Source organism: Rhipicephalus microplus, chromosome 8 (assembly GCF_043290135.1).
Source record: "Rhipicephalus microplus isolate Deutch F79 chromosome 8, USDA_Rmic, whole genome shotgun sequence".
In the NCBI taxonomy this organism is placed as follows: Eukaryota; Metazoa; Arthropoda; class Arachnida; order Ixodida; family Ixodidae; genus Rhipicephalus; species Rhipicephalus microplus.
Genome location: NC_134707.1, coordinates 90,966,573 through 91,110,751, shown reverse-complemented (window position 1 = coordinate 91,110,751; position 144,179 = coordinate 90,966,573). Strand labels below are relative to the sequence as shown.

The window sequence follows — 144,179 nt, the reverse complement described above, 5'->3', positions numbered from 1 at the left end:
ATGAAATCCAGAGACAGTCACTGGCGTCTGCTTTTGCGCGCATCGACAACAGCCAAATGTCTGTGGACACTATTCTGTCAAGTGCCCGAGAGAAGACCTTGCAACAGAAGGCGACGAAGGCTCTGTTGAAATTCCTACGCGACACCGACTTGAACAAGCGACTGTAACAGCAATGTCACAAACCGCGAACGACAAGACTGGACTATGACTGAGTGTGCGCGCGGTGCTGCCGAATGTGCTGTTTCTATCTTCCCTCTCCGCTCTCTTTCATCTCCCCCATCTCTTTCCCATGCGCAGGGTAGCAAACCGGCTGCCTATAGGCTGGTTAACCTCCTTGCCTTTCTTTTCCCTCTATTTTCCTTCCTTCCTTCCTTCCCTATGGAATAGTATATCACTACACCTTGTATTTTTGCCGGCTAGCGTGAAATATAGAGTGTACCAATTCGTCGTGTGCCTTCATTGATATCGCACAGATATATCGCACATTGATATCGCACCGAAGCGTCCAACCGATATACACATATACGCTGCCTTTACGATTTGTCCAGAAAAGAGGGCTTGCTTTAGTGTTTCAAATACCGCTTCCCTTTCAGGACTCCAGCAATAATTGCTACTCTCCATTTTTTCTGGTAAGCACAGCGAGAGTCTCCGCTTTCTCAGTATAATGGGGAATCATATCGTGGTAGTACCCTGCCAGTCTAACGAATGATCAAAGCTGTTTGTTAGTCTCATGTTATTTTGCGATGGCAATATGCTCAACATTACTATCCTCTGCTGGGCTGGTTCCTCCTCCTAAACTATGACATAATAATACGACAGAATACATTGCGATTTGTCATTTCTGGGGAGTGATAATAGTCTTACTTCTCTCACTCTGTGCAGGAATTGCTGCAAAGTGTCTACATGTTCTCTCTATGTTATAGCAGCAATGAGAACATCGTCAATATAATGCACTACGTTTGCGATGCCTTGAAGAAGGGTTCTCATCAAATACGTGCACACCGCAGGCGCAGTATTGAATCTAAATGGCATCCAGATAATGTGCAAATGTGCAGTCACAGTTAAAAAGCAGAATATATATCTCGACTATGGCTCCAGTAGAACGTACCAGTGCCCCTTGGTAAGTTCGAATTACGAGAAATATTTCGTTTTTCTCAACCTCTACAAATAACAAATCCGTCTAGGGTATGGGTTAAGCATCTGATACCAACACCTCGTAGATGCTACGAAAATCTATATACGTCCGATACGTTTTATCTGGCCCCTCACTTAGCACCAAGAGTTAAAATTAGAGTGAATTTAATGGCTCAAGCACCTCTAGCTTGAGCATATCTCGAACTTCGTTTTCAACCACTTAAGTCTTTCATTGCCGGTGGAAATGGCTACTGTGGAGTGCAAAGTGGAATCGATGTTCTCAATCGAAGTGGGCATTTGAGCATATTTGTCCGTTCTGGCATTTTTGAAATTACATCTTTATATTTGGTCATATTTCGATGGAGCCCTGCAGCTTTTCTTCAAGCAATACCGGAAGTATTGTAATTTTCCCCACACCAGTGCTTTGGTCAACGGTAGAATCTGGTATAGGTGAATCCGTCTCTTCATCTTCCATCACTCCGCCGCCATGGTTGTCTTGTGGCTAAGGTACTCGGCTGCAGATCCACAGGTCGTGGGATAGAACTGCGACTGTGGCGGCTGTCTTTTCGAGGGAGGCAAATAGGCTGTAGGCCTATGTGCTCCAATTTAAGGGAACGTTAAACAACCCCAAAAGGTGAAAACTTCCGGAGCCTTTCACCACGGCGACTCTCATTGTTATGAAGTGGTTTCAGAACCTCAAACTCCACATATTATTTATCACTAATTTTTCTATCACCGCGAATGACGCTGTCGGTGCAAACTTCTCAGGTTGGCGATTCTCTTAGAGTTTTAACATAATCATGCGGAATAACTTGTTGTAGTGTCCCAAGTTCAAGTGCCTTCGTGACTGCCTTTTTTTCCCCGTTACCTTAAACGGTTCTTTCCATTGAATGAGCGACTCATTTCCCGTTGTCGGGAGTAGGATAGGGAACTAGTCTACTTCAAGCTGACGTCTCGTACTTCTGCGATCATAATAGTGCTTCTGAGATTTTCTTGCTCATGTCAACTTTTCATGAGCCAGCTGAAAGGTTTTTTTAATACAATCGCGGATGTCCAATACATATTGTGGACATACCTTGCCTGACATGCCTTGTGGCGTATTTTGTCTGACAGAGCCAGAGAAGGTACGCCAGCTTCTTAAGGGGACTGCACCCGTCGCATTCAATGCCCTTGCAATCCAGAACCCGGCTACCGTCGCTGACGTTGCGACAACCTGTCAGCGCTTCGAAGAACTTGAGTCTATGCGCCTACATTCAACCAGACCACAAGAACTGGGATGTAGTTCTACTATTCGTCACTTTCGCCTACAATACAGCTATTCAGCGAACAACCGGCTACTCACCATTTTACCTAGTTTATGGACGCTCCCCTACTTCTTTCCTGAACGTCTCTTTCTTTACCTGCCACGCGGATTCATCTCCATCCTCTTCAGAAGAATACGTTTTACGGCTCGCAGAGAGCCGCCAACATGCTCGTGTAAACACTGAAGCCCGACAGCAAGACAGAAAGCTGGTTTATGATGAATCGCATCGAGCTGTATCCTTTCAACCTGGAAACGAAGTGCTCCTTTTGACGCCTATTCACACACCTGGTTTGTTCGACAAATTCCAGTCACGGTTTATCGAGCTGTACACAGTTCTTGAAGAAACTTCACCAGTGAATTATCGCGTGACGCCACTGTAGCCCCAGCAGATCGCCGTTATTGAACTACTGAGGTCGTCCGTGCCTCCCGTATGAAGCCCTTCATGCGACGTTCTTTGTCCCCTTGACTTGCCGCGGCCAGGCTGGCCACTTTCACGTGGAGGGGAATTAGTGTGGGCATTTAGTATACCAATCCTCTTCATCTGTACATTATCATCATTATCATGTGTTGCTCATGCATCCTCATCGTTGTCACGTAGCATCATCATCTTGGTTCGTTCATCTCAGCTGTCAGCTGCCGGTTCCTCGGGCCTAATAAAGGTCTTCCAAACCAAGACTTCATAATATTCATAAGTTATCTTTCCTTCATCGCCGAGGTGCTGTACAGTCTATGATTCATTTATTAAGCTGAGTGGTCTTCTGGTGCAACGCCCGTAATTGGGTTCAAAAGGAGAACGTTACATAATGGATGGTGTGAGGCTTTTCACTATAGGCAAAATGCAATGGGGCAAGCAACCCATCCCAAAGTTTCGGTTCCTTCTGGCGGAGGTCGCGCAGCCACTGTTTTACCATACCGTTAAATGGTTCCACCAATCAGTTACACATGAGATAGTAATGTGTAGAATTGACACGTTTCATAACATGATAGTATGTCGTTCATATCTTTCATCAGGTCGGAATTAAAACATGATGCGTAATCGCATAGAATTGCACGCGAATACCCGACACGTGAAAACACCTCGACCAGGTATCCTGTTATTGTCACCGAACTGATTGCTGCCAGGGCCACCACGTCAAGGTAACGCGTGGCGATGTCCAACATGCGTGGTCACTATAACGCGGTTGCTGTTTCTCGACCCAGGTATTAAGGGACAGATAATATCGATTGCCAGTCGGTCTAAAGAGGGGTCTATCAACGGCATTAGGAGCAGAGGTGCCTCCACCATCTTTCGAATATATTGTTCGGGAAGTGCCACAAGATCGCACGTACCTTTTACTTTTTCCCGAACTCCTTGCCAATAGAATGATCCCCCGACATGGCCAGCTGTTCTTTTGAAGCCTTGATGGCCCGCCATCAGACTTTCGTGAGCCAGCTGCAGTACGTCGCTCCGCAGTTTGCAAGAACAACCACCTGCTGTACCATCTTGCTGGAGGACAACTGGTTATGGCAATATAACACTCCATTTCGTATTAGGAACGAATACTGTGTCGCTCCTTTCCCAAAGAACACCTGTTCAACTTTGTTCCTACAGAGATACAGGCTCTTGTCATCTGTTTGTGCAAGCTTGAAGTCTCGTTGGTTCATTTTCATAGTGATTGCTTTCACTGAGTCTAAAAAAGTACTGAGGTTTTTGACTACGCTGAGCTTGGGTGTCCCACGGCGGTCTCCTTTCTTCGCACCTGATCTCTCTATTACACTTTGAGACATTGTTTTAAGTTCCGACACTCTCTCACTCCACTTGCTGGCTGAATCATTGGGATCACGCAATTGTGGCTTATTTCTCACGATGACGTCATACGATAGGACATCATACATTTTACGATCACGGTGCCAGAAAAGAAGGGTGAAGATATCTCCGCCTTTGCTTCGAGCAGCCTTATTCTGCTCCCATCAGCTAAATCACCATCATTGCAGCTTCTGTAAGCACTTTGTCGGCATGAGGGAGTCTCGTGATATCGTCGTATTACTTCCTGCGTAACTTCCATCGTATTACTCCCGTTTTCATATTACCGGCTTGCCCAATAGGAGACCGAGAACTAGCATACGTCACTTGGTTATCATTTGTTCCGGTTGTCCCCGTCACATTATTCTCGGGCCCACAGTCGGATACGTTATAATATCACTGTCTTTCAAGTTCTCTTTAGACAATATACAAGAAGCCGGTTTTAGGCGGCGGGTTTTTTGGTGCGAACTCGGGTATCGTGTCCCACTCTTAGACAATGCCCACAGTAAGGTTGCCTCATCCGAGCACGACATTCTCAAGCTTTATGGCCGATTTTGTAGCAAACAAAACATTGTACTAAAGTTTTCACTTTTCTCTGCCATACCCTTTTCCGCCTTTTCACGGAAAGCAAGCAGGTTCGACTGTCATTGTGCATCTAACAACTGATCTGTCACTTCAGTCATTTCATCGAGTTCACAACGATTTTTTTCGTGCAAGATGAGTGTCAACGATAATGACGCTTAATTATAAACTGCTCAGCTACTATTGGGTCATGACGGAACAGGATGCCTGTTCCTTCAATACTTTCAACATTTACACCCATCAGTCGAAAAGCTCAGCAACTTTTTAGCATACCACCTGCCGGTTGCTTCATCTTCATGCCTTATGTAACGAAAATTCTTATGGCACCCTTCCCTTGTGAAGCGAAATGGCTGCAAGAGCACCAGTTCTACTTTCTCCTAGTTCATTGCTTAATAAGACGTTAGGCGACCAAATACATTTACGGCTTCTCTGCTCCGGCACAAGCTTAGAGCCGTGGCCCATTTTTCTCTAGGCCACTCTTGCCCTGTTGCAACACCTCAAACTTTTTAAGTACTATGCATGCAGGTCTCCCCGGCCTCATCAAATCCTGGTATAAAGTTATGAGGGTTGATACTCGAAGACAACCTCTTTTGTCGACCTATGTCTTCCCAATCATGCTCTCAGGCGGCTTCAGTCTAAGCAAGTTGAAGGCGCAATTGAATCATACTGCCTTGTACGCGCTACGGCTCAAGCTCTTGTTAGTTTGTCAGCGGCCTATCGAGGTATTGTTTGTCATCATCTTGGGTGACTATACAAGCTCGAACAGTCATCGAGTGAAGGTGGCCTACTATGACAACACTCCCCAGATAACCAGTGGATCGGCCGTGACCATGCCTCACAGTGAGTTGACGTAGATAAAGAGGCGTGCTTGGCTGGTATGTTATCTCTGTGATATAAGCGCTGCTTTATCATGCTGCAAGAGCGCGTGTATGTCCGCCGGCGGTGCTGCAGCACAATGCATGATTGTGGTGCGCGCAATTATGGTTCGCAAAACCCAGCCACGATGTGCCGTATTCGCAATATCAACTAGTGCACGAGGCTTCACTGCAACGCCTGCGTTCGGCGCGCATACACAGGGAAGGCTGCTGTCACCCGTAGAGGACTGACAATACGTGTGGCCTTCAAAAGTAGGAGGCGCCACGGTGCGGCTCCTCGAGAGCAAATTCGTTCCCACAAAGTAGAAGTTTCTGCGATGCATGCCAGGCGAAGGATGCCGACATGCGCATTCTAGACAACGCTCAGAAGATGCCCAAGAAATGCGTGTGGCTATCTGCCATACACATCAGCGAGACCCTGCCGATATATACCTACGACTGCTCGGTAGACTCTCAGACTTGCGATTTCGTTTTAGTCCTGTGATGCCTCAAAGGCTTGCTGGTAGTACATTTTCATTTCTGTAAGCCTGTTGAAAGACACAAATTAGCACTTGTTGTGGTGTACAGTATGACCAAGGAACTGATTGTGCCCAGGCGCATATTTGATACAAGAAATATACATGGGTTTATTTTCAAGTAGACTTATTGCAAGATATACGTTTTGAACTGAAAAGAAATAAACATGTTCGATGAAAAGATAAACAGCATAAAAAACTTTGTGGCTAGAGATTACGAATAGAAATATACGTCAAGTGGTAGAATAATAGGATAACTCAACATCAATATGGCAGAGAAAAGTACAAAAAAGTTTAAGAACAAAATTGCACTTTCGCCTCAGAGATTTCATACCACGCAGCGCACACTAGCACATGTATGGTAATGCTGGTTTCAAATTAAAAAAAGTGTAATGAAAAATCACCCTAAAAGTTCCGTACGGACCATGCCAATTCGTGGTACTCGTGTGGGGAGTCAACGTGGTGCAGCTAGTGGTCTCGCCATCTTTGAATACGGTGACAGTGGCCAACGTTACAAAAGCCTAGATTTGTAGCTCGGGATTTCTAGCTGCGTGAGTGACAAACATAAGCTTCTCACCCACCCAATATAAAATTCAAAGGAGAGGGTGCTTTTTTGCCAGTTCAACGTCGACTGCAAAAACAGTAAGCTCTGTCGTGCCGTATGACCTAACAACGGCTGTTGGGGTGCAATATATACTCAAAAATAATCGAAATCTCTGTGCGGTGTTCTAAAAACTTGGCTAGTTATTCTTTTTTTGAAACATCAGTTACCAGCGATTAGGGTCATCCACTGAAATACCAGCTTTCGGCAGTACTTTAGTGGTGCGTCTAGCGTTGCGTAGTTTCATACACAGTACCAACACTCTCTCTTGAAGGATGGGTAGATACTAATAAACACAAAGATTTATTGCGGGGAACCATTGTTATAAGAGTAGCCAGCAGAACAAAGCGTGAGCATGAGCAGTAAAAATTTAGGACGAGCTACTTTCTACATTTTGTCGAAAACATAAAGCACATAATTTCAACGAGGTGAATTTCAGGCTTGTGTAGCGAAAGGGAAAGCGACCTAATATGAATTCATTGTCGTGGTACATATTTTTGTACAAACAGGGCCAGCAGCTTTGTTTTTCTGCACTGCAGTAGGATATTTCTCCAGTAGATGTGACGAACACTACAAAATAAAAAACCTTCCTTCAACTTTTTCGCAATATCAGCTATATAGACAGTGTCAATGGAGGTAGGCCTTCGCAGTCTTCGTCGCTCTCATGTCACACATATAGTAATAGTTGAGAAGACCCCCCGGAACATCGCAATTCCTACTCGCGGTTAGTAGCGTGCAAGAAGGGAAGACGAAAATGGCATTAGCAGACATCAATCGAACCGGCACAACCCTGAGCAGCACAATGAATTGTGCTGATCAGCACAATGAATGGTGGTCACTGATAACCTGAACAGCGGCTGTACAAATACAAGCGAAATTTCATAACCGCCTATACCACAGCATCGCACTCTTTTTTTCAGTGATTGAGTATATAGTTTGCTTCTCAATAAAGGTTAAGTGTGAAGTGTTAAAATTTTTCACATACGAAAGCGCAATTTTCGTAAATTGAACAAAATTGTTCGTGTTCAAGACCGGCCACCACCGACTTTCACCACCAGCTATTCAGATCAGTCTCAATATTCAGATGACGTTGCACATCAAAATACACAAATAATTAGCACTGTAGTCATAATTCTTTTGAAAACAATTACCTATTAGAAGTATTAGTAGTCTTTGTCCTTCTGATTGTGAACTTATTTTCGGCATCAAATTAGACATATACAGGATGTTTCAGCTAGAAATCACCATGCAAAACAAAAAATAAAATGAGAGTTACGGGTTTTCAACTTTATTATATATAAGTAGCGCGTCAGAAAATTTAGTTTTGTTTGCTCCACTAAGCATGGTGATTCACAAAAATTGTTTAATAATCTTGTTTAATGCTAACTTGGACAAAAAAATCTCTAAAATACTTGTAGCCCTTCTCCGGAAATGATGAAATTTAAAATTTAGGATAATGACACTGGCGACTTTTTTCAACGTTTGTTTAAACTGCGCAAAATTTGAAAACATTACAACGGGATCGCTGCCTATTGAGCAGCGCTTTTATTGCCTTGAAATATAACTTGGTCAAATTAGCAAGCAGTTTTCACGCATGAAAGCTTCTTGAACAGGCTATCGACGACTACGATGGACGTTTAGCCAAAGTTGAATAGAACAGTTAAAAAAAACAAAGCCAATGAAATTCAATAAAAAGCGGCCGCTACATGTAATGCGATACGAGACGGGAGTCGGCATTCAGCGCAGCGCAGGATTTTTTTTTTCAAACCAGCGATGAACGGGATTAACAGTAACAGATTAAAATGCATTACATGGTATGGGCGTGCTTTTGACTTTGTGTTTGTGCACGCGCTTTTTGTGGCTTTGCACTATCAAACTTTGAGCGAACAGGGAATCCCAAACTGTTTCATGGCATTTGAACCGTCCTCATAATTTTCGTGTTCATTTCAAGGTGTACTTGGAAATAGTACTTTCGCTGCCATGGACGTCTCCCGTTGTTCTGTTTTATGCATGAAGATGTGACTGCGAAATTGTCTCGTTTATAATTAGCCACGAGAAATGATTCCAAGCTGTGTTTTCTTGTGGAGCAAAAACTACAAATGAAAAATTCGAAATTCGGTGTTTACGCTCGTGTTGCTCACATTCCGACTGCATGCATAGACCCGTGAAAACTCACTTGCCGCTTCTAAGCGTCTACTTTTATTATATATGCGTCTACTTTTAGTAATATATGTATACACTGACTCAATGTTGTGCGTTATTGTAAACCAATTCCTTTTGCATTTCAAGCGTCGGCGTTCATGAAACCGCGTTCAGGCACGTGTATCATTAGGGATTTATTGTAGTAAAAAGCAGCGACCTTTTTATATTGGTTGTTTTTTATTATATCGCGTGGCACCAACGAGGAGAGGGTGACGGAAGAGCCGGCACACTCAACGTAAACTTTTCCTATAGTGTTTCGTGCACCCGCGAGGTGTTCTGGGATTGCTTGAGAATTGCCGACTGCACGGCCATAAAACCATACAATCACCAGCCTACAGCTCTACAAAACCTAATGCACATATGCATAGTTATATCTAAGCTGACTTGAAATTGGTTTGAATGTCATTGGTGCACGTGCACCTGTTAGCTGATAGCGGAGTTAGCAGGTATGAAATCAGAACCTTCCTTAAGCGAGCCCACACTTAGGAAGGAGACGCAAATGTCGGGCGTCAATATATGCCATTTCAGTTTATCACCACTCCAAATGTAATCTAACCGTCGAATCTGCGGCTGCTGTCATAACATCTAACAAGCGAAGCTATTTATGGCACCATCTGGTCGTTCGTTCTTCCATCCTGCATAGCCAGCATATCAACTGAGTGAATGATCACTCGTTTTTGCTATTTGCATCAAGCAGAGGCAATGCAAGAGCAAGACATATCATATATTGAAATAATAGAACCTCCATCGTAATGAATTTGTCCTCATAGACCCTCATTTTGCAATGTACCGGTACATATGGTAACTTTTCTGAAGGCACTAACACGTTCGATGAGTCGTGCGACGTGCTCTTCCTGCGAGCAATGTGAAACGAAGAATTTTGCTTTCCTCCACATTGACAGCACCGAAATTGAACTTGCACTAAATCATAGCCTGAGATTTTACTTCTACTTATGCCAAAAGTGAGCACCTGTGAAATCAGCGTAAATAGATATTTGATTACAACTTAATTGGGATGGGTTGCTAAAGCACTAAAAAATTCAACAATTATCTCAATATTAATTATGCAATAGGATATTGAGTGCCTTGAAGTAACGTAGTAGCAATTCGACACATGTTTATATAATTCGTCATAGGTGGCACCTGAAAGGGGGAGTGGTAGGTGTATTATTCCACCTACCTACGGAGGTGCACATGTAAGGCAGGGAGATATAATCTCTCCAATTCTATTCACCGCTTGTTTACAGGAGGTTTTCAGAGCCCTAAATAGGGAAGATTTATGGATAAGAGTTAATGGAGTTAACGGCAACCTGTATTCACTGATGGCATTGCCTTGGTGAGTAATTCAGGGGACAAATTACAGCCAATGGTTACTGTACGGGACACGAAAAGCAGAAAAGTAGCCTGAAATTTATTATTCACAAAGCTCAAGTAATGTGCAAAAGTCTCGGCAGAAAACAGCACTTTGCGATAGGTGGAAGTGGTGAAGGAATATGTCTACTTAAAACGGGTAGTCACCGCGTAGCTGAACTATGATAGTGAACTAACTAGAATAAAGATAAGTGTATCACATTCAACAAGCATTCTCACATCATGAACGATATTCTGCCACTAACCCTCAAGAGGAAAATATATAACAGCTGCATCTTGCCAGTACTTAGCTACGGAACAGAAACTTCGCAGCTTACAAAGAGGGTTTAGCCTAATTCGAGGACGAAGGAGCAAGCGATTGAAAGGAAAATGACAGATGTAACTCTAAGAGACAAGAAAAGGGCCGAGTGGATCAGGCAACAAACAGGGGTTAAGAATGTCATAGTTCGAAATCAAGAAGAAACGGACATTGGCCGGAGATGTAGCAAGTAGGCAGGATAACAGCTAGTTATTAAGGATAACTGATTGGATTCTAAGAGGAGGAACACGCAATAAGGGGAGACAGAAAGTTAAGCGGACCGATGGGATTAAAACGTTTGCAGGTATAACGTGGACACTGAAAGGACAAGACCAGGTTGAGTGGCGGCTGATGGGAGAGTTCTTCGCCCGCGCAGTGGACGGGGTCAGGCTGCTGCTGCTGGTGCTGCTGATAATGATGATGATGATGGTGATGATGATGCATCGTTGCACCGCTTTTTTTTGACAATCCAGGGAGCCATACTTGTCCATTACTGTTTTATGATACAACTTGTTCCGCAGTTCTAACTTGCCTTATTATTGCTAACCTGTCTTCCCTTCAAAAAAAACACAAACCTATCGAACTGCAAAGTATAAAAGTGAGTAGTGATGTCTGAAGCTGTGTACAACCAAACCACAGCCAGCAGCCGAGTCACTGCGCCACCAGTCAGGGTCTATAGGTTCTGCAGCACTTTCAGGTGCGAGCCACGCCGTGGTGGTCTAGTGGCTAAGGTGCTCGGCTACTGACCCGCAGGTTGCGGGTTCAAATCCCGGCCGCGGCGGCCGCATTTCTGATGGAGGCGGAAATATTGTAGGCCCGTGTGCTCACATTTGGGGGCACGTTAAAGAACCCCATGTGGTCGAAATTTCCGGAGCCCTCCACTACGGCGTCTCTCATAATCATATGGTGGTTTCGGGACGTTAGACCCCACATATCAAACTTTCAGTTGCGAGACATTCATTCACTTGTTGAGAAGCATTGAACATTAAAAAATCTAATAAAACATTGTAGAAGTCCTCCAAAATGAATGAGTATCATCGCTTCACGATCTACCTACTTCAACAGATTAAAAGCTATTTCAAGCTCCTGCCAGCAGATCTTCGGAGAGCCCTTACAAGTGAAATGGGTTTTCGCTGAATTTGTTCAGAGCCTTCTCAAACAAAAGAAAAAAATCTAACCCATAAATGTGCGGCAGGGCTCAAAAATATTCATTAGAAATGCTTCAACAAAAACCAAGGCATTACAGGCAAGGAGACTTGTGTTGAGCGCCGCTAGAAGCGAAGCAAGCATGAAAGAAGACGAAGACTCCCAACTTTTCCAAACCAAAACCGTAAGAAAACAGAGCTCGTAAGTGAACGATAAGGCCATGGCATTTCATCGTGTCCGTAGTATTGTGCGTCGAGAGTTTGTAGCCAATTGGTCAACTGTTAAGCAGCGTTTTCAATGGACTGTTTCAGAATGTCCATGACAGATGTGCAAAGGCACCGCGTGGAGCTTTCAATAGGCGGCTGCTTCATTTTCCAGGACAGCGCCCCCACTTAGAGCGTGAGTTTACGAGTGGACCATAATTTTGCATCTTGTGCTTCTTTGCCTCCTTATCCGGCTCACTTCATGCATATGATTTTGTTCTATTCACAGGAATGAAAACGAAAGGATAAAATCGACAGTTTAAAATGATGAAGAGCTGGTGAAAACACCTTCGCAAAGCACGCTTGATGACATAAAGGTTTAATAGTTTCACACATACTTCAAACAGTAGACAAAAAATATTTCGGAAATGCCTCACGATTTTTTAATAGTACTTAAAACGTTACTGGAAGAAGTCTGTGAACTAGTTTACGAATTATTCGATTCTGTATCCAAATTGATTGTTTAGAGGGAGGGGGCAGGGTCCTAATTATGGCTAGCACTGTTGGCGTCAAGTCAGTGACGTTGTGTTTGACGTCGCCGAATTGTGTTCGTAAACTACTAATGATGTTCTAGGCCTGGGATCGGCAACCTTTCACCTTACGAGGGGGAGGGCCAACTGTGAGGACTGTGAAAGGGCTATGTAAGCAAACCTATATAAGCGCGCGACGGGGAGGGGAGGATTGCTTTGAAGGTAAAGCAAAAAACTTCCTGATAATATAAAATCATGTTTACTGCAAGTTTTCATGTCACAATGCTAGCATGGACGCACAACCAAAATGTGGCACTCACGTTTCTTGTTCATCATTGCGCAGCTTCTTGGTTTCGCTGGATTTGCCGACTGCACGGACGGCGCCGCGTCCACGGACTCGACTGATGGTGGTTTCGACAAGGGATCTTCAGGCAACGCCCCTGGCTGGTGTATTCATGGCGCACAACCACAGTTGCTGAGGACCGATAGCGATGCCATGTACAATTTCCCACAGTTCACCTTTCCCCGGAGTGTCACAGCCACAGCAACATCGACAACACGCCTACCGGACCCTTTAAAAGCCCACCTAACGGATCTTATCGCCAGTGGGCATGGACGCACAACCAAAATGTGGCACTCACGTTTCTTGTTCATCATTGCGCAGGTTAGTTGCAGTTCATTACCACCTCTTAAATCTTTACGATCGGACAACCGATTCGTCGTTGTGCTTCCATGCCCCAGCGTCCTGCTTGAACCTTTCTGTGCCTTGTTTTTGGCGTTGTGCGGAGACGTCGAGCAAAATCCCGGTCCTACTGATGAAATACTTAAAATGGTGAAAGAAACAAATGCTCGATGCATTCGAATTGAGGCAAACCAAAGCAACATTGCGCAAGCAATAGACGACCTTAAAGCTGCCCACACTTCTTTGGTGTCCACTGTATCGGGCATTAATGAGCGCTTGCAGTCAGTGGAACAACAAAGAGCTTGTTTCGAGGGATTTCAGGGAGACGTCTGCCGCACACGTGAATGTGTAACTACAATGCAAAAAGAACTAACCACATTGCGCGCTAGACTTGAAGATGCTGAAGATCGTTCTAGGCGGGACAACCTGCTATTCTTTGGCATTGCAGATGATCCTCTGGAAAACTGGGAGCGATCATCAGCAAAAATTATCGCGCTTGCATCGGATAGTCTACAGCTGCAGCTTTCGTCAGATAGTATTGTACGTGCCCATAGGTTGGGACGATACAAAGCAGGGAGTAACAGACCCATTATTGCTAAGTTTGCTGCGGACAAAAGTAAAGATTTAGTTTTCTCAAAGCGCTCTCTGCTTTCTGGAACTGAACTAAGTATAAAGCAAGACTATTCACTCGCTACGCGCGCTGCCCGGAAAAAACTGAGTGAGTTCAGCAAAACGCTTAACATAACCACTAAGTTAACCCACAACAAACTTCTCGCAGGTGGTAAGTGCTATATTTACGATCCAGGCGAAGACAGTGTGCATGAGCGTGTTCGCGAAGAACCTTCAGACAATATGTGTAAGCCTACGTCAACTTCCCGCTCTTGTCAGAATGCCCCTCTCTCGCCTAGGTTAACGCGCTCTAGTAGAACGCAAGCCACAAAAAAATAGGATACCGCGAGGGGTGGTGCCGTTTTGTTTCCTATACCTGTTCTGTATACCAACATCCGAAGCCTTAGTAATAAAAAAGAGAGTCTCAGTGCTCTAATCAACGATTCGGAAGCAGATGTTGTTATATTAAGTGAAACTTGGTTGTCAAACGAAATAAAAAAACAACGAGCTGTTTTATTGCAACAAAAAGTTTGTTGTGTACCGACGTGACCGTGACGAGAGGATTGGTGGTGGTGTTTTGATTGCTGTAAATGAAACCTTCGAGAGTTTCCTAATTTCAACTGTGAGTAGCTTGGAAATAATTTGGTGCTGTCTAACAATCAACTTCAAGAAAATAATTTTTGGTGCCTGTTATCGTCCTCCAAGTTGTGCCAGTGGTTTTTCTGAGGCGTTTCGTGACTCGGTGAATGAAATCACTGTCAAGTTTCCTGCTGTGCCCGTCTTTCTTGCTGGTGATTTCAATTTTCCACATATTCAGTGGCCAGAACCTTACCTGTCCTCCATTTCATCATCCGCGGAAGCTATCGCTTTTATTCATGCATGCCTGGACTTTAATCTGTCTCAGTTGGTAACTCGGCCAACACGTGTAACGCCCACCACAGCGTCATTACTTGACCTGATACTAACATCAGTTCCTGATATCGCTTCTTCTGTAACACACACCCCTGGCTTAAGCGATCATGACATACTTCACTTTACCATTAGCCTTCCTGCACCAAACCCACGTAGACAGTTGAAACAGATAAGAGACTACAGCAAAGCAGACTTTGAAGCTATAAACTCCAGTCTCGGCTCTTTTCTCGATGAATTTCTTTTAGATTATTCTCACAAACCCGTTGAAATACTATGGCAGTCATTCAAAGTAAAGGTTGCTGAACTAACAGCCCAACATGTCCCTCTAAGAACTATATACAGCAATTCTAACGCACCTTGGTATTCTAGGCACCTTAAAAGGTTGTCAAATAAAAAATCACGGCTGTTTCGTGCCGCGAAACGATTACAAAGCGCCGAACGCTGGTCTGTCTATAAAACGGCAGCTAAGTCCTACAATGACGCTCTCAATAGTGCCAAACACCATTTCTTTCACTTCACACTACCAGCACTGTTGCAAGCTAATCCAAAACAGTTTTGGAACACATTTAAGCCGAAAGAGGACTCAACTATTTGCCTTGTTGATGAACTTGGTAATCCAGTCCCAAAAGATCACTGTGCTTCGTTACTGAATGAAACGTTCGCTTCTTCTTTCTCCGACTTCATCATTAACAATCGTCCATGCATACAGAATCTTGACTGTCTTCCTATGGATCCCATTACCTTTAATACAACCGGCATTGCGACACTAATTGATAAGCTAAAGCGATCATCGTCATGTGGAGTTGACTCAATTAACTCTAAATTTCTTCAGAATACTAAGGAATACAGTTCCATTATTTTAGGCTGCCTCTTTACTAAATCGCTCCAAGATAACTGTCTACCTAAAGACTGGAAAACCGCTAAGGTGATCCCACTCCATAAATCTGGTGAAAGACATAACCCCCGTAATTATCGTCCTATTTCTCTCACATCGGTCCCTTGCAAACTAATGGAGCATATAATTTACTCAAACCTCGTTAAACATTTGGAATCAAATAACTTCTTTCATAACTCTCAGCATGGTTTCCGCAAATTTTTTTCTTGCGAAACACAACTAATACTATCTACTAATGATCTCCACGCTGCACTTGACTCAGGTACGACTATTAATTGTATTTTCCTAGATTTCGCCAAAGCTTTTGACAAGGTTAACCATGAACTGCTCCTACTAAAATTACATTGCTTGAGCATAGACCCGTTATTACTTGACTGGATAAAAGAATTTCTTTCTAACCGCACACAGTTTGTTTGTACTAACGATATTAATTCCTCTGAAGTGCCCGTGCGTTCAGGCATACCTCAAGGTTCTGTTTTAGGCCCACTACTATTTTTAATTTATATTAATGACTTGCCTAATAACATATCCTCCCCTATTTGCCTCTTCGCTGACGATTGTGTCATTTACCGTAAAATTACTGATCATAACGACAACGAAACCTTACAATCAGACCTAAACAACATTTTACATTGGTGTAACCTTTGGAAAATGGAACTTAACATTTCTAAATGTAAAGCAATGAGAGTTTCACGTAACCACACATCTATCGATAACTATTCATACAGCCTGAACGCAACCCCTCTTGAATATGTCCGATCTTATAAGTATCTTGGTGTTCACATTACTAACTCGCTATCATGGTCCGACCACATTAATCACGTCACATCCAAGTCTAATCGCATGCTCGGTTACTTAAAACGAAACTTTCCTGTTGCGCCGACTTTTTTAAAGAAACAGCTGTACATCACCTACATCCGTCCTCTACTGGAGTACGCCGCATGTGTATGGGATCCCGGCCATATAACACTCGTTAACAAATTAGAGGCAATCCAAAACCGGTCGTCACGTTTCATTCTTTGCAGCTATAATCGAACATCTAGTGTAACTGCCATGAAGGTCAGGCTTAATCTCCCTCCACTTGTCATGCGCAGAAAAATCGCTCGCCTTTGCGCGTTCCAAAAAATATACTATCACAATCACGTTCTAAAATCGCGCTTATTGCAGCCTGCATCTTTCATATCATCCCGCATAGATCACCTCCACAAAGTGCATATCCCTCGAAGTAACACCGTCACCTTTTCCCAGTCTTTCCTTCCTAACACATGTCGCGACTGGAATCTTCTGTCAACATCAACCGCCAGTATTACTGAACCTGACGCGTTCCGTCAGGCCTTGACATCTTCCATGTAAAATGCATTACATGTCGCGCACGCGATAGTACCTCATTGTATTCGTAACTTGTATTTCACACCGCATTTTTTTGTCGTTTTCTTATTATTGAATCTTTTGCACCTTTTGTGCGTTGGCTGGCTTCTTACGTGTATGTTTTGCTTTTTGCCCGTTTCGCTTTTGCCTTTTTTGTTTGTTGTGCTTTTGCCCGTTTCGCTTTTGCTCGTTTTCTTATTGAATCTTTTGTACTTTTTGTGCGTTGGCTGACTTATTAAGTGTATGTTTTGCTTTTTGCCCCTCCCCTCTACAATGCTGTAAAGCCCTGAGGGTAAAATAAAGAAAGAAAGAAAGAAATGCTAGCATGAAAAATAGCTTGTTTACAAATATCTTATATTTGGTTAAGGTGACCATTTCGGTGTGCATCTGGTCAGAGACAAATCGAGCAGGGGGTAGGGGGAGGTTTGGGGTCGTGCTGTGGCCGCATAATGCTGTCCTTCAGGCTGCAGGTAGCTGGCCCCTGCTGTTGGTCATTGAACTTTCGGATTTCTTAATACAAATTTGTTGACTTTTTTCAGTTTATAACTACAAGAGTGTACGTAAGCTAAACAGTAGCTCATTGGCAGCCAATCCCCACACAGAACGGTAGGTTGGCTGTTCGCACAACGTTTTTCGGTTAGTGATTTCATTATCAAAATGACAGAAATATCGTACCGGGTATCACTCAGGCTCCGACCCCGGTTCTTTTCGTGTTTCGCGTGTCACGTTATACGTTCACCGAGAGTGATGTTTTAATGGGCAAACCTGCTGCCTGACCTTCTCTAGTGAGTTAAAGTGGCCTAGCAAAGGGAGAACGGCCGTTTTCATGACAGTTGCTAGCGGCACAAGACTCGCGCTCACTTGTCGCTCATGTGCGAAGCGTTCATACGCCTGACAGAAAGAACGTCGAATACATGTTTTCTAGTCTCTTTTGTTGATGTCATTAGGACTTTTTCCGCTTAAGAAGCAATTCAGTGCTCTAACAATTGTAATTAGCTCGCGTTGTTTTTTTCTTGAGCGAGGCAGCCAGATAGACAATGAGCTTTAATAGAGCTTCGAGAGCAACTGACAGAATCAATCCAACATGGGGGCGTTGAATTTTATTTTTGTTCGCTTTAATTATAGTTTGCGCGTTCGCATCAATCTCAATTGATCCAGTTTTGTCTCGCAGAGTAAATTAAAAGTCACAGCTTCGTGGCAAGGGCTAAGCCATGAATATGAAAGCTAGAAATAGGAATGTCGCACAAACGGCGACAAACGGCTCTATACTTGAAGCGAGTTGTTGAAGCACAAATATGCTGCACGAAAAGAGCGTACATGTGGACGCAGGACGAGTGCCCCGTGAAGTTAGAACTGACACAGTTGCTGCGTTTTTATATTCGAGCAAGGCGCAGCGAATGTTGATTTAGCAAATGGTGCTGCTCCAGGATAATGCTTTTTATTTTGTTTTGACCTGAGGCGCAGTCAGTGACCCCTCTGCGTCTTATCCCAAGCAGTCGTGTATGACGCAAGGTGTGCATGGTCTTCTTTTTTGGTGTGCGTTTCAGTTTCAGATCACGATCGAGAAGGTACAAAGAACAACGATTTTTGGTGGGCGTCTCAAGGGGAGCTTTCAAATTTAAAGTAAATATAGGAGCGTTGCGTAATAGAGAGTGAGCTCAGCTCCTGCGAAACGCGCATAGCACCAGCGGTATATGCTGTACATAAATAGCTCACCCTTCTGGCACCGCCGCATGCAGGGCGCGTGGTTGAATTGTCTTGTGCAGCACACTCTGAAGCGAGGAGTCATTGCTTCGATTACCCAGTTAGGTGTGCAGATTTTTTTCCTTCTGATTTATTTATTGGGTCTTTTACATATATACATACATACATACATCTATGCATACATACATAAAAAGATACATACATACATACATACATACATACATACATACATACATACATACATACATACATACATACATACATACATACAGCCCCGCCGCGGTGGTCTAGTGGCTAAGGTACTCGGCTGCTGACCCGCAGGGCGCGGGTTCGTATCCCGGCTGCGGCGGCTGCATTTCCGATGGAGGCGGAAATGTTGTAGGCCCGTGTGCTCAGATTTGGGTGCACGTTAAAGAACCCCAGGTGGTCTAAATTTCCGGAGCCCTCCACTACGGCGTCTCTCATAATCATATAGTGGTTTTGGGACGTTAAACCCCACATATCAATCAATCAATCAATACATACATACATACATACATACATACATACATACATACATACATACATACATACATACATACATACATACATACATACATACATACATACATACATACATACATACATACATACATACATACATACATACATACATACATACATACATACATATCTGGGACATGAAGGGAACGGTGACGGCAAAAATCTGAGATTGTCCATGTACTTGCTATCTTAACGGTGAAATTTTAGAGTTCCGCTCTTTCGAGTTTGCCACTGTCTGCGGACCGGTGCCGAAGTTTCAACGCTACAAGGGTGAGAAGGGTGGCTAGAATGTCTATATAAAATTACTGGTACAATGCTACATCAAGTCATCCTAAATATGGTACGTAATTGTAGGTGTTCTGTACGATTACGGGTTGAACACCACTGATAAGACCTTATCTACAAAAATAAATTACTCTTAGAGAAGACAAATCGAGGAACGCACGTTACTTGCTTGATAACTCAAAATATACTAATCAACTGGTTGTAGCGTTGGCTTCTTTCCTTAGCAGCACTCTAGGTGGCAGTTACGCTCTGTTTCGGGATCCCTCGTACTTGAAACATTTGGGTGATTGCTTGCGTTCGATGCAAGGAAGCGCCGGGAAGAGGTGTAGTGCTCGTAGCTCTCTCACCAGCAGCGAGTGTAAACCATTGCACCGGTGCATTCAGCGACCGACACATAAAAACACAGGACATTCTTTAGTTTATTCCTGCTTGACAGCGCTGATCTCTATCAATGTCACGTACGTTTCCGCTCGTTCATGTCATGTCCTGTTCGCGTCACTTGCAGCGACCCACTAACAGTACGAAATGCCTTAACCCAAACAAATGAGAATTAACAGACTGTATCGCCTGGAAAAGTATTGGAGAGGTGAATAAAAGGAATTTTAATGCAAATGAAAGAACAGAAAATTGAAAGAGAGCTTGCCTCTGAGATTATCTGAAGCTGCGACCTTCGAATAACGCATTCGATGCCCTACGACTGAGCTACGGTGGCGGGCACCCTCCACCAACCTCATAAGTTTATGTCGCCAGCGCCGCTTGCACACCACCAACGGACACAGAGCAAACAAAGGAACCATAGTAGCATGCGAGGCAGCGCCTACGTTGACTAAAAATTTCGTTCATCACGGACAGCTTGTCCGATGTTGAACGCGTCCTTGCAAATGGAGCGCACCGTAAATTCACCAGCGTTTGTGTAGTTGTTACTGAAGCACGCCACGTGGGAGCACGTGAGTTCATCGCACGTCAGGAGAATCTCGTTGCCCGACGCCAGCAAGTGACAGGTGAAAGAGTGAGAAAGGGAGAGAGGCCACGGTCTTTTACGCAACCACTTACGTATGTCGAACGTGCTACCATGTGCCAGCGCCCTCTGACTCGGAAACGACGTGACGGTTCATGGTGCGTTGGCTGAATCACGTTTCCCTATGCCATTACATGATTGCTGAGAGAGTGTAAGGAGAAGCCACAGCATTCTACTCAGCCCCTTACACACGAAAAAACGCGCTAGTCCGTGAGCGTGTTCTGGCAGTAATGCAGCTCATTGTTTCTCATGCGCAGTAAAGGTGGTCACGCTGCATACCAGATTGAACTCGTGCGCTCAAAGTGGATTTCATGCAATAGTGAATTCGCTGTGAACGGCTGCAAGGGAAGCTTTTAATAACCGTTCAATTGCTGGTACAGTTGTGTGTTGTCTGTTTATGTCCTCGTCTAAGGAGTAGGGGGGCACCACTTCACAAATTTATCCACGTATATGACGCAGAAAAGTTTTTTATTCAGTTACTCATTAAAGCATAGGGTTCTTCCCACTACACCTTAAGTGTATGTGTTGATATGCTCAGTATGGGTTCTTCCATACTGATATGAAGGTTTTGTGACGTTAGACCCCACATATCAGTCAGGTGGGTAAAAATAACAGGAGCAAAGCTAACCAATTTCAATGAACATTTGAGATTGAAACGCTGAGGGAATTTGACATTCGTACTTGAGAAGTTGATCGCAGAATAGAACAGACGAAAGGCGAGGAAATTGTTGGCTCCTTTCTCTTTGTTTCACATAAAAGAAAAAACCCGACATACAATCAAAATAAAACACACATAAGAGATATACGTTTCCTAATGTGGCGAACGTACTTGTGAGTCAACCGATCAGGTGCAACACGGTGGCACTGACCACTAAGTTCTGCTTCTTGAACTCGCAGTCAGGAGCACATGGTGTCTAGGTAGCCTATGTACTGGGCTAGTCATGGTAACATCATACTGAGGTTGGTGCTTGCAAGACGTAAGTCAGGTGGATAATATATTGGCAGTTTTTTTCTATCAAGCCTGTCATATATTGTATATTTTATTTATTTATTGAAATTTACTGTCAATTTGAGAGTGTATATAACAGGTGAACAATCTAGCAGTGATAAAGTACAGCAAAAAGGGATAAGTACAACAAATATAACAACAAACAAAAAACGAAGCGCATACGAGCACATTTTTTCCAAACTACAAACATATCAGTACTTTGCTTGAGTAAAAAAAAGGACTACAAGCGCAACACCGTATAAAGTTGGCGTGGCTAAGGAGTCGCATTCAAGACGTTTTGAGAAAGTAGCTAAGGATGCGCTACTCGTAATGGAGGGGAGCAGGTTATTTCCTTCTCTGATAGCAAGAGGAAAGAACGAGAACTTGAAATCATCTGTATCACATTTGTAAGGGGCAAGGGTATGAGAGTGAGTGTGGCGGGTAGTTCTAGCTGCGGATAGCTTTATGTGGCGGGACTTGTCTAGGTTTGATTGATTGTGCAATACCTAATATATTAGCTTTAAACGTGCCAATTTCACCCATTTTTTAATGGTTAGTAATCCAGCCTCCTTGAGCAATTCTGTAGGCGAATCTGTCCGATCAAATTTGTTGAAAATGATTTTAAGTGTTTTTTATTGAACACTTCTGAGCTTGCTGGTAAGATTTGTGTGTGCGTGCGTGCGTGTGTGTGGGAGGGGAGACGAGGCAGCGTTTGCGTACTTCAGGATGGGGCGTATTTTGTCTGGTAGTGGTTGCTGCAATTGCCGTTTTATAAATAACAGTCTCTTTAGTGCAGATTTTGTGAAGTAATACATATGAGCGCCCCATCATTGGTCATGTGACAAAATTACACCTAGATATTTATGTTTGGCGAGGTTAGAAAGAGAAGCTGAAATAATGGCGTAATCAAAATCGGATGAATGCTTTTTAGTTATGAATAACTAGAAAAAATGTGTGTTATTGCGGCAGCCATAGTGCCTTTTTATGGATACATAATGTCAATTGGTCATGAACTCCTGGTCATGAACGTATGTATATAAAGAACGTAAGAAGGCAGTCATGTCCGCACCATTGGCCTTTCGTTTGTAGACTTGGTTTGCGCTGTAAATACGCATGCTAGGTAGAAGCAATTTCCTAATGAATTTCATCGCTTGCTGATTCAAGCATGTCAAAAGCCTTATTTTAACACAACGCGGCATGGGAACGTGGTGATATCTTAATACGTGTCGTTTACTTCGAATGCTGTAAAAACAATGACCGCAAGGCTCTGGAAAAGCGCTGGATTTGTCAGTGAGACGTGAATTTGTGACATGGGGTTGACCATCGAAGCGCATGCACACTAGAGAGATGAGTATAAATGATAGTTTATGACTAAATATTGAGTGAAAATCTCGAACTATACGCTATCAATACTTGTTAGAAGATTAGTTATTGATAGTGTGGCATACAGAGCGTTGATTAGAAATCAAAATAATTACAATTTGTTAACAATAAACTACAAGTTCGCTACGTTTAATAGCAGTAAAAGCATGTATGAGCATTACCAATAGTATAGAAGTCAATGTTCATAACATTCAGAATACCCTGCTGAAAATTTTCCCTCTCAACCTGCAATGCCATGCCTTCTATCGATTATGCGTCTTCCTATACAGTCTTATTAAACTGTCATGTCTAGCAGATGATATTGAAATCAATCATTTTTCAGGTCAGTCAACCATGACCTAGCAGAAATTTGGTAGTTCTTCAGTTGTATTTTTTTATTTAGTACCTGCTCTGCGTACGCTGCGAACCTCGTACAGACGAGAATGTCTAATCACGTGTGACTGAAGCACTTACACAGCCTTACAAGCTGGTCCACTAGCTGGGTGGCACAGAGGATTTTCCTTGCGTCTTCTCTGGACGCAAACTTCTATCATCATCATCGTCTTCTACGTTGTTTCTCTGTTGCTGTAAGATCCACCATGGCTAATACAGAATCTGAAGGATTGGCTAAAAGTGCAGTATGACAAGTAGAACCTTTCAGTTGTTGCAAATACAGGCACTGCGGGATTGATAAACAAACTGTTACATGTTTGATTAGATGTCGTTTATTTGAAGACGAAGGAAGTAACGGTGAATCGAAATTTGAAACCATATAAATATAAATATAAATATAAATAAATATATATATATATATATATATATATATATATATATATATATATATATATATATATATATATATATATATATATATATATATATATATGCAGGCATGGAGGTTGAGTGGCCGTAGCGTTGAAAGTAGTGAAGTAAATTCCACCTTTTATTCTCCTTTTTTTCTTTCGTTTTTTTTCTCTTGCTCTCTCCCCTCCTTTGATTCAATGTTGTATAAAGCTGAGCACCAACAAACTGTACCCTCAATATAGATGAATGCTAGACTCTAGGGCAAAACGTTGAAATAAATCACGTTGTGACCGCTAGTGAAGGGTCTACTTGACTATATATATATATACATATATATTATGAGACCACGTCCGGTACGGCAGCAACCAGGTTATCCTTTTTTAATCCAGACGCACGAGCCAGAGAGCCAGCCCGCGCGACATACGATGATGATCACTACAATGGTTTGGTCATACAGATGAAGATGAAGTACATAGTCAGCGCTCACAATATATATATATATATCTATATATATATATATATGTGTGTGTGTGTGTGTGTGTGTGTGTGTGTGTGTGTGTGTGTGTGTGTGTGTGTGTGTGTGTGTGTGTGTGTGTGTGTGTGTGTGTGTGTGTGTGTGTGTGCGAATGTAAATGCTGAGGCGAGGAGTTTGAGAAAAAAAAGCAGTTTAGAAAATATAAGCCAGCACAAACTGCTCCTGTGAAGCAAATATTTCATCCTTTATTAAACAGGTCAAGGTCACCTGAGACGTTCAAGTCATCTTTTTTGGATTCTCAAAAGGCTCATAACCACCCAGAAGAATTGACCATATATATATAAATATATATATATATATATATATATATAGGCAGGCATGCTGGCTGAGTGGCCGTAGCATTGAATCAAATAATTGGACACCGAACAGTAATCGAGACAAGTGTTTGGACCTTTATATCACCGCAATACACAAAGATATAGTACACGAATACCACAGACAGAAAGGAAACCGAGAAAACTTGACAAAATCTGAAAAAAATAAGTATAAGAAATTTGGCATCTAGGACAGACATAACAATAAAACCCGCTGAGAAAGGAGGAGCCATTGTAGTCCTTAATACAACCAACTACTTACAAGAAGCATACCGCCAACTAGACGACTCAAGATTTTACGAACGCCTCCCAGGTGATCCAACAGACGCATACAAACGTATCGTATCAACAGAACTAAAGAAACTGTTGGATGCAGAAAAGATAACCAACACTGACCAAAAACTGATGCGGGCAGCATACCCTCGTCCAGGTCGCTTCTACATCCTCCCTAAAATTTATAAACCCGGAAACCCAGGACGACCAATCATATCAGGCATCGGTACAATAACTGAACCCATATCAGGGTACGTGGACAAACTATTAAGCCACATTCCTTGCACCCTCGCGTCGTATATAAAAGACACCAAACATTTTCTTCGAGACATTGCAGGTCTGTGTGTGCCGAAAAACTCGCACTTGGTTACTCTTGATGTCTCTTCATTGTATACAAATATTCCTCACGATGACGGCATAGCTGCATTACAAAACATGTACACAAACCATAGACAATCTAACACCCCATATTTCTCTGCCATCACAACTTTGACGAGGATGGTCCTCGAATTAACTTTATTCGAGTTTAACCAAGAGTATTTTCGACAAATAAGCGGGACCGCTATGGGCACCGAAATGGCACCTAATTATGCCAACATATTTATGCGAAAACTAGAATCTGAATTTCTTGCACAAAGTTTCTTGAAACCAATGTTATACAGAAGATACATAGACGACATCTTTCTTATATGGACCCACAGCGAGGACGAACTTCTCAGCTTTATCGACACTTACAATGCTGTATATTCGAACATACACTTCACACACACATACTCGCAAGTAACCGTAAATTTTTTGATGTTACCATAACGATAGAAGAAGAGAAGCTCTCTACAACCCTATATCGCAAACCAACGGATCGACAACAATACCTCCATTACCAAAGCGATCACCCACGCCACTGTGAAAACAGTATTCCATACAGCCAGGCTCACCGGTTTAAGCGAATCTGCTCTAGAGACGCTGACTTTGACACTGAGCTCACAGAGGCTAAAACTTATGCTCGAGAAACCTAAATACCCCCCACATGTAATTAATGACGCTGTTCAAAAAGCGAGAAACCTAAAGCGTGAAGACTTACTTATGAAGCGACCACCACAAGAAGACCCACAACGAACAAACCTCTGCTTGACTTACAGCACAAACTTCCCCAATAAAAACAAAAACCTTAAACGACATTACAACATTCTGGAACAGAGTGAACGTCTGAAACGCACATTTCCATCCGTCCAGGCGTCGTTTACCGACGACCACGTAACATCAAAGACACACTTGTCCGCTCTCAAATTAACACATCACCCCCAATATTCCATGCCGACTTTGTTTAAAGCCACGATGTCTTGTATGTAAGGCAATGCGAGAAACACACAAAGCAACCAGCACACAATCCAAGTTTTCAATTAACATACGAGAAAACCTAACATGCGATGACTCTAATGTGGTATACCTACTCGAATGCACCGTGTGTGGTACGTAGTACATCGGACAAACAGAAACACCATTTAGGATTCCCTTCAATAATCACAGAGCCCATGCGAAATCAGCCCAAATTCTACCTCTATCAAAACATCTCAATCTTGCCGGCCGTGCATTCGACAAACTATCAGTAACGCTCTTAGAGACGGGATTTATATCAAATCGAGAACGTAAACAACGAGAGTCATACCTTATCCACCGATTTAACACCCTCGATAGAGGAACAAATGAGAATCCTGGAACACCACCAATTAAAACATTAGAAAATAATAACGACAATAATGAAAATAGTTACTGAGTTCACGGCACTGCAGCTCGAAGGGCACTGGACAACTCAAAACAATTCCTAGTGTAACTACTCTTCCTAAGTGCAGCTGTCGTCTGTTTTCTGTTTTATTGCACTACCCAATCAATTGTGCCATGCATGACATGCCCAACAGCAACCCTGTGCACAGCCGGGAGGGCCCCACTGCACACGTAATTCAGAAGCGAGCAAGGAATCCGCATTGCGCCCGCTTACCGGCCTCTGCCGCAATACGCGGAACCCCTCTTTCTACGACGAAATGTTGACGGGAGCCCGAGTAGTTAAACGCTTAAAACTTCCTAAAATGCCCGCTTACCAGCCTCGGCCCTAATACGTGGTACCCCTCTTTCTACGACGAAATGTTGACAGGGCTCCGAGTAGTTAAAGGCTTAGAACTGCTTAAGAAAGCTCTTTTTGCCCCACACCGAACCGCCGGTGCCAGGAGGTGTCGTCTGGTCGGGAAGAATGCGTTAGTGATAGGAAGCATACACAAACCATTGACATCAGAAAGGTGAAGGGGAAAAAGGGGAGAGAGATGAAAGGGGAAGTGGAAGGTAGAGTGGAAGGGGGGCGCCCGAGGGGAGTCCACCTTATGTTCTTTTTTCTCTTCTTTTTCCTTTTGTTCTTTTCTTTCTTTTTTCTTTTTTTTCTTTTTTTTCTGTCCTTCTCCTCTTTTCTTTCCCTCTGATTTGAGATTGTATAAAGCTGAGAACCAACAAACTGTACCTTTAATCCTGATGAAGGCCAGACTCTAGGCCGAAACGTCGAAATAAACCATGTTGTGACCGCTCACGGAGGATCTACTGGACTATATATATTTACATATATATATATATATATATATATAACCTATTGGTTAGTTTACGTAGGTATATATATATATATATATATATATATATATATATATATATCTATATAACCTATTGGTTAGTTTACGTAGGTATATATATATATATATATATATATATATATATATATATATATATATATATATATACATATAGCCTGCTCACGGCTGGTTATTTTTTCATCCACTTTTCTTTCTTCTTATTTACATTCTATTGGTTCTAATAACTTCCGCTGTACATTCCTTGGCATTACTCTCTGTTAGATCTCATTATTATTGTGTTAAAACACGGAAAAACGAGCCCTTAAGTATACACTTCTTTCCCTTATATATATATATATATATATATATATATATATATATATATATCCTGACTTTTTTCCATACAGCAACGTAATTATGTCATAATAAGTCCAGCAAATGCTTTCATCCAACTTAGATCAGGCGTTATAAAGTTTTGTTTGAATAAAACAAGCAGGAATTGAATTAAATTTACCAAAACTTTAAAAAAACTATTTATCAGTTCAACATTAAAAATCACAAAAATTGAAAGTTGTATTCACTTCATTTTCTGAAGATAACTACAAACGGCATCAAAAGCGTCCCTGCAACTCAAGCCCAGATCCGTAGCACCAAAAGAAAGTATGTCCTCTCTTATGGAGTACAGCCCATGGCTAGTGAACATGATAAGGAGTAGTCTTTTAAGCAACCTGAGCGTGGAAATGACAACCAGTAGCGTTCAAGTGCTTTATTTTAAACAAACAATGCATGCGGGTTAAATCCCCAGACCACCTTGTGTGAATGTATTATTAACGGGGGTACACGACATCGCAATCTGGTTATTAAGACTTCCTATTGTCTAAATGGCACCAGTGAGTTTTTGACGAAAGCTTTATATGAATGTGTTCTGTACATGAACTTGCAAATTATATTGCGTCTGCATGAAGCGAAAACGATGCATATCTTGTTGCAGTTGTATAGGCCACTACAGAAAGGACCTAAACTATAAGACTATTTAATGCCTCTCGGGCTATTGAGTCGGCCTTTTCATTTATTTCTAATACACAATGACCAGGTGCCCGGAAAAATTTTAGGAACTTCATCTGTAAAGGAACTAGTGTGAAGAATGTTTCAAGGCAATTTATTTTTGTGATGCAGCGAGTGACATGCGCACTCACTAGGAGTCATGTATTATTATTGCTAAGCCAGTGTCTTCTATCACCGTGCTCACGTAGGTAGTTTGTTTTCTTTGCTATAAAAGTTTTAAGTGGGTCAATTTTGTATCATACAGTCCTATCAAAATAGTTTATATAAGAAATAACGTAAAAGCAACGAGAAGTACAAAATGTATTGCATCGAAAAAAATTGTTGGATTTACTAGTTACTCTTGATTGAGAAGTGTTGGCACCATTTTTCTTTTTCGATTCTCGGGCGGCTGTTGTGGTCCTGCGCCTCTCAAAACCTCAAAGGCAGCTCTTCCCATTTCAACGAAATACTTTGACCCTGAAAGTATAGAATGCCGAACTGCATGCAATGACCATCGTGCAATAATTGTAGCGTTTACACTCTATCAGTTGTTTTACTCGAAACTTGAATAATGTTTTATAAGACCACTCAATTATTGGCCAATGCCCCATAGCGGGTATGAGCCGCAAGTGAAGGCCAAAAAGAACAAGAACCAGACGCACGAAGAAGAAGCAGAAGAAGAACGAGCCTCCATGATGTCGCAGCGCTCTAGCTCCGATCTTCCCCAGCCAGCGTCCACTTCGGCGAAGATGGTGAAAGGTTCCGCCAAAAGCAGCGTGCCTCCCTCCAACAGTGCGGACATGTGCCGACTGCCGGGCAGTGTGGGTTCCACCAGTGCGGCGTCGCGGTTCCTCACCACGCCGAGGCTACAGGACGGCTACATGACGCCATCAGAGACCCAGGTGGAGAGCAGGTCTGCGTTCGGCCACGGACGATTCCAGAAGACGATGCTCCTCTGTGCACAGGTGCGTGCTAACAAATATATTTCACAATGAATTCATAATGTGCTACCATTGTGCAAATCCTGTCTTCCCTAATTTATTTTTTATTGTTCGGTAGCATTCGATCCCAATGTGTTTCACGTCCAGATCGGCAGAAATATTCTCCTGGGATTTTTTTTGAGCGAGGTGTTATTTTTGAGTCTGCTTTGCTTGCCCGACCCGTCCAAAACTGCAAAACATTTCTAGGCAGGTTAGAGTTGGTGACTCTAGGCTAGGTTTTTTCTATAATATTAGAGTAAATTTGAGTGCAGCCAGATTTTTATATTTCGAAAAACAGCTGCCCCAGCTCACAATCAGGCTATCTACGTACAGTATCTCAAGCGTTAATGTAGAACTCCTGCTTTAAAAGGCAATCACGCAATCAAGCAAAGGATGCTGGCATGTTTTCGTCCTGCACTGCAATATCATAAATAATAAGTAACGTGACCTTGCCAAAATTCCAACAACTCGTTCGAAAACTGAATTCCAAAGCTGCTTCCAAAGTGAATTCGTTTTCGACAAACATGTCTCTGAAACAAAATTGCGTACATGGGGACAATCCAGAAAAAAAAAATCACGTGACATATTACGTAAAGGAATTTCAAAAGTTCCCAGTACGCTATTCTCTGTATATATATGAAGCGTGTCCTGCAAACTTTTCACACACACTGTAAATGTCATAAATAAGGCAAATATTCGAAAGCATGGTTGTTGTTTCTTTCGCATAACTCGAGACTATGGCGCGCATTCTGCGTGGTTCTGGAATCAGCTGAACTCAATAAAGTGCCCAAAAGAGCCGTGAGGCCTAAATTAAGTGTGGTGTTGAGCCTGAGACCACAATGAACATGTGACTGCGATTTTTAAAAATGAAGCCCTGGTAGCTGAGCTACGCAACGTTGAATATATACTTGTGGCCGTCACTCACTTTTGTAGCTCTCTCCTGCGCATTTCTCTTTTTCATGGCTCGTCACACCTCCTAAGCGACTGTTCATTTTCGCAATGCTACGAAAAGAACCAAGTGCGCCTACTACTCGTGAGCAGCAAACAGGCTTCTCTTGCTGCTCACATAAGCATGTTATACCAAGCTCTCTAAGGGTTAATAGAAGCACACTGCAAGCTAGGTGTCCGCTAGGCCACAAATAATAGTAATACATTTTGTCAAATTGGGAAGCACCCACTGAGCCAGTGTTCAGCACATTGCAGATAACCAATGTACCACTACACATCTGTAGGCTATTATGGGCACTTCGTTGTTGTTGTGGCTGAGGACGATAAAATATTGCGGCATTGCACCTTTTGCCTGATGGGAAGCTTCACAGGGACGCTAGTTCAACTTGAGGTGATAACGCATATGTTTAGCAAGCAGTGAAAAAGACAGGTTAAACACGAGAAAGCGCACCGAGTGGGCTTTTCTGTATTTCACGTGTATTTTTCACCGCTTCACCTGTCTTCTCCACATAAACGCCATAAACGCCAAGCTCAGCTATGCAACAGCAAGGCTGACAGCAAATGGTATGATGTGCTAGTTGCACAATTCGAATTGTATGACGCCTGGTTGTTATTTGGCTCGGCAACAAACCTATACACACGAGTCGACGCCATTCCTCGTGCGGCATGACGCCTGTACAGGGTCTTTTTGGAAACCAGTGTTAAGCTCTAGCGCACCTCTGCAGTGGAATGCTCTACTATCAGAAGAAGGTGTGGGCTGAAGTCCCATTTGATCGTAGATATGTTTCTCGCACTTCGCATATTAGAAGTTATGAACACGAACCATGGCAGAAGAGAACTACGTCATTGCTATTTTGATTTAATACCAGATGTCGCATTAAAACAACTATTGCTCATTTGTCACACATCCTGTCCTTAAAATGTAGAAGCATGGAACCGAAGCAGTTTCTTCTTTTTGGTATATCGATGCGAGATAGGCTGACAAGTGTAGTGGTCGGCGTTCTGAGAGAAATATACGAGGTTAATGGATATGCTGTCGCCGTCGGGTATCAGGCATTTTCTTTAAAAAGGCTCTGTTTTGTATTGTTGACCCTGAGTAATCAGGTATCTAATCGTACCCTGGCGACAATATTGAACGTTCATCCTTACTGATGCAACAATCAATATGTATCAAACTAGCATTACAGAAGAAACATGATACTTCTCAAGTCAGGTGCCCCAGGCACTGGACCAGGTGGCCAGCACTCGTTTGCAAAAAGGGGGAAGTGTGAAATAAAAAAAATTCAGACGCTGGGCACAATCAGTGAGAGTTTGTTCCACTTATCATGCGCCATCCCTCCGAAGGTGGGTGCTCCATGGAATCAATGAAAACATTCGTGTGTATACACCAACAATCATTTCGCTTCTGCTAAACGCAGCTGGCAACTATGCTCGCCTACTCCTACAGCTTCACGCTACTATTCATCGATCTCGAGCCAGTAGAGCACTGGTGCGCGCCTCCACAGCAGTTCGCCACTCTATCCGAGCAGACGTGGAAGGACATCGCCATCCCACGCGATTCTAACGGGGACTTCAAGCAGTGCGAGCGCTACGAGCAGCTCGATGCGCCAGCTTCGCCCCTAGCAGCATCCACGTCGCAGGCTGGTGCCCCCGTGACCCCGAATCTGGAAGCCAGCACCCAGCCACCTGTGACAATGGACAGAACCAACGCCAGTGAGGTCTGCTGCGAGAGCTTCGCCTATAAACCTGATACGCCTGGCAGAAACGCCATCGCTCGCTGGAACCTGGTCTGCGACAGGTCATGGTACGAGGGGCTTCTGAAAGCAGCATACACAGGAGGTGAGCTACAATTTCAATGCGTTGGCTACTTTTGGATGTCCAGATGACGCGGTCGAAATGGGAAAACACATGAATAATAAATAGAAAATCGTACATGCCTCACAAGACGCCAAAAGTATCCGTCAAGGGACACGGCGTCAACACGAGTGATGTCAAAAGTAGTCATGTGATAAAGCCACGACATAGCGTCATCATGACATCAGATATCACCACAACCTGACATAATGCCTTCATCTTGACACCACATTAAAACGTTATTGCGTAACTTCGTCGCTTGGTGAAATATAGGCTGCAGGTACCACAGAGCCATGCGATGTGCAAAAACATTGCAATTCCTCCAATTGCAGAAGTCATGCCGAACCACTTTCGGTGTGATTAGCTTCTGGGGAAGGTGAGTACCGATGTGTTACAGTGATAAGAAAGCTGTAGATGATGAAAATCATGAATGTGCACTAGAAGTTGTCTTTCACCACTGTATGAAAAGCTGGGTGCTTTGTTTAAAGAATTTGGTCAATAAGCCAGTTGAGCTATTTATCATAATAACCTGGCAGCGCAAACAAAATAGCGATGGTAGAAGCGGGGCACAAGAGTGCCTCTTCGCGTACCATTTCATCTGGGTCCCGTTTCTTTTTGCTGCAACGTTGACGAATCAAAATAAATCATTCCTGACGTTCAGCGTTTCAACAACAATGAACAATTTTCAGAGACACTGTAGTGGAGGGGCCCCGAAAATTTTACCATCTGGCACCTTTTAACATGCACTTAATCATAAGGCCATGGCCCCACCGCGGTGGTCTAGTGGTTACGGCACTAGACTGCTCACCTGAAAGGCGTGGGAACGAGTCCCGGCTGTGGCAGCCACATTTTTGATGGAGGCGAAAAGGGTGTAGACCAGTGTGCTCAGATTTAGGTGCACGCTCAAGAACCCCATGTGGTCGGAATTTCGGAGTCCTCCACTAGGGCGTCTCTCGTAATCTTGTGGTGGTTTTACGACGTTAATCGGTACATATCACTGTATGAACATGAGCCCATGTGCCTGAAGAATTTTCGAATCCAACTGCCAAGGTACTGTAGTGAATCAATGCGAGCTATTTTGCCTATTGAGCCTTCTTGCAGTTCATTCAGGTCGAATTAGCCACACATACATAAAGGTCACTATGATTAGGAACACCCTATCGACAGTGATTTCACGGCTGATTAGTTCGATAGGCGGGAGTTGAAGCGACGTATTGAATGCATAGCTGCACGCCCGGCATTCCGTTTCAAACAGACAATGTTGCTTCGTCGACCAAACTTGTTTGCAATTGAGGTCAGTCTGTGAAGATTATGCTAAATGCTTTTCAATAGAAATGAATGGAGTAAAAGCAAAAAATCGTCAATTTTTTTCTGCGTTGTATGCACGTCACCTCAAAACATGTTAGAGCAAGTATGTGCTCATCGTCTTTTGATTTGCTGCGCACAAGAGTTTTGGAAGCAAAACAAGCTTATTATAGAACTAATAAATGTCGCCGAGCACCGTCCGAGTAAATAGTGATGGCAGTTCCCTATAGTAGTCGATTATCGAAGTCATATAAATATAAAAAGAGTGAGAAGAGATGCCAACAAAAAAAGAAGGTTCTTTTAAAAGAAGCCTGATATTTTACTGGTTGTGCGGAAGTTTCACCCGGGTGCACAGGAAGTCGGCCAGTGTTGAATATTCATTGATTTCCCAATTACTCCTGTTTACAGAATGAGTTTACCATAGGAGACAAGAAGAGAGCAGAGTGAATTAGAGAACAAACGGAATTTAAGGATATCATAGTTGAAATCAAGACGAGGAAATGGACATGGGCCGGGCATGTAGCGCGTAGACAAGATAACCGCTGGTCAGTAAGGTACCTGGATTCCCAGAGATTGCAAGCGCGTTAGGGGGAGACAGAAGGTTAGGTGGGCAAATGAGGTTAAGAAGTTTGTGGGTATAAATTGGCAGCAGAAAGCACAGGACCGAATTAACTGGCGGAAAATGGGAGAAGCCTTTGTCCTGCAGTGGACGCGGTAAGGCTGATGATGATGATGATGACGGTATGAGAAGTAATTTTATACGAGTTCACCTTTTTGAACTTCTTCGCCAACCTAACCGTCGCCATTCTTCATCATGGCCACTGTTCTTCACGAGCCACCACTTTCCCGAGGCCTAAAGGTCAAAGATCACCTGTTCTTTTCAGTTGATTATCAGTAAATTACACTTTTCGTTTTAAACCTGTATACCAATTCTAGTCCGACACGGTAGCCTGGTAGTCGGTGGAACTTGACGTGCACCCCACAGTTTGTCTGCTCGATTACGTGATCAACAAGGCAGAAACTTCAGGGCTCTTTGATTGGCTGTGAATAAGTGTGTGTGCTATCAACGTTAAAGTATATCGCTTACGAAGGCAAGCATTCCCGAGAGCGTAGGGTGCTACGTCTAGTCTTTAGTAGCAATGGGTTTCTTGATACACTTCGGCACAAATGAGCATACGCTGCCACATTATGCACATCACTGCACGTACAATATTCTTGTGAATGCGTGCCTCTGTATCTTTTTTATTTGACGCTTCTAGTACTCAAATGCAGCCTTTCTTTCATTACTAATCAATAAGTAAATCAGTCACTGTCGTTATTGGAAGTAGTCCATAACTATACTTTTATCTGGTAAATTGGTGAAGCGTATGCATTAAAAGGTTGTTATGAATATTCTGGTAGTCAATGAATAATTTCTGCTGGATTTTTCTTGCTTGATTTTGTGAATGAAAAATGAGTTTGGGCAAAAGAAGCATGGTGCTAGTTTAATGAGAGGTGCTGTGCGTACTCGCCTTGCAGACTTTTTGTCTAAAGTTATTTTCAGTAAAAAATCAAGTAACTGTTGTCTTAGTGAGGCCTTCACCAAAGATAGAGGAGTTCGCACTAGAAGAAAAGGCGAATTTGTGTTTTTTTGTTAGCATTTTCATTGTTTGAATGAGTTTCTTCCCATATTATAAAAGATGAACACATATAGTGCCACGTAAAGTAACACACAGTGAAGACTTGAATATTTTAAAGTTGTGGTACACATTTCACCATTACAAAGCAAATTTGACATACATCAATGTTTAGAGAAAGGAGCACTGTATATTTGACAATAGGAGAAAGTACTGTCAGTAGTGCTCCTTGCGAAGGAACGTGCAATATTGCAACATGTTGGTCTGAAACAACATGGCGAAAGATCAATTCATCCTAACTTATTTCGTCTTTGCAGCGAGTGTCTTGGCCATACCGTGCGTAGGCCTAGCATCGGACAAGTTAGGCCGCCGCCCTGTACTCCTCTGGGCTTCAAGCTTAGTGGTATTGTCGGGTTTGGCTACCTGCGTGGCGCGCTCCTTCGTGGTCTACGCTCTCCTGCGATGCTTATCGTCGGCTGCCTGCAGCGCCATAGAAGTGATCTCGTTTATTCTACTCTTCGAAAGCACGCAGCCAGGACCCAGGGCGCCCTACTGTGCCCTAGCCATATGCTGGCCTACTGTACTCGCGCCCATATACGTCGCTGCACTCGCTGCCTTGATAAAGGTACTTGTTCCAACGCGATAGGCTTAAAACGTTTGTTTAGTAGAAATTACAATTCCGTTTAGTATGAATTACAATTGCACCTTCAGCATGCGTATACCGTGTATGCAGTAATCCAACACGCCAAACATTACACCACACCCACATGCGTTTTTCTTGCGCACCAGCACTAACAATATGCCCCACCGCGGTGGTCTAGTGGCCAAAGTACTCGACTGCTGACCCACAGGTTGCGGGATCGAATCCCGGCTGCAGCGGCTGCGTTTTCGGTGGAGGCGAAAATGCCGTAAGCCCGTGTGCTCAGATTTGGGTGCACGTTAAAGAACCCAAGGTGATTCAAATTTCCGGAGCCCTCCATTACGGCGTCTCTCATAATCTTATAGCGGTTTTGGAACGTCAAACCCCAGATATTGTAACGGGGAAGATTTATTCACCGAAAGCTGGTCTTGCTAACGGCTTAGAGAGCATACAGTCAAGCAGGCCAACGGGAGAAGCTCGAGAGTTCAACCCACAACAACCACATTGTCGTCTTCTTCATTTGGGTGCCAATCCAGCTGTGTCGTGGCGACAGTTCCATACACGTATCATCACCCCGGCCCGTAAGGCACCGTCTCGGTGCCTGTTAAATGAGTGAATCAGCGTTGTAGAGCTTGAGACGAGAAACGTGGACTACTTCCGTTCTGGGTGCAGCAGCTGATGAGTTTGTGGTAGAGGCAATCTCGTAGGTCATAGGTGTGACCTGACAAATGACTCGGTAGGGCCCCGTGTATCGCGATAGTAGTTTCTCGCAAAGGCCAACGCGTCGAGATGGGTGCCACAGGAGAACAAGAGATCCCGCAGAAAAAAACGGCATCTCTATGTCGATGGTCATAAAGGGACTTCTGTGCTGTCTGCGACGACGATAACCGAGCACGCGATACCGCGCGTGCCGTCAGGGCCCGGGTGATCACATCCTGAGCTTATGAAGTGGAGGATGGGTGGTCTGATGAAAGCAGTGGGTCGAAGGGCAGTAAGGGATGACGTCCGAAGAGTAGATAAAAAGGGGAGTAGCCCGCTGTTTTATGACGTGACGAGTTATAGGCGAATGTTACAAACGGAAGGGCTATGTCCCAATCAGTGTGGTCGGTAGATACGTACATGGCAAGCATGTCTGTCAATGTGCGGTTTAGGCGCTCCGTAAGGCCGTTAGTCTGATAGTGGTAAGATGTGATGAAGTTGTGATGGGTAGCACAAGATCGGAGTAGATCATCAACCACACGAGGTAGAAAGTAGCGACCACGGTCTGTGAGCAGGTGAGACGGAGCACCATGCTGGAGAATATTGTCGTACAGCAGGAAGTCGGCAACGTCGGTCGCGCAGCTGGTTGGTAGCGCTCGAGTGATTGCTTACCGAGTGGCATAGTCTGTGGCCACTGCAATCCATTTATTTCCAGTTGTAGAAGTAGGAAAGAGACCTAGCAAGTCCAACTCCACTCGATAAAATGGCTCGGCTGGAACTTCAATAGGTTAAAAAAGACCGGCAGGGGGAGTCGTAGGCTTCTTTCGGCGCTGGCAGAGGTTGCATGATGCGACGTAACGGCGAACAGAGCGGTATAGGTCCTTCCAGAATACTCGTCGTCGAATGCGGTCGTAAGTTCTGGAGACGCCTAGATGTCCAGAAGTTGTAGCGTCGTGGAATTGTCGCAGAACATCCTTTCGCAGGTGATGCGGTATGACGAGTTCCGCGCCGTCGGGGTGTAAGTTGCGGCGGTACAAAACGTTGTTTTGAAGTAGGTATCTGCTAAGAGAAGGGTCAGTATAACGCGATTGAAGGTGTTCAATGATGGTGACCAGCGATGGATCTCGGCGCTGTTTGTCGGCGACGTTCAGAAAGTCGGTGATGGCTAAAACGCAGGCATCGGATTCCAAATCAGTGGAGCTAGGTGGATCAACGGGGTGCCGGGATAAGCAGTCAGCATCGCTGTGCAGCTTTCCAGATTTGTAAACAACTGAGAACGTGTACTCCTGTAAACGAAGTGCCCATCGGCTGAATCTTTCTGTAGGGTCCTTAAGCGTCGACAGCCAGCGAAGCGCATGATGGTCCATGATGACTGCGAACGGACGTCCCTATAAGTACGGACGGAATTTCGCAATAGCCCAAACGAGGGCTAAGCATTCCCGCTCAGTGATGGAATAATTTTGTTCCGCTTGCGACAAAAGGCGGCTAGCGTAGGCTATCACACGGTTGGTGCCAATCTGTATCTGAGCGAGTACAGCACCAATGCCATGGCCGCTTGCATCGGTGCGAAGCTCTGTTCAAGCCGCTGGATCAAAATGAGCCAACACAGGTGGTGATGTGAGGGCGGTAATTAGCGACGCGAAGGAATGTTCTTGGTCCCTTCCCAAAGAAAAGGCCACATTCCTTTTGAAGAGATCCGTGAGGGGCCTAGCAATAACCGCGAAATTGAAGACAAAGCCGCGGAAGTAGGAGCAGAGCCCAATAATACTGCGAACTTCTTGTGTAGAACGCGGGACCGCGAATTCTCGGACTGAGCGAACTTTGTCAGGTTCGGGTTGAACACCAGTGGCGTCAACAAGGTGGCCGAATAGTTTAATCTGCCGGCGTCCAAATGAGCATTTCGACGAATTCAGTTGGAGACCAGCGCAACGAAAAATGTCAAAAATTGCCGAGAGACGAGACAGGTGGCTTTCGAAGGAGGGCGAGACAATGATTACATCATCCAGATAGCAAAGGCAGGTCGACTATTTGAAACCGCGAAGAAGAGAGTCCATCATACGCTCAAAAGTAGCCGGGGCATTGCACAACCCAAAAGGCATGACCTTGAATTAGTAAAGGCCGTCGGGTGTGATGAATGCTGTCTTCTCGCGGTCGCGGTCGTCGACCGAAATTTGCCAGTATCCGCATCGAAGGTCGAGGGACGAGAAATAGTTGGTGCCGTGGAGGCAGTCGAGCGCATCATCGATTCGGGATAAAGGATAAACGTCCTTTTTCGTGATCCGATTCAGGAGGCGATAGTCTACGCAAAAGCGCCAGGTGTTGTCCTTCCCTTTAACTAAGACCACAGGGGATGCTCAAGGACTCGATGAAGGCTCAATGACGTCTTTACTCAACATTTTCTCGACCTCCGTCTGTATAACTTGGCGCTCAGCATGTGACTCGCGATGAGGGCGTTTGTGAAGTGGACTGGCGTCGCCGGTGTCGATGTGGTGGGTTACGGCACTTGTGCGGCCCAGGGGACGGTCGTCGACGTCAAAGATATCCAGGTAAGAAAATAGAACACCCCGGAGTGCTGCAACTTGGGAAGCTAAGAGGTCGCTGGATATCATTTTGTCGAGGAACGCAGTATATTGCGACGTGATGACAGGTTTCGCCATGGTCTTAGTGTCAGGGGTAAAAGAACAAATCGAACATTCATCAAGGGTGGAAAGATCGGCTGAAGTGATGCCTTGGGGAAGAACTTGGGTCGACGTAGAAAAGTTCAGAACTGGAAGTAGCACCATGTTGTTAGCAATAACCACTATATTATGTGGTAGTGCGATGTGGTGCGTAAGGGTCAAATCCATGAGGGCAGCCACCAGATAGTCTCCATCAGGAACGCACGGGAAGGGCGACAGAGGAATGTGCATAGCAGCCTGGGGTGGTAGCCGTAGCGACTCCACGGATCGTAGCCGAGTGCGACTTGGAGGAGTGAAATCGGTTCACAAAGGCAATTTGAGCCGTAAGATACCGGTAGAACAATCAATGAGGTCGAAGTGGGCGGTTAAGAAGTCAATTCCAAGGATGACGTCGTGTGGGCAAGCATCGAGGACTGCGAAGAGAACGGAAGTGTGGTGGCCAGCAACAGTAACGCGGGCAGTGCACATACCAAGCACCGATGTTCGAATTTCGTTGGCAACTCGAACAGAAGAGAACATAGCCGGTGTGAGAACCTTTTTCAGGCGAGATCAAAGTGTAGAAATCATAAAAGATACTTGGGCACCAGTGTCAATTAGAGCAGTAACGGCGTGTCCATCAACGAACACCCGAAGTAAATTGCGTCTTGAATTTGTAGCCGGTGGAGGGTTTTCGTTCCAAGTCGTCAACGCAGCGCCACCTCCAGGAGCTGCACTCGTCAGTTTCCCGGGGAATGGCCAGAATAAGCCGGTGACGGAGAACGGTGGCGTTGAGGGGAGCGTGACGGCCGACCCTGAAGTGACGGCGAGCGGCTAGACCAGTTTCTTTGGGCGATGACGTCAGCGTAGGACGGTTCGGAGCGTAGAGATGAACAGCGAGCTGAAGCGTCCTGAGTATGGTCATCCGGAAAACCGCGTTGCGAATAGGGTCCACGGTCCTGACGGCGGTCGACATTAGAAAAGCTTGGCTGGAAATACCACCTGTTGCGGCAATGGCGGGAGATGTGCCCAACTCGAGAGCAAGAAAAGCAGATGGGTCGATCATTGTGCGTGCGCCACTCAGATGGATTTCGGTAGCGTGGTGGAAACCGAGGAGTCGCAGCTGCCGCAGCGACAAGTGGAGCAGGGTGGTGGTCAGAGTTGTGGACGGGAGTGCTCATGGGCTGCGGCATAAGTCTGGCGGGCTGTGGAACCTGGACGCCCAGGTTAGCAAACCTCTGACGTACGACGGCTTGAATAAGCGAGACTGTTGCCCAGTTGTCTTGCACAGGGGGCTGATAGGAAGCGGGTGCCATGGCTTCCAGCTCCGCGGCGAAGAATCCTTCCGATAATGGCAGGAGGCGCAAGTGAACGGGGCACTGCAGAATCCTCGCAAGACGAAGTCACTGCAGTGTTTGGTAGTCTCGTGATGTGGTGGGTTATTCGCCTGCTTTTAGCTTGTTCAAATCGTCGGCATTCAGATATGATGGAGTCGACAGTGGCGCAGTTCTTGCACATTAGTATGTTGAAAGCATCATCAGCAATGCCTTTCAACACGTTGCTGATCTTGTCCGCTTCGGACATGTTTTTGTCAGTCTTCCGACACAGTGCCAGTATGTCTTGAATGTGCGTGACGTACGACTCCGTCGATGATTGAACACGCGACGCGAGTTCCTGCCTGGCTGCCATCTGCGAGCAACTGACCGACTGAACAAATCGCGAAGCTTTTGCTTGCATGTGTCCCAGCTGGTTAGTTCATCTTCATGCGTCTCATACCAGGCGCGTGCCGTACCCCGTAGGTAGAATAGAATATTTGCCAGCATAAGCGTTTCGTCCCTCCTGTAGTGCTTGCTGACGCGCTCGAATAATGCGAGCCATTCTTCGACGTCCGTGCTGTCCGTCCCGGAAAACGTGCCAGGGTCGAGAAGATGGGAGGGAATCACAGGTGATGGAGCCGGCGCGGATGGCGAGGCCTGAGTGCCGGTGTCAGGCATCGCGGCTGGACAAAGCTGGCGTCCACTGCGGAGTTCCAGAGCCGGGTTGTGTGAAGACCCCGCACCTTCCACCAAAAGATGTAACGGGGAAGATTTATTCACCGAAAGCTGGTCTTGCTAACGGCTTGGAGAGCGCACAGTCAAGCGGGCTAACGGGAGAAGCTCGAGAGTTCAACCCACAACAACCACGTTGTCGTCTTCTTCATTTGGGTGCCAAATCAGCTGTGTCGGGGCAGCAGTTCCATACACGTATCAATATCAACCAAGATCTAACGATACGTGTAGACCCCACTTTTTATAGATGTGGTGCTTCTGTTTGAGCTGTGCAGCAAGATCTTGCCTGACGATGTTTAACTGTTGGCGCTATACAGCACCGTCTAATACCCACGTTACACAGGCAAGTTAGCCACAGTTACAACCAACCATAGTTAGTTACTCTCGTGCACGATCGCGTGAAAGAGCAGTTAGCATCAACCACGGTTCGTCAATGTTACACAGAGCCAAATCATTCTCGGTTAAACGGGCCTACATCACCTGGCGTACAATAAAGGGACGCACTAATCGGCAGATCGCCATTCTCTACGCAAATATGTCCCTTATTTCTTCCATAATGTTCTTCAAATAATTTTCCCATAGCCTTATAAAGCTTTACATGGTTCCTGCAGTCCAGTTAATCCATTTTTCACGCACGCTCGCCGATATGCACTCACCGCTCAAGGGTACTGTCAATTGTTCGGTCAACTGCCGAACCGATGTTACCAAGCACGGTTTCCTGCAATCGTGATATCCGGCATTACCGTGGTTTCCCGTAAACTAAGCGAACAACGGTTAACGTAACTACCAAAACGTTAACCATGGTTTAGGTGGCCTGTCTAAGACTAGTATACATAATCCGAGACAAGTTCGGCCGAAGCCGTGCAGGCTGGAGCAAGCTGGCCGGCGTGGGCGCTTGCGTGTTCTAGCTGCATTAACTGGTGCAGCCCTGTAATTGCTAACACGCCAACTATAAGATAAGTGATGAAGCAACATAAAGGCAAGCAGCGAAAGCATCCTGTTCCGAGACCTCATGCAATGGTATGCTACTCCGTGGCAATATCAAACTTTTTCTTTGTCATTTCTTCTATAGGCTATCTTCTATCAACTTCTATCAACTGTTATGTCTTCTATGAACTTACTTATATAACTAAGGTTTTTTATCCTAATTAAAGCGAATGCATACTTTCGTTGTTTCTAGGTAAAGCTACCGTGCATTGCCTTGTTTTAGATTGTACGAGTTCACCAATGAACAGTATAATTACTAAGACATTTATATTTTTGTATTGTAATTTGTTCAAGTGTCTTCCTAATAATTTATGGTTCTATTGACAGTACAATGCATTGTTGCTGATCATGCTGTTTCTCTAACATCTTATTTTTATCACCTTTCTGTGCGCTCACACTTTTACGTGGCTGTTCATATGCACGACAGTTTCCTGTAGACTATCCAACTTGTACTTTTCAGGAGTCTAGCCAGTCAACTTGGCTCTCAGCTTTTTCTTTCACCTTCGCTCAACTTTTTGACTAGAAACAACCATTATTATTTTATAAATATTTTATATTATTGTAATTAATAATTTTCATAATGATATTATGATATGCAGAATCTCAATAGAACTCAGTTCTCCAAGCCTTCTATAAATTGTACACCGCAATACATCTTTTTCCGCTTGTGTCATATACAAGCAGGAAGATGTGTGTTAGCCACACTTTGGTAGCCTATAGCGAAAGAAATTTCGCTCATGTTTGTTATTTAACGAAGTTGTTATTGTTATTTCTGATATTTGCGCAGTGCATTTGTGTTTCGGTGACCACAGAGTGCAGATCTGAGGGCTACAAAGTGATTATTACTTTAAATAAACCAGTTGTTAGATTGGGCCCGTTTGAATTCGTATCTGTGTCCCTGTGAGCTTCCGCAAAAACTTCAAGAAGAATATGTTCCAACTAGGCCAAATCGTTGTTTTTCTTGATTATGTATATGTGAACTGGGTTGACATTTTTCAATCTGGCAGTGACATCATTGATTGAGTCCAGTAACTGTTAATAAGCATTTAAAATCATGGTTTCTATGTAAGTGACTCTGTATGAAGTTCCAACACAGCAGAATATCACCATTGTCGTCACTTTACTGCCGACGAAATCATACTGACCTGTTATTTCTTTTCAAACTAGCTCACTGTATGTTATCCTGTCCATTACTTTTTAGTTGTGTAAATTTTCAGATTCCGCTTTTGTTGACCAGAGAAAATTGGCCATTTCATGTGCCCGCCAACTTCTTTCAACACTCTACTGTTCACACAGCACAAAGTCTCTATAATTTTAACTTTCATGATCTTGGTGCTTTTCACAGTCCACTGTCATAGTTTTCATCTTATCACTGCACTTTTTTAACATTGTTTTTCACGATGTACAGATTCTTCCCCGTTTCATCTTTCACGAATTTTTCCGCTTATTTATGTATATTGCCCTTAGTTTATCACTTCATTTTTTATGATTCTCGCCTAGTCTTTCTATTCTTCTCATTTCGCACCGATTTTTTTGTGTATTCAAATTTTTATTTGATTTTTCTGAAGAGTATTCGTATTGTATTGTTCATTTGTAATGTTTTCTATTTTTTCGCGCACCTGCCCTAAAGTTAGATGGTTGTTTCAGGGCACGTTAAAAATATTGATTGGCGATAGTTAATTGTATTGCTACTAAAAGTACTTATAACATTATATTTCAGAACTGGGTCATGTTCAATCTGATGGTCCTGCTACCGTCGTTGCTCCTGCTGGTCACCACGGGCCTGGTCGAAGAGTCGCCCCACTGGCTCCTCGTGAGCCTGCGCTTCGAAGACGCCGAGCGCGTCGCCGTGTACGCGGCCAGGTTCAACGACGAGGACACGGACCGAGTGCGCAGGCGCATCGACGCCATTCGGCACGCGGCCACGATCAACAAGCCCGGAGGCCGAGCCGCACCGCTGCTGGAGGCTGCCAAGCGATCGCTGGCCGCCACAGTTGTGTGCGGTGGAATGGCGTACCGAAGCTTCGTCCTCAGCGTAGCCTGGTGAGCTCGCTCGATAACGGGTTATTGACGTATAAACATTTTACGTTCAGACAGTGGAAAGCACGAAAATTGATTTATTCTTTAGGCAGCCACATTATGCACATCAGCGTTTTGTGGTGTTACGAGCGACAAAAACAAAAAGAGTTCACTGCTTCGTGTATCCTTTCAATTTGTTGCTGTCACATACGTTTATTCGCTTTGCGGCCATACGGACGTTTAAACACAAAGTGTTTGAATCTCTAATCGAAGAAAACCTCCCTGACGTCAATGCCGTCTCAGAAGTGACGTGGGTAAATTTCAAACGATGAAAAAAAAATGGAAAGAAAAGTTTCGCCGATTTCGATGACATCGGAGTCGTAACCATGTGCTTTAGATCTGCGATGATGGGTGGCGGATGATCAGCCGGCTCTGCTACCGATGCACATTCACGAGGCTTCATATTCATAAACTCGTTTTTTTTTTTACGTCGAAAGCTGTTATGAGATTACAAGGGTCACGTGCACATTAGTTGTCCGCCACCGCTGCTGCCACTGCTGACGTCACCGCCGGTGCCCGTAACCACTATTGCGCGAAATTGAAAATCGGACCTACAGAATAAAAACGCCAAGCTCACGATGGGATTCTATGAATGCCATTGCAGTGTTTCCTGCATATCAGTCCAGTGTTCTACCACTGAGAGACGCTGATGGTAAAACTTCATTGCAAACTACCACTAGGCACATAAAATTGCACAAAATTTCTCGCAAGTGCGCAAGAGGTACCGTACTTTTCTGAAAAATTACGAAGGATTGCATTGTGAATACGTTTCTACAAAATTTAATTTACGATGATCTATGACATAGTGGGTGCCATGAAAGTGCTCTTGCAGCAGCTACCCAAAAATTCTTTTAAAAAAGCTCTGAAAGGCCGCTCTTCCAGCTTTCGCTGCGACTGTGCTGCACGTTGCGCGCAGGCCTGGCGGCTTTTTAAAAACGATAGTCTTTCTTGGGGACCTTCGACGCAAAAATTTTGATCTGGCTATCTATCTGTTTGTACGTTTGTCTGTTTGTCTACTCTTAACAGCATCGGGTATTTGAAACGGCCGACCCCATCCGTGGCGCCCACGTATGTTGCTCAAGAAGCATTCATACTTGTGCAATTGTCGTATAAAAAGCAATTATTGCGCGTGTCTGAGGCACCATATCAACACGTATATGTTCTGCATGTGCACCTTTTACTAGAAAAAGCGTGCATGAGTAATTTTAAGGACCGTAGCGCTTATCACGCTCCGCTGACCATCCAACGCTTGCACGGAAAGGCGAGTGTTTCCAACGCTTTGCTAAAACGAGACGGTGGTGGCACCTACCCGTCGCCTTGCATTCTGCACTATATCACCTCTGATGTGGGCGCGCACACCCTTCTCAGAGCCACGCACTTTGTTTTAAAAGAAAACTGCCAGATGGCACTCATCTCTCACGTGTGACGTGACTTGATGCGCTCGTTCGCCTCCACTGCACGCTCGAGGCACTCTAACGCAGCGCCTCTAGAATACCATTCATGAATTTTCCTAAACAGAACATCAAATAAATGTTTTGTTCACTCTCTCCACACGCAAAGCTATTGTCTTTCGATGACATGTGCAGATTAAATACAGATACGGGGCCAATTTTTTTTTCGTGCTTCTCTCTATCTCCCCGCTCGCACATCTCATTCCTCTCAAAGTATTCTTGGCTGGTCGGTGTGGTTTCGCCGTCCGGCAGCGAGGATTTGAACTTGTGCATCATTACGCTAAAGAGCGGCAGTTTCGCTTCGATAGATTCAAGGCAGCGCGGGCTTTCCGTATAATATCGTAAGAAGTTGTATGGTTGGAGCATACTTTGTGCTTCGGTTCGGTGGCCATGCACGAAGTGCTTTGCATTTCGCCTCTTGTGAACATGCCGCCTCGTTAATGTGACAACTTGTTAATGTGACATCTTGTCACAGAATAGCGCAGCTCGTACATGCACCAACGGTATTTCTCAGTAGGCTACTTCGAATTTTTTGAGCCGCTATGTAAGCCATTTTGTGTGGCCCACTCGTTTTTGCTATTGGCATCAACTAGAAGCTATGAAAGAGCAAGATATGTCGTACTGTTGATGAATTGAACAATCTGCATAATAAATATGTCTTCATTTAACTACAGTGTGCAGTGTACTGATACATATGTCCACATTTCTGAAGGCACTACACCGTTCGACAAGTCGAGTGACGTTTTGCTTCCTGCGAGCAGTGTGAACTGCAGAATTTTTTGTGCTCAAAATGGACATAACTAAACTGAATATGCACTATATTCTTAGCCTGAGATATTATTCTGTCTGTGCCAAACGCAAACATTTTTTTACTTCATGTAGAGGCATACTTAATTTCAACTTATTTGGGATGAGACACTAGAACACAGGTAAACTTAATAATTAGGTTACTATTCTTCTAGTGATAGAAGATTGAGCGCCTTCAGGCAACATGGTAGCAAATCGACACACTTACGTTCAGTTCTCAGAGGTGGTGTCTGGAAGGACTAAAGTTATTGAGTGGACTAACGAAACTGTTCTAAAAAAGGTCGTAATGCGATCACGTCGTAGACAGGTTAATGCCGCTCCTCGAACACTTTGCTGCAGTGACAGATCTGTAACACCTTGCAGCATTCACGGCTCAAGCTGCCCCTTAATCCTCGCTTTTCTGAGGCGCTGTGTGGTATATAGATGAGCACAAGCGCAGGTAACCTATTAGCTGACAGCGCATGCCTTTGTGTTTATTGCCTCAAATACCGACACTTTGAATTTGTTCATAACGAGGTGGAGTACCTATTGTGCATGCGTTGATGTAGTCATTCAACGGTACCCACGACAAGCTTTGTCTAAGTGTATCTTCTCCTAATTACCACAAAGATAGAATTATGACGATGGCCGTTCAGCTCGAGATACATATGTGCCATTAGGCATTAGAGTGGCTGCTTTTGTGTCATATGTTGCCATAACAGCCAAACAATGGACATTGTGCAATATCTCTATTATCAAAGTACGCAGAAAAAATCAACTACTTATGAGAAGACATGGTGCACTTTCGTGTTACAATAATTCCTATGACGGAGGGATCAGTGCTATTTTTTTCGCATGTCGCCAGTGCGGCGTTTCATGATACTTGCATTTCACATGTGCCTTTCACAAGCGCTCGTGATGTGAGGTGGTCCTTAAGAAGCAAAAGAGAGCTTTGGTTGCTTCGAATCTATGCGATGCCGTCGTCGTTGTTTCAAGCAGAGACAGAGACAAATGGAGAACAAAGGCTGGGAGGTTAACCAAGCTTGGCTCGGTTGGGACGGCAAAAAGGGGAAATAATAGAAGCCAATGAGGTAGAGAAAAGTGAACATGAGTAATACAGATATGAATAAATATTCAGCTCGCGATTACACCAACATGTTCTCACGCTGCTCTTTCACAAGCACTCGTGACGTTCGGCGTAGGGGCCCTACAACATTTTTTGAACATGGCCAGAAAACACTGCCGATCGGTAGTAGGGGCTCCCGACAAAACGCGATCCAAATATTATAGCACAGCACGCGGCCAAAATAAATTATCAAAGTCATCTAAAAATAGCTTTTTCTCTCGACACATCACGGAATATGCCTAAAAGTCAGACGTGAAGTAAATTACCCATCTATCAGCCATTGGCTGATTGGAACATGGCTCGCTCGCTTGTTACATAGACCGCCGCGGGAGGTCACTACTTGTCCACGCGTGCTCGCGCGATCACACTAACTGGCCCAATCGTCCACTTTGATCACACTTAAAAAGCGCCGCATTCGAAAAAAAAAAAAGAAAATGTGCTCAACGTCAAGGGGCGCATGTGACGTTTTCTGTGGCCCTACCATCCCTCCCTGCTTAGCTTCCAGCGCTTTCGTCGGGACGAAAGAAGAGAGAATGCAATAGCACCATGCATGCGACAAACCTTTGTCACTCCACTCGCACTGGACGGATTTTTTAAATTTTTTGTGGCGCTGAAATCGTGAGGCAATAAGCTTTTTCGGTGAATTTATTCCGTGTTTACTTCAAGAACCGTTTCAGGGCCCCTTTAAGCAGCACACGAGATGCTTCGGTCACTTTGAACGTATGCGAAACCATCTACCAAAGACTCGGTATCTTCTTTTCTGTAAGTTGTCGTGTATCCAGGTGACCGAGCTTGACTTCCATAGAAAGCCTTTAGGATTAGTCTCTTGAACAGTCGCATAAAATGTGCTCGAGTGTCTCCTCGCAGTTGTAAATGTTGCACGGCCGCACTGCTGGCCATTTCAATGGAACATGAATACGCATTTGTAAATGTCACTCCCGACCACTTGCGACACAGCATTTTTATCACGTCATGAAAGCCCGGGCGACAAACGAAGTTGAGAATTTAGGACGAATACAGGCACGCGTTTGAGAAACCCTGCCTACTTCATTGTAGAGACTTGATATGGTGAGCAAGTGACTTTAATTACCGCGCAGCATCCATCTTCAAAATTAGTATAGGCATGCGCAGGTCTTGGTTATGAGCCAAATGAGGAGCTTCAGCAGTGTGGTCATTGCTGAGAATTCCGCAATGACTCGGCAGCCATTGAAATAAAGTATTGTATCCTTCCTCTAGCACTTGGTGGTAGCCCTGCCCTATATGATACCCTGATTGTTCGGGTAATCCGTGCCGTAAAGTAAATGGTAGTGTCTCTATGGTGGACCTCGAGTCGCAAAATATGCCCCCATGCCACAAGCAAAAGTTGACAGAAACGAGTCAGCACTAATTCACCATACCCTTAGTGCTTTTCCTTTCAAATTTAACAAAAAGTACGCGTGACCCAGGTTCACGTTGTTCGTCGTGTACTACGGCGGACTGGCGACCGACAGCAAGACGGTGAGCCGCGACTACGAGCTCGCCAAGTGGGTCGTGGTGATCGGAAACGCGCCAGCCATGGCGGTCGCCTACTTCCTGGTCAAGCACTACGACCATCTGTCCACCATCGTTCGCCTCATGTCCACGGTGGCTATGGCCCTCGCCTTTCACGCGGCGCTCGTGGCCTTTGAGCTGTCGTTGCCACTCACTGTCCTCATCATGTGGGTGAAGCTCCTACTGAACATCACCTACGTCGTGTTCTCCGTGGAAACCGTCGAGATGTTCCCGACAGAGGTGCGAGATAGTTAATTTTCTGTTCACGCTTTGAAAGCTGCTCTGACGTTCTCTATGTGACATAATTGTTTTTCAGAGCATAACGTGGCTGCGCCTGGACGGAACAGGAATAAAACCTACCCTAAACTGTTTCCGACATTAAATTTCTGTGACATAAAAGAGGATGCCTAATTTTGGCTTCCTGTGAGCCACCCAAATACTCAAACGTTTTTTTTTCACTAAACAGAGAGAAATGTACCAAAAATGAGATTCTTATTCAGCTGCAGGTATTTTTCTACCTGAATGCCTTATGTCGCATTATTAAGACTAGAGGTCCACTATGTTTCTTCTGAGACTTGGTATTTGTAGGCACCTGACTTGTTAGTATTGCTTCTGCGCAAATATGATGACTACGATTGATCAACCTTCCTGCATAATTGTACACTGAGATTATTTGTGCTCAGTGGTCTATGACTGGCAGCAATTGAAACAAACAGTCTGTTCACTGCTCTTATTTGACGACCTGGTAAGAGATTTGTAATCTAATGACAATGCTGCCTCGTCCTGAAACCAATGTTTTCTTATTACAAAATTGCTCAATGACTAGAACTGTTAAATTTGTGTAGGTATGATAAAAACCTTACTATGAAAATTTAATCTGCAGCTTTTGTGTGTAAAATACATTCACATGACACATGTGCTTGCCTATTCTCTGTGTAGTTTTGTATCACAATTTAATTAATAACAACATACTAAACGTACGAAATAAACTTATACAAAATTACACCATCTCTCACTAATTGGAACCATGTGCAGATGCGAAGCAGCGGGCAGGAACGCTTACACACTAAACAAAAATGACCTGAAATAACCTCAAGAACTGGTTAAACCATTTGTCCTCTAGCGCACTACCTTTCCTGGGTTTTTTTTACCACCTACTACCGAGGTAAAAATTTACTCTCGTGCTAACTGAGTTTTTGAACGTAGCGAGAGTAGTAATTATTTACCCCAGCGAGGTTTTCAGCGAGTATAGAGAGAGTAAATTTTTACTACCTTCACAAGGTTTTTGAGGTGATTACTGGGAGTTATTTCTGGTGGTGAAAAAATAAAAATGACGGATGCATTCGCCCAGAGTCGACAAATTTATTGAATAGCAGAGTTGATTGAATTTATTGAACGGCAGAATTGGTGATACATACATTCACATACAGACAAACACGCACACACAACAAATGCAGAATAATACACCACTAGCACAGACTGCACGCGTTGCTCAACTACACTTCGACAATCCGGTATATATATAGGCACGACTTTTTGACCGGCAATGTAGTACCGGTAGGAGAGCTCTTTTTTTGCATCGATTAACAACAACGCTTGAAGGTGCACGCGTAAGCTTCAGGTGGGCTGCAGGGCACTAAATGTCACACCAACCTTTTATTATAAATCTACACGATCTCACCTTTTTGATTATCCAATAATTGCTTGGCACACCGGGCTCTTTGCCCCACGCGTGTTAGCACTGCTGATGCACAAGTCCACAAAATATACCTAAGTACGCACAAAGCATGGTAGCTCAATGATTTTCATTCAGCGACGGTGCACAAACACAGTAGCAGCACGTATTCATCACAACGGGCGTATACAGGAGTGGTGCACGCCTGCACACAAGCTTCTTACCGACGGCGTACTAGGCCTTTTCGAGGAGCACGGCTATCCGATGAAACACAGCTGGCGATTACAGAACACATATCTTGTGCGAATTTCGTCGTCATTTCAGACACAAATGAACACGTCACCGCTATCTTACGGGGACGGGGCGGTGTATGCACACTTCCAACGAAAGACCACCATCCGGGTTTTCTTCGTGCTCACGGGCAGCATCTTGTTGTTTCCGTCTGCCTCGTATCGGCTTCGCGCTACATGTTTGAGAACAGTTGGTGCATGAGGTGGGCAATTCGGGTTGCACTTTACTCATGCAGACATCGCCTACTGTGGAACAAAATATATGCGATGCTTCTTTCACCTGCCCCGGCGACACACTCCCACTGGTCACTGGTGGCCACGGCTCGGTGACGACGACAGAGTGAAGCATTTTGCTTATTGCTTCTCCAGCAGGCAAGCACGGACGATAACGCCAGATTGATTTTGTTACCACTGGCAGATCTTCACGATTCGGCTCGGAAGTGAGATATCCGCGACGTGCAGGTTCGGAGGCGCTCGGACGAGCACGGTCGCTCGGTGATGTAGGAAACACGTGAGATCCATCAGCCCAACCAGACACACAGATACCGAGCTTCTTGCACTGTCTGTCTCCAAGGCCACCGCCGAGCAAAAGCAACATTTTGCGAAAATATGCAGGACAGCTTTCCACAGCAGGTTTTCTTTCTTTTTTTTTTCTTTTTTGAGAGCCCCCTCCCCCCCGTCTTTTTTTTTCGTTCAAAGAATGCTGTTCTCGCTTGTTGTGCTTATGCTGCCCCCAGTTCCAGTAAAAGTGCGCTGACTCGAGGTCAGTCCAGAGGCACGGCGATGCAAAAAAAAAAACATCTGTGGGCTTCGCGTACCTTCAGTATTCACTGAGAGCGTCACAAGGGGGGGTATGGGGCAAAAGCCGCCGAAGCAGCTGCACCTTGCAGTCACGTGGTAATAAACTCTAAAACGCAGATTAAAAATCACGTGATAGAAAACTCCCTAAGTGGTAAAACTGGATTTTGACATCCTTTTACTACTTGCCTGAGAGGTGGTGGTAAAACTATGTCATGTACCATCTTTTACTCCTACGCGAGGTAGTAATTTTAAACCCGAGAGAGTTTTCAGAGGTCATGAGCCGGAAAAAACCCAAACTCGGATAGTTTTTGCTTACAGTGTACACTGGCGGCATCGTAAACGCTGGCGCTCACCGCGACGCTGCTCAAAAGAGAATAGTTGGGAGGCAGAAATACGCTGGTCCATCATTATGGACAAGCGTTTCCTGCTAGAACATGCAGAATTCTGCTAATGGGCACTGAGAGGCAGAAGACTCGAATGGAACACGACGACACGCAGTCTACTTTTAGCGAAGGTGCAAGCTGCGAGTTTTTAGACACTTTTAGCTGGGCGTACAGGGAAGATGCGTGCGCACTGAAAATGACGTTGCGTACGCTGCCAGTGAAGAGTGCAACGACACTTTTAGTTTAAGGTACCATGATGCATTTCACTCAACTAGTTAAATCGTATTCAAGACGCAGGGGTTTTCGCATGCTCATCAGTGCCACTGACGTTAGAAGTATGCTAGGTCCCAATAATAACGTGGCCTCTGTGATCTGCGCGAAAAACATCTTTACGGCCAGGGCAAGGGCCACCAGTGTACAAATAAGGCCATAGCGTTCACTGTAAAGATTTTTAGCATCGTTCCTAGGTGCACTGAATGTGCATGTTCATCTTTGCTTTGAACTTGGCTGCGCAATGCGTATGATTGGGCACGGCCACACTGGATCGACCCTAGCGTTGTATCCAGCGCTGCTGTAAATGAGGCTTCACAAACACTGGAGCAAGTGGTCGCGTTCCAGGTAGTCATAGCCTAACGATTACTTCCAGCACGTTTATGGAGTGAAAGCTCACACAACGTGAAAGGCGTGTTATGTTGCGTCATGGCTAAAAGTATGTACCAAGGTGCTGTTTTATTTACTGGTTCACTCGCTGAGAGGCTTAGGAGAAAAAGATGCGTTCCTGCACACAACCTATCGAAGGAAATTCTGAAGGATTTTCGTGAGACGCCTGGCTATTTCTCCTGAATCAGCAGGATGCCGGAACACATGCTGGAATACCTTGTCCACATGAAAACATCGCCTTTCATTGTGAAATACACAGGCCTTGCATCAGGTCAGCTGTTGCTATCTGCGTCGAACGCCACTGCTGCCACCACATACTCTAGTTCTGGTATCTTCGAGGTCTCGCGACAACGTAACGTAGTAAGCGTTGCGTTGCATAGGCAGCGTCTTGTTTCGGGCGTACGCGTACACCTTTGGTATCGATACGTTACGCACTGCACATGCGCATTTCTCTCCCGTGGCAGTGCAGCGTACGTGGGCTCGTTACGTACCGCCAAACTCAAAGTGTCTTTTATTGCTCAACGCACAGGAGAAATGTCCCCCTGGCATTACCTTGTAGGCCAAGATCCAGGACTTATATATACGGGGTAGCCGTGAATGGCTGTGCAGCGTGAGCAAAAGGGTTTTTTAGGGGCGAAGCTCATTAAAGTGGCACCTGTTCGTCCCTCGTACCCATCGTAGTGTAACAAGTATAACATTTTGACCTCCAAGGTGGTGCCGGTGAAAGATTTCTTCTGTGCGTTGTTGAACAATAAAATATAGTGCTCAATCTACATGCCAATGGCTGCTAATTGGGAATGAGACAGGAAAATTTGGCTTTTAGTTAACGCGCACGCTGCAAATTTTTATTGTTCAACAACGCACAGAAGACAATAAAGGGTTGCTAGGTTAAACTCAATGGGTGTAACCTCCTAGGTTTTAAAAAGGTTTAGCGAGCGTTGGGCCGCAGTGCCATGAATACAGTGAACTAGTATATACCACGAACTCGAGTAGGTTAAATGTGTGAAGTAGACACGAAGCGCAAGCCATAAAAAAGTGTGCGTGTGCCTCCTCTCGTTAAGTCCTTGGATTGTCCGATGGATGGCGGTGCTTCTATATGAGGAATATGTGATGAACAGATGCGAGATGGTGGTACTTGGAGTGTTGAATATGTGGACAAACGGACACACAGACAGATGCATGGATGGACGCACGAATGGCTGCACGGACGAATGGACGCATGAACGGGCACAGCAGCGGATGCATGGACGAAAGCAGGGACGGATGCACAGATGAACGTGCGGACGCACGAACAGACGCACGCATGGAAGGGCGGATGGACGCATGGGCGGCCACACAGACGCACGCTTGGATGGAAGGAAGCAAGAACGAATGGACGGACGGATGCTTCGCCCCACTATCCATCATTCACTCCGTGGATATGCTGCCAGTTTTTTTTTTAATCAAGAGACTCGCTGGCAGACGCTGCCTGCGTCGCCATTTCGAGAAAAGAGAGGGGAGAGCGGGGGAAAAGAGAGAGATAGGGGACGCGCACGTGCCATGGGTTGTGAGCGCGGCGAGGAGCGAAGCTCAGTGGAGAGAGAGGGTTGTATGGTAGTGCTCAGAAGAGGAAAAGGCAGCTAATTTCTGCAGCCCGGTTAGGAGCATGGCGCAGTACCATAGAGAGGGGGGAAGCAAACGTAGGCGCGTAGGTTACGTTGCCTACGAGGACGAGCACCGCAGAGGAGAGAGTAACGCGCATGCGCAAGGAGGTTGTAAGTGCTGCTGGGAGAGATGGCTAGATGAGAGATGAACGGAGCGAGCGTTGGCTGGCAGATGCCTCTTCCGTCGGCGTTGCGGGGCAAGAGAGGAGGAGAGAATACAAGAGAGAGGGAAAGTGCACACACGTGCTGGAAAGGCGCTCATGCTACACACCGGATTGAGCTGAACCATGAGATGCTTTGCATCTAAAAAAATATGTGCATGTTTTTATACTGCCTCATAACTACCTTGAAGTGTTGTCCACAAGAAACCTCAGAAGTACCTTTACAAACACTCAAATGCTCACCTTATTTTAATTTGCCACTGCACCCACCAAAATAAAGGATCGCGATAACAAGACAAATCAACTGTGTCTTACATTTTTAAATTTTATCTTATTGTGTAAATGTTCAGTGTCTTGATTTTTATTATTTTTTCAGCGTCAGGAATTGCATTGTTTACCTGTCCACCTTATGAAGCCCTGAATGACTTTAGATCTCTTGTGCTGTACGTTTTCTGAACACGCTAATTATATCTTCGTATCAACTAGTTGAATATACTACTGAATCTACCAAAATAAAACTTTTAGAATGAATTGGAATGAAAAAAACTTTATTTAAAACTTCGAGATAATGTTAATAATCAATGGGTTGTTTTTACCACTCACATGACCTTCTTTTTACATTTCATAATATTGTTTAGAATTTCAGTGTCTTGGTTTTGATGCTTTTTTCAGTGTCAGACATAGCAATGTTTACCTGTCCGCTTCATGAAGCTCTGAGAGAGTTTCGATCTCGTATAATGTACGTTTTCTAAACATGTTAATTATTTTCGAAAATGACTAGCTGAATGTACCCTTGAACCCACCAAAGTTAAAACTTCAGGATTGCGACTTGAACCAATAGGTTTTCTTTTATCATTCCCAAGACCATTTCATACATTTTATTTTATCGTAAGACTCCAGTGTCTTAATTTTGATGTTTTTTAGTGTCAGGTATTGAATCGTTTACCTCTGCAACCTATGACAAACGGACACACAGACAGATGCATGGATGGCCGCACGAATGGCTCTGAGGGAGTTTGAATATTGTATGCTGTACGTTTTCTAAGCACATTATTTTTTGGTGACTAGTTGAATACCCCACCATTACAATCTTGCAACATCCCATGATCATTGCTCTCTGCAGACGCCATTGCCTTGTAAAGCTGCAAGTGACAGATTTTCACTTACAGAGGCGGCAGCATGCATTTTTAGTAAAGTGAATATGATTAGGTTTGTACTATCTTTTCTTCCTTACCAGTGATAAATGTGGAGTAATATTGACTTTTGATGGCTACCGACTATAATAAATCGGCGTTTTAGTAAGCCAAGGTGTGAGAGCAATATTCATTGTGTGTGTTCTGAGGAAATAAAAAAAGAATATTTGGCGTATTGGCCAAAAATGTATCAAAGTGCTTTATTATTTATTTATTTATTTACCTACATTGCCATTGTGCATTGCTTAGGGGGAAGTCACTATAGGTCATAACATCATACAGTTAGCAAAAGATGCATAAGCTACAGCAATACCCAATATACTTCACATAGTAAAACTAGAAATGTATAGTATGCCACGAAATGTATACATTAAAACAATACACTATGAACTTCACAATGCTTTTCGATAAAGAATACGTTCTTGTGGACTATAGTTAACTACTTCACTTTACTGTGGGCAGTAATATTGCCTCAGTTACAAGACTTCTTTAGGGGTATAAAAAACAGTTTTATGATCGCCGTTTTGAACAATTTTTGCACAAATGTGCCAGATGCGCAGTGTGGGCTTCGCTGGCGCCTACATGTGGGGTCGACTGGGTGCGACTTCTGCCAACGCGGTTAAAGACCTCGAGAACCAGCTGAACGGAAGTGCGAAGGCCCTCCCGGTTGCCCTCTGCGCTCTCTGTTTGTCCCTGTCATCGCTGATGCTAGTGACGCTGAGCAACGAGGAGGCGCCTGACGCGGCAGTGATGGCACTCATGTGGAACGACGAGAGGCAGAAAGAACCGAAACACTGACGCGGTCGCGTACCTCTTTGACGAGTATATTGACATACCTGGCACACATGGGCTCATGTAGCACTTACAACTGTGAACGCCTGTGAAGTGTCCGTGCTCTAAGTATATGTTAGCTATTGTTCTGCCACTTATAATCATCATATAATCGACGCCAATCTACATAATCGTGTACTATTTTATCGTGTTGAGCGGCCAAGTGCACTCAATTTGCTCATATTTTAAAAGCAGCTCATCATCGTTTTTTCTCGTTTGTATGCACTTTTCGTTTCTCTTCAACGCAATAAATCACTGCGTTTTCATGAACAGTGGCTTTCTGTGAAAAAAAACAACAAATGTGTGTCAATTCGTGGATTATGGATGGGCGCCGCTCAATATTTTTACGTGATTTTGAGACATTGCACCAAAATAAATGTTCAAACCAAATAGCGTCAAATGAACACACACAGCAAGTGTGTGTTAATTCATGAATACTGGAAGTGCGCTGTTTAATATTTTTAAGTATTTGTACAGATTGCACCGAAACAAATGTTCAAACCAAATACCATTGAAGTAACACAGGTTATTTAAAAGTTAGCTTTACAATGATCACCTCAGAAAGGTGAATTTCGATCCCCTCGGAAAGGTGAAGGCACTTTTTTATATAGACAATCCTTAGATTAAATAAAATTATACTCGCAGGCTTGTTACAGTTCACTTGTGATAGAGGTCAACATTTCGGCTAGTAAACTTTTAATGGTTCGGGTTGAAACTCCCTCTTTAAGAGTGGCTGCATGTACACATACCGCAGTCTTGTTACGTCAAGTGCGCCTTCCTCGAAATGTCTTAAGGTCGCTATCTGCTTGCTCGGTACCTCTGAAAGAATGATCTATTCTCCAAGAAATATTGCGGCGTTCGTTTCGCAGAAATTCTGGTGTCGGCTTTGTAGGTTGTGAGCGATCGATTGATATGTTGAGTTCAAGATCCCAAACCCACCATATAATTATGTGAGACGCCTTAGGGAGAGGTCCGGAAATTTCAACCACCTGGTGTTCTTTAACGTGCACCCAAATCTGAGCACACGGGCCTACAGCATTTTCGTCTCCATCAAAAATGCAGCCGCCATTACCGGGATTGGATCTCGCGAATGGCGGGACAGCCGAGTACCTTAGCCACTAGACCACCGTGGCGTGGCATAGGTTGTGAGCAAATCTCGAGCTTGAGTGGAACACCGTGAAATATTGAAATAAAATTTAAAAGATTGGGACTGAGTGAGCATCGAACCCAAGTCGTTTGCGTGGCAAGCAGGTGCTCTACCTGAGAGCCTTGAGCCAGCCTCAATATAGTGAAAATAAATTACTCTATTTTGAAATGCAGTGAATTAGATGACATGTTTTACAAACACACGCGACCTGTACATGCTTCACTGTGCAACATGTAATTTCACAGTAATACAATGCAATCGGGAGTCGGAGCATGAATGTCATGTTTTCAAGGTTTAAAACGTGCCACCCTCTGCATAAGGCACACACGTTACTGCCTATTTCCCATTTGAGGCTACATAGTGGGCTCATAGCAAGTTCCTAAAGATCTCACGCTACCAGTTATACAGAATGCTGCCACATGCGAAAGCTTCGCTGACACAAGCTACTTTGAATTCATTATACACTAGAGCCAGTATATTGCTATCGCATTCAACTCGTAAATCTGAAGCTTAAGGGTCCCCAAATTTTTATCTAAATGTTCTCTGAAACAGTTTTTTCATGTTCCGTTTTTTATTAGACCACAACTTGAGCAAATCATTGGCCCCAGAGTTCAATCGAAACACCCATTTTAACGGAGCTATGAGTACTAAAAAAGTACCCTTCTCCTCCGCTCCGCCTTTCACCCTCAACTCTTCCTTTAAGCGGTCGGGGCTAAGCTCCGCATCCATGGCGCCTGTGTCACAGTGTGGCGTGAGACCGCATACGCGTAAATCCCGCCGCCGATCCGATACCGGCAGTCTGTGCTGCGCGTTCCACAGCCAATCAGATCAGCTGGAAACGATGACGTCAGTGGAGCAGAGCGTGTCGCTTGGTGTAAGGGCGGTTAAAAACGTGTTTGGTCGAGTCGCAGCGGTCTGCATCAATCTGGAGCGATTCGCAGCTTTAAAGCGCTGTAATCAATTACACAGTTTACGCAGAGAGCTGAAATCAATCTCTAAATAATCCTCGGGACCTGGTCTACATGCCCATTTTGTTTTTTTAAAAAAATGCAGCAAACGGTTTCCGGATTTCTTCAACGCTTCGCCTCATTTTGAAGTCTAATTTCATACCATTGTGTGTTTTAGCCACAGTTTAAGACCAAAGTGTTTTGTGCCAGGGCCCACCATTGCCACAGTGTTGTATTTCTGCCACGAATATCACGTAAAATATAGGTGACCACAAAAAAAACAACTGAGAAGACGATTCTAGTGTTCAGAGCCCAACGTGTGAGCCCTAATTCTCGTAGGCATAGTGCGAGACGACTAGGCCACAAAAATCACGTACTTCAGCACACTGACGGTGACCTAATTATATACAGTATTTGTCGTTGGTCATACTCAAAGCTCTTGTGCTTTAGCTTCTGTTCGTCATGTTTAGTGAGGTGGTGTGACAAGCCAACGCCCCCCAGATAATTTCAGGCCTCTCACTGTATCTGCCATGGCCTCTGACGTCACTCCGTTTAGGCTGGTGAGTTTCGCTGCACAGGCGTGCCTACGCTTGCTCTCGTCGCTCGACAGACATGGATTGCCAAGCCTGACGAATGTTCTTGTGGCGTAATGGTGTGCTTATCGGCGACTCTAGAAGAACGTGCTCTTTTGTGTCCGTGAACTTCAGCGAGGATATGTGATACGCTTTGGGAGCTGGATATTCTCAATTTGTACGGCTGCAAATTCGAACGGTTGAGTTTCGTGGCAAATTATTGCGGCAAAAGAACTGAAGTAGTGAGCTGTTTCGTTTCCTAAGGACAAGCGAGGAACGAAATGGTAGCGTGTCGTTCGTCAAGCTTACGTCGACATTCGTTTTCTTCGTCACATGAAGGTACGTCTGTTTGTATACGACGTATTTCTAAGTCAAGACAATGGCTCCATCTCCACCATGTTCTGGTTTTGCTCTAAAATAATGGTGTCATGTGTGCGTCTGACTTGTTGGCGTAAGCGCTGGCAGTAATTAATTAAAAGCACGTGGCAGTACCTTTTCAGAACAGCTTTTTTTTTCTACAGGGTTGGTAAACGTTTTGCACTGGCGGTGTGGGCCACGGAACTCTTGTCACCTCTATTTACTTGTTTGAAAAATTGAAAGCGTGCTGTTAAAATGCTTTAGGCAAATGAATACACACGAACCCATTTGTTGTATAGGTTTCCTTTAAACTGCCAGAAAGCGTGTTATTTTTTGAAAAGGGCTATCCGGCGCTGCTAAATGTACGTTAGGTCAGGTTGAAATGGCTCGCTTGAGGTTGGTTTAGCTGACGTTAGGCACGAATATATTAGGTCAAGTTAGGTAAGTCAAAATTGTTATTTTTTATGCAGGGTACTATTTTACTTGGCTCGCACTGCTCAGCTAAATGTAAGTGCCTGTTAGCGCTCGCTAACTGCTGACGTGAATTATACAACGCAGGCTGACTGTCACTCATTATAGACTATTCCAGGCCTTTTTGGCAAAATTTTGGCAACCATGTAATCGTATAGTTAACCACAGCCTGTATTGGCTTATTGTGGTGGCTTAGGTAAACAGCACCAGATGATGGTCACGCAATCCACGATGAACTGAACAAAAAACGCCGGGCTTGCACGGAAGGCGCTGCACAGCCGCAGCGAAAACTGGAAGAGCGGCCTGTCAGAGCATTTGTTGACCACTCAATGGATAAATGCTCCAAGCAAACTTGCTAGGTACTCACTACGGCACTAATAATAATAATTTATGGGTAGTAGACCGGCATTTACTCAGTTGTTTTTTGTCGTTCTTCTGAGAAGCGTGATATCAGCTAAACACTTTCAAAGAATTTCTTGTCAATTGCTCATGCAGTGGTTCACGATAATGAAGAATTATGCCTGAAGTGGGTATGCCCCACAGGTAATGGGTGATCAAGAACAAGCTTTTGTAATTTATTGTAGCATTGGTCGACACACTCCTTACGCTATTCGCATTGCGTGACACCTGGTTGTTCTTTTGCTGTTATGAAACGCTTTATTACTCATATTACCCTGATTACTTTCCCGACATCAAGCCTACTTAAGGCAAGTTTGCGAACAAGCTTAAAGCACCAGCGTGGCTCAGAATACTGAGCTGGTAAGCAGCGGTCATGTTTTCGAGCCCCACCGTGTCCTTGATACTAGGTTTCTTTCTTGCGAATGTGGTGATGGACACTGGCGGGAGCGGACAACTACGGCGCGACGCGTGATCCGATTTGTGATATTATGGCAGCTTTATTAGTTAAAGGCAGCTTTATTAGTTAAATTTGGACATCGCACTTTCTTGGCTTGGGAGCATTGCTTTTACAAAGCTGCGTACATGACGAGCGCGTGACCACTACATAGCGTGCCCTGTTCTCGTTAACATGGTTGTTGGCGCCAGAAGGACAGTCTCGGTGTTACGTGGAACTATAAACAACTGCTCAGGTATCACAGTGCAACTGACATAGCCAGCAGGTTATGCACTCACCAACGCTCTTTACTGCTAAGTCATACGATTCACCATTTTACCTACACCACAGATTACCTTAAAGAACATTATTCCATGCCACAATGATTAATCTTCCTGTTTTGTTTCTTTGCCCAGTTGCTACAGGAGCCTTCCTGAGCTAGAAAAATGCAGATGACAAGCAATGTATTGAAGCGCGTTTATTTTCAATTCGAAATGAATCTTTATCCTTAGGCTAACCTAGCTCAATGGCAAATGACAAAAAACACCGAAAGCACGCATTCTGTTCACAAGCACAGTCAGCGGAACGTTAGACCTTGCATGCTTTTCAGTGCCGCACCGAAGTTTTTGAGGACACTGAATGGAGGTTCAGCACATTGATTGTTGGGGCCCTCGTTGTGCACATTGTAGAGGAGCCACGCAGTATATGCACGCAAATCTCCGAAGTCGGCTACGGCCTTGAGGAACTGCAAACAATGAAATGACATTCGTTGTTTTATTCCAATAGCTATAAAAAACTGGTGTCTCAGCCCGCCAGCTTATGGCTGATGAAGCAAACAGGCACGTGCAGTGCGCCGCAATGAACTGAAGCTTTTTTATTAATGTGATATCAATCATATGGATAATCTGGCTCGTTTCTGTAGTTACTGTCATATCCCCTCTATGTATATGGCTGCATATGAAGTAGCAGAAAGTTTTCGATGACCAGACAAAAACTTTCAAAATATAAGGCCGACTATTCCAATCAGTGACTCCTCAATCCGCAGAGTGGAGCCATAAATACAACTCCATCACGAACCATGCCTGCGGCAGCTTAATAACGGCGAGCTGTTTTGCATAGGCAATTTACAAATGTTGGTACGCAGTATCCAGGAGAAGCATGAGCGTTTTCTCAATTATGCAATGCTCCTCATTTCTTTTGATGTGAGAACTTTCGTGCCGGCCCGAGAGTCATCTCATAAAGAACCGACTGAAGAAAACTTGAAATATAAAGCCAGTTTCAAGTTTCTATGCTGAAAAGTATACACTAAAATTGGCTGGGCAATTTGGTTGAGTGCGTATTAGTTTTACCTAGTGAGATAGATCTCTGCCGAACGTTTGTACTTTTATTCTTCTCCTGAGACCCGCAGGAAGAAGGGGCCACTGTCTTTAACCAGTTTTGTTGTGAAAAAAAAAAAGCTTAACAGGTCTAGAAGAAGCATATGCAGTACTTCGAGGCACACACTGTTCTGGACGCCACCACGTGGCAAAAACACAGAGGGAGCCATTCGGTGCCATGGGCGGAGAGTTTTCGTATTCCTGGAGGGGCCGGGGGCTCGACATTTTACTGTGGGGGGTACGTGGACCTCAGGGGAGCCTCGCCGTGTTCTCTATCACCGGCGAAATGACGCGAAGGGCGCCCTTTAAAACAAAAATCCTACATTTTCTTTCCGTTTCAAAATTGTCCTTAAGACGCAAATAAAAAGAGGCTCCCTGCTTTACCATGAGAAGCCTTCAAATTGCAAGCGTTTTTACTAGATTTAGGGGTGACTCTCTTGAATGTCGAATCTCCTGAATGTCGCCTTTCCAATTGCTTGAAATCAGAATCATTCTATTGCTCTTTTCGCATCGTATACAGCGCCTAGCGAGGAAGTGCAAACAAATGTGTCATAGCACAGAATACGAGCTCACTTACCTTTGTTGCAAGCGAGTCCTTGTATTCACTCAACGTAAGAAGTTTTGACGAATTAGAGAAAACTCCATACGTGTATACAGGTTCGCCGATGTAATTTTTGGGATCATCGGTGAAATCTTTATGCCGACAGAGCTGAAAAAAAGGTTTGTGAACGCCTAATACGTGCACATGTACATAAATATACAGGAAAACAGATTGAAGAACTGTTAAAGCTGAGAGCGATCTTTGAATTGACACCGGTTCATTGCACCCGCTCATAGGCATTCGCGGCGCCTCCTGCGCTCCTTTGCCTAACGTTGTGCAGGGTAACACTTTTGATGCTGGTCTCGCAAGCAAATAAATAGAATTATGTGTCTCATATCACCTGGCTGTTTTTTGTACCCTGCCTTATTTCTCAGTAATAAATATGTTGGTTAACTTTATACAGGTTAATCAGTAATAAATATAATGGTTAAGTTTAATCAGGATTAGCCCTTTGACAACAGTTTTATTTCTAAACACGCGTTTGCTAAACATGAAACTCTATGTGTCAGGAAAAACCAAATACATGGGTTACATATGATAACGTAGTCTACTTTCACTTGAGATGTGTGCAATCATTGTAAAGATAATTCAGATGTATAATTGAGTTCATTGAACAACTGTGCGCATTTGTGACTATTGCAACTAACTAAATCATCAGATTGCAACCACCTCCATCTTTCCCATCTTCGAAAACTCTTTCGGCGGCTCGCGAAGCGCAAAGTTATGACAAGAAATACACCACAGCAAAACTACCATCGGCTATCTAGTGCCAGAGAGCTAACTGAAGAACCAAAGTCACCTGCAACTTTCATTTAGTATGGAGCAAAAAGTGATTATGGACAATATCAAAATGTACGCACTGCTTCTCGCCCAGTCTTCTTGACGGACAAGCCCCGCTGATAGACGCTATCGCTGAGTGTTCTCGGTTGTTCCACCATGACGTACTCAAGAGCGGACAGCTCGAAAGACAGACCAGTAATTACGGACGCCTTTGAGAAATTTGTTCTCTCCGACACCATGAACCAGTGGGCTTCCTAAAATCAGCGGCAAAGAAAGAATACGAAAATATTGCAAGATTTCAGTATAGCACACGTGCACAGTTTCTCAGGTCTTCACAGATGAATTCCTCATTTAGAAATTGATCGGTGTCAGTATGTATTTAGGACGAGTTCATAGACGCAGACACGAGAAAAGAGAATCAATCCAAGGAGGTGGCAAACTACACACACGCGTGCTTGTCTTACAGCGAAACAGCAAGTTTGCTGGCCTGATTGCATTGGCATCAATGAGATGCCTAGTACAACACTTTTCGGCTCTCCTCGCCCTCTTCGCATCGCTCAATCGTCAACGCTCCGCTCTCGTTTTGCCACCTCACCACCGCCAACGCCACTCTTGCAAGTGTTGTAATATACGGGCGATGACCTTCTCAATGATTCTCTGTACACATTTGCCTCGTTGCGTGAGCCAGCGCAGACTCGGTTATCACTGCTCAGCCTTTTTGACTCACTGTTGGTCGGACACTTGCCCTTCACTTGGTGGTAGCATGGCCATGCTGCAGGACTCTTCGGCAATCAAAATGTTTTCTGTGCTGGTTCCCCGACAACGGTACAGACCCTGTTCTTTTCGCGAATCATGTGTTGAAGTGCAAACAACGCTGTGCCAAAGAAAGCCTACATGCAAAGTTCCTGATGCCTAATTGGAAATAACAAAGTAACTTTCTGAGCAAAGAGTGTCCATATGTGGAAAAGAAAGCGATATTTTTGTTTCTTAAAAGGGCCCTGTAAAACTAATTAGAGCATGGTGAGAAAACGGTGCTGATCAGCAATAGAGGCTGCTGAGAAAACGCGAGCAAGATATTATCGCACAGCACGCGGCTTGCAATTCACAATTATCAAACTCAGCTAAAAAGGCTCTCTTTTCTCTCGGCAAATGACGAAGTAGGCTCAAAAATAACTCGTAGAAGGACTTATATCAGCCATTGGCTGATTTGAACATGGCGCGCTGGGTTGTTACAGCGATCGCAACGGGAGGCCGTGATTTGTCCACGCATGTGGGTGGCATCGCACTGAAAACTTTGCGTATTCACAGAAAAAAAAGAAAAAAATTGCTCAACATCACGAGGTGAGCGTGACGTATGATTTTTTTCATGATTTCATTCCCCCTGCATAGCTTCCAGTGATTTCGTTGGCAGGAGAGAAGATATTTGACCGATTTGTGGAGTTTATTGTCCCAAAACTACCATATTATGAGTATAAGAGACGCCATAGTGGAGAACAGAAATTTCGACCACCTGGGGTTCTTTAACGTGCACCCAAATCTGAGCCCACGGGGCTTCAGCATTTTCGCCTGCAAAGAAAATGCAGCTGCTGCAACCCGTATTTGATTCCGACAAGAAAAGAGAGAATGCGATTGCAGCTTGCAACGAATCTTTGTAACTCCACTCGTACTGGACAAATTCGTAAAACTTTCGAGGTGTTGAAATCGTGCACCAAAGAGATGTTTTAGTGAACCCTGTTCATGGTTACTTGAAAATGTGTTGCAGGGCCCCTTCAATGCAATGGATCTCGTTACTACCTCGAGTGATTAGTTTGAACTATGCTCTTTCTAGCACGGTTAACTTTGTTGTTAGATATGATTGATATGTGGTGTTTAACGTCCCAAAACCACCATATGATAATGAGAGACGCCGTAGCGAAGGGCTCCAGATATTTCGATTACCTGGAGTTCTTTAACGTGAACCCAAATCTGAGCACACGGGCCTACAGCACTTCCGCCTCCATACGGTTAACTAAGTTGCCACCAAGTACGTTGATATTAGTGTTCAATGCTTTGTACTCTTTGTTTCATATAGTGCCCTTCTTAAATTGAAGTGACACAACTAAAGATGCCACTTTTACCACATATGTATTTCTTATTTATATAAAGGCTGGCGCAGGGGTTATATGTTTGCATTTTCTCCACCTGCCTCTATATTGTATTGTAGACGTGCACGCTTCTGTGGTATATAAACAAAAACAAATAAATAATTCAATGAATATTCTAAGTTTCAATGCACAAATATTTGGGTGTATTGCTGTCGCATGATTGTTCCTGGAATGCACATGTGGATTATGTGGTTTCCAAAGCCGCGATAGCGTTGAATTATATTCAAAGGAATTTGAGATGTGCAGATCCTAACCTTAGAAGCACGGCCTACCTCACTTGTATTCGTCCAATCTTGGAGTATGCCTGTACTCTTTGGGTCCCAACACAAACAGGTTTGATAAATAAATTAGAAAAAATACAAAACAGAGCAGCCAGGTTTGTTTTGGGTCGGTACGGACAAAAGCAGAGTTGTACCGAAATGAAAAAGGAGTTAAACTGGGAGTTACTGTCGTCCCGTCGCAAAAAATTGCGTTTGAAGCTTTTATACCAGATATTTCATAAAAAAACGGGACTAGACAGCGACACTTACTTAAAAAGACCAGATTACATATCTCAACGTACAGACCACATACACAAAATAAAGCCGTGCCGGGCCAGGACGAACCTGTATTCAAACTCGTTTTTTGTTAAAACTATTAACGAATGGAATTGTTTGACATCTGAGCAAGTGTGCAGTGTTAATGAAGATGTATTTTTTTCAACTTTGTAACCCCCCTGCTGTAACGCCTCTGGCAAAGCGGGGATATGTATGAATAAAGAATAAAACTACGTTATTTACAACATTATCCTGCATTTAAGAGGTGTCTTTACGAAGTATTAGCCTCCCTAAATGAAACAAACATATTCCGTTTTCAATATTCGGGAGTACTTATTTATTACTCTTGCAAAACTATCTCTGAAATATTTTGTTGCGTCCATGGAAAACGCAAACTAGTATCTGTCTTTCAGACTACCAATCTATGTATTTCGGTATATCTCATGCAGAATAACTTTTGAGTATCTCTGAACAACCCAGGTGTGTCCTATGCGAGGTGGTAATCGCCTAATCTGCTCGAGTGTAGCAGCCATGACGCTTATAATGTAAGGTGCTACATACGTAAGCGCCGACACAACCACCGGCTGATCACACAACGAAACATCGCAGACTATCGTAACCGCTGTTTCTGTACAGTGACGTGCACTCTCAGAGTAAACAAGACTCAGCGTTGGTGTACGCTGATCAGCGCCATTGCATCCGGAGTGGCAGCGCATCGAACCGGAGGAGTCAAGGCGCCAGCGGTTCACCGCTTTTTTTCTGTACGACCGCCCTGAGCAGATAATCGTACGCTGGTCCCTGTACGAACGCTAGGCGTCGAAGAATGTTCACGCAGCAGGTCGCAGAATTACTGCGCCGTGCTCGTCCTAAAATGGACGGTAATGTACCTCGAGCGCCACTACGCTTGCTGTAACCAAGTTCACTCAATGAACAGATTATGAACTTTACAAAGTACACTCTATTGAACATAAATTAACATACCCTATACAAAAACATTTCGTCATTTTCTTTCTTTAACTGTAATGCTGTGTGCTTCGAAATAATGTGCTGCGACTTTGACGCAACTGCAGACAATGCATCCTATTGCGTGACTCAAGGGAATATCTGTGTCTTCATTTTCATAGCTACCTCTCCCTCGAGTGAATAAGCTTGACTATAAAGGTCTGACGCTGTCAAGCTAGAGAGCGCGTGTGTGGAAAGAGTCCTTCCGTAGCCCTTAATCGAGCTTAGCGCTGTGACATCAAAGCTTGGCATACTTAAAATGTGCAAAACGCCCAAGCTCACCAAGACCAATCACCCAATCTTTATTTTTTCATGCGTTCTTTTTTAATTCTTGAACCATTCCCAGCCCCCCTCAGTTTTACCAATAACGCACGGCATTTCAAGTGTATAAGCCTGGTGATCTTGGTGTACTTGGCTAATCAGATTCATCATTCCATAAGGTGTATACAAGTATTTGACGGTACTTTCGAAAGCTTTCTCGGGTTCCATAATGTCATCGCCGATCAGCTTTAGTGCATGTAGAATCCACCACCACCAAAAATATATATAGTTCAATTTGCTGTCTAAAAGCTGTTTAAGATGCTCTCCTAAGTCTAACACGCGATCATTCTATCTTCATTAACAAGCCTTAGCCTACGTTGTTGCTCCTCTCAATGGTGTGTCTTCATGATCCATGAAGAGTAGGAACTCCAAGGTGAAGCGCTGAGTCGTCCATCTGGTGAAGAGTGAGCTGATGTGAGAAAACACAACTTTTCAACGTTTGAAGTTTGAGGATTCAATTGTAATCGATGGCAAATTGCTTTCTTTGCTCTAAAATTATTTTAGAACTATGTGATAACTATTAACCTATTGCTAAAAATAACAGAGCTGTTCCTCAATCCATTTCATTGCTCAAAATTGGTCGACTTCGTTTCATTATGTCATAAATAAAACTCACCAGCGCGGTTTGACCGAGGTTGTCGGTCCTCGCAGAATTGGGGGGTATGGCATAGTACGATCGCGCGGAAGTGTCCCATCCCGTCGAAATAATGGCGATGACGATGTCCACCATAAAAGTGCTGTGAAGAGAGAGAAACACAGGCATGAATAAAAGAATTACTTACGACATACTCTCTGAACACCCAATATACTAGAGAAACTGAGAAAGAACAGCACGGTTATGCAGCTATCCTCACCTCAGCTCCAAGTTAAGTTACGAAATGAATTCAAAAGGCATGAGAGGCCGTAGCATCAGAAGAACCATTGCTACAAAAGTGTCGGTTGCAAACACATCTTGGGCACTTCTCAACGCCGAGCTGGGTGCTACTTTTGTTGAACAAGCCTAAAGGCATTTTACGTGCAGCGTCATTTCACACCGATGTATGTGTGAGGCTATATCAATTGTGGGACAAGATTCAGCACAGGGACGATCTTCTATCCGTGATGCATTCAGATACTTTCAGGCGTAAGTGGCATTAGACGTATTCCAACACAAAATTTACCAAATATTCACCTAACCTTTCGTAATAGACGTAATTGCACCGTGGCGGGACGCTCCATTCGGAATATATTGGTACGTGCATTCAGGTAAACAAAGTGGAGTGGGCTATCCCCTCGAGTTCTTTACCAGCTTTACGCATGTGATCGAGTGTAGCCATGTTCCATCCTGACGACCGATGCATTGCCACTCAACAAACAGGTACCGCATCCTCTGCTACGCAGAATGATAGCCATCGCTCGGGCCAACTGTCCTATCATTTTTTATTAGCTATCATCGAGTGGTGTGTGCTAGCTTGCTTTTAGAGCAAGTCATCGCAATTCATTGCATTTATTTTATTATGGTCCTGGCCAGCGCACTGTCACCTGAGGAACATCTGATAGAAAGGTTAAAGTTCAGCACAACCCCAACGCACCACGATCCAAGTGCCTCCCAAGCGAGCGCCACGCGTGAAGGCACCAAAGCAGACAAGAAAAAACAAACCAGCAGTAGCCACCAGATATATGGGCCAACGGCCGAATTGAGACTGCTCCCAGCTTTCAACTAGTCGCAATAATCACCTTTTTAGCTTCACCAATGGCGGACGCCAACAACCACACCTGTAATCATCCAAACGCCCGCACCGGTAATCTATCAGCGGCGTCGCCAACCCACGCTGTTTTGTGGATCCGCTTGAGAAGATGTGCTCTCCGTTTCTATTGAAACTCGAACAGCAGCAAGCCTTTGCGTCGTCGAGTTATCACCATTGACAAGCGCGCGCATCCCCTGTGTAGCAGCTCTGCGCATATATGCGTGCCTATCCATGGTGACAAGTATATGGTGGGCACTACATAGACTATCGCGAAGGCTTGCCGCTTTTCGGATTTATTTTGACGGGGATAGTACATTACAAGGCTGGCTGGAGCATTACGAGCAAGTCGCTTCCTTGAACAACTGGTCAGGTGATAACAAACTTCGAAACGCTTTCCTTCACTTGTGGGCTCCTGTAGCCCTTGGTACGATCCAGGCAGCCTACTTCGGATCATACAACACCTTCAAGGGGTAGGCGTATAAAACGTGCCGAAAGGTAATGCGAAAAGAGCGAGCAGAGGTCTTGCTTCAAACTCGCCAACAGCATCCATAAAAGCCCTAACCAGCTTTAGTGAAGAAATGCAAAAATTCTTTTCCGCCACGCAGACGCGAACATGACTGATGACAGGAAGCTTCGTTATCAAAGGAGAGCCGTCAAAAAGAAACTTTTGCTTGCTTTCATTCGCAGCCTGCCGAAAAGTGTCGAGAAAATAATAAAGTGAGCCCCCACGAATGCAGTACTAGCGCAACTACCATGCTCCCCTGACTGACTCCAATGATCCCCATAGTAGCACCGCAAAGTTGCTTCTAGGCACAATTCGTGCTCTTTTGTGTGATGAGCTGTGCAAGGTACTACCGGGTGCGAATCCGTTATTGAATCACTCGCTAACGTTGTACGAGAGGAGGATCAGCAAGCTCTACGAACACTTGATTCCACCGATACATCATCACTAACATCACTACATATCCCGGAGAATTCAGGCAGGACCAACCCGGTGGCAACGCGATAGCTCCACATCCGCACATCGCATACCATCTAGCCCACCCCACCATGGGCGCCATCTTCTAATTGTTCTGTAACGTAGCAGCAAACCGTACCACGAAATACCGACGTTTTGAGGAGCACAGATTGACTACCTAGTTGTTCCCACTGCTACGAACCTGACCACCCATCACGACACTGCCCCTTAGGCAGACTGGCCTTCGCAGTTACATCATCGCCCTCCCCCCTACCCCGTCGATTCAGGCCTGTATCCCTCCACTCTCGCTGCTTGCTGTCACCCTATAGTAGGTACTCGGTAGGCAGGTCACTCATCCCCCGTAAAGAACACTAACACTAGCGACGTCGAGAGGTGATGCCGCTCACGAGTGGACACAGGAAAACGATCCAGTTACACCGCCGCAACGTGCTAACTCTACTGAAGCCAGCACCCTGAAGCATCTCGGTATTACGACGACTCGACTGTATTTCGTAGCGTTTTGCTAAGAGGCTTTCAAATTGACAAGCTGTGACCCCAAATCGAAATACAGGAGAATCAGTTATCTATAGACATGGATGCTGCCCATCGAATGCTGACTTAGAAGTAACCTTTGAAGAACGTCCCGTAGTCCGACTGGTCTACAAAGGGGCCGACTACTGTGTAGCAAGCGAATGATTCTTTAGTATTTAGATTCTTTAGAGTTAAAACCCTAGGGTACGGCCCTCAGATACGCACTGCAGGGAGTCACCCATAACCCCTACTTGACAATGCACAATGTGTGTGACTGTCACGGCGAGCATACAACAGTGCTTTCGCGACGTGATAAAGGGGGCGGGCTTGCTGAACGAAAACGAAACAGTGATCGTCTCGCAGATGAAAACCAGGTCATAGACGAAAAACAGCCCGCATCAGTGTAGAGACGTCCTCACCACGCCCCATTCACCATCTTTACCGATCGAGTAAGCATCCCGCAAAATGCGTGCGTTATGGCACTCGTCGAAAGCGATGTGCCCTCAAATGGTGATATGAACGTGGAAACAACGCTACAGCTACTTCTTGATCACAAAGTTTGCGTCCCACATGGGGTCATCTACCTACGTCAAGGCTGTGTTATTGGACTGTTCTAGCGCGGAACAAAAACCCCTCCAGAAGGCCACGCTGATTACTTTAATGAAAAAAAATTGACTACAAAGTACGCGACGCCCTAGTGCTCTCTGATTCCTCACAATCAGCACCGTTGACAGCAACCTAGGAGGTGAACTTTGACATTAACCCCGACATGCCACAACTCAAAGAAAGAAGGTAAGTCGCGTCCTTTTGGCATATAAGGAATGTTTTCCATAGACGTTGAAGATCCGAAAAATGCCGCTAGCGAAGAATTGCATGATTACAGATAATTCAGCTTATCTGATCCGATGAGGTTCCAACCGCATTCAAGTTCGAGAACGCTATGCAAGTCAACAGAGGTTAAGGTGATCTTCCGCGACAAAGGAAGCTGAACCAACTAATGTACTCGGCTGCAGAACCGCAGGTCGCGGGATCAAATACCGTCTGCGGCGGCTGCATTTCCGATGGAGGCGGAAATGTTGTGGGTCCGTGTGCTCAGATTTGGGTGCACGCTAAAGAACCCCAGGTGTTCGAAATTTCCGGAGCTCTCCACTACGGCGCCTCTTATATTCGTATGGTAATTTTCGGAAGTTGAAGCCCACAAATCAATCAAATCAATCGAAGCTGAAGCAATCTTTTAAACAAATTGATTATTAGCATATAAGGACACTTTGATCTTTGCTGAATTACAAAAGTGATGGGAGAGTTCTCAAAAGTGAATGCAAATAGCACTGTTTGGTGAAAAAACAGCAGCTTTCACCGCCGGGCTTCTTCAGACGCCGAGCGAACACGGTGAGGTCATTTTGAGTATGCTACGTCATGTACAACAACTGCACTGCTGAAGTGTGGCCTCTTCGATAAGTTCCGGCAATGGCACGTCATGGGTTAGCCACACGGAGGGCGTAGTTAAAGCTAACAAAGAGCACTTGCTGAGTGCCAGGGAATACGAAGATGACGTAAGTTTCCATGCCCACACTTTCAGCGCACTCGTGGTGTGTAGCTTGAGAAGCTTTTTTTGCGCCTGTTCTAAAGCTCCTGCTGCTACAACCGCGTAAATAATTATGGCATCGCTAACGACGATGACGGTCCTTCCGAAACACGAAGTTTGATTTTTTTCTAAAATCCCTTCATTTACCCTTTCATCTTCTTCGTGGTGCTTGTAAAAAAAAAGACGGCACTTCATGCTTCTCAATCAATAAGTGGCCACTAGACAGCACCGCCAAGAAGGATGTCTACGCTCTCACTGCCAATAATCGGCGATACGTTGCACCGACTGTTAGGCGCCACATTCATTTCCTCCGTGGACTTCAGGAGCCGGTACTGTAACAACGAAATGGACGAGAGGCACCGTAAAATGACTAGTTTCGTCACACCACTTGGACATTACGTGTTCATAGTTATGCCGTTCACATAGACGTATAAGGTGGGGGGGGCAAGAGAGCGTGAGCCCCCCCCCACCCCACTACTGAAAAAAGTTAGAGGGAGGGGGCTGAACCCTCCCCACTTTCGACAGTGGTTCCTCTTGGCTGCATGCTGTGGTAACTAACAAATTAAGCGTAGTTTTTCATTACAACAGTAATCACAGAATGATGATTTTACGGGAAAATGGAATTGTTACGAGGCTATACTACAGCATAGGGAAATTTTGCCAACATTTCTGCTGTGAAGATTTTTCTTGTAGGCTCCTATATAATTATAGATATTCCGCCTGACGAGTGAAGTAGGTTTGCACCCCTCCTCGCGAAAGAGTTGGTGCGCCACAGGCCGTTCGGGCTATGCTCAGCACCGTAATATTCCAGCCTGTCGTGGTAATGCCACCTAGATAATTTCAGGCATATTATGTCTGCCACGGGCTCTGACGTCACTGCGTTTAAAATGGTGTGTCTCACTTCACAGACGTGCCTACGCTTTCCCTTGCCGCTTGAGAGACATGGAAGCTCGACGAACGTTTTCGTGGCGTGTTGGTGGGCTTGTCGGCTACTCTAAAAGACCGTCTTTTGCTGTGTCGGTGAAGTGCAGAGTGTATATGTGATGCGTTGTGTGCACTGGTTATTCCCAATCTATATGGCTCCAAATCCGAACGGTTGGGCTAATCTGCATGGTGAACCACCACGGCAAAGGGACCGAAGCTTCGAGTATTCCCGTTTCCAAAGGACAACAGAAGAAGGTAATGGGAGCAATTCGTTCGTCAAGCTGACGTTCACACCCGTTTTCTTCCTGACCCGAAGGTACGTGTGCCCTTACTACCCATTCCCAAGTCGTTCCAATGGCCCCGTCTACACCATGTTTCATTCTCGCTCTAAAATAATGGTGTCATGTGTGCTTCTTTCTTGTTGGCGTAAGCCCTGGCATTAATTTAATAAACGCGCGTGGCAGTACCTTTTCAGAAAAGGCACTTTTCCTTCAGCGTTGGTAAAAATTTTGCTATTAGCGATTAGCACACGGAATTGTTACACCTTTGTTTCCTTCATTAAGAGAAACAAAACGAATGCTGTAGCATTACTTAGTGCGTCGGTTTTGAGCATAGTATTTTCTTGCCAGTGTACGTAAAAGTTTATTGCGATATTAAAATTTCGCGCCAGTAATGTGAGCACCTTAGCCTAGTATGTTTCCTTGAAATTCAGATGCGCGTAGACACATACGGTAAAAAGCTTTCGTAATTGATTTTCAGGTTTGTGAGCTCTACTTCAAGCCAAAATGTTTAAAAAACCACTACAAAAATATACCGGTCCAAGAACTTGTGGTGCCATATAAGCCCGCCTGGGGGCTACACGATTTATTATACACCCAGCGCTAACATTTTTTCCTAGGCCCTAAGTTATATGTCCGACTACACACAGTTGCCAGAAGGGCAGAGCGAGAGAGAAAAAAAGCGCTCCTGCTTTCGGTCACAAGAGAAGTTTGTGAAAAGAAGCATTTTCTTTCTTCTTTCATTTGCCATCGTCCTGATATTGTGCTGAATAACACACTTTTGACAGCAGCACACATTTTTTCTTCTAAAACTACATGTACACGAAGAGACAGATGTTCTAAATAGTACAAATGGACTTGAATAACCTTTGCAACTGAGTAGAAACAGTTTTTCACCATGCTCTAGATAGTGTGTGGTTGTGTGTATGTGTAAAAGATAGAAAATGAATGACATTTACTCTATTTATTTCGTCCCTTTGTTGGTTCATCAAGTTTTGCTCTAAGGTATCGACCACACGTTCTCTTGCTCACAATCTTTGACTGCATCATGGAAGAAATGTCTCACAGGTGACTATTCAAATGCTTTCAAGCGCAATACATTACTGAAAGAAGCGCGATGTGACCCAAATGGCCGAATGAAACTGTTAAGCACGTAAAATTTGCCTTGAACGCTTTATCCTTTAATGGGAGGCGATAGCGGCAATGGAATAAGAGCCTCCCGTATGCACTCGCTCGGGCAACGCGAGTGACGTCACGGCGGCAGTGAGCAGGCCTGGCGATATTTTTCTGGGCAACGTTGGTCATTAACGCAGTGTTATTTGGTTTGAAATCAAAGACATAAATCGTGTATCTCAATGACGTTGTTGTTCTTGCATCCACCTTAGACGAGTGCCTTCCCTGGTTGCAGATAGTACAACATACAAGTAAGGCGTCTGGACTTACTTCGAAACAGCACAAAGGTCGCTTCGCCTCCGAAGAGCTCTTTTTTTAGGCTACGTATTGAGGCGCAAAAGCATCCGCCTCGATTACATGAAATTGGCAGCCATACAAGTTTCCCAACACCCCCTGACAAAAGAGTTGTCGGCACAGTCTTGCACACCTTTGCATTTTACAGGCGTTTCGTACGAGACTTTTCAAGGATCGCCGAGCTTTTCAACGACCTCACAAGAGCCAACGTGCACTTCATGAGGCAGAAGCCCCAGAATGATTTTTTTGTGTGTGTGAACAACAAAATTGGGTGCAGTCGTCGTAAATACTAGGCCACTTCGATGGAAGCGCTGACAGATAGGTCCATACAGATGCAAATGGCGTGGAACTCGGAAAAGACCTGAATGATGTTTCAGAGGAAGCACAGCCTCGAGTAAACCACCACCTATGCAAACAAGTCTCTATCAAAAGCTGCAATTCCCATCGAGAGAAAAGGAACGGCTTGATCTCAGTTGAGCAGTCAGGAAATTTTGGCCGCATCTGTACGGGAAGCACTTCAAGGTCTTCACGACATCACGGTCTGTGTTGATTTGCTACGAGACACATCAGGTCATCTCGCTCTTTGACCCGTGAGTTCCGGCACGTTTGCGATCGACCTTCGTGCTGAGTTTAGTCTACATGGCGTACTTCAACACCTTGAAGGTAACAGCATTTCACCGCCAAAGACGCTCTGGCGCTCGGTTTTTTTTTTTTTTGGTGTGCCTGTAGAACAACCTGCTTGTAGAGAACAGAACAACCTACCTACAAGTGCTTTTAGTCACTGTATGGCAAAAAAATTTGGAGGAGTTTCACGACGAAGTGACATCAGCACATCTGTGAGTTAACTAGTATACTGCGGCAAACTCAAGGAAAATACAACTGACCCGGCTCGAGCATGGATGTCGCACACTGTGTATAAACTCGCCATTTTTGTCCATGTCAAAAAACGCTGCAGAGAAGGCCCGCAGGCTTCCTGAAACGAAACAAAGCACTGCAGTGGAGAAGCCATTCAAGAAAATCGGAATGGATTTGCTTGGTGCTTTTTTGACTTCAGGCTTTAGAATAAAGTGGATAGTGGTAGAAAAAGACTACCTTACAATGTACGTGGGGACCACGGCAACACATTCTTGCCACACGGGCGAAGGTACCAGCTTCTTCGCGAAGAACCTTGTTGTGTCCCATGGCGCACTTATGCTCATTATCACCGACAAGAGTGCGGCCTTCACCGCATGCAGCAGATTTCATGCTTAAACCGAAAGCATAATCGGAAAAGCACAGCCTACCACCCACAGACAATCGGCCTGAAGAAGCGCTTGAATAAGGCCCTCGCCGACGTGCTTGCCATATACGTTGACGTCGGGTACAAAGCTTGGGATGGAGGCTTCCCGTACGTCTTGTTCGCGTACAACACTGCATCGCAGGAGATACGCAGATGACTCCTTTCGAGTTGGTCTTCGGCCGCTCAGTCACCACCATGCTGGATGCAACGTCACCTCGGGTATAATACGGGAGCACTCGTACAGATGTCACCGGATTCTTTCAACGTGCCGAGGGAAACCGCCAGCATGCTCGAAAACGTGTCAAAATCAGCAACACGTGGACACTCTACTTTTCAAACAAGGATGGCGAGGCCGACTGTACGCGCCCAGTGACCGCGTTCTTGTATGGACCCTTATTCGCCGCCGGGTTCTCAATGAAGAACTCCAGCGCCTCAAAAACATTTTTTGAGCATTAGCAGACTGACATTTTCCTCAAGGTACTCTCACTTGGCCGTTGCAATTTTCTTCGTTTGCTTCTGCTGCGGTCTTTTCGATTCACGAGGATGCACTTTTTCACGGAGGGACAATGCCATGTGCATTTGGGAAAAGCGAAGTGGGCTGGGCAATGTTATTGAGTTCTGTACCAGCGTCGCGCATGCGATCGAGTGTAATTATGCGCCGTCCTGATGCCCGATGTGTAGCTGTGTCACGAAGAGATAACGGATCTCGCATCCACCCAACGCAGTCTGGGAGCCACCGTTTAGGCACCCTCTCCTTTTTTTCGCCCTCGCCAAGCGGTGCCCGTTAAGTGGCTTTCGGGTGCGAGTATGAGCGCAATAAATTACATTTAACTAATTACGGTCGTGGTCTGCCTCTCCTATGGTCTATGCACTATCCAGTCCACCATCACGTACGTGACAATATCTACCCGCACTGATTGCAAAATTTTGTGAGGCCAAGTGAGCAGCTAAATCAGCCAGGCCATTTGAACTTATATAAACAAGAGAAACCACGTCTTTTTGCTCGAACTTGTCTTCCCTCAGTCAAATATTGACTGCTATTCAAATTGTAAGTCAAGGTAAAAGCAGATATATACACGCATTAAGTTGATGTTGCACTCATTTTCACTTTAAAATCTTAAAACAGAGATATACACTCATTCGCTTGATGTCGCACTTATTTAGATTTTAGATTTATCCGCTTACAAGCTCCCCTTACGTATACGTATTTTCCCAGCATAGATTGGAAGGCTCTCCATTGAACCAAGTCACTCAGATACATTCAGAGTTCAACTATCCTTAGTGTCACTCTGACTAAGTCCATCTGAATAAAATCGGTTGCTTTTGAATTCTAGTATGCTTCGTTGAGGACGCCTTTGGTGAGTCGAAGACTGCGAATGCTTCTCGAAGCTAACTATTCATGTGTGCGAGTCTAAGTGAGCCGTACTTCAGTAGTGTTTTTCGCGAAGATTACCTGTTGAGTAGAAAACTCCTATGTCTGACTATATAGGACTGATCGCGAAGCAAAGTGTGGGTAATTCTGATTGACTTTCATTTATTTGGGCGTATATGCGTTCAAAAAATGTTTGATTACGCCAGAATAGCTTAGTCCGACTAACATGGTTATGCATGATTATAAACCATTGAGAGAGTAAAGAGGATAGCCCTCTTCTAAAAGTATGTGAATGAACACGTTCACTTAGGTTCGTGTACGACTAATTTTGAAAGTTTTCATGCATAAAGTTTGGTGCCAATAAATGTGCATTAGATTTAAGCTACTCGTAGCATTAACCGTCAGCACACCACACAGTAATCTGATCATCATGGCCATTGTTATTCATCCATCTCCACACAGTACTCAAATGGGATAAAATTTACCTTGATTTTTCAATTTCACCTGAAGTCATATATTAATGTCACTTCTAGTTCCTCACCAACTTTTTTTATGTTCGTGCCATTCGGTCCACGTTTCCTATACATTGGTATAGGAAACGTGGACACTATATATTACTGAAGAACCATTCGGAGAAATAAGTTGTTAGACAGATTATCTATGGTACATAACAGTTTAACTTGGTGTTTTTATTTTTACGCCCTTTTTTACAAACTTTTCGCGTGTGTCATTCGAAGTGTTACTGCAGTGAGAGCGTTGGCTTTGCAATCAGACTTGTGTACTTCTTCTTACGTGCTGTGTGGTCTTTCGATTACCTCGCAATGTTGGTTAGGCTTTAAAATAGAGACGAACTTCAAAGTCTAGAAATTCAGATGAGGGGAGGACTTTACTTACTTTGTCACGTTAGCGACTACCGCTTTGACGGTGGGCATAATTCGGTCGCTATATTGATAAAGACCAAAGGCGAAGACGGTCTTCGCTGTCCGGTCCGAGGCCTGCATCCCTTTCAATTTCTGCACACGTAAATTTGACATTAAACAACCACTACTACACCATGAAACACAGCAGACTGTTAAGCTTGTCTAAAAATTATGAAGTGCTTATTAGTGAAAATATTAACATAGAACATGTTACAGAGCAACTGTAAATATATATCTAATGGTGTAAAAAACGTAAAGCATACATGTGCATGTTTTTATAACAAAAACATTCCGTAGACATTAAATGTTCTTTCTTCCTTGCAGAAGGAGCAACGACGCTTTGACTTCAGTGCACTTACAGAGCCGAGACTAAGATACGGAAAAAATGAAGACACACGTATCCTCATCATAACTGAAGTTTTCAACCCACTTGCTAGAGCGTCACAATGTTAGTAAATTCACAGTTATATCAATCCCATTGTCAGGTTATCGAACAACATCCGCGGACTTCATGTGCAGCTCTTACGCTTTCGTTACTAATTATTGCTATTTACCGTGATAATGATTCTTACTGTATTAGTGGAATAATAGTGAAACAATCATGGCAACGATGCATTCATGGCAGCAAAGTAGTTATTGTAGATTTGTAATTAAGCCATGCGTATTAACTAGCGATATGCTCTGAACATGTTTTTAAATTATCCGCTTCTTTCGAATCTTATTAGTCTCAGCTGAAACACAGCAAATTGAAAACCTTATAATTATTATGCAAGAGATGGTGCGAAATGTAAAACAACCCTCTGTGATGCGCCTACTGGTCTGAGAGCTTTGCCATGGCAATTTTCCAGCGCATGCTTCGCTAACCTTCGCACTTTTATATCTCTAAAAAACATGCCACTGCTACTGTTAGTGATTTAATGGTCAATATATTTATGGGACTGACCATAACTTCATACATGAAAAAGGCAAAGTGTTTTTCTCAACACTAATTCAGTGGCTTAAGCATGGTGCATTTCATGGTTTTACGTGCGACTGCAAAACTCACACTCAAACGAACAGCGGGTAAAAACAAAACTGCCGGAGTGGTAAACTCTTGTTTCCGTTAAGTGTAAAGTGACATGGGCAAGTAGTAATACTGTTCAAAAAACAACTTATACTTGCTTCACTTCCTAAAGAACACATATATAAAGAAATATTGTTACGGGGAATAAAGTATACACTGGTGAGCAAATGCGTACTGGCGAATATACTGGCGAGCTAATGCGTACGACGCTACTGCAGTCCGAGCACGTTCCCGTTCAGCACTTCGTCCTCGTCATCCTCAGGCATCTACTTAGCCCGTGACATTACCCGCCGGTGGCAGAAGCACCGTCCCGGTGCGATCAATTCTGGAGGCGTGAGAAGTATGGTTTAAGCCGTGAGACGTGCACTATATGGGTCGGGGCTGAAGCTGGTACTGACGTGGTGCGGAGTGGCGCTATCTTATAGGTCACGCTGGTGACCTTGCGTATGACGCGGTAGGGGCCAACGTAACGCGACATTAGTTTTTCGCTGAGACCAACACGACATGATGGTAACCACAGCAAGACGAGTGACCCCGGAGAGTACTGTACGTCGCGGTGCCGGCGATCGTAAGCACTGTTTTGGTTAAGCTGCGAAGCACATAAACGATCCTGGGCGACTTAGTGGGCGATGTCAGCTCGGGCCAGGGCATCACGAGCATAAGCAGTCGATGAGGGGGCGTCAGATTGGAGCATGGTGTCCATGGGCAAAGGCGGGTCATAACCAAACAGTAGGTAAAAAGGTGAAAATCCAGCTGTATCATGACGTGAACTGTTGTATGCGAAGGTATCGAAAGGCAAATGGATGTCCCAATCTTTGTGATTCTTAGAGACGTACATTGCTAACATTGTCGTCAGGGTACGGTTGAGGCGTTCCGTGAGGCCGTTGGTTTGCGGATGGTACGCTGTAGTGAACTTGTGGTGGGTAGAGCAGGATCGCAGGAGCTCGTCGACTACTTTAGATAGAAAACAGCTGCCGCGGTCGGTGATCAACTGACGAGGAGCACCATGACGCAGAATGATGTCATGAAGAAGGAAATCGGCTACATCAGTAGCGCAGCTGGCGGGGAGGGCGCGTGTAACGGCATACCGCGTTGCGTAGTCGGTAGCAATAGCAATCCACTTATTACCAGTGGCCGACACGGAAAAGGGTCCTAGAAGATCGAGGCCGACTCGGAAAAATGGCTCATCTGGTACTTCAATGGGCTGGAGGGTACCAGGAGGTTTCAGAGCAGGTGTCTTGCGGCGCTGGCAGAGGTCGCATGCCGCAACGTACTGTCGCACATAACGGTAGAGGCCAGGCCAAAAGAATCGGCGGTGAATGCGGTCATACGTGCGTGACACCCCTAGGTGTCCAGCGGAGGGGGCATCATGCAGCTGGGCCAAAACGTCTGAGCGAAGATGCACAGGAACAACGAGTAAAAGCTCAGCACCATCAGGGCAGGTGTCGTAGCGGTGCAAGATGTCGTTGTGAAGAACGAACAGTTGTAAGGAGTGGTCAGGGTGGGGAGAGTGCAGACCATTGATAATAGCACGAAAAGAGGGGTCGCGGCGTTGTTCAGCAGCTATGTCAGTGAAGTCGGTAATTGCAAGAACGAGGGCCTCTTGCTCATCTTCCCTCGTGTCAGGGGGATCAACTGGGGAACGGGACAAGCAGTCGGTATCCTTGTGAAGTTGTCCGGATTTATAGGATACGGAAAAAGTGTACTCTTGTAAGCGCAGCGCCCAGCGAACAAGGCGTACCGTAGGGTCCTTGAGTGAGGAGAGCCAGCAAAGCGCATGGTGGTCGGTAATAACTGAGAATGGTCGGCCATACAGGTACGGTCGGAATTTCGCAATGGCCCAGACGAGAGCTAAGCACTCGCGTTCTGTGATGGAATAATTTTGTTCCGAGCGCGACAACAGTCGGCTTACATACGCGACGACGCGGTGCATACCTTGTTGCCGCTGTGCGAGCACTGCGCCTATGCCGTGGCCACTGGCGTCAGTACGAAGCTCCGTGGTGGCAGATGGGTCGAAGTGTGCTAGGACTGGTGGATTGGTGAGAATGTCAACGAGCGACGAGAAGGCGTTTGCTTGCTGTTGGCCACAGGTGAATGCGATATCCGTTTTGAGGAGGCAGGTTAGAGGACGGGCTACTTCAGCAAACTTCTCGACAAAACGACGGAAATAGGAGCACAGCCCCAGAAAACGTCGGACCTCCTTGGCTGAGCGGGGTGTGGGGAAGTCGCGAACTGCTCGGACTTTTGCAGGGTCTGGTTGAAAGCCCACAGCGTTAACAAGATGGCCGAGTACGCAGATTTGGCGTTGTCCAAAGCGGCATTTGGACGAGTTAGGTTGCAAGTTGGCACGTCGAAAAACATCAAGCACTGCGGACAGACGGGTAAGATGGTCGTCGAAAGTAGTTGAAAAAACAATAACGTCGTCAAGACAGCAGAGGCAGATGGTACACTTTATGCCTCGAAGGAGAGAGCCCATCATGCGCTCAAATGTCGCGGGGGCATTGCATAATCCAAAAGGCATCTGCTTGAACTGATAAAGTCTATCAGGAGTCACGAAGGCCGTCTTCTCTCTGTCTTTGTCGTCCACAGCGATCTGCCAGTAGCCTGAGCGAAGGTCTATTGAAGAGAAATATTTGGCACCGTGCAAGCAATCGAGTGCATCATCTATGCGCGGTAGGAGATAGACATCTTTCTTGGTAATATGGTTGAGATGGTGATAATCAACACAATCTCCAGCTATTGTCCTTCTTTTTACCAAGTACAACGGGTGAGGACCAGGGACTAGATGAGGGTTCGATTATGCCCTTATCAAGCATTTTATCGACTTCTCGCTGTATAATAGCACGCTCCGGAGCCGACACACGGTAGGGTCATTGCCGAATGGGTCGAGCGTCACCGGTGTCGATGCGATGGGTTACCACGGATGTCTGGCCCAAATTACGGTCGCCGAAGTCAAAGATGTCGTGATAAGAAGCAAGCACACGGCAAAAAGCAAAGACTTGTTCAGAGGTGAGCTTGTCAGATAGCATTGGCTTGAAAAGGTCGGAACAGGAACGAGACGAGAACGACGTTGATGAAAAATCGGGTGGCGAATCGGTGGTTAGAGCGGAAACTGTGTGGTCGATAAGTGGTGTAAGATGCGCAAGTGGCATGCCGCGAGGAATAACTTGCGCTGAGAGGCCGAAATTGAGGACGGGAAACGAAGTTCGGTTGTCCTTAACGGTAACCACCGTGTAGGGGAGTGCAACATTGCGTGTCATGGCGACGTCAGAAATTGGGGCAGCAACATAATTACCATCGGGTACTGCAGGATATGGCGAGAGTTGGACTTGGACTGCAGCTTGCGGCGGAAGTCTAAGGAAATCGACAGAGCGTAGACGAGGTGGGCTGGTAGAGACGGTCTCCGAAAAGGATGGTAGTTCGAGCCGAAGAAGACCTTTGGAACAGTCAATGAGTGCAGCATGTGAAGTCAGAAAGTCGATTCCAAGGATGAGGTCAAGAGGGCAATTTTCTAGTACAGCGAACAGAACTGAAGTTTGATGCTCAGAAATTGTTAATCGCGCAGTGCACATTTCAAGCACAGCAGGAGTACTCCCATCCGCTGTACGAACGGTAGGTGCAATCGCAGGCGTCAGAACTTTTTGGAGGCGGCGGTGGAGGCGTCAGAACTTTTTGGAGGCGGCGGTGGAGGTCTGAGCTTATCACAGATATTTGTGCACCGGTATCAATAAGAGCAGTTATAGGTAAACCATCAACGAGAATTGTAAAGAGGTTGCACCGCTAGTCAGGAGTAATCAGAAGATTCGCAGTCCGAAACGTGTATGCAGCGTCACCTCCGGGGGGCTGCACCGGCTAGTTTTCTGAGCGAGGGTTGTAGGGAGACCGAGAACGGCGGGGTTGGGGCGAGCGGGACTGACGACGCACGGGCGATGGCGAGCGGCTGGTCCGACGTTCTGGATTATGCTCTGCACCTGTCTCAGCACGGTAGGACGGGGCATAAGGTGCACGTTCAGAGCGAGGCCGCCAATCATAGAAGCTCGGTTGAGGTGATGAGGTCCAACGGCTGCGGCAATGGCGAGCTTTGTGTCCTATCCGATGGCACGTGAAACATATGGGCCGATCATCATGAGTGCGCCATTCAGCTGGGTTTCGTCGTGGCGCGAACGTGCGGTTCGGAGTGGCAGCCGCAACGACTGGAGCTGAGCTGGAAGTAGCAGGGGCATTTGATGAGGTGGCGAAATGCCCATATTCGCGATCTCTTGGCGAACCACGGCCTGTATCATTGAAACAGCATCGAGGTTGTGTTCTGGCGCGCTGACGCTAGACATAGCGGGAGCCATAGCCTCGAGTTCCCGACGGACTATTCTGGTGACGTTTTCTGGCGCTGGTGGTTGGTTTAGTGTGGGCGAATCTTCGCAAGAAGACGTAGCCGCCGTGTTGGGAAGGCGGTCAAATCGGTGAACTATGCGCCTACTTTTTGCCTGTTCGAAGCGACGACGTGCTTCGATGACCGACTCCACCGTCGAGCAGTCCTTGCACAGGAGAAAATTGAAGGCGTCATCGGCAATTCCTTTCAGGATGTGTCCGACTTTGTCCTCGTCGAGCATGTCCCTGTCGGCCTTGCGGCACAAAGCCAACACGTCCTGGATGTACGCGATGTACGGCTCTGTCGATGTCTGGGCACGAGTCGCAAGCTCTTTCTTTGCGGCCACTTGACGTCCGATGGGTTTCCCAAATAGATAGCGCAATTTCTGCTTACAGAAGTCCCAGCTAGTGAACTCTTCTTGATGTGTCTCGTACCAGAGTTTTGCCATGCCATGCAAGTAGAAGATAATGTTCGCCAGCATAAGCGTCGGACTCCAATGGTTGCTGCTGCTGACGCGCTCATATTGAACCAGCCAGTCATCGGCGTCTATGCCACTTGTGCCGTTGAATGGACCTGGGTCACGAGGTTGCACCACAACGATCGGCTGCGGGGCTGACGGATCTTGTTGACATTGAGTAGCCTGGTCAGTCATCGTGGTAGCTGCGATGCGCCGTCCGCTGCGAAGATCCAGCTCGTTGGGCTGTATAGTGAGTGGTACCCCGCACCTTCGACCAATGATGTTACGGGGAATAAAGTATACACTGGTGAGCAAATGCGTACGGGCGAATATACTGGCGAGCTAATGCGTACGACGCTGCTGCAGTACGAGCACGTTCCCGATCAGCACTTCGTCGTCGTCATCCTCAGTCATCTACTTAGCCCGTGACAATATGACACTAAGCTCCCAATAAAGGCTCTACATCGCCATTTTGGCAACACATTACTAAATTAGAGCATACATGTCTGGCCTGTCCTTATTGGAAAATGATGAAGTACTTTTTGTGTGAAACAGCTCTCTTTATTTATTGGCATTGTAATACCGCCGCGACCGCGCCCCATATTGTTATCAAGCATACTCGAACTTAATATAAAATAACACGGCAGGATATCGTCGCTGAAATTCTTCCGAGGAGTGCCTAAGGCAATGCTTTATGTTCGGCGAATGTAACATAGTAAATGCAAAGGTGCTCTCCTAGCGCACGTCATTCGCCTATGCGACACGACAGATAAGAAACCTGTTTCTTGAAAGAAAATAGCGGAATTACGAGATTTTATACTCGTGCTTGCGTTTATAGTTCATGCTAAATAAGGCACCTAAATTTCAAAGAAACAAACTTTCATCCAGTCACTTAGTAGAGACGTCTAAAAAGCGAAGCTAACCATGTGGCACTTGTGTACATCTCCAGCTAGGTGGTCCCCTCTTGTAGCCGTCGGTCTCCTGTCTTGCAGCTTTTGATTGCTCTAATACATCTTTTGATAGATGCGTGTTTCAAACTTTAGGTTCGGCAATAGATCATATGAAGGTTTCAGGACGTTCAACAACACAACATCATCATCAGCAACTATTATTATTATTATTATTATTATTATTATTATTATTATTATTATTATTATTATTATTATTATTATTATTATTATTATTATTATTATTATTATTATTATTATTATTTTAGGGGCAAACATTTAAACACTTTCACTGCAGGTCTTGATCCTCTGTAGCCATATATTATGCGAAATCTGAAGGGGAACAATTGCAAGCGCGGAGATCTTTGAGGTCAAACATGCTAGCACTGCTTCTTAGTTGTGGTTTCGCACGCTGACGGGGCTGTTATTGTTCTCTACCTCCTGACTATACTTCCACAGGCATTCTTTTTTTTCATTTTCATATTTAACGCCATTACACGTGTAGCTACTGCCTTGCGAAAAACACACCACACAACTAGGAATCACTTAGATAATCTTGAAACCTTCTGTAATGATATACAGTTTTGTTTGTAGTACAACTAGACGGTAAATGCGTAATGTGCGAGGTCGTCGTTCGGTTTCACATCTCTCCACACATCTTCAAGGCGGTCGGCAGTCATCTTCCCTGTAAACATCGTGTGACTCTTAACGGAATCCGCATCACGTACCGCAATGACCGCTCGAGTTTGCATAAAGGCGTATTCGTAGTCCGCCTCAAAATAAAGCCCAGTCAGGAATCCGTAGTGCCTGATGCCCCGCCTCCTCAGGGCGTCCAGAGAGCCAGCCGCTTCATCGAGGTATTCCAGTGGAATAATTCTGCATTTCACAATGAATTAGGCTTTCGACAAGCCCTAGAAAAAAGTGGTATGTTCAAACAACGTAAACTAATAAGTTATTCGCGATTCTGCATTAAGTGATCACTGGTACTCCTTTTTGTAGAAGTTTTGGTACGTTAGAACTGCACACGTGATTCAAGTTCTACCTATGACGCACTCTGTTATGTTTGGGTATACTATCACAATATGGTGGGACTGGCAGTAGGAGTGTGAATCACAACGCTAGCGTTCGGGAACCTTATAGAGGTCTTAAAGGGATTTATGTTTAACATCAATTAAAATTAATGGACTTCGCCTGGCTAAGTAGTGTGTAGTACTCAGAGAAGATTCGCAGTAACAAAATTGAATGGTTACCAAGAGATGGTATATTCCGTCAAAAAACTTGGACACTTAGAGGAACTAAAATTAGGTTGCCAAGGATAAAATGGAATAAGCTCGCGAAGAATAAGGTGAATAGAAGATTATTAAAGCAGCCAATCCTCTAAACAGGCTCGTAATGATGTAATGGTTCGACTTCTGCCAACGACGCTCTCCCGCGTGCGATAAAAATTGTTCCTGAAAAGCCCGCGCGGCTATAGAGTAGAGTCTTGAAAAAAATGTTGCAATAGGATTCAGAGCTGCGATTTTTTCCGTGGCCCTCTTTTTGAGTGTTTCCCTGAGTACGACACACCCCTGTGTTCCTGGATAAAGATCCTTTGCTTTAAAACTGGGTTAACTGGAGGAACATGGAAGAGGCCTTTGTCCTGCAGTGGACGTAGTGAGGCTGATGATGATGATGATGATGATGATGATGATGATGATGATGCTTTAAAACCCACCACATTATGGTATATTCATGACGCCATTAACTGAAGGGAACTAACATGAACGCGACAGTGCAACTTGGGAGAGTGCCATTTTTTTTAAGTGTCACCAGCGTTAAAAATCTATAATGTGCCACTTACTGAAAGGAAAATGAAACCCCAAACTCTATATTGCTTCGTTTAGCGGCCACCTCTTGGAAAACGGTCCAGCTGCGGTTGCTGTGTCCGCTGACGTCAATTTGTCCACTTCTTGGGTACACGTTGGTGTAAAAGATGTAGTCGCAGTATTCTGACGGGTACATGTCTACAGATGTGGCGGTTTCACCTACTGTGCAGATGATTGCCTTCACTGCGAGTGAGAGACAGAAAGCACAAAATGGGCCTTTTGGGTGGAACTTTACAAGTTGATATGCACTTGACTACTGAACCTTCGTTCTGGAACTGAAATGACCAATAAGAAAGTGCGTCCACACATTGGACGCTTCGCTAATTGGTTGTTGTACAATGATGTTGCAATATTATCTGTAGACCACAAAAACCAACTAAGCTTTTTTATGGAATAACTGACACATGCCAAAACAGCTTGAAATCCTCGCATATATTATAGCTAAACCGCAAAATGTTAACAGCAGTAACACTAAACGGGAGTGTGGAAAGTGTCAGGCCCAAAATGGTATGAGCTGTCTCTGCTGGCATGTTAAGTTAGCAGGACTTTGTAGTGGACGAAATGTACCTAGACCATTTCTGTCTTTCTTCCTATAAACCACCTTCGTATGGGCGCTATCAGGGTTATACATTTATAATTCCATGTACAAAAACTGGCATACAGTATGGCGAACACCACTCACGGGTCATGGCAACAGTGATCTCAAATCCCAGCCATGTGCAACGTGAAACATTGCCATCTAGTCACGTACCCACATAAAATAACCCCTGGTGTAAGGAAAAGGTACAATGTGAGTCACAGTACACCTCAGCCGAAGAACAGTGATAATAGACTTCGCAAATCTTAAAACGAGAGCATTATAGGGCATATGTCACAGAAAACGGCGGGCCGACGTTGATGACGTTCTCGACGGTCGAAAAGCATCAATGAAAGCAAAGCGTGAAAATCATACGGTTCCTTGTACAACCAGGTAAGACTACAAATCTTTTTCGTGGCAAAAAACCTATAATGAAGCCGGGAATACGATCTGCGGCTTAACGCACCGCGGTACACAGCCGCCTTATTTTTCTTCTTCCGAAGTCACGCTCTACTCCGATTCTGTTCGTCGAGCCAAAGAGGGCGCTACAACGGCACAAGGTGGCGTCACGTAACGTGGCTTCACGCAAGAGTTGGTGACGTCACGTCACAATGTACAGCGAAATGTGACGTTATGCTTAGGAGATATGGCGATGTCGTCACGTGGTGATCTTCATTAAATCACTGATCCACGACGCTGAGACACGGTCACCACCGACGGTATAATTTCGTGATCGAGGAGGTATCTAAAGCTCCCGCCTTTTGGACAATGGCAGCTGGAGCCAGAACGATGCAGATACGCTTTCTGTTGACAGGCGGGTATTCTCCAGAAGACCCACTCTATGGCTTCAACTTCTTAGAAACAAGACCCTCAGGTCATTTCGGCGCAAAGGCCTTCTTGCGATTGCCTTCTTGCGAAAATGGCCATCCGCTTTTTAAGTCGGACATAGGTGCCTTGTGGTGAGATAAAGATCTTTACGGCACCAGCGATCAACAGGGAGGTCACTCAAGGCTTTCGGAGGTTGAATGCCGTACCAAAATCAATGAGAACAAAGTTTTTTTCTCTATTTTTCCAAGAAACAAGGCTGATAAAACAGTGATTTCAATTTCGGCGCTGTACCAGCTAGTTCTGCATATGTTTAGAATTCGAAGGGCACCTGTATATTTCAAATATTGAAATGAGATTTTGAATTGAAGCGCGTACGAAATCAATTCAAACACGCATTCAAAATTCATATGACATACAGCATAACTCAAGGGTCATCCATTCAGAGGCTTATATATGTTTCGCGAGCATAACCAAATAGCAGACTAAATTCACACAGACGCGTCAGTGTATGCGATTTCTGCACTTAAGATGCGGTTCGTGTTGAACACTTCAGTTGACTCACTTCAAAGGTGTTCTTCTTCGGGCAAAATAAGTGGCTTCCAACATAGTGCGATACGCAATTTTCTTTTGCTTTATTGTAACGACAAGTCCTAGGTGCGTAAGAAGCATTGCCTATATTGGTAAAAATACGTATTTCTGAACTCTAGTTGAATGTACTGAAGTTTTATTGAGCATACTGAACACGGGGGTACCTTGTTATCTCGTACTTTTGTCAACGTACTAGAATAATCTTGCCTTGTTTTGTCCAATGTAAGATATACGCCCTTTAAACATTGTAATAAGATGTTCTACGGACTGCATTACGCTTCCAACTTCCGCCATATAATTCGTCGGCCACTAGCTACAGCTTCTTAGGAGAAGAAAGCAGCCCTAATTATTTCTATAACGAGAATTCAGGCAGCAATAGAGCATAAGAATTTATTTCTACCTGGAGCCAGTGTTGTCGTAGTGCTTGGTGGCGTCGTTGTTGACGTCGTTGCAGGACTTGTCGTGGGGGACGGGCGTGCTGCGAATAGACATACACAGTTGCTCAATCAAGATAACGAAGTGTTTAGAGGACATCAGGAACTTGAACAGTACAATACGCGCATCTTACACATTCCTAATCCACTGGTGAAACGTCACGAGCTTCGGCGCTAAAAGATGGCCGTGTGTCTCTGTGTTCCACTAAAAGAGATGTCGAAAGACGATATAGGTGACCTACGTGAGATCTTGCGCCCTCCTGCAATATTATGAAGAAACGAATTTTTTTACAATGCAGAGCCACTGATAGGGGGCAGCATCAGGTCGTTTTTGTTAGAATCAATGTATATGAAACCTTGAGTAGCAGAGTAATGCCTTTTTTCTTTCCAACGCCGCTGCATACCATGCAGATCGGGGCAGCTAGTTGGCCTGTCGCAATGCCGAAAGCGGTCACCGCCCACTTGGAATCTCTAAAGCGACCATCGTGTCCTCTGCATCTTGCAAGCTGTGACCTGGTGCGTTTATTTGCTTCAGATTCATGCCTTTAAGCTTCGGCAACAAATTATTTTCGAGGACTCGACACCAATTTCTAAAGTCATACCGAAATAATCAATGCTTAATGCTTAGTGGAGCACTCCTTCAATCTCGAAGTACCTATATTAACGCGATAGCGTTAGCTCGTGTCGTAGACATTCCGCCGTAAGCGTCGGCACCACTGGTTGTGAGTGAAAGATCTTCCGTGAGTGAAAACTTGAGAAAAAAGCAAATAAAGTGAAGAATAAAATTTTCGGTCCCATTGAGGATCAAACTGCAGCCGTGCGCGTGGCAAGAAGGTGTTACTTGCAGCAGCTTCGCTACGGTGTTACTTGCAGCAGGTTCGGGAAAAAAGACTCTACATAAATGCCACGTATGTAGTGCAAAGAGTCTTCTTAACGCATTTTGTTATACAGGTGACATGATGAAAACTAGACCATTCGGCAATATATAGGCTCATATGGGAGGCCATCAAACTACGTCAAAAAATTCCGGGATAGTGCAGTCATCGCCGCTAAAAACACACAGGAACGAACATTCAACAAGCTCTAAAAATGGACAACTATGTCTATCTAGCGAAAAACATATCATGCCTTTCCAGAGGTGTTGATCAAGCAAACAGCAAACTCTAGGTAATGTGCTGCCACCTGTGAGGCATTGTGATACTCTTTATGGCCTCCGATATAGCAAGCGTGTGGCGTGTCTCTTGGAAGCCATGCGACTCTTGCTTTAGATCAAAAACCTGTATGTACCATTTGCGCGTGCGCGTGTGTGCGTGTGTGTGTGTGTGTGTGCGCGTGCGTGTGTGTGTGCCATCTGTGAGACATCATGAAAAACGTGTCTTCACTACTGCAGATGGCCGTTTCAGCAGAGGGAAGGGGCCACACTGCACAGTCTTGCTCATCAATCAGTGCCTGCGGGACATTCATGTCAAGTGTTGTCGCGGAACTAACGAGCAAGAACGATGCTAACGTTCAAGCACGAGCAACTGGGAGCGCTACCCACGCGGTCTTATCCTCGATACTTCGAGCAGCATCTGTGTCATATGGGGTTCGATGACGAGGGAGTATGCAAAAGTCAGCACTTAGTGGTTGAAGGGTGCACTAGGGGCTGGATTACGCTATCGCGTCAACTATAAACGGCAAAGCTAAAGGGTCCCCCACTATTGTGTGTTTGTGTTTGCCAGTTGTTACCGCTTATTTATTTTCTTTTATTTTATTTTATTCATACTGTTACCATACATGCCAAAACAAAAGTTGCTAATATGGGCACCCAAATTTCAAAAGTTAATGCAAAAGTGGAACATCTCACAATTTGACGCAAAGAAAGCAAAAGCAATGCAAAAAAAATTTAAAAAATCCAACATTCGATGCGCACCCTGTAGCATAACACGGCAGAACACAGGTGAGCAAGTGAGTGCCTTATCACAGCTCAGTTCAACATTTGAAACGCACATTCGAAATCTTTAACATTTTTACACAGTACAACGTCATTCCGTAACTTATTCCATGTGTCAGTAGCGGATACAATAAAAGAATTCTTGAACGATTTTGTGTATGCTTCAGAGGTTTATTGTGTTTGGTGTGCTTTGTCCGCGAATTCGACGTGTCTAGAGTGAAAATTTTTGTTATCTCTGTTTTGTAGATACCGTGGAATATCTGAAAAAAGAATTTCGTGCTGTTGATATTCATTCTTTCGTGCAATGTAAGAATATGAGCCCTAGTTCCTAGACTTGTTAGGGCCTGCGTTCTACGGTAGGAATTAAAAATAAATCTTAAGGCTCTATTTTGAGCCTCTTCACATTTATTGATATTATTTTGCGTATAAGGCTTTCATATTGGGCATGCATATTCCAGCAACGGAAGTACTGTGGTTTTATATGCTCTAAATTTTACTTCAGGTGTCGCGTCACCAAGCCTCCGACGAAGCATCCAAAGTTTCTTTTGCGATTTATCCCAGATATAATCTATATGGCGGTTCCAGTTCAAGCTATTTGTGACGTAAACACCCAGGTATTTATATTCTGACACACGGCAGAGTGGTTCGTTATTTATGACGTAACGAAATAAGAGAAGCTTGCTTTTTCTTGTAATCAGCATAAAAACTGTTTTTCTTGGGTTCAACACCATTTGCCATTTTTTTGCACTAAGAGCCTATCATGCCCAGATGTTCATTAAGCTTTTCCTGGTCGTAGTTCGATTCTGCCTTTGAATAGATGACTGTGTCATCAGCATAGTGCTTAATGAAAACATCGGGCAAGAATCCGCTGTTCATATCAATAATATATATTAAGAACAGCAGCGGCCCTATGACAGTGCCCTGCGGAACTCCTGAACCTACCAACTGGCTCGTGCTGTTTGTGCCCCTAATGCAAACCACTTGCTCTCTGTTTATCAAATAAGCCGCTATCCAATTTATGAGCTCTTCATTCTGCAGGATCGTGCTAAGTTTATGCAGCAATTTCGGATGTGGTATTTTGTCGAATGCTTTTCTGAAATCAAGAAAAATATTGTCAACTTGCCCTCTGTCATCTAAGATTTGACTAATAAAATGTGAAACCTCGGTGAGAATTGTCACTGTCGAGAAACCTCGCCTGAAACCATGTTTCAAATTTGAAACTGCGTTATGACTCGAGCAAGAGCCGGCCCCCTCAATTTTTTTTCCGTTTTTCAAATGGAAGCGCCAACGAAAGTCCTTGCTGTCTTTTTTTTTTCACAGGTCTTTGAAATTGAAGATGGAAGTTATTTATGACGTAAGGAAATAAGAGAAGCTTGCTTTTTCTTGTAATCAGCATAAAAACTGTTTTTCTTGGGTTCAACACCATTTGCCATTTTTTTTGCACTAAGAGCCTATCATGCCCAGATGTTCATTAAGCTTTTCCTGGTCGTAGTTCGATTCTACCTTTGAATAGATGACTGTGTCATCAGCATAGTGCTTAATGAAAACATCGGGCAGGAATCCATAGCTTCCATCTTCCTGACGTCGTTCTTACACTGGCGTATTTCTTCAGGGAAAGGCTTGCTCTCGGCCAAGTAGCAGGCTGAACTCTCAGAAGATGACACATTGTAGACTGTTCCTGTGTGTTCTTTCTTAGAAGATCCGTCTTTTGACCGTGGTAGCAAGTTGGTGATCGTCGATTCTGGTTTGTGAATAACTCTGACACCCTCTTTCTTGAAAACTTCCTTAAGATCTTCCATGAAGCCCCACCCGTTTTCGATGAAGATTCGCTGGGCTGAATTCTCGGACTCTGTACTGTAGCCAGTGGAGAAGCCTCAGAGTGAGGGATGTCATGTAGTGTGTTTCACAGCGCTGCGTCGTGGTACGGCGCTGTCTTTTCGATAAACAGCGTGACACCTGACGGGTAAACACTTCCGTGCAATAGTCTTTACTAGCTTGACAGCAATAATCTATTCTCTATGATTGTTTAGCCTGATGGCGCGCACACTGTTCTGACACGTTACAGGAGCATCGACATCAAATTAACTTTGTGGGCATTCGAAACACACAACATGGAATGAGTTATGCGCGCTCCGAGTCGACGCCGGCGAAAGTAAAATCATAACTGCGATTTTGTGCAAAAGCTGGACTGCCGTATAACCAGGATTTTTCCTAATATTAATTTCAAAACTTGTAATGCCGCTTCTCGTGAGCGAAGTTGCCATGAAAATAATTTTAAAGGGTTTTAGCAATATTATACATATTTTTATCTTGTTTTAACTTGAAAATACGGTTCGAATGGACAGAAGGAGTACTAAGCTATGACAGTAACCTATGTTAACATGATGAATGATTCATCTGCAGATGAAACATACAGCAGATTTATTGAATTCTACATAACTACGGAATACCTCGCTTATACGTACATATCTACTTTTATTCGGCTAATCATAGATAGCTCTGCCTAATAGTTGAATGCGCCATTTAAACGCTGGTAAATGAACTACACTACGCCTCAAACTGCCTCCATAAAACTATTCGACCACTGCGTAGAGCTTTCTTCAGAGAAAGCAGCCTTCATTATTTCTTTATAAGAAATAAAGCACTAAACCGACATAAAAATGTTCCCTTACGATGGGTCAATGCTGTCGTAGTCGTATTGGTAGCGGTTGTTGCCGTTATCGCCCTTGTCGTGGTTGTCGTAGTGTTCACAGCCGTGGTTGTCGTAGTCTTTGCCATTGTTGTTGACTTCATCGTAGGCGCAGTCGTTGTCGTTGTAGTCCTTATTGCTCTTTCTGTGGACGTCGTTACCGGGCTTGTCGTTGTAGATGGGTGTGCTGGTAAGAAACATGCTTTATTTCTCAATCGGAATGCTTGGCCTAACGAAGTCTTGACAGAAAATCTCGAGCTTGAATAGTAGAACACATCTTACACTCCGCAAGTACCCTAGCAAAATCTGAGCAGCTTCACTGATCCTTCCATTCAAAGGATGTCGAAAAACGATAGCTTTTTGTCTGGAGGCGCCAGGTAAGCAATGAGTGTTCTTTCTTAGAAGATTCTTTCTTATAAGTGCCCTGTGGCAGTAGTGTGAAAAAATGTTTTTTCAGAACACATAACCACTGGTTAGTGGCCACACCAGGTGGTTTTTAGACCCTGAATTGTTAGGCAAAGTGTAGAAAACACCCTTTTGTATTGTCATATTTATGCATTTCATAATAGAAAGACACACTGCCTAACAATTGCGTATTCATAAATGTTGTGCCTGAAATATGTGTAATATTCGCTTCCTGAGTGACGACGCTCAGAAGTATAAAATCTCCCACCAGATCAAGATGAATGACGTTGAGCAAGTGGTTAAAGTCGCCGGGTGGCTGAATGGTTGAACAGACACCAACAGATAGTCAGAAAATATTTGCGTTGAAGTCTCCTAAGAAAGTATATCGGCTCTAAAAACCTTTAGGAGGCTAAAATGACTTGGACCTAGTTTAAAAAAAAAAACCGATACGTCAGTACCTTCTTCAGGGGGCCGCTGTATTGGTTATGGAAGCATTTAGCAGCCTTTTTCACCATGGCTTCGGCTCTCCCTTTCCCTTCCCCTAACTTTGCGGAGACCATGGACGTTTGAACAGGTTCGAAATCATGAGCCCGCCGCAGTTGTCTAGTGGCTTAGGTACTCGGCTGCTGACACGCAGGTCGCGGGATCAAATCCCGGCAGCGGCGGCTGCATTTTCGATGCTGGCGGAAATATTGTAGGCCCGCGTGCTCAGATTTGGGTGCATGTTGAAGAACCCCAGCTTGTCGTAATTTTCAGAGCCCTCCACTACGACGTCTCTCATAATCGTATGGTGGTTTTGTGATGTTAAACCCCACATATCAGGTTGGAATTCACGAGGGTGTTTCTAATGTGCCCGAACTGAAGCATGAGCCTACTACCCAGATTCCTTTCCATTTCTAGAATGGAAGAACCACCGAAGTCAATCACATGGTCTATCTTGTCCCAGTGATATGCAAGACTGGTGCGTTGCGCTTTCGTCTTCCTGACACCGATCTAGCCTTTGCGTAGTTCTTTAGGAAGCACTTGAGCATTGGTGGCGGGACACTAAGAATACGGCAACTTGTAGATTAAAACTTGGTGTTCTACCTTACAAGGTGGATCTTTCGGCCACGGTATCACGTGGGTGAGGGTCGATGCAGGCTTATGGATCACCGTCACTCATCTTTTCTGTTCAGCCCGGAAAACTCTTCACTGATCATTCGTACGTTCGCGTTGAAGATAAGCTGGGCTTGATTTATCTCTAACGTAGCCTTAGTAAGGCTGTGAAGGAGGATGTTATATTGTGCGTGTTTCGCAACCGCCGCTTCATGGTATGTGGCTGTCCTCTCAATACACGGTGCGACACCCGGTGGAGGAATGCTTCCGTGCATTCATTCTTTAGTAGCTTGGCTTTATTTATTCTCTATTCTTTCTCTAATTGCCCTAATGTAGACCAGGTTGTTCTTACACGTGACTGGGGCACTGAAGTTACGCGTGTTTGTTCTGTTTTTGTGCACCAAGAATGCCATGCGCACGCCCTGCCATCCGAGTGCAACATAAAGACTTATGAAGACTTTGTTTTCGTGACATTTCACTTGGAAATGCCATATCAGCTGTTTAAATGCTATTCCTCTCCTTCAGTTAAAAAAACAAACAGTACGACTGCCCTAGCGTTGTTGAAAGCACTCTTTATATCTCACGCGGGTATAGCTATACTTTTGTTTTTCCTTGGTCGGTTCGAAAATCTTGGATGATTCGCCGAACACGATATGTTACCACCTGTCATGGCATCATCGGCATCAACACGAACGGTGCAAAAGTTGTGCTCGTACGATTACGCCACCCCATGATAGTATTCGCGAGCCACGAGATAAGGTCATCACACAGTGTAGTGACTGATTGAAGGCGGGCCGATGAAGGAGGCGATGCTAAAATGCTTGACGTACGTGCCTAAAGCTTCGGAAGAGTTTGATCACACAGCCAGTGCCAAGCTACGACCATAGTTAAAGTTTTAGGGTGGGATCAGTGCGACAGAAGGTCGACACAAAGAGGTGGCTATCGCATTCCACTCGTGATGGAAGATTGTAAGGGGTGCCGACTTGTTGTGCTGCATTTGTTCAGTTACTAGATATGTAGGCTTTATATTCCGCATAACTAGTGTGTTAATTTCTGTTTAGTACTGCGCAAAAAACATAATATGCACATGAACGCATTTAATTTATTGAAACACGCGTTTTAGGGGCGAAGCTCCTTAGGGCGTGGGCTGTGCGTCCCCTGTATGTAGCCACCTCTAGTTTAGTTCTTACAGTGTTCACTAGATGGCGGTACCGTCCCCTGGATGTAGCCACCTCTAGTTTAGTTCTTGCAGTGTTCACTAGATGGCGGTACCGTCTCCTGTGTGTAACCACCTCTCGTTTAGTTCTTGTAGTGTTTACTAGATGGTGGTACTTGTAGCTGATGATGAAAACATGCAAGATGTTATAAACTAGAAAGCGGTACTTGTAGTTGATGAAAGACGCGAGATCTTATGAAATAGGAATGATGTTACGTATGGAGCGTGTCATTGTTTGAAGGCAATCGTTCGATTTAGTGCGGCGACGTACGCTAGGGGGAGCAATGTAATAAAATCGAGTGGGCAAAATGTACAGAGGATTCATGGTTTACCAGGTTTACCTCCGGAGGTTCGCCCACTCATCATCATTCACTTCGTGGATAAGGCGGCACTTTTTCTTTTTCACATTGTTTTACCTGAAGTCAATGCTCGGGTTTCAATCCAGTATCTAAATTCAAGTTGTTGAAAAAGTGCTCTCATGGAGAAAATTGTATTATTTCGTCTATTTTTCTCCTTTGAAATCGCACTTCTCATTACACTTAAAATCGCTTGAAAATCTAGTATATATGGTAATATTCATGGTTATTGAATCTATCTATCTATCTATCTATCTATCTATCTATCTATCTATCTATCTATCTAACTATCTATCTATCTATCTACCCTATAAAAAAACAGCGTTTCCAGTATCCCCCAGTGCGTTTCAGCGCACTGGGTGACGCTGGAAACGCTGTACAGTGTGTCCTAGTGTACTACAGCGCGCTGAGAGGCACTGGAACACACTGCACAGCGTGGCCAATGTCACCCAGTGCTATTAAACGCACTGGGCCACACTGTACGGCGTAGGCCAATGTCCTAAAGCTCGCTGGGAGGCACTGCTTGTGCTGGACAGTGTCTACTGCCAACTGACAATGTTGGCGGCACATTGGCAGAAACTAGGCACGATCAGCGCACTTTCTGTAAGACTTCATATTGAATGGCGACATGTCAAGCGTAAAATTTACCGAATATGATGGTATTCTTATCTATGTGCTACACATAGCTTCAGTCTCCTTAGGCGATAGATGCGAGTACGCTAAAGAATTCATACGTTGATCGCGCGGGTCAGAGGTGCTGGCAGGATTTTGCGAGGGGGGGGGGCGACAAACGACAACTTTGTTCCTGCAGGGGGGCGAGAGCACAGAACTTATGCGTCGTGTTTTACCCATGCTTGCTTCTGGAGGTGAGGGGCAAAGCGGGAGCATGTAAGAATTTCGGGAAAAAATTCCAGCCCACCATTGAATGCCCCCCTTGGCGCGCGTGCGCTTTTCTTGAAGTTTGATTGAGTTTCGCCAATGTATTTCATAACCGGCATCGACAGAACTGAGAATTCGCAACACAAAATAACAGTAGTATCAGTCTGATACTCAAGACCAACCTACTGTATCAGTGAGTTGTTGCGGCTCGTACCGTAGAAAGCCGCATGTCCGCAGCAGCAGTTATCCACTGCAATGCCCGATCTTGGTGTTTTTAGCTTCCGATTTGTGTAATCGAAGGTGAAATTATGACTATTCATGGGTCAGTTATGATCAAACTACATTCTAACGATTATTACACTCTTTCTAACTGAATATCTACGATCTTCACATCAACCGTGGCACAAGAAGTACGGCCCTAAGCCTAGTGGTCGCTTCGGCTAGAGAGAACGGCTGCGGCTGTTGTTCGCGGAAAGTAAAAGAGGAGGACAGAAAATACTTCCAAACTATCCAGGAGCCAAATCTACAGTGCTCAGTGAGCAGTTCAGATGAACGATGCTTTATTCATAGGTATGACTAACCGCATAGCGAGTCACTACGATTGTCGTAACACATCTGCAGCCACGCTAACAAGCTTTGCGGCAAAACGTGCGAGATGGATGTGGTCCAACGCAACCCGCAAGGAATGAGCTAACAATCGCAAGTTGGGCGCGAGCACATAGAGACGAAACACTGCGTATGTAAACAACAAATTCAAGATATTGGATACCTGAATTACTTTTCAGATGTAGGAAAATAAAATCAATTTCGTGTTTCAGGTGTTGAGTAGTGGGTGGCGCGTCTGGCTCAGATTACGTGATGTGTTAAGGGCACACGTTCGACTCCGGCTCTGTCAGTTTTTCTCAATTTTTTTCTTTTTTTCTGTGCGTGCGTGTTTCAGCTTTAATTACAATGTGCGCATGACCACAAATTCTAAACACAATTTAAAAGCCAGATTTTGGCCGATAATGGGTGTGCCAGTGTGCAGCGCCAGCGTGCCTCGTGCAGCGTGGCACTGTCCCAGTGTCACCACCACACTGGACACTGGTCCATTAATCAGGTATGGCGCTGGGGCAGTGCCACTGGTTTTTACAATAGGGTATCTATCTATCTATCTATTTATCTATCTATCAGTTTACGCCCAGGTCATCTGTCGCATTCCCGTCGCGCATGTCGTCAAACACTTCACGTAACACAGTCACCCAAACCCACGGGAGGGTATGTGCCACAGGTACGCGGGAAATGCCACAGGTGATTGACACTTCGTATCTACTGATGAGTGACGAGAACACACATCAGCAATATTGCTATGGGCATAGACGTGCCCAAGATTCCCCTTCAGGAGAGGGCGTTGAAGTTTCGCCACAATGCCCTCCCTCCCTAATACGCCAATGTATGGGACCGACTTTGCGCAGCCCACCTTCATAATAGGTCACTATAGGGGCAGATTTCACGCCCATTGTTCATATAACTAGAGGGTGGAGGCCGTCCCCTGCCTTCCTCATGCGCATGTCTACGTTTATGAGAAAACATAGGAAAGCAAGGCGGTAGTTGCGATGTTGGAAGCGTTCCCCAAAACCCGAAATCACGCCGTCTTTCTCGCTGTCTCTCTTGCTTCTTCGGCGTGAAATAGTTTTGTAACACGAACCCAGTGTGCCGAAGCACCGTCTCGGTGCTTTCTGTGGTTTTGCGGATTAGCGGAGCTCCAGGCAAAAGACGTGAACAATGTCAGTAGACTGTGAATTTGAGTAAGGTGAAGTTTGCAAAGAGGCTATCTCGTAGATGACGTTGGTCACATGACATAATAAGCTGGAGGGTCCTGAGTACCGGGAAACTAGTTTTTGAGTCCATAGTATGCCAAGTCCGGGTCTACAACAGCACAAGAAACCCCGGGGCACATGAAGCGTCGTGAAAATGTGCGTCTAAATGCTGCTCCTGCCACTCTTGCGATGCTAAAAGGCGCTTACGAGCGACTTCTCCTACTTTGCAAGCTCTGGTGAGTGTCACGGGCGTATTCAGTGGGCGAATCGGCAGCTCTTGGAAAGTTGGTGTTGAAAGGTAAGCAATGCAACGTCCCAGTCTAGCTGGTCGGAGGAGACGTACATAAAGAGCCTATCAGGAACAGTCCAGTTGCATCCTTCAGTCAGTCCACTAGTTTGGGGGCGGTAGGTCTCGCAGGAGCGAAACAGGTCGTCAATAACTCGGGACAGGCAATACCGTCGACGATCTGCCGGAAGCCGGCATGGAGCACCATGATGAAGCATAAACATCGTACAGAAAAAAATCGGCAGTGTTTGTGGTACAGCTGGTTGGTAGCCCCGCCGCGGTGGTGTAGTGGCTATGGTACTCGGCTGCTAACCCGCATGTCGTGGGATCGAATCCCGGCTGCGGCGGCTGCATTTCCGATGGAGGCGGAAATGTTGTAGGCCCGTGTACTCAGATTTGGGTGCACGTTAAAGAAGCCCAGGTGGTCTAAATTTCCGGAGCCCTCCACTACGGCGTCTCTCATAATCAAGTAGTGGTTTTGGGACGTTAAACCCCACATATCAATCAATCAATCAGCTGGTTGGTAAATCCCGCGTGGTTTTCTACTGGGTCGTGTTATCCGTAGCGACAACTATTCATTTGTTCCCGAAAGTACACTCTGGGAAAGAGCCAAGGAGGTCAAGGCGAACTCGGAAGAAGGGGTCAGTACGAAGGTGAAGTCGCTGGAGAAGTCCAGCAGGGTCCACAGGAGTTTTATTTCTGGCATTGGCACTAGTCGGTTGCAGTGACATATTTTCGCCACATATCTTCGTCACAGATATGAGTCATATATCTTCGTCATAAATTCACGTCCCGTAATACCAAGTTTGGTACATGCAAAGCTAGAGAAACGGCCGTGAGCGCATCATGAGTGTGGCATGTAGTCTTGTTGTTACGTGGCACACATGCCATGATTTTTATGTTGGTCTGTCGCTTGTGTTCGCAATGCAGTCGTCATGTCTTACCTTACCAGACCATGAAATGTAAATCATGACATACATGTCATGGTTTTCTAGCTATGACTGGTCACGTATGCTCGTCGTACAACCTTGTTACGTCATACCAATTTTGGTATCGATACTTTTATCGAAATGGCAAGGAGAGCTAAACGTCGTAGATAGATAGATAGATAGATAGATAGATAGATAGATAGATAGATAGATAGATAGATAGATAGATAGATAGATAGATAGATAGATAGATAGATAGATAGATAGATAGATAGATAGATAGATAGATAGATAGATAGATAGATAGATAGATAGATAGATAGATAGATAGATAGATAGATAGACTCAGAGTCGTTGAACAAAGCAAAGAATTGTTTCGCATTTAAAAAAACTGGCAGATTCCACGTGCTGTGGGAATCGATGATATGCGAAGCACAAATGAGGAAGCTTTATATGTCAGTTTAAAATCAGAACAACGTTACGAGGTGGAGGTAAACTATACTGTACATAACTTTCATGTCCTAATTTTAATTTTTGGACGTGTCATTTACTTTCTTCATCTATTCACGCAACCTGATACCAAATTTGGTATACGTGGAGCTGGCTAAACGGCTCCGAGCGTGCGATGAGCGTAGCATGTAGTCATGTTTCACATGACACGAATATCATACTTATCATGTTCGGATGTGTCATTTAACTTCGCCGTCTATTGACGCCATGCAATACCAATTTTATATATGTGAAGTTTGAGAAACGACCGCAAGCGCATCATGAGCGTGGCACGTGGTTGCGTTGTTACATGACACGCATCTCGTGATTATCATGTTTGCACCAGTCACATACCTTCATCGTCCATTCACGTGCCGTAATACTTGGTATATGTGAAGCTAGCGAAACGACGGGAAGAACGTTATGAAGGGCCCAATATATTGTGACGTAACGTTGACGAGCGCACGCGGAGCGCAGCAACGCTACGCTAGCAAAACGCGAACACTCTGTAGTCTGACCCCAGCCGCGACCAGCGTCTGGCGGCGCTATCATAGATGGATAGATGGATAGATGGACAGACAGACAGACAGACAGATAGATAGATAGACATACAGATAGATAGATAGATAGATAGATAGATAGATAGATAGATAGATAGATAGATAGATAGACAGACAGATAGATAGATAGATAGATAGATAGATAGATAGATAGATAGATAGATAGATAGATAGATAGATAGATAGATAGATAGATAGATAGATAGATAGATAGATAGATAGATAGATAGATAGATAGATAGATAGATAGATAGATAGATAGATAGATAGATAGATAGATAGATAGATAGATAGATAGATAGATAGATAGATAGATACGCTCAAAGTCGCCGAAGTTCGCTAAGAAATGCTTCGCATTTAAAAATCTGACATCAGCAGCGTTGACCCGACGAATGCCAAAAATAAATGTCAGGATTCCAGCAAGAATCGAGCCCAAGCATTCTTCTAGGCAATAAAGTATTCTAACACACAGCAACGTCATGTCTCAGCATAACTTTTAAAAGAGAAACTTATGTTCTTTAAACGTGAATTGTGGTTGTAGACCTGGCTATCCACTTTTTTTAAACATTACATACGTACTACTGTGACACAGCCGTCCATGCAGGTAACGTCAATTTTAGTTAGGTGACACGAACGCTGGAGTGTGTTTATGTAGCAGTGTCCATTCTACCATCCTCATTAGCACAGTACCTAATTTTGGCTTAACGTTTTAGGTGTTGCTCATACTGATGTTGCTGTTGGAATCGTTGCACAAGTGCAAACTGGTTATATAAACATCTCCAATTTACCAACATATCTGAGCATGCAACATTTAAACGTGTATCTAACGTCATTTCAGGGTGTGTCACTCAGTAAAAAATTACTGCATGATCACCTTATCTCTGCATGCTTCGTATAAAGTCGTTTCCTAAGGCAGGTGGGCTCTGGCGAGTTTTTTATTGTGACATTTATATCATAACTATTTGTAGCTGTTTCGCTTGTTTGATTGGTAATCTGTTGTTGCTGCTATTGCTTCCTCAGCACTGACGCTTGAACACAGATGACGTGAGGTCGCCCTTACGGTGCATAACTTCGACAGCTGCAGTTTCAGTTCAACGTATGTAAGCCCTGTTTCTTGGCCATTAACCTTGTGATCCCAGAGGAAGAGGGCTATAGCAGAAAGAGGAGGTTTGGGCTGTAGCAAAGGAGGTTTCAATAGATCAAATTGATCAATCTTCGAAGCATTCAGACTGTTGTGCAGCTTTCTGTCTAGAACAATACATTGGTAAAAAGTGTAAAATTTGTAAAATGCGCATTCGCAGCACTCTGTAACTGTCATTCTCAGTTGTTCTTTCTTCCTAATTATCCTACGCTGTCATTAGGGACCACTTTTGGCATTGGAAGTTCCAGTATTTAAAGTAAGGTGCTAATCTAAAATTGTTCATCGGGTAATTAAAGAGATAACTGAGCCTTCTTCCTACTACAGGCAGATCTACCTGCCAGAGCTAATAGTCATCATTCACCATAGCCGGGCCACGGTTATTGTCTGTGGTGATAATAGTCTTCATGTCATCCTGAGAATAGTGACGGCATTTAAAACGAATAATTCAGAAAAATTACCTCTGTCTCAAAGCATCACATTTGATTTTGAAACAAAAAAATTGGAGTTACATCTGTGGGTAAACAAATTCTGTTTATTATTGACACATATTGTCTTGGAGACGTCAATTGCGCGTAGCAGCTGAGTCGTGCGCTTAAGCTGCGACTAAGCGAACAATCAATCAAATGTTAACACCGTCCTTTTAATGCAGCAAGATTTTCAAAAGGATTTCTGTTGTATGTTTTGTCTTGTATATATATACTACGAAATGCATACTGTGTATTGCAGTACACTTATAAAAGGCACCCTAAGGTTCAGCTCAGTTGCCTCCAGGCTTACCGAAGCATTCATTCAGGTGTGAACGCTTTCATTATTTGTTTTGTGTAGTCCGCTGATTTGAGCCATGCAAGCTCTAGGACTTTTATATAGCTTCATCGTTAACTCCTAATCAATTTGAGTCCATTTGGTGTGATTTCACAACGTGGAAACTCTTCACTAATTCATTCACTGCGGGATGTCACATAAAAGCGCTAGAGTAGTTGCACATAGCCCTTATCACAATGGAGCAATTATACTTTACTATATATGTCACTGTGTTACCTGTCACGTCAAATAACAAAAGGTGCATCTACCTGTGGGTGCTAGAGTGGACACCGGCTGAACTGTGACTCTTGGACTGCCTCCCATGTGTGGTGTCGAAACAGTTTCTTCAGCTTTTGTATTAGGTCGACCTGAGGTTAGCTTCATCTCAAAAAGATTATCCGTGGAGAGGACACCAGGATCACCCCTTACTGCAAAAAAAAGATGGCATAAACTAGTTACCTGCCGTGAAGTGTCACAAATTTTCATCTCCCGTATGATATCGGTAAATCAGCTGCAACATCTGAGCAACTAGCAAATAAAATGAACGAACAAACAGCTTGCCACCGTTGACGCCAATACCCACCAGATTAAATTGACGCGTTCGCACCCCTTCCAAGTAAGTGACAAAAGAACCTTGCTGATTTCAATCTATTACAGCTTTACTGCGCAACAACTAAAAACTACAAATGATGTTAAATTTGTTTCACTTAGCCTACTTCTGGCTTCATCGAATTCCGTGGAAGAAAGAAAACTAGCGCCTTGCCGAATTCATGAACTTTAGTTATTTCACAACGAGGGTAACTTCCTGCCCCGCTAAATTTCCTAAGCCTGCATGTGAAAGATTATTTGTCGCCTGCTTGCTTATAAATAGCTCCTCAGGTCGCGGGATCAAATCCCGGATGCGGCGGCTGCATTTCCAATGAAGGCAAAATGTTGTAGTCCCGTGTGCTCAGATTTGGGTGCACGTTAAAGAATCCCAGGTGGTCAATAATTCCGCAGTCTCCACTCTGGCGTCTCTCATAATCATATGGTGGTTTCGGGTCGTTAAACCCCACATATCAATCGATTACTTGCAGATAGCTCACGTTCTACGTTATGACAGCTGGCGCCAAAAGCAGGACACTCCACAATGAGCGCGTTGGGTATCAGTAGCACTAGTGACTATCGGTTGCACGCACAGCATTATCCATCACTGTGCACAGTGGAGAGGGAATGACGATTGCATGTGTCGTGCACGTAATTTCATTTAGATGTAGTGAACTCTGTTCCGATGGGGACAAGTTCATTTTCTTTACAATTATTTACAATCCATATTATTTGTATTCCACTACATATGTGTTAATTTATTGATTGATATGTGGGGTTTACCATCCCAAAACCACCATAGCATTATGAGAGACGCCGCGATTGAGGGCTCCAGAAACTTCGACCACCTAGGGTTTTTTAACGTGCACCCAAATCTAAGCACATGGGCCGGCAGCATTTTCGCCTCCATCGAAAATGCAGCCGCCGCATCCGAGATTCAGTCCCGTGGCCTGCGGGTCTGCAGCCGAGTATTCTAGCCACTAGACCACCACAGCAAAGCGATATGTGTTAACTAGGTCATTCATGAAAGGTATATTTGAACGATAAGCTTATAAATTGGATGCTGGGACGTATACTTGCTTACAGCTGCCAACGAATACTTAAAACTTTTTGACAAGTTGTCATTGTTCTTTGTGTATAAATTTATATATTGGGCAAAACTTTCGAAGTAATCAAGTGGTTTCATTAGGCAGTTTTTGTTGCTCACAATTTCACTACTGCAAACCTTTATAAAATATGTCAAGTACAAAAATAATGTGGGCGCACGCTGACGCCATCTTCGCACTTGGTACTAGGGAATGCGCTGAAAGCTACGTAGGGAGAGGGAGAATCAGTGGGCAAAAAGACGTGCCCCTTCTTCAGCACGTACAATGAACTTCCGTGCTCTTTATTTTCTTCAAAAGCGTGCATTACGTTAAGTGTGGGCGATCAGCACACCTGGGTGTACGTGGCGACATCCCTCATCAAACACTGCAACTATGCCTCTCACTATTTTTGAATGAGCTAGAGCTCGTGGGCGTTGGGTTTATGCATAGTCATTTTGGTTTCCAGCTTCATGCGTAGAGAGAGGAGGCAATCACTTGTAGCTAATTTTGATAAATGATTGCGGATTCTAGGCAACGCGCTGCCAGAAGGCGATCCAGCCTTATATTTTAAGGAGGGGGGTAGCTTCAATGAAAACCGTGAAGATGGGCTTCTGGCTGTTTTTTTAAAGCCTAGTATCAATATAAAAACCGCATTTCAGCATAAATACTGTTATTTGTTCTCACGCTGATCCGACAGAATGACTGTGAGAGGTAGATGAGAGGCCCTGATAGTAAGAAGGCGCTGGGTGGACACAAGCTTTAAGGGGGGGGGGGGGGGGGCGGAGCCTTCAGCGTTACCACCCGCACTTCTACACACACCACTGCGTGTTGCGCTATAATTTATGGCTCATGTGTTCTGGGAAGCATTGACTACCGACATGCAGAGTTTTTGGAGCATGCTGAAAATGTAGTGAAGGGCCTCTTTTCAATAGAGTAAAAAAAAAAGGACGTGCTCACCAAAATCACTGCCGCTAACGAGGAGGGTCACCACGACGCTAACCAGGGCCACCACGCAGACGCACATCGATACAGCCAGGATGGTTTCTCGTGATTCGGGCCTACTGCACAGAAGTTTGTTCCCTTTGTGATTTCAATAAGTGCTACTAATTGAGGATACCCGATTTAAGTAAGGGTGTATGACAGAAAAAATTGATCTGAAGGATTACGGATCATTATGTAGCTTATTCAGTCCCACATAAAAACAAACGACTGACTTGTTTGCTGTCTACTTGCCCCAAAGTTTAAAAGTTACTCATGTGCTTTGTGAAAAGGCAACCAAAACTATATATGCAGTATTGTTACGTGGAATGTTCTCAGTAGGATAAACATGCGCCACTTGAAGACAAACAATGTAGCCAAGTTCGTAATAAAAACACGAAAGCGAATTTACCTCGGATCAGCTGTTACATTCAAATTAAACATTTCTGACACTTGAAAGCAGACCACCCTCGCGAAAGTAAGCCGTGGTGAGGAATCACAGGCAAATATGCCTGTGGCCGCTGCCACTGAAGCAAATGTAGACAATTCACACGCGCGAAACTCCACTCTCAGAAGTACAATAGCTTTCTTAGTTGAGAACGATGAACGCACGTCCTTCATCTTGTGCTTGTAGGATATCAGTGGAACCACATATATTCGCCACGTCAGTCTAATCGACTAAAGCATTAGCAACACGTTAAAAAAACCCAATTATCAAACTCCGCTCATATCCACAATACGTTTTAGAAACATAGAGGCCGGGTAGTGTTATTGAAGTGACCCAAACAAAGCCGAGTTACCAGAGACAGCTCTGAGGAATGCTGCAGATAATTTAGGCTATCTTGAGATGCCAATTCTTTAATGAAACCACATATAAGACGTGTCTCTAGCATTTTGCTCCATGCAATGTGCTACTTCCAAGCCAGGATTGATACGGCGTCTTTCCAGCCAGGAAGAGCAGGCAGCTTAACCACTAAGCCAGCATGACGGCTATAGATATGTATGTGAACAAAAACACTTGTGTGTCCCGTGACATTTTTTATAAATATTGGTGTGTTTTATTTGCTGTAGCATTCAATAAAACTGGTGAGGTCAGTTTAGCTGGCGTTTCTTTTTTAATGGCAAAATTTATTATGCTACAGCAGACTAGCTATTGTGCAGAAGCTGACAACAAGTTCGATGTTATTATGCTTATTTTAGTAGTTAAATAGCAATAATAATGTTTGACGTTGTTCAAGGGCAATAATATATGTGGTTATCACAGCTTGTCGTCTGGAAGTATCATTCATCCCACTATGGTGTACGACTGTACTATTCGTTGCAAGGTATCGTTACCAGTGAGTATCTACGACAGTCTTTTTGTACTGATTGTCGCAGAGACCTTTGCGAAAATCATCGCAATTACACCGAATGACCCTACAAACTCTTGGTACCTTTTGAGCGTAAAAAAAGAAATATATACTGCGAAAGTCGTAACTTACGACTCGGGGCGTTCTGATGCTGAAACAAATAGAAAATTCCTATATCAGCAGTCAAAGATATATTGTATTACCTAAAAGATTGTGCGGTCTATTATGACATACCGCATTGTCAACCATTACTTAAAAACTGGTGATTACCTACAAATCCAAATACGAACCCCTAATTTACCATATTTACCTACTATGACCGATGCTTACATTTTGATTTTATTTTGTTCCCCTATCAAAAGTACATCCACATAATGATAGCTTTTATATTTATTTATTTTTAATGTGTCCCTAAATGTCTCAAGATTAAGCAGGATTAACAATACACGTGAGAAAGTGAGAGCCAAAAAGAAAAGGAGAACAGAGTGATTGCATGAATGGGGTCAGCACAGAACGGCAAGTCGCCCCGCCGCGGTGGTCTAGTGGCTAAGGTACTCGGCTGCTGACCCGCAGGTCGCACGATCGAATCCCGGCTGCGGCGGCTGCATTTCCGATGAAGGCGGAAATATTGTAGGCCCGTGTGCTCAGATTTGGGTGCAAGTTGAAGAGCCCCAGGGGGTCGAATATTCCGGAGCCCTCCACTACGGCATCTCTCATAATCATATAGTGGTTTTAGGACGTAAAACCCCACATATCAATCAATCAATCAATCAATCAGAATGATAAGTCACATCAATATACTTTATGCCGAAACATCTTTACGGTAGATTTCTTCTTGTTCATTTTTCGGTTCCAAATAGAGGAAAACCACGCAATTTTTTAATAGCGAAGACGACGAAGGCAGAAAACTGCATATTCACGGAGTGAATGAGGACGAGTAGGGCGAAGCGTTCGTCTGTCCGTCAGCCTGTCTGTCTATCCGTCCATCCGTCTGTCTGGGTGTCCGTAGACATGCTCTGTTCCATACGCCAGAGGAATGGATTGCTGTAGACCATAAACAGCTTCGGCCCTAAAACGTGGCACTCACGAATTATTTGATATATCGATGAGTGGGAATGCAACTTCTGTGCGGTTTGCGGTTTCCACGTTTACACAGTGCAGAGAAACTTTCCCTCAGGGTGGTGTCATAGGTTGAAAAGATGTAATGGCAAGATTATGCTGCTGTTGCTTTAGTTATCCTTTTTTTATTCTCGAGAGCATCTTGTGTCCGCGGCAGTGTTCATTCTGTGGCGTCGGCACCTATACTGTGCATGCGCAACTCCCCTTATTTTCCTTTCCAACACGGGTGTGCACTCTCCTCATGCCCTCTCCCCGTCCGCACCTCAGCCATCACGCAGCAAATATTTGCACACAACTTTTTTTCTCTCGCTCTAAAGATAGGCCGGTAGGCGGCGCAACAGTCACGGCGTTGTGTAAAGCAGGCATTCGAAGGACCTCCGTCATACTGGATGAGTGCAACGGTGTGCGTAACTTCATAAACAACGTCAACGTCGGTGCTAGTTGCAGCGGCAGGGCTACCACAGGGGAGCACACAAAGGCCCGGCAAGCCGACCCTAAAGTTCGACGTCAGCAAGCCTACCCCGAACTACGAGCCAGGGAAGCCGAACTCGAACTTCAACGTTCGCATAAAGTTTTCATGCAACATGGGCTCGGTATGTTTGAGTGGAACGTCATTGATGTCAAGACGACCCCGAACTCTTGGCTCAGAAAGTGAAAATGAACAGCAGCATCCAGCGGTAGCTCCCGATCCGAAAGCTGCCATTCGACACAAGCCTTTGGCCAGAAATAAAATTTTTTTCATTCCATTCCATTGCTTTGGCCAGAGCCATCGTCGACCACAAAGCATCCACGATTCTTTCGCATTCCATTGTGTTTGCCCGTAAAGGGAAATATCTAGTTTCACTTTATTGTCAAATACGTGCCCACATATCAGGAAAATAGGATCAGCTTAAACTTGATTCAAGTAGCGCGAGAAGAGAAAAGCATATGAGTCAAAAACCTCCATAAAAAGAAAGGCTGTTGGGATAAAAGCATCGTTCATGCAGCTTGACTGGTTCCAACTCCCCTTAAAACAACAGCGCCAGTATGACGAAATACTTCTACTTGTTGCAATATTCAAGTAGAAGTGCACAGAGCGAAAGCGGAAAAACATGAACAAGCAATGTATATCTTCAAGAAACGCAAGAGTAAGATTAACGTTGATATCATCAGTGGAACTAATGCTTTTTTTAGAAACATAAGGAAAGCTTTCTTCTCGCTAGAAAAGTATACCTTCAAGGGTTTGTTTTGTGTATTAGACACAATATTAAGAACTGGGAGACAATTATGCCAAAGAAAGTAGATGGGATGTTTTTAGAAGAATCGTATTGTATTTGGGATGAAAGAAAAGTGGAAGAAAAATGAACTTGCTATTATGGGCAGTGACCAAACCTGCAAAGTTCGAATAACTCGCCCGATGCTCTACCAACTGAGCTACCACGGTGGTTATCCCGCTGTCTACATTATGGAGAATGTATTTGCAGTAAATAAGACAATGTCAGTCAGCGCTGCTTGCTGGCATTGCGGCCCATGAAGCACACTCATTTTCTGCCTGTTCGCGTCAAGTAGCACGTGAGATTATTACGAGCTGGCAGCTGACCAACAATCCTTCAAATACCGTTTGAACTTAAATAGCCTGGAAGAACAAGACTCTCGCTATGACCTCAGTTGGTACCGCCTCGAACGCATTATACGGAGGTCGCAGGTTTGGTATCTGCCTGTAGCAAGTTATATTTTCTTCCACCTTTATTTCTTTCCAATTACGCTACAGTACTTCTAATAACGTCCCCTATACATTTCTTTCTAAAATTGTCTCTCAGTTCTGGTTCTTGTTTTCAGCGCGTAATTTATATTTGTTTAGCGTGGAGGGAAGACAATGGGAAAGTGTTTGATGAATACAGTTAGTGCGCGGTCGTTGTACTTCCCATTATGTTACACGACCTTGCCGTTGCTTATAAGCCATGTGTTTTATCAAACATCTTTCCTTGTTATTATAGTGTGCCTTGCACCCATTAACCTAACATCCCAGGTGTCCATATCAGCATAATTCATAAATGCACCGCGAAACTTGTTTCGGATAAATAGCATTGGAAATATTATACGCGTAATCTTACGGGTTATATCATGGCACATAATTACCCCGAAGAGCTGTTTAAAAACGATGTTTTGTTTTACTCGGGAGTAAAAAGAGGCACACTGTTCAAAAAACTACAGGGTGCCGAAGCTTAAGTTTTATGTGTTTATTATACGTCAGCACAGTGAAAAGCACCACAACCGCCTTGCAGAAAACTTATCTATCCAGGATAAACAAACTAAGATAACAATTTTGTTGTGAACTGTTCATTTGACTCAGATTTATAATCCCCTTTCGTAGTAACTGCAACAAGCAGGAACACAACAAGTCAGCTTTCTACACTGTTACAGTCAGAATAGTTATACCATGTCTGGGCTCCGTGTTATCTGACGACTACGCACGCATGATGTTCAGAACTGGCTCAAAGCTCCTAACCAATATGCCGCGGCGCTTTCATGCGTCGTGTAATCTGTTAGCGGACAGAAGGCACAGGTGAAGAGTCTAACTTTCGCCTTTTTTATTAGCCGAGATAACAAGCGCTGACTGTTTATCACATCACGGAGGAACAACTCGCATATGCAGACTTGAAAGCGCTATCATGCAAACCTCCGACTTTGCAGGGGAATATCTCGAAGTACATACACGCTGGACAAATACGACCAAGTGAAGCTCTGCGGAAGCATGGCTGGCTCATTATCATTGCACTCGCCCATGCGTAGGAATGCTTGGAGCTGCCCAATTTGTCTCTGAAGTGCAGCACTAGAAGTGCCATGATGGTCGGTCATGAGCACGCCGTGACTTGTCTTGCCGAAGTGTCATGTACTCTGGAGGACAACACTGGCTCTGCTGAGCTGGTCGTTGAAGGTCTCGTCCACGCCATCACTGAATGCGGTCACTCGCAGTATATGGACCTAGCAGGTGGTAGTGACTAATGCAGAGGGGTCGCTTCGGTTGCATGTTGCAACGTGGCGACTATCTTTTCTCGGGTGAGAAGACATGAGAGGGAATCTACAATGCTGTACGGCGACTACCCGCACTGAGAAGAGGCGTCTGCTCTGTTCGGGACGCGTCAACGTGTGATCGGGTGTTCCACTGAACCTCTGCGACGTCGATAAACAGAGTTCCTGTGCTGGCTTGTGAGGTAAATTATCCTCTTTTGGTGCTTCTGCTGTTTGACTTGCCGTCAAGTCGTCCTGGCCAGATGTTTTGTCACCAGCTGCAATCATGACCTGCAGCGGTAGGTCTTTGATGATTTGTCCTCAGGCGGGATGGACACCTCTTGTTCTTTTGCGGAAACTGAACTTGGCAAAAGGCGAGCGTCCGCTTGCTCGGCCATTTCCTGCGTGGGTATCTTGGATTGACAAGGCTCGTGACAGTCGGCAAGAAGTAGTGCATTAGTTTGCTTCGTCTGCGGCTAGTAGTGGATTCTCCTAACGATATGCGTGATCGAGCGAGGAGCATGTGGTAGAACCCCGAGTTAAACTCTCTGTGGTGTGCGACTTACATCATGTATCCGTAGTTGACAGTGAGTTGGCGGGGAGGTAGCCGCAGTTTTTTGAAAGCGGTCTAAAAACAGTCTTAAGTCGGCCACACTATGCCCGGACTGTTGCTAGGTGCCTTCGTAGCTGTACCATGCCTTGGCAGCCCCGCAAAAACAGTCGATGGGAATCAGCCATTGGCAAAATTCTGGCCAGACATGGAGGCTGGTGAGTGAGTCAATGGTCGAAATTCACCCGAAGACGCCGTTCTCTAAGCCGGGAAACATTGGTAGTTCGTAGTGAGCCGACAATGGGGATACGGCAGTCGAAAATTCGGAGGGTGCCCGCGCCAAGTAGCCCAGTTGGTCTGAGATCTCTATGAGAGAACGCCTGCGACGATTTTATGGTGGGCTGACCTCGAATTCTTGTGGCATGACCGCAGCCAACATGACCTTGAGTACGCACATTCTTGGCAAGGTGGCAGGCAACAGCTTGGAGCTCGACGCTAGCAAAGCGTTAGTCGTGACGCGGAGTTACGCGATCGTGTGCTGGAGTTCTGTGGCGTTGTCGAATGATTCAGTTGAGGAGACAGGACTGGCATCTGCTGAGGATACAGTGACTTTTGTCCTAATGGTGGTGGATTGCATAATCAATGACGTCGGGACGGCGTCTTTCGGAGACCCAGCCTTAGCTATATTCGTAGTCACGGGATACATATGACTGGAAGTACAAACATTGCCAGGCAAGCAGAAACAGTGGATTTCATGTCGTTACCTGGTACTGGGGCGTCAATCATGTGATGTCGAGTCACCGAGGAAGCGTCGGCGCCGTCTGCGGGCAATACTTGTAGCGCTTAAAGATTGCTAGGTATTGAAGAGGCTTGTACGCCATCGCCAGGTGATGTGAGCCCATGCGCTTAGTTGGCGTGAAGTATCGCGTTTCTGGACCAGTTTTCCGGAACTACAGTGGAGGCCTAGACGCAGTCCGCTGATTGGGGGATCTACAGTTGCCGTGGCGGTAGCCTTGCGCGTTCTGTCAGCGTGGAAGCGTGATGGTGTTCCTCTGGAAGACATGTTACGTAAGTGTGGCTGCTAAGTTTCGTCAAAGCCTTTGGACGACTGCGTCATAGTAACGAACATTGCAAGTGACAACGCCTGTTTTCCAGGCTGACTCTTCAAATTTTACCCGTTTTCTTCTCGCCTTCTTCCATTTATGCTGCATTAGGACTTAGCGTATTTTTCCATTACGCCACATTAGCATGTTAACTGTTCAACAGTCCGGCAGCGGTGCACAAAGCGATCAGACGGCAAAAATACATCTGCAATTCTTTGCAGGAAATTTCCACGTGTACGCTTCGGTTGGACGCTACGGCAAAACTACCCTTCATCGACGTATGGCCCGCAACGCATCGAGAACCGGCATCGTGACGCTGCTGGCCTGATTGCTGGAACAAGATAACACGGAGTCGGCGCAGAAGGCTGTCAGCTGATCCTCGGCTGGCTTTATAAGCGCTGAGATTCTCGTCTCCCACACAGTCCGGCAGCGGTGCACAAAGCGATCAGACGGCAAAAATACATCTGCAATTCTTTGCAGGAAATTTCCACGTGTACGCTTCAGTTGGACGCTACGGCAAAACTACCCTTCATCGACGTATGGCCCGCAACGCATCGAGAACCGGCATCGTGACGCTGCTGGCCTGATTGCTGGAACAAGATAACACGGAGTCGGCGCAGAAGGCTGTCAGCTGATCCTCGGCTGGCTTTATAAGCGCTGAGATTCTCGTCTCCCACACAGTCCGGCAGCGGTGCACAAAGCGATCGGACGGCAAAAATACATCTGCAATTCTTTGCAGGAAATTTCCACGTGTACGCTTCGGTTGGACGCTACGGCAAAACTACCCTTCATCGACGTATGGCCCGCAACGCATCGAGAACCGGCATCGTGACGCTGCTGGCCTGATTGCTGGAACAAGATAACACGGAGTCGGCGCAGAAGGCTGTCAGCTGATCCTCGGCTGGCTTTATAAGCGCTGAGATTCTCGTCTCCCACACAGTCCGGCAGCGGTGCACAAAGCGATCGGACGGCAAAAATACATCTGCAATTCTTTGCAGGAAATTTCCACGTGTACGCTTCGGTTGGACGCTACGGCAAAACTACCCTTCATCGACGTATGGCCCGCAACGCATCGAGAACCGGCATCGTGACGCTGCTGGCCTGATTGCTGGAACAAGATAACACGGAGTCGGCGCAGAAGGCTGTCAGCTCATCCTCGGCTGGCTTTATAAGCGCTGAGATTCTCGTCTCCCACACAGTCCGGCAGCGGTGCACAAAGCGATCAGACGGCAAAAATACATCTGCAATTCTTTGCAGGTAAGACAGAGGTATCCCTCGACTACTTTCCTTGCTTTTTGCACTGCTGCCGGACAAACATTTTTTTTGCTTTTTTTTTGTACTTGTCAAGTGAAGTTCCCATCATGAGTAAGGGTGACAAGAAAGAAATCGCAACGTTAATCTCTGATTTTCAACGGGAAATACGTGCCGAGATAAGGTCACTAAAAGAAAGCCTGAAATTTTGCTGCGATACATGCGATGAAGTAAAGAAAATAGGAACCGATATCAGGGCACTAAGAGCGGAAGTAAAAGAACTGGTTTCTCAGAACGAAAAACTAAAAGCCGAGAATCATCGGCTTGAAAAGAAAGTTGAAGAAGTTGAGCAATATCAAAGAAGTAACAATCTTGAGATAAAGGGTGCACCAGAGGAACTTGACTCAACTATCGTCGTGAAAAAGATAGGTGAGCTTGTGGGCGAGCCAATATCTGACAGTGACATCGACATCTGTCACAGGGTGTCGACGGCAAAAAGGAATGAACGGAACATCGTTGTCCGTCTCATCTCGCGCAACAAACGTAATGCGGTGCTCGCAAAAGCAAAGAAACAAAGGATCCTTTCTAGTCACCTCGATTACGAGGGAGCGGAAAGCGTTATTTATGTTAACGAGCACCTGACGCGACAGAACAAGCAGCTTCTTGGCGCAGCCATAGCAAAAAAGAAATCTGCAAAATGGAAATTCGTATGGTCTAGTGGAGGAAAAATTCTTGCGCGCAAAGATGAAACGTCAGATGTAATCCGGATAACAAGCCCAATTGATTTAGGTCTCATTAAGTAAAGAAAGGGGAAGGGAAGGAGAAGAGAAGGCGGATTTTTTTCACCATGTCTACTATAGAAACAACAATACCAATAATTAATGATGCCTCCTTTACCATACTACATCAAAATATAAGAAGTATTAGGAACAAGCATGAAGCATTTGATGTCTTTATGAGTTCTCTTCACGTGGACATCGATGCAATATTGTTTACAGAGACATGGCTGTGTAATACTGACATGTCTCCTCAGTTCACTAACTATAATATAGCACGCTTGGATCGCTCAGGAAGAGGTGGAGGGTTGGCTATATACTTGCGGCAGCGATATTGTTTTCAAATGCTTGATGATCTTTCTGTGAGTAATGGTGACATAGAGTGCCTAGCAATAGAAACAAATTCTTTTGTACTTGCCGTGGTGTATAGACCCCCAACTGGATATAAGAGGCATTTTCTCAGTCATATGGAAAACCTCATGCATTGTTTTAATGAGATAAAAAAAACCATATTTTATCATGGGTGATGTAAATATTAATATGATGAGTGAAGAGCTGTACGCGCTTGACTTGAGAAACCTTGTAGCATCATATGGATGTCGGAATGCCATTATATATCCAACCCGTATTACTCACAATAGTTCCACGTCACTTGACGTCTGTATAACAAGCCTAAATAGCTGCGATTACACCTCGGGCATACTGTGCTCAGACCTAAGTGACCACCTACCTATCTACATTTCTACACAAAACCTGCAGCACAAAATTAAATGTCCAAATATCGCGCGGTATAGGTATATTGATGACAAATCACTGCTTAAGTTTACCGAATTAATTGAACGTGCTGACTGGTCACCTGTGTATGTGCAATGCAACCCAGATAGCGCATATAATACTTTCCTAGCTATTTTCCTTGAGTGCTACGATATTGCTTTCCCGATACAATAGATCAGAACACGAAAGGGTAAGAACAGAAAACCATGGATAAACAGTGACCTCCTGAAACGAATCGAGCAGAAAAACGCGCTTTTTCACAGGTTTCTTGCTACTAGAGATATTGCAATATTGCGTGAATTCAAGCGATTCCGCAACAAACTAAATAGTGACACTAGGAAGGCTAAACTTGCCTATTATGAAGCCACCTTCTCACGTATAAAATCAGAACCGGCAAAAATATGGAAACAAGTTATTTCCTTAACTGGGAGAACAGCAACGTCAAATACACCTAAACAAGTAAAAGTCAACAATATCATTCTAGAGGGTAAGGAACTGGCAAACGCAATTAACCAATACTTTGTAAATGTGGCTGTTTATGATGAAGACTCAACACAATATGAAGATGAAACAAGTAGTTGCATGAACTCTCTCGTACTACACGAAGTATTACCCGAGGAAGTCTACCGATATATAAAAGAACTAAAGACAAACGTTGCGAGTGGTTATGATGACGTAAGGGTGGCTCCAGTTAAGGCTGTCGCATCTATACTTAGCCCCGTATTAGCATATCTGGTAAATTATTCCTTTCTTATTGGAATCTTTCCAACAAAACTTAAGGTGGCCAAAGTTACACCCATTCATAAAGGTGGCAACACTACTGAATTAACAAACTATCGTCCGATATCCGTATTACCTGTATTCTCAAAAATTTATGAAAAATGTATAAATACGCGCCTTATGAAATATCTTGAGAAGTACAATATCTTATCACCGCATCAATATGGTTTTCGCAAAAATAAAACCACGGAAGAGGCACTAATTGATGTAAAAAGCCGCATAATAGAAAATATTGAAAATAAAATGTTCACGTTAGGTGTCTTCCTTGACTTGCGTAAAGCGTTCGATTCTGTTGACCATAATATCTTACTGTTGAAATTAAGCCGCTATGGAATTCGTGGAATAGTCTCTGATTTATTTAAAAGCTATTTATCATCCAGACAACAATTTGTTAGCATAGACAGTAAAAAGTCAGACTATTTAAGCGTAAAGAAAGGAGTTCCGCAGGGGTCCATTTTAGGCCCCGTGCTTTTCCTTTTATATATAAATGATATTACAGAGGTTCCGTATACACCCGAAATTAAAATGTTCGCTGACGACACAAGTATATTTTTCACAGGCTCCACCATTCAGGAAGTAGAAGCTTCGACAAATGTATATCTCTCGAAACTTTCAGGCTGGCTAACAAAAAAACAAACTAAAATTAAACACACAAAAAACAAAATTTATTATGTTCAGGCCCATTAACAAGCACATCAGTGATAATATAGTAATCTTGTTTGACAATCAGCGACTCGAACAAGTCAGCACACAAAAATTCCTTGGAGTCTGGTTTCATGAGCACTTAACATGGACACCGCACGTAAATAGTCTCTTGGTAGATCTAGCTCGTTCTGTAGGGTGCTTGAGTAAAATTGCTTTCCTCCTCCCTTCATGGTTATGTAAATCATTATATTATAGCATGTTTTACTCCAAGCTTCTATACGGAATGCTTGTATGGGGAACAACAACTAAGACCAATTACGATCGAATATTAATCTTGCAAAAGCGCGCACTCCGTGTAATAGAAAAATATAAAGGTCACCCCAAGGACTTAGACACTCAGCCGCTTTTTCTTAAACATGGAATTCTATCTGCTAGGAAAGTATATAATCTTAAACTGATGCAACACATCCACAAACATAAACTACAGGATTCCTTTCCACGCACTGTATCAACAACATATGGCTTCAGAAATTCTACCCGCAAAACTAAGAAAACACGCACGAACTATGGCAAGCAGGCTATTGATTATAAGATCATACAATTGCTAAACCTTCACGAATCGAATATAGACTTTACTCTGAAAATAAACAATTTAAATGTCATCATAAATCCTTTCTTCTTTTGACTAAAGACATAGTAGATCCATAGGCTTTTATATTTAGGAATACTTGTATACTGAGTTGATTTTTTTCTTACTGTGAACAATGATACTTAAACAGAATCGTTTGATACCAAAATTGTTTCCTGTTTATGTAAAACATATTCTGAATGTATATCATGTAGAAATAAGCTATGTAACTAAATAAGATATGTATAATGTCACTTATTTGTATATGTATGTTACTGATGTGTGAATATGTGTAATATGGCACTGATGCAGACTGTATCAGGAGGTCAAGACCTCGTCAGGCTATTTAGCCTTTAGTCTTTGCCTCCCGCAGGGAAGTTTTTGTATTTTTTTTTCCTGCAAATAAACTTTGAAACTTTGAAACGCGACATCACCGCTCATTTGTTGTCAGGCACTTTGTCTAATACAGCAATACCGGTGCTACTAATTATTATGCGTGAATTGACTGTAGTCCGTTATGAAAAGCATCCTGCAATAAAATGTGTGCACTTACATGCATTTACAGTGCCTGGCTGAGATGGCTTTGTGATGCTGGGCCCGAAAGTAGACGCCTCTGTTGAAAGAAGCAAGAGCACGCCTATATAGCAGAACGCAATACTAAATGTTTGTATTTAATATAGAAAATTAACAGACAATGATGTCAAGGAAAGTATGTGGGGTGTTATAAAAAGAAATTGAGATGTTTAATATAGAAATGTGAATGAAAAGTTAACTTGCCTTGAACAGAGACCGAAGCTGTGACCTTTGAATAACGTGTCCGATGCTCTACCAAATGAGCTACCACGGCAGCTATGCCAACGTCCACTAAACGTGGGAGAGTCTTTCAGCCACCACCTGTGTACATTATGGCGAAACTGGGGCATTCTTTTGCCTATTGGCGTCACGTAGTACGGAATCCTACTACAAGCTGACAGCTTACCAATTCCTCGCATACCACCTGAACGCATTAGGTCTACCAGAAAGAGACCCTCGCTATCAATGAAAAAAAAACGTCTACGTGTAAGGGCTCCTATTTCTTCTTTAGAAACAACATTATTGAGAATTCTAACAAACGATGATGCCAAGAAAAGGAATGGGAATAATATCGGAAGTATTTGCAACGTAACTGTGAGGGCAAAAAAGTGGAAGAAAAGATAACTGATTGCACCACGTGTAAATGCACATATATACCGTTCAAAGTGGACGGAAGGATAGCCGCTGTGGTAGCTCCATTGGTAGTGCATCAGATGCGCCATTCGAAAGTTGCAGGTTCAGTGCCTGTCCACGGAAAGTTGTCTCTTCGTACACTATCATTTCTTCATATATACATAACAATTACTTCCAATAATATTCCCTATACTTTCCCTGGCATTAATGTTGGCGCACAATAACATTGTGTATAACAAAAAAACGAGCCCTTAAATCTAAAATTCTTTCTTTAAATCTATAAAAAGAACACAGCTCAGGTAAGCTCAATGGTTGAAATCTTTAGCACATAAGGTGTCAAAACCCACTGATCATGTAGCGATAGATGCTAGAGAAATGACAGCGTTACATCAGGTGGTTGCACAGCCGGCGTGATCAAGAGACCCTACACGCAGTTTGACCGATCAACAGCTCCATGAGTGGTCGTCCAAGCCTCGTGTTTGGATGGTGCATGTATGACAGAGAACCGACACATTGGCCACCACTCTTAAAATACATCGATTGTTTCTTTTGCCCTTACAATCAACAGAATAGTAGAGCCTTGCCAAGTGTTTCCTTGCATGCCAGGGCCTTAGGCATGCTTAATTAAAACATTATTTATGCTCCTTACCTCAGTAAAAGTATATCAACTCAGAAATCGTTAACATTGCTCTAAATCTGATTCAGAAGACTTATTTGTATAGAATACAGTAACAATGCAGCGTGCAGTGAAAGGCATGTTTACAGCGGAGGTTCAATATAACCGTTAGCGCATCCAGCAGGCTTTACCAAATAATGAGACGAAATTTACCGCTGGCCACTTGTGAGATGTGAGACATTGTTTAAGACGCTTACAATATACAGTGTAGTGACGGGGTCATAACAGAGGGAAGAAAAGGCCCGAAAGTCTTACTAGAGACAGAGTATTACGAAAGGGCGATCCCAGCGCTGACTTAGAACTGTTTTGCGGAAATATTTTTGGGCATGAATCACAAATACGCTTTCACAGCAAGAAAGAAAGGTACCATAAGGCACCGCTCTCTCTAGTAGACATGCATACCAGCTGAGCACCACAAGCACTTTTTCTACATAGCACCTAAAAATTAAAACTTCTATTTTTGTGAACGCAGTAGCAATCAAACTTCTGTATCACTGTGTCTTTGTGACATTTTCTGGTGGAAGTGTGGGGTACGGTAGATGATACGGTCCCCAGAGAGCACCCCTGACGAGAGCCCATCGAGTAGCTCAGCCGAGCTTACCCCTGTGCACGTAGGTTTCAGCCATCGTCTTCAGGGACTCGAGTCGCAGCTTGGTTTGCTGCCTGAACATCAGAGGACTATGAACCAAACACCACCTAACGTCACCGCGCCAGCACCAACGCGCCTGGTTGCCAACCATCCCAGGACGCCAAAGACATTTCACGGAGCTGCTTTTGAAGATGCCGATGACTGGCTCGAGTATTTCGACCGGGTCGCCGTCATCAACTATTGGACCCCAGAGAGTAAGCTACGCTATGGTAACTGCTTTCTCGAAGACTCCGCGAAAACGTGGTTCGAGAACGATGAAGCAACGCTTTTGTCATAGGATGAGCTTCACCGGCAGTTCCTCAAGGCCCTTGCCCGAGATGACAGGAAAGAGACAGTGGAGCGTGCTATAGAGGCAGGAGTTCGAGGCCCTAACGAAAGGGTGACGACTTACATAGAGGACATGGATCGGCTTGTCAGGCGTGCGGAGCCATCTATCACTGAATCCGAGAAAGTTCACCAATTAATGCATGGTGTTAAAGCAGAGATTTTTGCCGGCCTCATTCGAAACCCATTTGCGAAACTTGCGGAGTTTCATGAGGAAGCCTTTGCCATGGAGATGGCCCTTCAACAGCGTGCCAGGCAGTGTGACCATGGTGTACATCTAAGGGGGGTCACTTCTGTCATTCTCGGCAATGACATCAGCTTGTTGCGAGAGCTCATAAGAGCTCTCATTAAGGAGAAGCTACAAAATATGCAGGTGACTGCTTCACATGTAGAGCAGCTCTCCATTGCGGAGATGATACGCGCTGAGCTACGGCAAGCCGTTCACGCTCCTCAACAGTCCGAGGCGCCACAACAGAGGCACTGCGTCAAAATGAGCTACGTGGACGCAGTGCGACATCCTCAATCGTGAAATTCAGCCAGCGTGTTTTACTCTAATGATCGACGCGCTCAACAAATGGAGGTAAGCTTCCGTCCTCTCAGCCCGCCGTTGATCGCTGAAACACGACCGAGGAAGAGTGACATCTGACGTACACCCGATCACTGACCTCTTTGTTTCCACTGCGGGGAAGTCGCACACGTCTACCGAACATGTCCATACTGCCGTGGGGGTCTCCGTGTATTTTCGCCTGATGCCCCTCGTCCACGACCCGGCGAGAGACCACTGGAAATAGAGTTTTATCTCGAATCGTCGCAGTATCGAACATCGGTCGCATGAGCACCACTCATCTTCACTTGCTTCGTACAGGTCACCGAGCCCAGCCTATTCAGGCGGTGCTCTGGGACGCCGTTCACGCAGTCCAGTAAGTTGGGAAAACTTAGTTTAGCGACCTCCGGAGGTGAGGCGGCTGACGCTGACCCTACGGAAGATCCTCCACTACGACGACAGCGGTGGCAGCAAAAAGTTGTACACAAGCACTCATACGTGAAATGAAGAGTGGTGACATCAAACGTTGCGGTACCCTTGGACGACGAAGAAGTAATGGCGCTAATCGACACCGGAGCAGACACTTCCGTTATGAGCATAGGTCTTGCCTGCAGGCTGAAGAAGGTTTCTACCCAGTGTGCAGGGTCGCATATACGTAGGGCAGGAGGCCATCTTCTCACTCCGGTGTGACGGTACACAGCGCGAGTCAGTATTCAGGGATTTACGTATCTCGGTGATTTTATGCTACTTCCGAGTTGCTAGAGGGAACTGATTCACGGACTGGACTTTCTGCATGATATTGGAGCCGTGATCGACTTGCAAGAGTCACAGGTGACGTTTTCTATGGCACAAGCTTTAGCGCGCAACCCTCACGGCAGTTACGTCAATGCTTTAAAACTTGTTGACGATGATGTCACGTTACCGCTGAAGAGTAGCGTGTTGACCTTGGTAACGTGCGACGTTTTCGATCAATTCAACAACTATGAAGGCATTGCAGAAGCAAATATCCTGCTGCTGCTCAAATGAAACATCTGCATAGCCCAATGCCTTGTTCGGTTAGAGAATAAACGCTTTCGATTTCTGCTGAGCAACCTAAACATTGAGTATCAGCACGTCCTTAGAGGCACAACTGTCGCTTTTCTCAGTGAACTCGCCGACTTTTCCGATGTCGGCAAATTGACTACGACTTCACCGCATGCAAAAGCTTGTGCTGACCTGGACAGCCACATTCACATTATTCCAGACTTGCCAGATTCACGAAAAGAGCGGCTGCTTAACCTTGTGACAGAACTCTCGGACTGCTTCTCTACAGCATCAAAAGTTCAACGTACTACTGTTAAAAAACACCGCATTGTTACGGAAGAGTCGGCGCGGCCTCTTTGCCAACATCCATACCGTGTGTCCCCCCCCCCCAAAAAAAGAGAAGGGATTAGGCGTCAAGTACAAGAAATCCTGAAGTATGACGTCATTCAACTCTCGAAAAGTCCGTGGGCATCACCTCTTGTCCTAGTAAAGAAAAAAGACAACACACTACGCTTCTGCGTCGACTGTCAATGGCTTAACGAAGTCACAAAACGCGTTGATTGCCCCCTGCCACGGTCTGATGATGCCTTAGACAGTCTACGCCATACCCAGTTCTTTGCATCATTAGATCTCAAGTCAGCCTACTGGCAAATTGAAATCGATGAGGGCTACCGTGAGAAAACCGTGTTCATGACTCCCGATGGGCTCTACAAATTTAAAGTGCTGCTTTTTGGTCTCTGTTCTGCTCCCGTCACATTTAAACGCATGAGGGACACTGTACTTGCTGGACTAAAGTGGCAGACGTGTCTTGTATACTTGAATGATGTCGTTGTGCTTTAAAGCACGTTTGACGAACATCTTTCAGGGCTAAAGAGTGTCCTCACTGCAATAAGGAGAGCAAACCTTACTATCAAGCCTGAAACGTCTACTTTGGCTATCAGGAACAAAAGTTTCTCGGCCACGTGGTGAGCCCGGGGGGTGTTCGACCAGATCCGGAGAAGGTGGCTGCCATTGCCGATTTCCCTCCTTCTGGAGACAAGAAGGCTGTTCGGTGATTCCTCGGACTGTGTGCCTACTTCCGCCGTTTTGTTGAAGGATTTTCGAAAATGACACGGCCAGATGCGCCCTTCATATAGACGGAAGAACAACAACAAGCTTTCGTAAAGCTACGCAAGCGACTGCAGACAGCTCTAGTGCTGGCACATTTTGACGACACTGGTGACACTGAGATTCACACGGACGCCTGCAACGTATGAATCAGAGCCATTCTAGTTCAATGGCAGGGCAGCGCAGAGCGTGTGATCGCTTACGCGAGCCGCAGTCTCACAAAAGCAGAGGCTAACTACTCTACCACTGAAAAAGAGTGCCTAGCAGTCGTTTGGGCCATTGGAAGGTTTCAACCCAACCGATACGGCCGGCCATTTCGAGCGGTCAGTGACCACCATGCGCTCTCTTTGGCTTGCCAATCTACGGTACCCATCAAGCCGTCTCACCCGCTAGAGCCTCCGCCTTCAAGAGTACGATATAACGGTGGCCTACCAATCAGGACATAAGCATACAGATGCTGACTGCCTGTCTCGTGCTCCCGTTTCTTCGACGTCATCAGACACTGAACAAGATTCACCGTTTCTAGGCATCATCGATGTAGTGCGGATGGGTGAGCTTCAACGTGAGAACACTGAGCTACTTCGTGTCATCCAGCAACTTCAAGGACAAGACGTTATCTTACCACGCCAGCTCTTACGTGGATTAGCATCGTATGGCCTGTGGAACAATTTTCTCTACAAGAGAAGTCTTTAGAGCAGCCAGGAAACTTTTCTCCTCGCCGTTCCAACGGCACTGCGTGAGGAAGTTTTGCAGGCGTGCCACGACCATCCTTCTGCCGGTCATTTAGGCTTTGCTAGGACATTAGTGCGCATTCGACAGAAGGCCAAAGCTGTATTCATCAGTTCAGTGCAATGTCCGCACCTGCCGCGACTGTCAGAGGCGTAAAGTTCAACCCGCAAAGCCTGCCAGCTTTCTCAGGCCTTTAGATCCATCTCGAGCACCGTTTGAACAAGTGGGAATGGATCGTCTTGGTCTATTTTCTACGTCATCCTCAGAAAACAAGTGGATAATTGTCGCAACCGACTATCTGACTCGCTATGAAGAAGCCAAAGCTGTGTCTAGGGGAACTGTAGTTGAATTCACCAGATTCTTCGTCCATGACATTGTTTTGCGTCATGGTGCACCTGCTGTTCTTATATACGATCGGGGAGCAGCATTTACAGCAGAGTTATTACAAGTCGCCAAGGTGACGAACACCAACCACCGGAAAACAACAGCTTATCATCCTCAAATAAACGGCTTGACGGAGCGGTTAACCAAAACAGTGGCCGACATACCATCTATGTATGTTGAAGTAGAGCACAAATCGTAGGATGAAATTTTGCCCTAAGCCACGTCTGCTTATTATACCGCTGTGCATGAGACCACAAACCTAAGACTATTCGAGCTTGTTTATGGCCATCGCGTCACAACACCGTTAAACGCTATGCTCCTTTAGACCAGGACACCAGCGGAGATGACAGTGTTGACGACTTTGTTGAGAAATCCGAGGAATCCCACCAGCTTGCACGGAACCGCATTCGAACGCAGCAAGATACCGACGCTCACCGTTACAACCAAGGCCGAAGGAACATCCACTATCAAATGGGTGACTATGTAGGGGTGTGGATACCAGTTCGACAACGCAGGCTTTCGGAGAAGCTATTGTGACGCTACTTTGGCCCTTACGAAGTTGTGCACTACCTGAGTGACGTGAATTAGGAGGTTTGTTCCTAAATCTCTGAAACCAGTTTAAACCGAAGACGTCCACGTGCAGAAGCAGCCCATGTAGTACGGATGAAAACGTACCTTGCCCACGAGTTATGAACACTTCGAACTTTTTCTTATTATCACCAACACGGCAGGGTTATTTTTTCCAAGGCCATCTGTAGCATCTTAGCGAAACGATCGGGACGGTCGCTCTTGAAAGGGGGGAATCGATGCAAGGTAGGATGGCAACTATAGTTGCCAGCCTCTGAGAAGGATAACGAAGTAGTTCTGTGGGCGTGTGCACTGGTGTTTGTGCTTTTGGCCTTTGGTTACGAAAGTAAACACCCTGTTTTTTTGCCTGCATCCCTGTGTCTTTGAGACAATATTTCTGCTCCTTTATTTCCGTAGTCATATTATTTTGTTTTTTAATTATTGTGTTATTTGTTTTGAAAGAGATTGTCTTGAAGCCTCAATTCTTGCAATGAAGGCCTAGATAGCCACTAATTAATTTATTTACGTAGTACTGATGCTCTTACAGTTGTTATTCAGAGTTTTTTTCTGTTTCCTTACCCACGATAATTGTATTTTCCTACCCAGGTTAATGGGAATACGTATACGACGCATTCAATGTATTTCACGAATCAGTGTACATGCTTTAAACGACGCGGCTGTGGCTGCCTTCCTCTTTTGTTTCCCGAGAAACAAACTGCTGATAACTTTTTTTAGGCACCGAACATAAGAATTGTACATCGCATGCTTTTCTACCTTTACTATGTTATGCGGAGCCCTGTGAAAGCAAAGTATAGAGATTGATTTTTTTCTCAATCCATTTCCGTCTGGAAATCCCTTCCGTTTGCCTTTCACTGAAATAGTTTATCTGCTTATAAAAGATGGCTGTCATGGAAACAGACTTGATTGAGAACGTTCGTGAAGGATGACATTGTCATTGATCTTTCAACGAGCTACATGTGTCCGCATGTTGAGAAATGAAGATCTTTCGTAAGTCAGCCCTGTGGTCATGCATCCTGTGTAGTTTTCGCGCCTGTTTTTCTCTGTGATGAGCATGAGAAGCTATCGGAAGCCTCGAATATAGCGGTTACCTGGAAGACAAGAAAAACTCTTGAACGACAACGAAGAAGTAGGCATTGCATCCTGAAGCAAAAAAATGATGGCGTGCAATTCATAGACAGGGACGGCAAGACACTGCTGGACAGCCTAAAGTTGGTCGGCCAGGCGCGGACTGAGGTTGGCCGCCTCCCACCTGGCCGTTGGAGAATCGTGACTCGATTGATCACACCCCCAGAGCGTGTGTGCTAATGTGGACTACAGCCCGCATGCGGGGTACACGTCATCAGAACAGTAATCAGAGTATACTGCATTCAGAGTGTAAAGATTCAGAGTCGCCCGCCGCGCGCTAGGGCGCGTCCCACAGGACCAAAATAAAGTTATTCTGACCACCCAACTAATGACAAGGCACTGTATCAGAAACAAAACAGGGGTAACTGGGGCCCTTGTCGACATTGGGAGGAAAAAGTTCTAATGCGATGGTCAAGTAGTGCGTGGGCCAGGCAGCACATGATGAATGAGTACTGGAGACCATACCTAGAGATGCAAACTACACTCGAGGCTGGTTGGATGATTAATATTTCGCAAGGAGAAAATGTGTCTGCTCGAGCAGGAACAGTGTACATTGTAGGTTATAGGCAGAACCATTCCTTCCTGGTTCACAGACCAGAGTGATCATGTGTACGAGTGTACACCCCAAGGCATGTATTGACACATGTTTTGAGGTGTGCACTCGTAACATGGGTGTTAGCTCATTGGGATTCAGTGCTAGAGATATAGCTTTGTAAGTGCATCATCGCAAGATGTTTACTACTACGAGGAGTCAGCGAAACAAAAAAAGTATTAAAGTGCATTTTCGCCATTGGAGGTGGAAATGTTGTAGGCCTGTGTGCTCAGATTTGGGTGCACGTTAAAGACCCCAGGTGGTCGAATTTTCCGAATTCTTCCACTACAGCGTCTCTCATATTCATATTGGTACGATACCGAGGGGACGCGTGCAAGAAGAAGAGAACGAGGTCAGCACGAGCGGTGATCTGCCAGACCCCTGGATTCTCGCATTCATTATCTCTTGTAAATAAAGGCATCTCACCGTAACAAGATTGGTGGAAGGTGCGGGGTACAGCGGAGTGATCCCAGGCAAACGATCACGGAAGCGCTACCTCAAGAACTACGCCGAAGCCACCGACTGACTGGTCTACCACCGCTCTCTATGGATCCGATTGCTAACGGCGACACCACGCACTCTTCGTCTGGCCCTACGTGGCGCCGACACTTGGTACCACGAAGCTTTTCTAGGAGGGTCAGAGAAGATGTCGACGAATGGTTGAAACACTTCAACCGTATTAGTAAATGCAATTTTTGCGGAGCGGCCTCCCGCCTTTCCAACATCGGATTGTTTTTTTCAAAAGACGGCGTCGGTGTGGTTTGAAAACCACGAAGAAACATAAACGGCCTGGGAAGCGTTTAAAAAAGAAATAGTGAGCTGCTTCAGGGACCCATTGATGAAGAAGAAGCACGCTGAGCAAACATTAATGCAGCGTGCTCAAGTTCCCGGTGAAACATGCAGGACGTATATTGAAGAGATTTTGAGATTGTACAAGTCTGTAGACTCGCGCATGAAAGAAGACGACAAGGTTGGGCATCTCCTTAAAAGAGCTGCTGAGGATGTCTACAATTTCCTCATCGGCAAGAACACCTTGGGATCTGTAGCGGACGTAATCCAACACTGCCACACGTTTGAGGCACTGGAGGCTAGGCGCACCACTCCCGAATTTGGTAGACTTGCCAATATCAATCGATATGTGGGGTTTAACGTCCCGAAACCACCATATGATTATGAGAGACGCCGTAGTGGAGGGCTCCGGAAATTTCGACCACCTGGCCTTCTTTAACACCCAAATATGAGCACACGGGACTACAACATTTCCACCTCCATCAAAAATTAGCCGCCGCATCCGGGATTTAATTCCGCGACCTGCGGGTCAGCAGCCGAGTACCTTAGCCACTAGACCACTGTGGCGGGGCGGCTTGCCAATGTCCCCACCGTTGCAAGTGTCGACGTCTCTCCAATATTATCCTGTGATCTTGCCTCAATGATTAGGCAGATCATACGCGAAGAACTTGGACGACGGGATGCTGTCAACCCGCTAGGGGCACATGCTAGCAACGCGTCCCCGCCATACGACGCAATGTGTGCTGCCGTTGACGCCACACTATATAATGTGCTCCAATCAAAAGCACTAGAGCATCCAACCGACAACCTCGTTCTCTTCTTCTTCCACGCGTCCTCACAGTATAGTAGCAATATGGTGGTTTCGGGACGGTAAATTCTACATCATCATCATCATCATCATCATCATCATAATCATCATTGTCATCATCATCATAATCATCATCGTCATCATCACCATCGTCGTCATCATCATCATCATCATCAGCCTGGCTATTTCCACTGCAAAACAAAGGCCTCTCCCATGTTCCGCCAGTTAACCCGGTCCTGTGCTTGCAGCTGCCAATTTATACCCGCAAAAATCCTACATATCTATCATTCAAAGAGCATTTTCGCGCCGAGCGAGCTTTGCATCCAAACGAACCTCAAACACAAACCCCCCTGCCTTCGCAGGTGCGTTGGTGGGTTGAGCAGGTGCATTGCGGCACACCTTAGACATTCGATTTTGAAGCAGGAACGAAAATAGGAGGAAAAGAACGGCAGGGAGGTTAACCAGCCTATAGGCAGCCGGTTTGCTACCCTTTGCATAGGAGGGGAATGGCGGAGATGAAAGATACAGAGCAAAGAAGGAAGAGAAATAAACACAGCACATACGGCAGCACACGTGCGCACATATCGGCAGTGTTTTCAAAAGGTGAATACATGTGACAAAACGACTGCGTTGCATTCGCGCTACAAAGGAAACTTCGTGATAGTCGAAATAAAACTCTGTGAAGGAAAAGCTGTAAAGCCGACATGCAGGATTGAACACTAAAGAATATTTGCAGTGGCAAAAGCTTGGCGCAACAAATGAGTGTTACAGGTCGCGGAATGGACTCGCTTCATACTTTCAAAATGTGGATGAATGCTACAATGAAAAATAAAGAACCAGTGAGCATGAAACAAAATTGTAGCAAACGATAGGGTGGGCAACGACTTTACCATTGAGCACAACGCAGACCTATTGATCGTAATTGATTGCATTGCCACACTGATTGTCCTAACACTGGTTCACTACGTAGTTGAAGTATGCTATTAGCTCGGAAATGACTTACGCGTTGCCAGGCCTCCCTGCGATATCATATCTATCAGGCGACAGCTCGATTGATGCAGTATTCCTACAAGAGTTGGTATAAGGGAGTGCTTGAGTTTTCCTTGCGGTCGACAAGGGCAGGATCTGAAAATTAACCACCACACGTAAGTGCCGCTTCAAGCATACCATTCCCTTTTTCTAAAGTATGTCGTTCGATGGAAACCGAAACTACATCACACGTAGTAAATGCTCAGCAAATTATATCTTACCTTTATCGTATGCAGAAGAAGCATGCTGCATAGGCTTGTCTTAATTTGCTCATAAGTGCAAATCACGCAGTGATGTGCCCAGTACTGGCAGTGCCATTTCGAATTTTCTTCTCTAATGGTAGAACGAATGTGCGAAAATACCCCATAAGCGGTAAGTATTTAGGCGTCTTTTATAATAGAGAGGCTTTTGTCGTTTCCTTTCTACAGCCTGTTTCCAGCTGCCTGTGTAGCGATACGCAAACCGCATATTGAACGCGGCTACGTATATACAGAGATGCATAGAACTCCACCTAATCAGCCGCGCGGGCATCCTTAATTGTGAGCGCTCCCACGTGAACAAAACAATAGCCTATACATTTTGTGACTGCCCATTACACGTGACGCAAAGGAAGATGCTACCTTAACTTTGGCAAGCATCCGACGAACGGCATTTAGTGAAAGTTGCCTTTTGTCAGCAATGTGCGAACAAACATTGACTCCATCGAAACCACTGAACGGAATACTAAACTATAGGGAACTATTAAAAGTGACCACTGTACATACGCACCACCTCCCCCCACCGCGTTGGTCTACTGGCTAAGGTACTCGGCTGGTGACCCACAGGTCGCGGGATCGAATCTCGGCTGCGGCGGTTGCATTTCTGATGGAGGCGGAAATGTAGGCCCATGTGCTCAGATTTGGGTGCACGTTAAAGAACACCAGGTGGTCGACATTTCCACAGCCATCTAATACGGCGTCTCTCATAATCATATGGTGGTTTTGGGACGTGAACCCCACATATCAATCAATACGCACCACTTCTTTTTGTCCCCATTAACATCCTTCGTCCCACTTTTTTTCTCCCTTTCCTTATCCGCTCTGTGGAGTAGAAAGCTAGAGGGAACTGGCTTAGGCCAACCTCTCCGTCTTATAGAAAATTATCACTCTATTCCTCTATCTTCAGAAAACAAACTTATTTGAAAATCAAGGCTTTTTCGATTTCATGCTGTTTTTACAGTGGTGACACGTCGTTGTTTTATTATATTGAGCTTATACAAACAAACTCCGCAAAAATTATTTGAAGGCTGCGCATTTTTCGGCTTTGTCAATAATAGTGAGTGGTCGGTAATAAGCGGAGAATCACAATTGTATGCAAAGCAACCCACCAATTTTTACAGATTTTTGTTTTAACGTGAGCTGTATTTCACCTATGTACGCGAACGCTTTTAAAAACGCTCAGGTTCTGGTGTCTCTGAGAACGTGTATGCATGATTCGCCAGAAAATTCAAGACCATCGTCCACGTAATTTTCAGAGCCACAGTGAAGCTACTACACGCACGGTGATAACAAAAAATCTGATGTGACTCAACGCATCAGATTTGCAATTTTCTAGCCCTGCGCAAACATTATTTTGGTAATACTTATCCGTAAACAAGGGAGGGTGGGGGCCAAGGGAAGGGGGCTTGGAGTTTTTACTTCATCCCAGGAGACTATCAGCCTTTTGATTATCGGCTCATGGACTATAAAATATCATCATCAAACGCCGGAAGAAGAAGAAAGAAGACTGCTGCCTGGAGCGAGCGCGCGCTACTTCGCTTCTTCTAATAAACCGTATTCGTTTGAAGCAGTCCCTGGTCTCGATCGTCTTAATAATGGTGCCGTGACCAGGAGACTACCTCCTCACCGGCAAGAAAAGTCGACCTGCCACAGAGCAGCAGAGAAGAAAACGGCGGAGGAGCAGAGGATCGACCTGGATCGAGCGACGAGACCGCGGTGGGCAGTACGAGCATCAGAACGAACGATTGACAAGTAGGAGTCATTGTTAACCGCCTCAATATGAGCAAAGAAATGATAACGAAGAAAAGGAAAGCGCTTCGCTCCCAGATCACGCGACTGATTAACGCAGCCGAGCAGCAAATAATGATGGAGATAACCCGGAGTAGCTGCTTACAACGCATGCGCAGATTAAAGCAATAAACGACAGTCTCAAGAGCGCGAACGAGCAAATGGAAAAGTTTCTAACAGAAGACAATGCCGAAGCTGAATTCTAAAGCGTCATAGAGTACGACATGAAATAATGACGATCTTATCTGCAATAGAAATCAGACTTTGACAGCCTGAACAATCAGATTCAAGCGATAGGACAAAGCAGGTGACGCCCTCAAGTACAGGACAAGAAGCAACGGAACTAGTTAGGCTACCAAAGCTTGAAATAGTAAAGTTTGGGGGAAAAACTTTGGAGTACAACCGCTTTTGGTCTCAGTACGAGTCGGCAGTTCACCTGAGACCGAACATGAGCAAGGGACAGAAGTTCAATTACTTCTTAGCATCACTAACCAGAAAAGCTGCGGCTGCTATTGAAGGACTTCAGTACTCGGCAGAGGAAAATTATGATAACGCAATCAAAATACTGCAAAAAACGTTCGGCAATCGAGAACATTCCATAGAAATGCAGGTGGATGAGCTATTGAGTTTGGAGAAAGTGAGGTCTGTTCAAGATACCAGTGGCTTAAATAGGCTAGTACAGAGAGTGCAAGTTAACATACTGGCACACAAGTCACTAAAAGTGAAAACTGAGAGCTCTGCGCCGATGTTGTTACCGGTATTGAAAAGAGAAATTCCACCAGTATTATCAGTGCAGTTCAAGTCAAAAGAGACTATGAGAAACAGCTTAGCTTCAGAAAACGGCGAGCAAAACAACGCAATGGGAAAATTGTGCGAGGAAGAGCTGGACAGGCTTATGTTGTTCTTAAAAGAGCAAGCGGCTTTTCGTGATGAAACACAACGTGAACAAGAGAGGATAACCGCAAAACCAAGAAAGAACCGTGCACAGATGCGCACAACTTCAAGCTTCTATAGCTCAGTGGACAGAATATGCTTATTCTGCACGCAGAAAACCCACGCAACCAAAAACTGTCGTAGGAGCATTCCAATGGATAAAAGAAAGCTATGCTTACCGAAAATAGAGCATGCTTCAGATGCACGCGACCAAACCACACTGCACGCATTTGCAAGGCCCAAGTAAAATGCAAGCAATGCAAGGGACGACATGCCACGTCAGTATGTAGAACGGTGATGCAGAAAACAAGGGCAGAGCTGGTCTCAACAGTGCAAGCCGAAGCGACGACGTCTACGCTACACGCAAACGAAAATATCAAGCATTAGTTTGTGCTTTTGCAGACGGCTGTAGCGTGCGTAGAAGGAGAAACATGTGGCCGACATTGCCGTTTGTTATTAGACAGCGGAAGTCAACGTTCATTTATTGAAGCGGGATTAGCGAAAGAAATAGGTGCGAAGGTGTTGTGACAGGAAAGGCTGAGGATTGGTTCATTTGGAGGAGACGAAAAGGCTAAACTAATGAACGTGGTGCAAGTCACGGTAGGATCACGAGAAACAAGCACAACAGTGATTGAAGCGTTACAAGTCGACGTTATCTCGCACAGTTGTATACCAACTCCAACTAAGAAACTCATCGAGAAAATGAAACAGCTAAATATGCAAGTGGCTGATCACAGGACCAAGACGACTGCAAAAGATTCTGTAGAACTACTGATCTGCTCAGACTATTATTGGGAATTCTTTACTGGTACAAATCAAAGAATTGAGGACAGACTGATGGCTGTAGAAACTATACTAGGATCGGTACTGCAAGGGCCGTCAGAGCCGAGCGAGACAAAACTAACACGTAATCAAGCAGTCATAATTCTGAAGGTCGAAGCTGCGGAGACAGAACTCCAGCAAGAGCTACAGAAGTTCCGGAGCCTGGAGTCAATGGGGATCACAAGAAATAGTTTGGATAACACCGGAAATGAAGTGGTCGAAGAATTCGAGCGCAAGATTGTACAACAAAAGGGTCGCTATCAAGTCAGCTTGCCATGGAAACAGGACGTGAACTTGGAAACTAACAAGAAAAATGCGATAAAAAGACTACAGCAACTGACTAAAAGGCTGCAGAAAAAGGAAGACATGCTGTATCGCTACGACAAAGCTATATCAGAGTATATGGCTTTAGGAGTCGCATAGGAGGTCCAAGAGCCATCAGAACAACCAAATGCACTTTCCTACTACATGCCACATCATGCGATCATTAGAGAGGACCGGGCCACAACAAAGGTTCGAGTAGTGTTTGACGCCTCATCACATTCTCGAAAAGGCATGTCTTTAAACGAGAACCTAGAGGCAGGTTCCAATTTGAATGAGGACATGCTATCGCTGCTCATTAATTACCGAAAAGAAAAGGTGACGTTAGTTGGAGATGTTGAAAAGGCATTTCTACAAATCTCTATACATGAAGAGGATAGAGGTGCAATGAGATTTCTGTGGTGGAAGCATGACGCTGAAGGAAGGTTAATGAATGAAGTGCAAACATGGCGCATAACAAGAGTAACGTTCGGAACAACACCAAGCACGTTTATACTGGCAGCTACAATTAAACATCATTTGAAACAAGTGGAAGACCAGTTTTCTGATACGACAAGGACACTGCAGAAAGCGATCTACGTGGATGATGTCATTTTGGGAGCAGGAACGCTTGATGAAGCAGTTATGTTGTACAAAGAAGCAAAGCAAGTGTTCAGAGAAGCAGCGATGAATTTGAGAAAATGGACATCTAATGAAGAGCGAATAAACAAAATAATTGATGAAAACGAAAGAGACAATTCTCACATAGATATTTGATCTAGAGGATTTACAATGCTTCTTGGCTTGATATGGAAACACTCAAAGGACATGATTTGCTTCCCTATGGAAAAGTGGAATTTATTAACAGGTACAACACACTTGACAAAAAGGGCTGTGTTACAAACTACAGCGAAGATATTTGACCCACTCGGTTTGTTGTCGCCATTCACAGTACGCGCGAAAATAGGACTGCAGAGACTGTGGAAAACGAACGTCACGTGGGACGACCAGCTCCCTAAAGATGATTGCGACAAATGGAAGAACGTTATGTCTGAAGCGGAGGACTTTCGAGTTCTAGAAATTCCACGATGCTACGCAAGCAAGAATCAACCAGTACAAGCATACAAGCTGCATGTATTTGCCGACGCGAGCCCATTAGCATACGGAGCGGCAGCGTACTTGATAGCAGTATACCACGATGGAAGCAAAGAATCAAGGCTGGTAACAACAAAAAGCCACGTAGCTCCAATTAAAGAGCTGACATTGGCGTGACTTGAATTGATGGCTGCGGTGGTAGCATCAAGATTATGCGACTACATCAAAGGTCACTTTAACGAACGTTTTCAGGAAATACACTGCTGGACAGACTCGATGATTGTGCTGCACTGGATCAAAGGAACAAGCAAAAGAGATTCGTTTGTTGCCAACAGAATCGCAGAAATAGGAGAAAAAACACTTCAAGCAAGCTGGTCATTCGTTCAAAGTGACGACAACCCTGCTGACCTACTTACACGAGGAATAAGCGCAAAGGCATTGATAACGTCAAAGTTATGGTGGAACGGTCCCGAATGGATAATATAACTGGAAAAGAACTTGGTAAGCATAATTGGCACAAATAAAGACGCGGAAGACCAGCATAAAACAGAATGTCACCAATGCATAGGAAGAGCTGAAATTGCGCCAATCTTGGAAATCGAAAGGTATTCATCATACGGACGGCTTATAAGAGTGACAGCATGGGTGTTCAGATTCATAAACAACACAAGAAAAGAAAATCACAAAGGGCCGTTGACAGGAAAAGAGGAAACAAATGCAGAGAAATACTGGATAAGACAGACCCAAATATCACTGAGAGAAACAAAGGGTGAGGCCTATTCAAAGAATCGATCATTTGAAATTAATGGACACGAAGTCTACTTAAATGACGATGGAATCATCAGACAGAAAGGACGATCGCAGTGCATCTAAGAATTCAACAAGCACGTAATAGTAATTCCAAAGGATGAGCATTTCATGGAACTGCTAATACGTCACGTGTATAAAATGATATCACACGGAGGAGTTCAAGTTACGCTAGCGCAAATTCGAACTAAGTTCTGGATATTGCAGGGTAGACAAGCAGTGAAAAGAGTTCTAAACAAATGTGTCGTCTGCAAGAGGCATAACTCCAGACCGGCGACTCAAGACATACCTCCACTTCCGGCAGACAGAGTCACTGAAGCAGAGCCATTCAAAGTTACGGGAGTTGACTTCACAGGACCTCTTTACGCAAAGGACAAGTACCAGATTGTGAAGCAATATGTACTGATATTCACCTGCGCGGTAACAAGAGGAGTACACTTGGAAGTTACCAACGATTTGTCTTCGTCAAGTTTTCTACAAGCATTCCGACGATTTACAGCTCGACGGGGAATACCAGCAGTAATATACTCGGACAACGCCAAAACATTTATAAAAGCTGGAAAGGAAATCAACAGAATGCTCGAAACAATTAAAAACGAGGTCTTAAAGAATTACTGGTGTGGCCAACAAATTCAATGGAAAACGATAGCCGAGTGCGCGCCATGGTGGGGAGGATTTTACGAGTGCCTCAAAAAAAGCTTGAAGACGTCGATGCGAAAAATAATATCGAAAAGCACAGCTTCGGTAGAGGAGCTACGCACTATTGTAGCAGAAGTTGAAGGAACACTCAACAATCGACCATTGACTTACGTATATGGAGAACCTGACGAGCCAATGCCACTAACGCCCGCAGACATCATAGGTGGACGGCGACAGTTTCAAGACGGACAAACATGACTGTACAACGGTGACATTGAAGACGCATGGCGACGCAGATGCAAACTCGTGTGCGCTTGGTGGAAAAAATGGCATCAAGAATATATCAAGGAAATAAGAGCTATGGTCAAAGCCAAGAAACGGCAAGCAAAATCACTCTAACAGGGTGACATCGTGTTGGTTGAGGACAAGGCTCCAAGAACATTTTGGAAAATGTGCCGGATTAAAAAACTCTACCCTGGGCGAGACGGAATAACAAGAGCTTGTCTCCTTCCCACAGGCAAAAAATCGCTTCTAAGAAGATCGGTGAACCACATATACCATATGGAAGGTTGTTTCAAATAGCCCGCGAGAGCTCATCACATTTCAACTTGGGCGGGGGGAGCCTATAAAATATCATCATCAAACGCCGGAGGAAGAAGAAAGAAGACTGCTGCCTGGAGCGAGGGCGTGCTACTTCGCTTCTTCTAATAAACTGTATTCGTTCGAAGCAGTCCGAGGTGTCGATCGTCTTAATATAGACAAAACAAAAGAAAAATACACCAAACGTAAATGAATAACGACAGAACACAACGCACCCTTTGCCATTGAGAGGCAAAAATTGAATGATGCAAATCCTAAATTTCAATTTAGAGGGCACTGTCAGCGAGCTTGCGCCACCCCGTCTCTTAAATTGAAAGGAAAGTTACTTTTGTAGCTACCTGGCAACGAAGTGGTGGGTATGATTTCATGGAATACACGCTATACGAACAACGCCTTCGTGAAGGGGGCGTATTTTATTTAGTCAGGGGCTTGCTTGTTCTGAGTGAACCTTGGCTACCATAAAAATTGCCTCTGCAAGTGCGGGGCATTATCCCGGTAGCAGTATCGCATCCAAGAAGTGCTGCACGGAACAGCTATCTAGAATCAGCCTCCTCTCGTACCTATCACCCTCGTTTGAACCATTCCCATAATACTGCTCCTTAGTTTTCCACATTCGCCGACTCATGAATTGACAAAAAAAAATCTGTCAAAGCAGTTGTGCGCTTACCTGCTAGATGCGCTGCACAGCTGGTTTCACATCGACCACTGCTTCGGGCACGAGCAGGTCAGGCGGGGAATGAGGCTCTCCGAATCGTTGCCATCTGATAGTGACGGCGATGATGATAGTCGATATGTCATGTGTGGCTCACACCCACTATAGGTATTGACAAAGAAATGAATAATTTAGAAATAACAGTGAGACCATAAGAATTGATTACGAGTGATGAAACATGGAACAGTTAGGAATGATGATTGATATACATGACATCAAATTAACCATGATTCAGTCAAAAGTTTTTTAACTGTGGTACAGTGATGCCGGTGACAGAGGTCTATTCAGGAAGCACCCAATGATAAAATATTTGAGATAACAAAATAAAATCAAATTCAAATAAACCGAACTTTCATGGTGTTTCTCCTCAATAAATGGAACAGGTTGCATACTAAGAATGGTGCTCAATCGTTTCGTCCTTGTTGCAAAATTAACAGAAAGGGGATAGAACCGTAGCGTTACTTTAATGTGTAGACGCGACAGCGTAATTTCGTTAAAATAGCTGCCTCTTTTCACGTAAAACGGAAATTTTTATGCCAAGAGAACTCGATACTCGTTTAAATGACCAAATAATGATTTCCCAGTGTTTGGGTTGTGGCACGAGTCCTAAATATGTGATAAATTTTAAGGGTTGATGTCAGAATAATTGAGAACATTAGACCAGTGAGAGCGGCTCTCAAACGAGCATCCGCCTTTTATTGATTGGCGTGTAAAAACCGCACACAATAGAAAACAGAATTGAAAAGGTTATCTACTATATTATTCATTCTTATCACTATGTTGCCAGTCACTCACATTAATTTGATTTTATTTACGCAGAGGATGAAAAGTGCGCAATAGTTGAGTGCGCAATAGCGAGAGCTGAACGCGAGCTTCCGTAACTGTGGCCACACTTCAGAGTGAGGATTGAGCTTTCTTGATGTCATAATCATCGCAGGATGTTCCACCGGAATTAATGATAAGAAATCGGAACTCTTATTGATAATGACTACCTGAAGTTGTGGTATAAAACACAAAATCGGGATTTTTCTTCACGTTGTGAGATATCTCTAGAATTATATTTCTTAAAGTTGTCCCATCTAGTTGCTTCTGTAGTGAATTGTTTAATATCTTGAACGGCAAATATTTGCTTGATTTCAATATATATAATTAAAAGTCATTTCAAGTTTTTTGTCTTCTATCACCTTTGGATGGAACTTCACTCATTTCAACGTGTAATTGTCCAAGAAGTAGCGTATACCTGAGGCGTCAGAAACCGAGGCCTCTAAAAGAGACAAAGAAAACTCTGGCCGATGCATGAAAGTTATTTTGGTTTTATACAATAATGATAAATCTTTAGAAATGCTTCAACTGTTATTATGCTAAACCAGAATAAAAAAGGCAACCTTTATTTATTTCTTTTTTATTTATTGCATACTGCCAGCCACCTCTTGGTGGCCTAGGCAGGAGTGATACAAACTTTCATACTTGCAGCCACATATAACACTACACTTCACGGCGCAGAAACGAAATCACCACATGACAGGTTTGCGTGGAACATGAATACTCGGGTTACAGGAGCAACACAAGAGCGGTATCGAAAATACAATCCAAATTTTTGTTCCTAACACGAAGTGTAAAAACATCAATACAAGAATTGAAATCTGCACGTACGACCATACAGCTTTTACTACAAACAGGCAGTGGCAGCTGATGAGAATGCGTCGAGCGCTGCGATGCTGGTGACGTCATGAGGTAGTTCATTCCAGTCGGAAATTGTTCGTGGAAAGAATGAATATCGCCGAGAATTTGTTTTTGTAAGCGGCACCACTATGGTGTTATCATGCTTGTTCCGAGTTTTTCGCGATGTATTGTACTGCATGTAAGTGTTAAAGGCGAGTGTAAGTGTTAAAGGCGAGTGTTAAAGGTAGTCTAAGCAAGGTCATTATTGGCTAGAAATGTCGGTAACTCAAGGCATAACATTAGGGTCACCCTTTCCAAGAGTACGAGAGAGTGCAATTTACAAACCGGTGCACCAGAATATAAAACACGCATTGAAATTTACATACTCTCTGTTCCTACTTTTTTTAAATCATAAACAGTGTGTCTCTCTGTATTCCTGATTGACTGTTGCACAGGCTTCCTAGGAGTCCCGGTACCCACACTCCTTCATTGATTATGTATTCAATATGTGAATGCCGAAAGAGGTGGTTACCATAAATATTTCCCAGGTTACTTGGAGCCCGATTTCGGTATATTCTGCAGGTTACAAGTTATTTTGTTAATAGCTCAGTTATCCAAAGGGAAAACTATGGGGGCCTATGGTGGCCGTAGGATCCGATCCCGGCAGCAGCGGATGCATTTTCGAAGGAGGCGAAAATGTTTCAGGCCACTGTACTCACATTTGGAGGACGTTAACCCCACGTGGTTGGAATTGCTGGAATCCTTCACTACGGCGTCACTCATATTTATTGTGGTTTCGGGACGTTAAACAACAGTTCTTATTATTAAAGACGATAGTCTTCCTTGGGGACCTACAACACAAAAAATTTGGTCTGTCTGTCTGGATGTACACTTGTCTGTTTGTATTCCCTTAACGGTACCTCAGACGGCATCAGACGGCCAACCCCATCCACAGCACCGACCAATATTGCTAAAGGTTGAGCGTTCCTAATTGTGCTATTGTCAATTGAAAAAACAAATATTGCGCATATCTCAGGTGCCATAAAAACATGTCGATGTTTAGTATGTCGGCCTTTATACTAGAAGAGGCGAATACAGGAAACTCTAAGGACTGTAGAGTTTGTCGCACTTCTCTGGCAGTGCAACGCGTTGCTCAAAAAGGTGTTTTCAACGCTTTGCTTCGACGAGACGGTGGTAGGTAGGTAGGTAGTAAACTTTGTTCACTCAGTTGACAGGAGAGAGTTGGGGACGGCTTTAATGGCCGGCCCCTTACAAAATCTAGGAGGAGTCCCTAGTCCGGGACCCCTGTGGCTTCTGCTGCAGCACGCGCTCGGGCCACTAGGGCACGCTGGTCCTCTAGGGTCGAGCAACCGAGCAGGGCAGCCTTCCAGCTCTCTCGGGTAGGGAGGGAAGGGGAAGGAAGTGGCGGGACCGCCGGATTTGAGGGGCATGCCCACACCATATGGAAAGTATCCGCGAACGGATGGTCACAGTGCGGGCATTCCCCAGAGAATGCCGGATTGAAATGTTTGAGTATCGCCGGGCACAATACTGTATTGGTATAGAGACGGAGGAGCCAGCGCTCGTCCTTCTTGGGCAGGCCCGATGCCGGGGGTGGGAAGCGGAGCCTGTTCGATTTGTACATAGCGGTGATTTCTCTGAAAGAGGTAGCCGGATTGGGTTCTGGAACATCAGGCGATGGAGGGCGAGGCGGGTCCCGGTAATTAAGCGCGCGGGCCGAGGCATCTGAAGCCTCGTTTCCAGCTAGCCCCGTATGAGCAGGAGTCCAGATGACGGTGCGTGGATTTGGGCGATCTAGATAATAGCATCGCTTAAGGATTTCGGCGGCGCGATCATTGATGCAACCACGTGTGAGATTTTGGCACGCCCTCCGCGAATCGGTTATAATTATCTGAGACGCGGGGTCCGCTGCGGCGAGGGCTATGGCGACCTCCTCCGCGTGTGTGATGTCCGGTGCTCGAAAGGTGAGCCCTTGAATAGGTACGTTTTGGTGAACCACAGCGGCCGTGTACCACCCGCCGTGGTGGGGGCCGGATGCGTCCGTGTAGAAGACTCCCGGGCGTGAGCCATACCGTTGCTGTAGGGCTGTAGCCCGCGCTGTACGCCGCCCATCGTGAGTCCCATTTGTCATGTTTTGGGGCAGAGGCGGAATGATCAGTGCACCACGCCAATCCTCGGGGATCGCGGTACGCTCTTCCACCTTGTGGGTGTTGGAAATGTGGAGGCGGTGTAGGAGGTTGTTCCCACCCTGAGACCTACTAAGGCGCAGGTACTGGTTATTGAGATGAGCCTCTTTAGGTTCCCCGTACGTGTTTGTCATGCCCAGGTCTGCGAGACGTTGGTTCGACGTTGAGATGGGGAGGTCTAGGGCCCGTTTGTAAATTTTGCGGAGTATACAGTCTACTGTATTCTCGTCGCATTTACGCAGACGCAGGTAAGGTGTCGAATAAAGGATCCGGCTGGTTACGAAAGCGTTGGCGAGGCGCAGAGCAGCACGGCTCTTGAGACCTCCTCGCTTGTTCGAAACCCGGCGGATCATGCGGCCCACCTGATCCCCCACAGTGCGTAGTTTGCGCAGAGTGGTGTCAATTTTGCGGTGTTTGTGTATGAAGAGTCCCAGGAGTCTGATTTCGTCGCGTTCCGGAATGGCCCTGTTACACAAGGTGAGTTCAATTTGTGTCGTGTCGTTCGGTTTGGGGCGAAGATGCACGTATTCCGATTTGGTGAGTGAGCATTCGAGACCGCAGCCGCGGGCGTAGCTGTCAACTATCGACGCGGCATGTTGCAGGCATGTCTCGATGCTACCAAGGGAACCCTGAGTTGCCCATAGCGTGATGTCGTCGGTGTACAGAGCGTGCTGCACGCCTGGGACATCGTTTAGCAATGAGGGAAGGTGAGCCATGGCAAGATTGAACAGAGGAGGGGAGAGGACTGCTCCCTGTGGTGTTCCGCGCGTACCGAGGGGGTACGGTCCATGCTCCTTGTCTTGAATACGCAGGTATGTCTGCCGTTTTATGAGGAATTGGCGGACGTACCTAAAAGCATTATGCCCACTGTTTGTTTGTGATAGGTTGGTAAGGATGATGTCATGGGTAACGTTATCGAAAGCTCCCTTGAGATCTAAGGCGAGGACTACCTTGTCGTCACTGGGATGTTCGACCGGTTCGACAACGTCACGATGGAGTTGCAGGAGGATGTCCTGGGCAGAGCGATGTGGGCGGAAGCCGTACATAGTGTCTGCAAATGTATGTCGGGCCTCTAAGTATTCAGAGAGCCTGTCCCGGACCATGGCTTCCATAAGTTTCCCTACGCATGAGGTTAGGGAAATTGGTCTGAGATTGTCGATGTTTACAGATTTGCCTGATTTAGGGATGAAAGTTACTAAGGCCGTTTTCCAATCGAGCGGTAGGGGTTCACGCCCCTCCCAGATCTGATTGAAGTAGTCGAGGAGGTGAATGTACGCCGAGTCAGGGAGGTTGGCTAGGAGCCGAACCGTCACTCGATCCCAACCTGGCGCTGTGCCTCGTTTCATTTTGGACAGGGCCGCCTTCAGATGGTGGAGCTGAAAGCAACGATCCAACTCGGCGTTTTCCGTGCCTGCATATGAATACGCCGGTCCGATGGGGCCCTGTTGGCTACAGAGATATTTGTCTCTGAGAGCCTGTGCCAATTTTTCCGCGTCACCCGCATAGGCGTGA

General features: G+C 44.8%; 3 protein-coding genes across 3 annotated transcripts; 1 reads left to right on the top strand and 2 right to left on the bottom strand.

Annotated features, from left to right (window-relative positions):
• The first annotated feature begins 29,072 nt into the window (after positions 1-29,072).
• Positions 29,073-56,878, top strand: LOC119165118 (uncharacterized). The gene is made up of 5 exons (XM_075870281.1): positions 29,073-29,453; positions 31,835-32,134; positions 43,940-44,262; positions 49,107-49,431; positions 56,550-56,878. The coding sequence occupies exons 1-5, from the start codon at positions 29,091-29,093 to the stop codon at positions 56,793-56,795; spliced, it is 1,557 nt and encodes a 518-aa protein (XP_075726396.1). The 5' UTR covers positions 29,073-29,090; the 3' UTR covers positions 56,796-56,878.
• Positions 56,879-61,617: 4,739 nt separating this feature from the next.
• LOC142768659 (uncharacterized) lies at positions 61,618-65,297 on the bottom strand. Its single transcript, XM_075870679.1, has 3 exons — positions 63,992-65,297; positions 63,108-63,239; positions 61,618-61,899 (listed from the first exon to the last, which is right to left on the bottom strand). The coding sequence occupies exons 1-3, from the start codon at positions 64,148-64,150 to the stop codon at positions 61,732-61,734; spliced, it is 459 nt and encodes a 152-aa protein (XP_075726794.1). The 5' UTR covers positions 64,151-65,297; the 3' UTR covers positions 61,618-61,731.
• A 2,960-nt stretch (positions 65,298-68,257) lies between these two features.
• LOC142768312 (uncharacterized) lies at positions 68,258-131,687 on the bottom strand. The gene is made up of 10 exons (XM_075870280.1): positions 130,820-131,687; positions 119,826-119,885; positions 107,286-107,389; positions 104,928-105,086; positions 90,047-90,124; positions 87,629-87,836; positions 86,517-86,664; positions 78,930-79,048; positions 68,531-68,651; positions 68,258-68,323 (listed from the first exon to the last, which is right to left on the bottom strand). Exons 1-10 carry the CDS (start codon positions 130,984-130,986, stop codon positions 68,258-68,260), a joined length of 1,230 nt encoding a protein of 409 aa, XP_075726395.1. The 5' UTR covers positions 130,987-131,687.
• Positions 131,688-144,179: the final 12,492 nt, after the last annotated feature.

What these genes read in the sequence shown, in the direction of transcription:
- LOC119165118 (XM_075870281.1), top strand. Translation starts at nt 29,091, where the DNA reads ATGCCCCATAGCGGGTATGAGCCGCAAGTGAAGGCCAAAAAGAACAAG. An exon ending in ACAGAACCAACGCCAGTGAG is followed by an intron (nt 32,135 to 43,939) that starts GTCTGCTGCGAG and finishes ATTATATTTCAG; the next exon opens with AACTGGGTCATGTTCAATCT. An exon ending in TTCGTCCTCAGCGTAGCCTG is followed by an intron (nt 44,263 to 49,106) that starts GTGAGCTCGCTC and finishes CGCGTGACCCAG; the next exon opens with GTTCACGTTGTTCGTCGTGT.
- LOC142768659 (XM_075870679.1), bottom strand. Translation starts at nt 64,150, where the DNA reads ATGGTGTCGGAGAGAACAAATTTCTCAAAGGCGTCCGTAATTACTGGT. An exon ending in AGAAGACTGGGCGAGAAGCA is followed by an intron (nt 63,240 to 63,991) that starts GTGCGTACATTT and finishes CCTTTTTTTCAG; the next exon opens with CTCTGTCGGCATAAAGATTT. An exon ending in AGGACTCGCTTGCAACAAAG is followed by an intron (nt 61,900 to 63,107) that starts GTAAGTGAGCTC and finishes CATTGTTTGCAG; the next exon opens with TTCCTCAAGGCCGTAGCCGA.
- LOC142768312 (XM_075870280.1), bottom strand. Translation starts at nt 130,986, where the DNA reads ATGGTATGCTTGAAGCGGCACTTACGTGTGGTGGTTAATTTTCAGATC. An exon ending in TACGACAACACTGGCTCCAG is followed by an intron (nt 87,837 to 90,046) that starts GTAGAAATAAAT and finishes TCTCACTCGCAG; the next exon opens with TGAAGGCAATCATCTGCACA. An exon ending in GGGGTTTCATTTTCCTTTCA is followed by an intron (nt 86,665 to 87,628) that starts GTAAGTGGCACA and finishes TGTGAAATGCAG; the next exon opens with AATTATTCCACTGGAATACC.